Source organism: Opisthocomus hoazin, chromosome 5 (assembly GCF_030867145.1).
Source record: "Opisthocomus hoazin isolate bOpiHoa1 chromosome 5, bOpiHoa1.hap1, whole genome shotgun sequence".
NCBI classification, from domain to species: domain Eukaryota; kingdom Metazoa; phylum Chordata; class Aves; order Opisthocomiformes; family Opisthocomidae; genus Opisthocomus; species Opisthocomus hoazin.
The window spans coordinates 37447540-37569435 of NC_134418.1; the positions used below are offsets into that span (position 1 = coordinate 37447540).

At 39.0% G+C, this 121896-nt stretch overlaps 3 protein-coding genes across 5 annotated transcripts; all 3 read left to right on the forward strand.

Annotated features, from left to right (window-relative positions):
* Positions 1 to 21039: 21039 nt before the first annotated feature.
* On the forward strand, positions 21040 to 78895 carry INTU (inturned planar cell polarity protein). Of its 3 annotated transcripts, none has more exons than XM_075420950.1 (16): positions 21040 to 21191; positions 31805 to 32391; positions 44280 to 44365; positions 50741 to 50944; positions 55576 to 55694; positions 58054 to 58143; positions 58710 to 58787; positions 59903 to 60092; positions 66900 to 66953; positions 68347 to 68409; positions 69453 to 69674; positions 70236 to 70658; positions 71201 to 71298; positions 71846 to 72035; positions 75891 to 76045; positions 78063 to 78895. In XM_075420950.1, exons 1-16 carry the CDS (start codon positions 21079 to 21081, stop codon positions 78172 to 78174), a joined length of 2784 nt encoding a protein of 927 aa, XP_075277065.1. In that variant the 5' UTR covers positions 21040 to 21078; the 3' UTR covers positions 78175 to 78895. The 3 variants fall into 3 exon arrangements, with proteins under 3 accessions (XP_075277065.1, XP_075277063.1, XP_075277066.1); XM_075420948.1 differs by lacking the exon at positions 21040 to 21191 and adding an exon at positions 27086 to 27219; XM_075420951.1 differs by lacking the exon at positions 21040 to 21191 and adding an exon at positions 27535 to 31438.
* Positions 78896 to 81347: 2452 nt separating this feature from the next.
* Positions 81348 to 90469, forward strand: SLC25A31 (solute carrier family 25 member 31). The gene is given in 6 exon segments (XM_009945753.2): positions 81348 to 81564; positions 82695 to 82822; positions 85282 to 85399; positions 86679 to 86833; positions 87090 to 87215; positions 90269 to 90469. Coding segments are annotated over 6 exon segments (945 nt in total).
* Positions 90470 to 92729: 2260 nt separating this feature from the next.
* Positions 92730 to 120799, forward strand: HSPA4L (heat shock protein family A (Hsp70) member 4 like). Its single transcript, XM_075420952.1, has 19 exons — positions 92730 to 93090; positions 97328 to 97385; positions 98847 to 98987; positions 100516 to 100638; positions 102150 to 102249; positions 104035 to 104168; positions 105086 to 105330; positions 105417 to 105493; positions 106707 to 106858; positions 107374 to 107480; positions 107896 to 108029; positions 109259 to 109461; positions 112035 to 112136; positions 112663 to 112800; positions 113314 to 113439; positions 114563 to 114670; positions 116121 to 116240; positions 116794 to 116955; positions 117401 to 120799. Exons 1-19 carry the CDS (start codon positions 92984 to 92986, stop codon positions 117593 to 117595), a joined length of 2532 nt encoding a protein of 843 aa, XP_075277067.1. The 5' UTR covers positions 92730 to 92983; the 3' UTR covers positions 117596 to 120799.
* The last annotated feature ends 1097 nt before the right edge of the window (positions 120800 to 121896 follow it).

Below are 121896 nucleotides of genomic sequence, written 5' to 3' on the forward strand. Positions count from 1 at the left end.
AAAAAGACTGATAAGTTGCTATCTTCAGAAAAGACAGAAGATGCTAAAGATAAATACTGTTTAACGAAAAATATGTGGTATGAACAATGGCTGAAGCTGGATGAAGACAAATTTGAACTGGAAGTAGGGCATGGATTTTTTAACTGCGTTTAACTACTTGAACTGATTATCTAGGGAAATGGTGGATTTTCTATCCCCTCATATATTCAGCCTAAGGCTGGAAATGATGGTTTGAACAAATTATTTGGCTTGGCATGTCAACAAAAGAGAGCAGGGAAAAGGACAGTGGTATACAGAACAGGCTGAAAGATGCAGAGCTTTCTTCTAGCATTAAAAAAAAAAAAAAAAAATCTATTCTTTTGTCCATACTTGTATTGAGAATGACTAAAACAATGAAACATCATAACCAACATCGGGTACACAACTGCAGTCACTGCTAAATCACTGTGGGCCCAGGCTGTCCTATGTTCTCTTGGGTCTCAGTAGATGCAGAGTAACTGGAAGTACGGAGCTCAGGGGATACCCATCCCTACCCTGGCACAGCTGTGGGAATTCACACTGTTCTAGCAGGGCTCCCTCAGCCATGCCAGAGTACATGGCAGTTGCAGAAATCATTGCTGTGCAGCCAAAGATGTGCCTTTCTCCTTCTCTTCAGGTGCTTCACACCCCAGTACACAAACCATTGTTGGGAGGACATGGGGCAGCCTGCCTCCACTTCAACACAGAACTGTATCTGTCCCTCTCTGCCTTTCATCAGTTTTATTTCAGTGTTTTAATTTTTAATGGCTTCAGTGGGAATTGCCAAAATACTTTTGAAGAACAGACTTTATTGCCTATCTCTGATCAGAAAGATATCTAGACCAGGAGAAAACAGAACTTTTGCAATTCCTTAGGAAAAATTAGGGGAAAGGTTGAACATATTAAAAGATTTATAAAATCCTCACTGGAGGGAGGAATTAAAACACATGACATAATGTAAGGGTTTGTCATTTTGTCTCATTGCTGTCTTTTTAAACATTTTTATATTTTGCTGGCTAACAGTATCTCACATGTCTAGATTACAACATTTTGAATCTAATAGCTAAAGGAATACTTCATTACAGTCATATGATATTGAGTGAGCTGAACATAAAGAATGTCTGAGAGCATGAGATACCCTTCCTTAAACTTACTTGCTACCTAAGATGAAATCAGTTGAAAGAATTCAGATATAAATCTTCCCACTGGAAAAAGAGAGATTTCAATAATTTAGTAATATAAAACATAATGCATTATATTTCCTTTGGTAGATAAAATACAGAAATTTTTATATACACATCTGAGAACATCTGTAATTCATTATTTCATAAACACCTAACGGGACCCTTGTAACTTTCCAGTCTGGAAAAAAGTATGCATATTATTATTTGATAGAAAATACTGAAAATACAAATTAAATTATTTATAATGGAAGCACAGATCCCAATCCCACACATAAAACACTCACATTAATTGGAACTGATAGTCCACTGATATCCCGAATATGGTCTGTATACTTAACACAATTAAAAATTCATATTCTGTTAATTTTCTATATATTTTCTATATATGCTTCACAGTTTCAACAGCAATAGACTCCTCAATTATCAGTTTCAACAGCAATAGACTCCTCAATTATAAAACATACTTCAGAATACTAATGATTTTATTATTCTTATCCATATGAGGGCAGGAAGGTAAAAGTATTGTTCCATTTATCTTCAGCTTTCTTAAAGTGCCTTTTTAAAAGAGTTAGAATGCTGGCCAGCAACTAAAGGGATAGGAAATCAGGAAGGAAATCTTTAAAAATGTTTCTTTTTTTCTATTATACCTACAAAGTTGTTAACCACATTTGCCCAAATGAAGTCTTCCATATGTGACTCAGCAAACATGAGCAAGATTGTCATTGCTACAAAGACCTACAAGCCAAATTATTATAGGTATCAAACACTTGATGCTCCAATACACATTTTTTCATGCTAATTGATCACTCCTCTTCCATTAGATTACCATATAAACCATGTTTTCTTCATCATTTTAGTTTCTGAGGAATTTTCTCACTGAATTTAATGGAAAAGATACATTTTCTTGCTGTCTTCAAAAAGGAGTATACTCATATTAACACACAGTTTGCTTTCCAGAGATCCCATATTCTCTCACAGTGTTCACTAGAATTCTTACAAATACCCAATTTCTTCCTGCACTAAAAAAAAGAAATGTCATATATTTTGAGCTTTAATAAAATAACAATAATTTGAATACACTATCTTTATTTCAATAACTTTGTATTTTTATCTTGTCAGAGATTGTTTCATTGTCTTTTGTGACACAGCATGGAGTTTTACTGTTTGGAGGCCAAATCAGAGCCAGACCTCAGAAATGCATTCAGGAAGACTCATGTGTATCTTTCACATCTCTAGAAGTCTCTAGGACAACCAAAAGGCCTAAGCACGCTACTTGGTTCAAGGTATGTATTTTATGTCTTAACAAAGAAAAAGACAGTATCTAGGTCTATTACTTAATGGGGAAAGAGAACAGATTGAGGAGGTTGACATATACATTGTTTTTTCTAGTTACATTTTCGTAACTTTAATTAAATTTCACAAGGTTACAGGTATGCATGTCAATAGGAAAAGAAAAGGGGTTGCAAGCACTTTGACAGATTCAGAATCAAAAACTGTCTTGTAAAATTTGATTCAAAATGATAGGAACAAAGGCAAATGCCAAGTGTCACAAATGAAATTAAAAAACACAAAAGTGGGGAGTAACTAGTAGATAGCAGATTGGGAAATGAAGTGAATCCCAAATGATCCAAGTCAATACACGATGCCACTGAAAATAAACTTGCACAGTATAGATTATACTAACATAACTGTCATGTCAAAATCATGTCAAAAATTGCTCTGTGATGAAATCTCAACGGAGCACGTGCACAGGTTCAGGCACTGTCACGGAAAACATTTGAAGGAGAACAAGAAGGAAACACGTCCAGAATACGTGATACATCAGGGAAACTTCAAGGAATTTATTCTAGAAAAAAGTGAGGGTAAGACATGTCTTTCAGTCTGTAAAGAGTGTTTTTAAAGAGTACAGCATTCAGCTTTTCTCCACGCTGACAGGAGAAGGAGGACAGGAAAGTTCAATTAAAAAAAAAAAAAAAAAAAAAGTAAATGAAAATCCAGTTGGATATTAGGGAAAAAGCTTCCAAAACTGCCAGCATCAGGAAATTCTGAAGCAGTTTACTAAGAGATACTGTGTTTAGTTTCCGAAGACCTGGTTAGACAAGCTGCTCCCCAATTAGGAGCCATGACCCCAGCTGGAGCCAGAGCTTTTCCCATCCAGAATGAACAAGCCCAATGGACAGTCGGCTGCCAGAGCGGAAGGCAAGGCAGAAGTCACACAGGAAAGCAGACTTGCAAGCACATAGGTCTGAGAACTGCTGTGTCATACAAACATCTACACTTCTAAGGATCTGTCTGATTGCCTAAGTACACTCTGGACTGCTTCAGTGAAGTGAGTTAGATTAGATCTGCAGTATCTCCAAATAGATACTCCTTGAAACAGATGTCCTTGAGGCCTCTGCTCACCCCACAAGCCTAGGATTATAAAAGTTCACGTGTATCATTTATACTAGATTAGACAAAAACGATAACTCTGCTACCCTTTACAATGATGCTAGACTATATTTTTACATAATAATGCAGAAGGAATATCTCAGCTGTAAAGTCAGTAGAAAGTACACCATGTTCTTTTCTAGTTTTACTGAGGAGAAACATTGTCCGGTTGTACCATAGTAAAGAACCTTCTATTTTATCACTGAACCATTTACAAGCTCTGAAAATACCGTTTCACCATACACAAAGAACTGTCTGTGGTTATAACTCTATAGTATGCCGAAAGGAAAATCTGAACCTTCAAAAATATCGCAAAGCTTCCTAGCTTCTTGTTCAGTTTTGTAAGCTTGTGTTTCTGTTCTGTGGGCTGTCCACAGCCATTTACTAGTAGACAATATTTGGGGATCTGCAAAAATGACATGTGTTGTCATAGAATCATAGAATAAACCAGGTTGCAAAGGACTGCAGGAGGTCAGCTGGCACGACACCCTGGTCAGAGCAAGGCTAGCTGCTCAGAGTCACATCCAATGAAGTGTTGCATATCTCTAGGAATGGAAAATTCCACGGCCTCTGTTCTAGTGTCTCTAACGAGTCCCTCTTCTAGAATAACGTATTATTAAAATAAGATAGACACTGAACAAATATTAGTATACACTACTGTGTTTTAACATGGGGTGGTATATTTTTGTTTTGCAGAGCTTGGATATTTGGTTCATCAGGAAAGTCAAAGACCCCCAACTCTGTCCTTTACAGTTGTTCACTCCCGTGGGTTTACCCAGCATACCTTTTTTGGGTAGAATAATTAAAATCAAAGTAAAAGGCATCTCCAAAGGGCTGCTCATAATGATAACACAGGAAAACCTTCATAATTCAACATAGTTAAGGCTATCCTTTTGTACTGTTGGGTTTAAACAAACCCTAATTCCTTAAATGCAAGGCAGTGAATAAATTGTGAATTTTGGATTGTTATTCAGATATTCAAGGGAATTTTTTTAAGTGCATTTTTTAAAAGCATGTGCCACTAAATGCCATCAACCACATTGTTATTATGTGAACCACATTGACCTTAATAAAGCCACATATCAGAGTAATCTAGAATGCAAATTTTGTCCAGTTTGAAAGTCCAGCCACAATCGTACTAGATGTAATAAACTCAAGGTTGTTGTCCTAAAAATTTTCTAAATGCCCTATTTCTAGCGTCCTGTTTTTGTGAAGAATTATGGCACACACTGAGCTGTGTTCTGAGTAGGAATACTCACTATGTACAAAGCTAAGCATGTGTCTCATAATTCACCCTAGCATCTGGACCCAATTCAAAACAATGCATTGCATTTACTATGTAACAGGGAGAGATGGTAGTATTGCTGAACATTGAAATAGTTACAATAAGAAACTCTGTATCAGAGCTAGCTTTAAAGAAAAAAGAAAGAAAATTTGAGGAAGCAATAAGGGAGAAAAGTAGGTGCAGCTTGATTACCAGAGGGACGGACAGTGAAATACAGAGACTCAGAACAGCAAATGCACTGTAAATGTTATTTCATCTTAGAGAGCTTTCCAGTGAAACACAAGACAGAAAGACATTGAACTGATATTGAAGTTCTGCAAAATAGTGCTCACAGATTTCAGCCTGGGATTTCCCTGATAGAAAATGTGCCTGTGAAACAAGCAGATGGTCTAAACCTATGAAGGAGACCTGAAATATTAGTGATGCTGCAAAAGATACTGTGTATGTGTAAAACAATAGTAGGACATAATAAAATGCATCCATGGCCTCATAGACATAATGCTGGAGAAACAGAAAGGATCTTCAAAATCTGGTCAGAATTTCCAATGGGAAAAAGTTGACATATCCAGATATGGTAGCCATAACTAATGGCAAGAACATTAGAGTGGGAATCAGATCTCCTGAACAGTATTCCCTGGTATTTATGAGCATAAGCAAACATGTCCTTTTCCCATAACCTTGTTTATAGATCTGAAAATTGTGGAGATGGACCATTTAATACAACTGAGGTGCTTAAATAAAGGGACCACTATTTCTGTTGCATTCTTCTGGTAAAATTACTGTTACTACTGTCTTACGTAGCACAAATGACTTTTGGCATTTTAGGCATATTCCAAGGTCTGTGCTTGCGCTCCCAACACTTCCACTGAAATAATAAAACACTTCAGGTACAAACAAGTTTGGTATGTTTTTTTCTGACAAGTGTATGAACAAATATTAAATAATATGGGATTAGGCTGTAACATGTAACAGAAGTATTACATAGGCATTTTCACTACTAACAAGCACAGTGCTCTTCCAGGATGCTTAGCATTTTTCATTCCAACCGTACTGGCACAAAGAGCCTTTGGAATAAGTGGCTTTAGTTTAAAAAAACTTTCTTGGTTTTAATTCACTGATAGGCAAAAGAGAGGTATCTTCCGGATGTTCTACTAAGTAAAATAATCTAGAGGTGAGAAGGATGTCTAGGATATTTTAGGAGGGTTAGGATAATTTTTTTGCATAATTAGATAAAAAGGACAGGTTTTATGTTCTCCCAGTGGGTACTGTCTAAGTACTCCGACCAGGCAGATAATTACTTCTTTTGCTCAGAAAGCACTGGTCCATGCAACAGCAGTGAAAGTTGCTGGTTCAGATCTTGCTTAATGACCCACGGTATAGAGAAAGGCTATCAGGAGCTTGTTACTGTCATTTAGGGGAAGTATTGCAAAAATATACTTAAACACGTGAAGGGTAAAATAATCCCAGGCAATTCTTGTTGGATAACACTGTACAAAGTAATTTGCAGTCAGTTGTTACTTGGCCTCTCTCCTGGGCTCAGTACTCAAGCAAAGTTCCCATGATTTCTGGGGAAGCAACTAGCTGGGACTGTTTTCAACAGTATCTGCAGATTAAGCGGAGTTTAATCCATTAAACCCTGTACTCGATAAAACACTTTAACATTGAGCATAAAGCACATTTTATTTCAGATAAGACCAGCAAAGCTTTCAAATACGGAAATATTATTTAAAAGTTAGCTATACAGCAGGGGAGTTGCACTAGATGACCTCTAGGGGTACCTTCTGACCCAAAACTTTCTATGATTCTATACTATAAGTTATTGTTAGGTATAATGATTTGTAAAATTAAAAATAATTACAAATAATGAAATAAGTACTGTTTTTAAATGTTTGCTCTAATGTATTTTCAAATTGCAGAATATGATCTTTTTCTTTAGTCCTTTGTAAAATGGTATCTGCTGCATTTTCCAGCCTTTAATCAGTAACATCCTGCTGTTATTTCTGGCATCTTTTGTGGGGGAGATCAAACTGGAATTCCCTCCAGAAATATAACTCCTTAACATTTACAGAATTCCTTAACCAGCTATCGGGCAATTCTTAGTGTTCTCCCTTCACAGAGCTGAAAGAGTTGCCTCTGCTGTTCTGCAGAATGATGAAAGTGATCAGGACACAACCATAATTCAAAAGGATTTCAAAAGGGAACTTGTTGGTACTTTTCTGCTCTTTAGGGGGAGCAAAAGAACATCCTAAACTTGCACTCTCACTCCATTCCGCAATGCTTACGATGAAATGAGAGAAATTCTTCTGCAAGCCCTATCTTCAAGTCAGATTCTGACCCACTCTTTAAAAACTTGCACACGTTCCAGAGTTCTACTTATTATGGAACTGAAGAAATATAAATCACAAAGTTTTATTTCTTTCTTCATGGCAGACTTCAAAGCTGAGAATACAATTCTCCAAGTTTCAGAATGGCTTCTTAATTGCACTGACCAGCTGCTATTTTCATTTCTCTTCAGCTATTCCTCTCTCTTCTGAACATTCATATTCAGTGAAATAAAGAAGAACACAGGATATTGTAACAAATAAATATCCAAAGGTATGCACAGCACCACTCTGGTACTTGTCAATACAATAAAAATTGCCAGAGCTAGTATGATCAGTAAGCTATTAAATTACCTTCTTTCAGAAGTTTTTAAAAACAATGTCCATGTGTAACACAAGCAGAAATATTCTAAATGTTTCAAATAATACTTCTGAAAAAAATAGGTGTACTTTATAGTTTATGATAAGATGGAATCTAGTGCATAATCTAAACAATATGATTACACCTTACCCTTCCAACAGTCTCCAGTAAATTCATAGTATGACTTCATCAGTTACCAATCAGAAAACATAACACCAAGCTACAGTATGAATTTTATTGCATACCTTGTCATTGATTTATTATAATCATGAAGGTCTGTTATGCATCTTGACATAACTGGGCATTAATAAAAACAGAGCTGCATTAGTTCTGCCTTTATAGAAGTTTCTAGAGTGCCTTGGTATTATTTTGGCATGCTGTTTCAAATTGAAGGTATGTGCTCTGCTGTAATGCAGTTGAATTTTTCTTAGTATAAACCACTTGTGCTTAAGAGAGCTCTAGGTAAACATAAGTTGAAGTGGTTTGTGCAGCAGGTACCAGAGATTACAGACAGTTTTAAGTTAGACTCTTTTATGTTGCATATTAACTGAAGATTTTTCATTTTCACTGTACAGATCATGCCAGTCTCCTTCAACACACTGTGTAGTTTCAATATTGCTTTCCTGTTTGGCAATCTGCTGAAGTGGTTTCTTTTCTTAAAAGCTTCCTCATGAATCCTGGTTTTCTTCCTCAGTAAACTACTGAATGTTACTAGGCAGTCAAACAAGTATTTTGTGCACAGTAAAGATGCACAAATAATTTGCACATTCCACCATTAAAGGCCCTGTCTTAAGATTCTCCTGAGAAGGATCATTTCTGTTATCTTAATCATCTAAAAATGTAATTACTTCTGCCTTAAATACACTATGATTTTAATGTTCAACTCATTATACATTTTTTTCCTAATGAAGACAAAGCTGTTATAATCAGGTTAGACAGCAGCAAGAGTCCGTATAAAATGCTTTATTCTAATGCATTTTGGCTAGGTTCTGGTTATGCAGCTGACTCTTCAACCTGGCTACAAATACATTCCATGTTTTACCTGATTTGTGCCAGTAACATGTTAGAAACCCCACAACAGTGTGGCTCAGAGAAAGTAATAATACATCTCTACTTACCACAATAGACCTTGAATGTCAGTTACATTGTCTCCTCTTTTCTGCTGGTACAGTAGCTATGAAAATGTATGTTGTTCGGAACATGAAAGTTGCAGCTAAAGGCATGGAACACTGTGGCAAGTTCACTGCCAAAAGAAGCCAAAATACTTTTCTGATTAGCCATAGCTAGAAAAAAGATTGTATCTTTCACCACTACCTGAGTTGGACAACAATTGCTCACTCATAAGCAGCACAAGTTCTTAGCTACAATTGATTATGAACAGAAAAATATTTAATTGGTAAAGAAAACAAGCTTTAAAGATAAATATAATGACAAAACACAAAGTATTTCTTGTGCAGAAGGTGCAGATACTGTGTTTCAGTTCCTCAAGACCTCTCATTTAGTAACTCCCGTCTCATCAGTGTTGGGCTTTATCTCATCTGCCTGCATCTAAATTCCCTATTGTAACAGCTGCTAGCAAAAAGCAGAATCCACAGCATCTGAGACTGAACGGAAACATTTTCAGATCCCATGGTGTAATTGTTCTGGTGAAAACTACAGCTAGTGGAAACTCTAGCAGTTTGTCATAATGGAAAAAAAAACCCCTATTCACAAAAGCCGGAACTGACAAAAACAAATCTGATGCTGCTCCACTGGGAAATGCTATGGGAGTTCTGGTCTTCATTTTGTAAGCTTCCACTGCAGATTTTCTGTAATTTCTTGCAACATTTCTGTGTGACCTCAAGCCTTACAAATTTTTATTGACAACTTGTGAAGGATGTAGTAAGATGTATGTTATTTTTGTAATCCATGGGGCTTATGACAGGTAGAGAAAGTCCATTTGATGTTCTCCCTTGCTAAACATTGTTCCTGATTCTTGTTGTTACCAGATAAATATACAACCAGTGTTCTCAGAAGTGGTTATATTTCACTTTATCTTTAATTTGGTCAGATTTTTTGAAAGTGAATTTGAAACACTAATCCTGTGACAAAAAACTTGTTTTCCTTTAGTTTTCCCCTATAAAACATACTTATTTGAAAGCATAATCTGTTTTGTAGCCATAGTACATAATTCAGACCTTTAAATAATTTATTTGCTATTTGTTAAAGCACAATTTTAGTCACCATTACTTGATGTGCAAGTCAAATACTACATTCTACACTGGATTCTGCACGAAAGCTTTAAAATAGCAATAGATGATAATCCCCTTTTGGAAAAGAAGTGTTGTCTGCTTGTTTTCTCATTGTAGAACATACTTCACAGGATTCCTATCTACTATGTGTCTTCACTATTTAATAGGAATATGCCTTTGTTGGGACTGTTTTAAAGTCACGGGACACAACAGTTTCATTGGATCCAGTTTTCTATTCCTCTGCTTCACTGCAGTGATGTCCCTGATAATGACATCAATGTGTTCTCTATCAAGTAGGCTTCATTTCCTCTGATTTTTCCAAACAAAAACTCCCAGTCATAAAACTGAGTAACATCTTTTTCTTGATATGGAAATCTCTAAAATCCCTAAGAACAGCTCAGTTGTGACAGATGATGTTGAATAGCTAAATGGGCTGGGTAGTTTAGCAATATGCAAAATGACTGAGGAAAAAACATCCAGGTCTAATAATTTTTAAATGATTTGAATGGTGACAGAACTACATACAAGTAAAACAGCAATAAATGTCAGTATGTTGGACCCCAGCCTGTGATGGTGCATAGCTCTGCGCAGGTTTGCAAAACTGATAGGGATCAGAGAAGCAGGACTTTCCTCGCACCACTCCGCATCACTCCCTTTGGCACTGTGGCAGCATTTGCACTGTTCAAAAGAATACCCTCTTTGAAGTTTGCCATATACAGACCTATCAGACACACACAGACATCTAAAACAGATAAAGAGGTAAGGGACGGTAAGCAACCTTTTTGCTCAGAGGAAGACCTTCCTCTGTTATATCCCATACATACAGTTCTGTCTCAGGAACTCTTTGCATCCTCAGAATTTTTCCTGCACTATTATTTCCAGGAAGAAAGATCATTGATGTGTATTACAAGACATAGAAGTTTCTGCAAGCCTGCATTTTTTTGCAGGAAAATCAAAGAACTATCTTGCAAGTTCTTCTCCTATCACTGACAAATGGCTCCTAAAATCCCCCCTTTGTGTGTAATCACTCTGTCTTTACTTTCCTTCTCTTTTTGTGAGACCACGTGCAGTTTAGAACTCACTTAAAACAGACCCTAGTGATATTATCAGTATTTTTTTTTTTAATTTTGGACATAATTTCTACAATGCATGTGGGAAAAAAAAATAATTCTATTCCTCAGATCAGAGATAAGCTGAAACATATAACCCTACCAGCTGCCACTCCCAAGTTATACAATTCCATTTTCAGAAATGGCTGTGCCTAATATTGGTTTGCTTCCATTTTCAGAGAAATCCATGTGCAATTTCAATTACATTGGTTTGTATTGTGTGTGCTGCATGCTGACCAAAGCAATCACTGTACTTGTCATTTGAGTGCCAGAAGTTGCTTTTTTTTTCAGTCTGCACATGGCCTCCACAGCTTTTTCCATCATGTTAGTAATCTTTTATTTGTTAATCACAATGAGAAGACTGCTGTTACAGTAGAGCACTGTGGAGTTACCAGATGTATGTGCACAGAACTTTCAATGCCCTCTAGTGTTTCTTGCTTGCAAATTAAAATTTGGAGTTAGTGATACTTTGTTAGCACAATTGGTTAGTTGGATCTTTAAATTCCTCTGTGAATACTGAAAACAAACCCATTGTAAATACAGCCATATTAGGAAACATAGAAGATTAGTAAAACTGCCCTGAACTGAGATAGGCTGTGGAATGTTTTCAGTGTTTGACTTTAAAACAGTGAATAGCAGGCCTCTCGGCCTCTCTTGCAAACTGTAAGACCCTGCTTATTGGTAAACCCACGCATTCAGGACATGCTTGCACAAGAAATGTGATGTATCTACAGTCACACACACTGAGAAAGAAGCCATGACGCTACCTATAGCTAAGGAGTGAATCTTCCAGAGGTTTGGGGCAGAGTATTAGATAGCTCTGCTGTCCCTGCAGTGCCACAGTCTCCTTTCAGCTGTATGATCCTATGCACTGGATCAAGATGACCAAGAAATTGGAAGAGTTTGGAAGAAATTGAGGAAACAGGAGAATAAGGCAGATTAAAGTGCCTTAATAAGATGGAAGGCAAACAAATAGATGAGGTTTCAGACACCAGAAGAAACTAAAGTTGCACAAAGGTTTGATTAGAATTGCATTATCTCAGTAAGAGAGCACCCTGTCCTGAACAACTACATGATTGTCCTGATTTTTATGTGTATACACAGTGAGAAATAGCATGGATACTGGAAGACAACAGGCAATCAAGCCAAGACATGATACAACGTATTTACAAAGTTCTCTCCCAAATGACAGAAATCGTAAAGACTGTATTAACATCAGGATTTCATCATCTAGCTAGCAACCATCTAAGAAATAAATTATTTTAAGAGCTGTGAATGCTTTGATTTCCTGATACATATAACAGCAGCAGTAATGTATCGTTACAGCACTGTGCCCAAGCTAACCAGCTTTGATCACGCTTTTAGGGTCAGGCAACTGTCTTATACAGTATAGCTCTTTTTGTGTAAGTTTCTGGCTTGGTAGTTGAAACACCTCTGCCCTCCTGCTGTGTGCACTCCTGAAGACATGACCTGAGTATCTCTTTACTTTAGCTTCCTGATCAGCATTTACTGAACTTAAAAGTGCTTAGTTCTGCCTCATTAATCAGAAAAAAATACCACTTTTTAGTTGTTTTTAATACTTCAAACAAATGAAATTAAAACACAGAAATAATTCCAAAATAATGTTGTGACAAACTCACAAACTGTCCCCTAACCATTTGTGACAGTTTACCTAGTTACTGGCTTGTTTATTTTATGAATGTATTGGTGTTTATTGTATGAATGTATTGGTTTTATAAAAATAATTTTCTTATTTCACAAAAATTATATGCAAGTTATCTTTCAAAAGTAACATAATCAAAACTGTGGCACACAAAGTGGCGTTTATGGGACAACAACAACGGGATAATGTTACCATCAATCACTGAGGAGGAACGAATGGTAAACTGCAATACAGAGAAACAAAACATCAAGCAGAAATAAACCTTCTTGTTCTTCCGTGTTCTTCAGAGTAAGTAACAGTCAAAGCCAGTTAAACCTTTTGCCAATATAAGAAGTTTTGTGGCAGTTTGTCACCCAACGGCGTCAGCATTCGATAGTGTCAGCAGGAACAAAATTAGGCTCAGCGTTTTTCGCAAGTAGTTTTATCCACTGTTTAAGGGCAAGGTAGGTTAAGAGAGACGCAACTAAGCTTTGGGGGAAAGGGTTCCTTTTCAGTTTTAAGGATGAGATGTTGGCTTCCTTTTATCATTTGTGCAGTCCTCAAAATCAGAAAGCCTTAAGAGTTACAGCGCAGCTACAGACTGAAATCTAAGCTATAATTGTAAGTAGCTTCAAGATGTAGCCGGAATTTAGGGTTCCTGCTGGGATGTCACATACAAAGGATTTTTTATACTTTCCGTGGGCTTCAGTTGAGGACCATATAAATATCAAGCTGGAAACAGATGTCTTAAAAATGAGACACTATCTCTAATTCTTTTGTTTGCAGAAATAAATATATAATGCCTAGAAATTTAATTCTTGGGGATACATCCTCAGGCATTAAACTTCCCCGTGATTTTGACATGTTTTAGGGATCTGAAGTCCTTTCAGGATGTAGGTCTTAACCTCAATTATGCTTTAAATTCTGAGTACCAGGAGGAAGCCCAGAAATAATTAGAAACAAAGAAAAAGAGTGACGAAGTTCACTTTTAGCTGTCGTTCTTCATCATCCTCAAATCTACACCAGCTAAAGAAAAGTCTAGAAAACAGATTTTAATCAACAACATTTTACTTGTGTCCAGAATGTTTAAGCTACAAGAAGAACTTATTTAAAAGTCCCTAAAGATGGGTAAGAAATGTATAAAGATTTAGGAAAAAAAAGGCTGCCTATAAGAAAGAAGGGTCAGGAAGCATTAATGATAGAGATAGTGATAACATTATGTCTCTAATCATTTGACCTGAGACTGTGATTATGAAAGGCTGTAGCTCATCTGTACAGCAATAATCTCAAAAAAGTGATTGGAATTGATCGTAAAATCCTTGTTCAGCACGAGGTGGTGCTATTCTGCTTTTTTAAAAAAAACTTATGAGCCTCTAAAATATTTACATTTTACAAGAATAACCTCTGGTAGAAACTAAATCAGTGAGAAAAACATCCGTTTTCTCAAGCTGTAAGTCAGTTTTGACTGCTTTTGGTGTTATACATTTATATATTTAGGAAGTAGAGGATTCTCAGCACACCTCATAGGACAATTTAGCTTTTAAACTTATCTTACTTGCCTCATGATTAAACTAGTTATATCATTTAGTAAATCCATAAAAATTCTACATATGCTTTTTTGAAAGTCTCACACAGAAAAGAAAATTCAGCTTAATCCAAAAGCACTCATTGTGAGATGGCACATACAAAGTGTGCATCTTTGCTAGTAAATTTCTAAATCAGAGACAGGCTGTCTACTCAGTGTTCCATAATTTTTCTTACCTTCAGAGTTAAATAAGCTTAGTACACAATCTCAACGTTGCTATTACGTGAATATATGACAGAATGTTTTTTGCCATGGGTTACTGTCAATGCCTGTGACATATACTGCTATTGCCAGCCCCAAATATTAATTAGCATTAGTCAAATAATTAACCATTAGATTTCTTTTTAATTATGAGATCTGAAAATAATAAAAGCATGTTTTTACCTTCTTACTTAGTACCAATAAAGCTGAATTTTCGTGTTCGACTCTGAAACCGCTAGGATTAGGTATCAGAACTTTTTTCTTCAAAATAAAATTGTATTTTCACGTATCTCTGGAAGCTGGACTTGGAAAAAAGTGCTTATTTTTTGTAAAAACAAAAAAAAAAAATCAAGAACAAACATTCAAGAAAGGTTTTTGCAAATAAAACCATAATGCAACAACATCATGCTGCTTGCCTTGGATGAGACAGAAAAACAGGCCTACTTGCTGCTTGAAGGAAGAAAAAAGATGGAAGGAATGAGCTAGCTGAACATCAAAGTCTTTACTTCCAGAAACTCATATAAGTCCAGAAAGTGGGGATAAGAGGGAGAGAGAGCCTTTAAACCATTTCTAGAATATAAATTTGGGGTCAAAGTTCAAGGACTATTTTTTATTTAGCATGTTTTCCAGATATTCTTACACTTTGCTCAGATGTTCATATAAAACAGAAGTTGCCCCTTTTTATGGTTCTCATCTATTTCTCAGATGACCAGATGGTCGCTAACTGTATTTACAGACAAATTTACGAGAACTTTATCAGCTTCAGTTTAACAAAGTCTAAGTATGTTTTATCAGTCTCTGCAATATATCAATAATCTAATAATTTTTAGGATAGCTTTTTCAATTAGATTTAGACTCCTCATTCATACAAAACACTGTCTTAGAGGAAGGCCATGAAGTAGCCACATGTTGCCACCCTATTCCCACTATTCTGCAAACTAAAAAGTCTTTGCAGAGGGGAATTGATAGATTAATATGAAGTGAGTGACATCATCCTACACTGCTCTTCAGTTTATCTCTTACTCATTGGACTAATGGTTTACTCATGGACTATTAATTCTTATTTCCAGGGGTTCTTGTGTCGCTGACTTCACCAGTTTGTCAAAAGCATTGCCTTTGTGGCTGGTTTTGAAGAGATTCCAGAATTACAGGAAATTTGTTTGACAAATAAACTGATTTTCTCTCTTGCTGCTGGGAGGCTGAACTGAAGGCAGACATGGCAACTGCACACAGCGTTTAATGCCACTGCACTCTGAGGGCAGATAATTAAATTCAGCATAACAGAGCTAAACCTTTTGCTCTCTGCAGTGCAGTGCTGGTGTAATACAAGTGAGTTAACCGGTCAATGACTTGGGGAATCCAGCTTTCTCCACACAGGCAGAAAAGAAGGAGCTATTCTTTAACTGATACAAGAACAGCAAAATCTCTGTGTGGTGTTTTTTTTTAATATGCATCTATCCTCAATTAGAATAAAAAGCAAATCCAGAGGTGGATGTCCATATCTGATCCTGCCAGAAGTGAACAGTAAAGTATTGCCTCTGCCTCCTATAACCTTGATAGAGGCAGAGCCTGGAAACATCTCCCTGGCAAACACACCCTACCAACCCCAGCCCTCAATCTTTTGAACACGGCAGCAGACAGGCAGTAGCAGTCTGAGTATGCATCTTCTGACGAGTGAGAGCCTATCCTGTTATCTGAGAGCAAATATCCACTCCACAAAATTGCCGTCACTCTCCACTGTTAACCAGCAGAAAATCAAGCAGTGCTAGAAATAAACCATCATAGGCTTAAGGAATGTTTCTACACAGAATGTCAGAATTTACACATATTGGTTCTTTATGGGTCATGATTCGGAAGAACTATATTCACTAAAGCAAATCACTGCTTTTTACTAAATTTTGCAGTTATTCTTAAGTTTTAAAGACAGTGGAAGCATATTTGTTAATGAACCCACTTACCTGACAGGCAATATAACACAACACAGTACAATCCACTGCTAACTGAACAGTTTTCTTTATGAGTTTTCATCCCTTGTTGTAATGTAGAGTCCCCACTTGCCTACCGTATCCAAAGATAAACAATCTCCTGTTTTAAAGTAAAAGGTAGACCACACATGACCCAGTCAGATGGAAAAAAAATACTCAGGCTGCCAAATCTCTGTGTCATCAGATGAGTAGAAAATGTGGCCTCTGGTTCATCATTCCTGGATCTCTTCAGTTACTATAGCTTAATGCAATAGATATGTGAACTTGACACTCGGCTGCCACAGTTTATAGCTTGGCATAACAAAATAAATGAAAGTAGATGGGGGCTTAAGTTAATATGCTGGACTATGAGCTGCAGCTGTAAGATGCATTCTCAGTGCCTGTTCTGCTGCCTCTGTCACAGGGGTAGTTTCATAAGCAAAGAGGTGAGGAAGGATAGAATAGCCAGGAAAGTAACCTTGTGCTCAAACAACAATTTGCCATAGCCCTTAGTTTGGGAACTGAGTACAGTGAGGTACAGTCTCCCTTACTCATAGGTATAATTGAGCAGAAAAAAAGAGCTTTTTCTACTAAATTACCATTGGGACTAAAAACGTTATGGGCAAAAATTATCTAAAAGAGACAAATCCTCCAACTCCTCCCTGCTTGGCTCTTCTAATTTCCATTAAATACTTCCAATCTTGTCACAACTTTTGTCTTATCCAGGTGGAGTCACAGTCAACCCACTTTCCTTCAAGCCTCATACTTCACACATCCTGGGTCAGCAGCCAACAATAGCCCACAGCTGGCTACTCCCAGGGTATTGACTAGGAAGCATGTGCTGCCTGAAGAGGAGGAGACTGATTAATAATTATCTAATATGTCCCCCTCCAAATTCGGTGGAAGGAATGGAGTCCCTTCTGAAAGATTTCAACTGTACCCAGAGTGCTAACATCTCACGGCTAATGATATAAATGACAAGTCATACATATGAAGTCATGATAACCTGATTTCCATCTTGTGCAGCCAATGAAGGCAGGTCAGTCTTTGACCCCTAGGCATACTAAAACTTACTAGCCAAGTCAAGGAAGTCAAAGGTCTTTGAATACAGCAAAAAGTGGTTTTACTACCCCTTTTAGTCTTTTTCCGAAAGGGGATTAGGATTCAAAAACTTTTCACCCTGTCAGCGTAGGGAATAGTTGCATAATCAAGAGTCTAACAACTGCTTCTTTAAGAAAAACACACACTACAACCTCAGAAAGAGATCCCCGTCATAAGCATAGCATCACAATACTTTGCTATTTCTTTTTTTCTTTTCTTTTACCAGGTGCACCAAAATCACTCTTTAACAAAGAAGAAGGGCTTTCATAATGCAGTTCAACTGGCAGTAAAAGTACGGAAAGGGAGCCCAGGCATACTACAAATATTTTGTATTCAAGGTGCCTGTCAAAATTTTGTTGCTGTTGTCATTGCTCTGTTTCTAACATTTTAAATTTTCTCCTTCCCCCATCCCTAATGGTTTTGTTTCTCCACATTGCAGAATTTTTAAATCTTTCTCCAGTTGCATGTATTCCATTGGATTCGGTAAATATGCTGTAAGGTAAATATGCTGTAATGCCATGTTCTCTATATGTAGTTAGAGTTAAATAGAAGAGCTGACAGACTTCAGATGGAATGGTGACCTCCCTTTTTCTGTGGCCAATTGTACCCATACTAATATCTTGCAGAAAATACAATGAAATGGCACTTTGTATTTTAGTGAAACTTCAGTCTGTAAGACTCAACTAAAATAATTCCTGTAAATGTCAAAGGCTGAGTGATTTGCAGAAGTTGTGTTAGAGGATTACTCCTAGCTCAGAACTCTCTCTTTAGCTGAAGAAACTTCCATGCAGCTAAGGTAAGACAAATATATTCAGGAAAAAAAATACGGCTCTAAAAGTATCCACTGTCTCACATTTACATTTCTGCTTCTCTTTCATTTTCCAGTTGTGTCATCCATGAATACTGAGCCTAGGCACACCAAACGTGGTAAAAGTTGTAATTCATATCTAGAAAAACATTCTATTTGATTTTAAAATTAGTAATTTTGCCTGTTTATCAGCAGCATAGTGCTGTTGGATCTGCCATTTCATATGCTACACAAAACCTAAGTCACCTTTTTTAATTTTGGCACATTTTGAGGCTCTCTGTATTTACACTTACCTGTTCTAGTTTTGCTGAGATGTAAGCAATTCTAATAAAGATGTTCAGAATCGATTTTAAGCCCATGTAAAAGTACAATATTAGGAGCAGATGATGTTATCTTTAACTCATCATTAGGTCAGTAGCTGTAAGAAACACAAAAGAATGGTCTCTCGTGAGAAGAAACCCAGGGACAAAGAAAAGCTGACAAGCATCTTGGAAAGGCCTTCTGGCAACGCAGTGTGATTTTGATGGTAAGGTTTGGGGCTTTTGTTGTTTTCTACCACCAAATGCCAGATCCAGAAGTGGGTTTTGTGTTGTCCTAAGTGAACTGGGAAAATACACCCCTGTTGTGTGCAAAATGAAACTTCTCTGCTCCCTCAGGGCATAAAAATAGCACTAAGAGTGAACAAAAATACAGCACAGTAAATCTCTGCAGCTTTTTGCTCTGCTGCTGTTACACAATGCTGTTCTGAAAACCACATTGTACAGGACTGATGGTAATCTAGCGGTCCAGATAAGCTGCTGAAGTCCCAGATCTACATGAAATTCTAGCCTAAAATTTATAGCCTCAGTATGCATGTGTAGGGACATTTGCCTCTCATTTACTTGAGGAAATACACACAGTGCTAGCAGCTCTGGCTCCTAATCATGCTGCTGTCAGATGCTGAGCTGCCGAAGGCTGATTACTTCAAAGAGGAGTTACAAAATATTTTTTGATTAATCAATGTTAGTTTAAGCATCACCAGATAATCTTTGCTTTTTCTTTTTCATTTCAGCATGTAGACAAAAGTGAACACACAGTCTAAAACGACCTGCACTGTCTCTTCTGCACTTTCACAGGTCTCATTAACCATAGCAGACACACTGTGAAGACACAAAAGTAGCTGTATCTACAAACAGGAGAAAAATTTCTAACCTTGCCATCTGGTCCATACTTCCAGGAACATTTGGATATGAAGCATTCTAAGCTTCAGATCACACATTGCTCGCTAGTGCTGTCACCTAGAAGCATGGATTGTGCCTAAGCGTTTTTCTAGAGCGATGGGGACACGACCACCATGCCATTTCCATCAGCTTTCTGAAATCAAGATGTGGGTATTGCAAGAAGTTCTTCACTTGGTGCCCACTGCAGAAGCATTATGCTTATTTCGATACTGTACATCCCAAACTACGCCAGCCACTGCTACTTAGACCCAAAATTCTGGTATACCTTCAGCTTCCCTAGCACCATAGCCCTGGTGCTAAAGATCGTAACAAAGGTTTTATGGTCATAATCCCAGACAGTACCACTGCTGTTGCTCACCTCAGTGGATGATGGTGATTGCAACATCTTTGACAGTAGTAGAATTCAGAGGAGATTGTCCTTTTCTTAAAATTTCTAGCTGGTATGAAAAAAAAGAAAGCAAAACTTAGAAAAGGAAAAAATTGTAAGATACTTCAATATTAGTCACACTACTTGGTGAGGATCCCAGCCACAGACTCATGGTGATTCTGCATTTACCCTCTCCCAGCTGAGCTGTTGCCACTGTCTACTCAAGCCAAAGTCTTCGAGGAAGGTGAAGCTTCTACTCCATGTAGCGGCCAACATCCCAGGGAGTTGGGTGATGAAATATTCAATAGCTTCCAATTCGTTATCCATTCTGTATCATCCCAATGGTCCATCTCTTGATGGTCTTTATGGGAAAAAACTTCATTGTTGTGTTGCTGTAATTATCTTGGACACAATGACTGTGAGACACTAAAACTGATGCTTTTAATAACAGATTGCAAGATTTTATTAGCTATTGATCTTAAATCGCCTATGGAAGAAAATCTGGAGGAGCTGACCACATCTTGAAAAATTCTGAACATTAGCGAAAACTGATCTCTGTGAAAGGGAGCAGAGAAAATAAATGTTGACAATCTATGGGTAAGAAATAAAAATGGTGAAGACACGGGTGACACCACTTTTATACATTCACATCCCTGTCCATTCAATGTACTGTGTCAGAATTTCGCAGATGGGAAATCAGTAAAGAGTCCTGTAAGTCTGTAACCATCCAAAAGCACTTGTGATTACTATTTTGTGAAAGAGGGAAACCAAGACTGGATTAGATTTTGTGGGATTCGTAGTTTTTCATACTGATATTCAAGGAAATAGAATCAACTGGGCAATTCCACTATTTTAACCAACAGGAAAATACATGGGGAAAAAATATTTTCTCGCATAATGGGGGCTGTGGATGCAGGTCTGGGAAAAAAACGTACGGGTGGAGCCATGAATGATTTTACTGCATTATTTGAAACTTGGGTTTCGGGGTTTGCTAGCTCTCGAGGGACGGCAGGCAGCCCCCCTCGGCGGCCGGTCGGGGTCCGGGCCAGCTCCCCAGCTGGGGCAGGCGGCAGCAGCCCACCGCCTCCGCGGGACCAGCCCCACGGCCTCCGCGCCGCGTGGGACGCGTTTCCCCCGTGCCCCGCGGCGTGGCGCCGGCGGGCGCTAGGACCGGGCGGGAGGCGCGGCGGAGGCGGGCGGGTTGCAGGGCTCCCACCTGCCCGCGGCCGCCCGCCGTCCGCCGGGCGGGCGATGACGGGGCCGCGGGCGGCCGCGATGTTCGGGGCGGGCAGGTACAGCATCCCGCGGCCCGTCACCAGGAACCTGGAGGACCTGGACTCGGTGCAGAGCGTGCTGCTGCACAGGTCAGTGGCGGGGCGGGGAGCCGGCCCGGCGCGGGCTTCGCGGCGGGGGGATGGGGGGGTAGCGAGGCCCGCGGGGCAGGGGCGAGCCCCCGGCGCCCCGGAGGGGCTGCTCGCGGCAGCCGGTTGTTGCGGAGGCAGGGGGGGAGAAGGGCCGCGTCCCTGCATGCCCTCACCTCCCCCGGGCGCCGGAGGGGCGGCGGGAGCGGGGGCTGCCCCGGTGCTCGCGGGGAGGGGAGGGAAGGGAAGGGGCGGCCGCGGCCCAGGGTCTCCCTCCCTCCCTCCCTCCGCCCCTGAGAAGCGGGGGCCGCGCAGGTGAGGGGAGCTCCCCGGTGCACTCCTGAAGGGTGCCCTGTGCGGGGCTGCGTGGGAGCCCAGGGGCTACGCCTGGGTTTCTTACCCGCGTGGGGGAACGGGCTGGCAGAGGGAAACTGTCCCACCAATTCCATAAGCGTTTTGAGCCCTTCCTTCAGGGGAGGGAAAGAAAACGGTCTTAACTCGCACACAAACCCAGGATGGGCACCCCTTGACTGGGTGTGCGGGAGGCACGCTGCACGAGAAGAAGCTGCTTTGTCCCCCGTCTTCACCATCCCTAACGTGCAGTTCCCCACAGCATCCCCCCACAAAGAAATCTCGACAGTAAGATCTTGCCCCATAGGCCAGCGCAGGACTCTCAAAGCCATTTTCTTTGTGCTGCCCGAGAGCCGCTTAAACTTTACAAGGACAACACCATCCCACTCAGCAGTATCCAAGAGAAGCTTCTCTCCAGGGGTTCTGTAAAGTGCCCGTTTCCTAACGTGTTTTCTTGGCTGCATTGATTGATTTCCTAATGCAAAGGAAAAGTACACTTTCAGTGCCAACGCCAAACAGCTCTTGCTATGGAAACTAACAACGAATAATTAACTCAGCTTCTCTCCAGCTCAAAGCACCAAACTGAGTGGTCGCTTAAAATCCGTTCCTGTGAACGCTGGGGATGAAAGCACTGACTGCAGCAGGGAGGGCACACTGAGTCAGCCTGTTCCTGCCTTGCGCTCTGAAGCCGCGTTACAAGCAATAAACGTGCCCATATGCTATCAGGGGACCCTCTGGCGTGTGAAACCCTGTGCATGCATTTGTCAGTGACTGAACAGAAAACGTTCCATTTCGAAGTTGGATTAAAACCATGCTGCCCCATGGCATTGCTGGTATTAATATACTTTCAGTGTAATAAAGTACTATTCATACTTGAAACATTTGCATGTTGACTGACTGCAAATAATGGTTTTCTTTCATGCTTGACGTGCCTGCTATGCATAGCAGGTGATCCTAAAAAAGGCCTGTAGATTTAAAGTGAAGTAAAAACAGTAGGAAAAATCTTATTTGAAACTACAGCTGCTTTTCATGCTAGAGGGAACTCTGTAAGACTTGTTCTCCAGCAGAATGAGATGGGTTGAACTAGTCTTCCCAAATTCTTCATGGCTGTCTTCTGTTGGGTTTATGTTCTTCTTCTAAAATACTTCCCATGATCCAATTGCATAGGAGGTAGCTGATACAGCTCCTATCTCCTAATAGATAAAAATCTATTTTATTTATTGAGAACTGGAATGTTCTCTCACAAAGTTTCTGTCCCTCTGGTCACAAAGGTAGCCTTCATTCTCCATTTAGTCTGTTTATGTGTAAATATCGCAACCAAAATGACAGGCCGGTATCACTATTCAATTTGTCCCGCTTTGCTATGGATGGTCTCTATGCAGTAATGTCAGAAAAGCTGTGAACAGAAGATTTTGTAATTGCAGTCTTACTCATGTAGCTTTATGTAAACCTTGTAATCACAAAATCTTATTTATTAAGGAACTTATTTATTAAAGAAAGACTCTGGCAGGGTAGTGGAAAGCTGTACAGTTGTCATTAATCTTGAAAAAAGAGGAACTTGTTTCTCATTTTTGCTGATGTTGTGCACTGGAGGAATAAAAAAATCAACAGCTGAAAAGTCTGGAATGTCACTCTAGCAATCCAGATTTTCTGTTAGTTTTTCTTCAGATGTTTGAATAAAGCAGGTGTTAGCGGCAAGAAACTAAACTGTTAAACAAAGATGAAAATATTTTCCTCTTAGTTTTATCTGCTTGTAATATATCATGTTATATCTGTAATATATCACGTTACGTCTGTCCAGTTGTTGATAGAGCCTTCCTGGAAACATCTGATTTGAAAACAAGCAGAAAGGAAAAAAATCAAACAATAAGCAGTCACTTATGCCTTCTTATTTCTTTATCAATAATGAAGAGCTGTAATTTGAAGTATGGAAGAGGGAGAGCAAAGGGACACTGAGAATGCTATTGATACACATAGTGTAAGAAAGACAGATTCGGCTACAGTCCAGGTATATCCAGTGAGACTCATCTCGCAGTATTACTGTGGCCTGTTTATACTGCCTACGCTGTACAGAAGAGCCAGAAAGCTGGCAGATCCAGTCGTCAGAGAATTCTCCCAGTTTGGAGCACTGTTCATATAGTACAGAGACAGCACTGCAGTCTGTGTTTTTGTTCACCCCCCACGCTGGCATTTAGCAGGGGGAATGACCCTGCAGAAAAAGGGGAGATTACTGAAAAATCAGGGATCCCATAAATTCCTGCATAGTGCATTGGTACCTCATGGGCATAAACAGGGTACTCCTGAGTATCAGGTAGCATTCACTCATAGCAGAGGGAGCGTTAGTTTGCCCCAGTGTACCAGAGGCTTAACACTGTCACAGTTTTCAGCCCTGTGTTGAGAAGAGCACACCTAGGTCCGTGATTCAAGCCCAGCACTCCTGCTGACTGTGAATCAGTGAAATCAATCTGGCGTATCATCAGTGAACCTCGGGTCCTGGTAAAATCCCTCAGATCAGGTCTGACGATACAAAACTTAACAGCAAGAGTTAGGATGGTCATAAACACTAATCCTAAATTTCCCTGTGCTCTTGCATCTAGCTGCTAGGAAAGACTAGATATAACTCCAGCCTTATTTCTTCATCATCAGGTTGAAAAAAATCAGCTTGTCAGTATGTAACAATGGAAAAATGTTAGTAGTTTAAATAGGGGTTCATAAGTATCCATGCAACAGTACCAAAAAATAGAGTTATGCTCCAGTTATTTTCCTCTTTTATCAGAAAGAACCGGTATATCTCTTCGGTGTGTCCTATACACTGCTTTTTTAACTATGATCTACTCCTGAATATAAATGTGGATCAAGGTAGGCTGTTACTTTTGAAGCACAATAGTTTTTGAAGCAGGTTAAGCCAAAAAAGTAACAAGGAACTCTTGTTTCGAAATAAGTTTCCACACATGGATGTAGTTCCTTGCAGGAACAGCTAATCAGAACAACCTTAAGGCAAAAGAGAGTGCTTTTTAATTATCCACTTTTCAATGCTCATTAACCAGTTGTCCAGTAAGGGTGAGCAGTAGTATTGATGCCAATGATGCCCCGTGGCAAATTTTTACCATCTGCTTGTTACTACGAGCAACCAAGCATAGAAGGATTATGGGTTCCATACTGAGAAGCATCAGCCCAACTACTTGGACTAAGTGTAAAGGATCTGCCAGAAGACAAATTATTTCAAGTCTTTTCCTAATATTTATGCACAAGAAATGAGAGACTTTCCTCTCAAGAGAGATTGTGTGGGAAAATCTGTGTCTTCACTAAAATAAAATCCTGCTGCGTGAGATATATTGTGTTTTGCGATCTTTAATTGTTCCCACAGCAGCAAAAGTTCCACATTCATTTCAGAAAAATACTTAGGTGACTCCCAACTACGTCTCACAGTGGAACAAAATCTTCCATCACCCTTTCCTTCATGATATGATTATCCCCATAAAATAGCAAGTAGTGTAAAACTGCCTCCTCCTTTTTAGAGAGCCTGTATTTCTCACTTATTGAGCAAACAACTGGAAACAATTAACCAACTCCTGAACTCAGTGAAATTTAACGTAACTAACGCAGGACCATCTGGCATAGACTATCACTTCTCTACAGAAACACTTCAGTGTGCTGTTCGGTGTATTAAAAGTGTTTGCAAATATAAGCAGAATTAGGGAGGGCGGGACAGTGTATCTTACCTACCTCTATTAAAATTCTAACTCCTGCAGTATTCCTTTTAGGAAATCATAACTCCTTAGGCTCTTTGGGAAGTGTTGTTTATGCAGACTACTTAGTTTTCACAAAAAGTGGTTCTGGAAGTGGGGTATTTTTAAAATGTTTTTTCCACCTGTTCTTCTGGAAGTGATAGAAAGAATGAAAGGTGGTGCATTTCTTGGATTCTGACAATTGGAAACAACCAAAGCCCTGATTTTTTTCCTTTTCTAAGAATTGTCTACCATGCACGGATTATGTACTTTGTGTGAAGTGGCTGTGCCAGCTCAGACAGGAAAAAAACCTTAAATTATCTACTATATCCTGTCCTGAACTGAATGAAACCATATTAGAACAAACATTTTTTTTTTTTCCTTTAGGTAGGGAATGTTTCTGTTTCCTCCTTTGGATAGGTTTGTAGTCTTAAAATCCATGCAACAGTGACTTATCTGTAAAAACAGGTCTCGTACAGGCATTTCAGAATGGCCACAAAATTTAATATAGGTATCTTTAACTACTCCAGTTGAAGCCTTAATCACATGGATATAAGTCCAAAACATTTCTGTCTGTTAATTCACTTGAAATGACACTTATTAACGAACACTTCCCTAAAACAGTTTCAAGCACAGGAATTTCATACCAGAATTCTGTGACTCCTACATAGTTCTCCAGCGCTGTAAAACCTCACCGCTGAAGCTGTGAAAGTACCCCACTGAGCAGAGATTAAATCCAACTCATTAAAAATGTTCCAACAATTATTCTCCATCCCTTCCTTGTTCACCATGTGTGTCCTGATAGGCTTTCTGACACAGCTACACAGCAAGTTGTCTGCAGGGTTGCCATGGGTCTTGTTTGTCATGGATGTGAGCAAGTCCTGAAAATGGAGGAGGGTTTTTTTCTCTCTCTTGAGTGTGCATGATTGCGCATTTGCAGACTGCGTTGACTGCTTGAAGGTGCCAAATCATCTGTCTTGTTTGGGTCTGTCTCACGCAGAATCTTGGAACGGTTTGGGTTGGGAGGGACCTTATAGATCATCCGGTTCCAACCCCCCTGCCGTGGGCAGGGACACCTTCCACCAGACCAGGCTGCTCAAAGCCCCGTCCAGCCTGGCCTTGGACATGCCAGGGAGGGGGCATCGTTGTCGTTCCTCCCTAACCTAACTGCTCTCCCGACTAACCCAGAGAGAAGTTGTCTTAGTTTCTCACGACTTTTTAAATGAGGGTAACGGAACATATGACAAGTACTATTTACCTCATGTTTCTTTCTCCAGATCGGTTTTTGATACCAAGCAATGCTTTGAGGCTCGCCCCAGGACTCTGAGCTTCGCTAATAGTCTCTGTTATGGGACTGTTGCGGAGACCTTGATACCAGACCGCTAAAATAAATAGGCTGTTCTCCATCACGTGTTCCACGCCGACCCACTGCAAGCCTCTTACGGAGCTAGTGAGACTCCGCTGTTTGTTCTGAGGGAGCCGACGGCGAGGCTGGGCACTTCGCGATGTTTATCGTTATTCTTGGCAGCCGAGCTGGCCTTTCCTGCCGGGTGTTGCACCGAAACCGCAATCTGTCTCCTCCCGAGGCGGGCGGCCGCGCGTGCCGTAATTAGCGCTTCTCAAAGCCGCATCGCGGCACCAAAGCGGGGAGGCGCAGGGGCTCTCCGTGCGACCGTGAACCTCCGCGCGCGCGGCGGGGCTGGGGGGGGACGCGCCTTCGGGCTTCCCCCGCGTCTCCATGGCGCCGGGCCGCGGCCGCCAATGGGAAGGGCAGCGCGCGGATCACGTGGCCGCCCGGCGCGCCGGGGCGTGGGTGTCATGGCGTCCGCGGGGAGTGGCGGGAGCGGAGCCGCCGAGGAGACGGAGCCGCCTGGGGGAGAAGGCGTCGAGCCTGCGGGCGCCGGCGGCAGCGAGAGCGGCTCCTGCGCCACCTCGCTGTCCGGGAGCTCGGAGTAAGGGCGAGCCGCTGCTGTCGGCGGGGCGGTGCTGGTGTGAGGGGCAGGCAGCGCGCCCCGCTCTGTCAGCCGGCGGAGGGTCTCGCTGGCAGAACCCGACGAGCGACGGTGGCGAGCGGCGGTCCCCGGGGCGACTCCTGCAGCCTCGCCGGGGGAGGGGAAGGGGAAGGGGAAGGGAGAGAGGGGGAGCGGGGCTCGGCTCGGCTCGCCTGCGATACCGCGCGTTATGCCCGGGGTAGGGGCGCGCCTGTTGGGGGGTGGTAGGTGAGGAGGCAGCTCTGCGGTACCAGTGTGTGTTTTAAAGTCATATATGCAACCACTGGGGTTTTCTTTTTTTTTTTTAATTCGTATAGAAATTTACTGTCTGTTCCCTGCATTAAAGCACCTCTGCTTGGCAGTTCAAACGCGTATTTCAAGGTCTCATCAGTGGCGTTTTGTTCGGCGTGTTATTTTCATTGTGGAACGCTGTGAAGACAAAAAAGAAGATTCGAGGGGGAGAGGTTTGAAGTGTGCTGAAGCCTGTGTTGGTTTGTAGTTGTGCCATGCCTCTGGCTCAGTGGGAGACCAAGCTGTTGGACGTACACCTACCTTGTATTGTTCCTGTGTTTGTAAGCCAGAATTCAACAGTAACACATTTCTGCCTGAAGCCATGCTTTTTTTTTTTTCTTTTTTCTTCTGTGTGTGTTTGGGGTTGGTTTCTTATTCAATTCTTTAATTTAAAATGCCTATTTATTGGCATTCTTTATATGTGTTCAGGGGATAAAGCTGTGTTCCACAGTCTTCAGCACAGAATGTAATGCATAATACCGTTGGATAAATTGAAATGCGTCTTTTCTATCTCTGCATTAACAGAACAGTGAGGCTTTAATTTTGGGTTCAAATAGTTTTTTCTGTTGGACCTGTAACACTCCAGCCTTCTGAGTACAGAAACAAGAAGTAAAGATGTGACTTGTAGTGAATGGGGAGGGAGAAACAGAGTACAGTTTTGCAAAGCAACAGGTTGGACTAGATCATCCACAGAGGTCCCTTCCAACCACTGCCATTCTGTGATTCTGTGAGGTACAAAGATAGGTCTGTTAGCATTTTTAAGATAATGGTATCTGTTCTTCTCTAGATGATCTGTGTGTGCTTTTATAATCAGCCATATTTGGTTGAAATAAAGAAAGAAAAACTTTGGAAATTGTTTTCTGAATTAAAAGTTACCGATTTCCAGAATAAAATTCTCACAGTTGAGACCGTGCTGCTTGATACTACAGCCAACGTGTACAAACCAAGATACACCAAGGAACATTTCACGCAAGGGTGGAGATAGGGGTGCTGCTTTGTCAGAGCCCCATGCTTTTGTGCAAGGCCTATTTTCAGAGAGAACTGTGAAGTGAATGCTTACATATGCCATTGTGAAAGTAGTGGGGGGGGGGTGTGATAGTTTTGTCTATTTTGACAGAGTTTAACATGTGTTGTCACTTTCGCTAACAGTGATGGATCAGAACCCCTCTAGGCAGCCGTAGCTACTAAGTGGATGGCAGTTTTGCATATACCAAAGTGACGCCTCTGTCTGAAGCTGTACTTTGTCGTTGTGTAGGCGAAGGTTGGGGAAACTAAAGATGACTGTGGTCTTAACTTCTGCAAAGTATCATATGGGCGGAATTTAATCATACAGTGCAGTAAAATATTTAACCCTTGATTTGTTGTTTTCTTTGGTTGCTTGAAAACAGGGATCATGGATGTTAACTGTTTATTATTTCTGAGCTTGCTTAGGTAAAAGCTGTATTCTCCTGCTTCAGAATCAGAGCTTGGATCCTTCATTCCTAGTATATGTTTCTTCTATACATGGACAATTTCAGCTGGCACAATTTTTCAGACATTTGTCCCAAAGAAGAAATATCTGTGTGGGATTAGTGAAACAGCTCTTAGAGGAATACGGGTCTTCCAGATTTTTAGATCCCTTGATTGAAGCTTCCAGACCTGTATAGAAACTCAGGTTATCGTGGAAGTGCTTGTTCTGGCACACAGGAAGAGATATGGAAAGGAGTTTGTTTTGTTTGTGTTTTTTTTTTTCTAAGCTTGGTTTAAATCAGTTGTGCAACTACAACATTAGGGACAAAACCTGTCGTCCCAGGTGCAGATTTCTTGGTGCAGATTTCTTTCTTTTTTTAGATGTCTGTATGGATCTGTATACAGAAAGTGATAGTCCCTTTACCCTGCACTCATGAGAATGCCTTCAAGGAGACGAATTCATGATGTTGTGACATTTTTTCAGTCTTCTGACTTCATCAGCTTATTTGCATAGAGTGACTTTGCCATATGTGCTCCTCCTTGACGAACTTTCTCTCTGGAGTGCTTCTGTTTGAGTGGACCCAGTATAAACACCACACACAACCCTTTTTTTTTTTTACCTTGGTCCATATAGTAGGTTGTAATAAAATTAGATGACGAAGCTGGAGAACGTGAGTTTATGAATTGGCATCCAAGCTGAAATTTTGACATCTACCCCAAAGAAGAAAGCTTTTCCAAAAAGCACAATCCCTTTTAAAGAGGGAATTAAAAGCCTGTCATATATTACAGGAGTTTCTGCTAACCCAAATGTTATTTTTTGTAAATTTCTGATGTTTTCTTTATCAATTTTGTGTTTTCCCAATTTTGCTTACATGTATCTGAATGCAGGAGTACTTTAAAAAAACAAACAAACAAACAACAAACTAAGGAAAAACTCTGTCATGTTATTTCTTACATACCACCTTTTGAGAGTTGTTGGATCAGATAACTGTCTGGTCCTAACAGTCTTTAGGTGTTGTTATCATTCTGATACTTTCTTGATTAAGATACTCAAATTTTTGAGTAAGACTTCATAAAAGATGCAAACTCTGACTTACCCGTGACCATCAGGAATAGCCAAATTCTCCCAAGTGGTGGCTCTTGTTTTAAAACTATCAACTTGGGCAAAATAATAAATGTAGAGTAAGTGCATGATGTTTCTTCTGTCTGCAGCATCCATAGACTTAAGTCATTGAGGTTCCAGGAAGAGAGTAATGCCAGTGTTTCCTATATTCGTAGTCCAGCCAGGTCCTATCTTTGAGCCTTTAAAGGTGCTGTGGTGCAGTGTATAACATTCTCTGTTCAGCTAAACTTTGAAGCTGTATCCTTTATCTGTGTACTCAAATTAGTGCTCTATTTGAATTATATAATACTAGTTTTAAACAAAATTTGCATCCATTATTCAGAAAAATGAGCTAGTTAGTATGAAGTGTGTGAATGCATATTAACTTTAAACAATTAATTACGTTAATTATTATGTAAGTCTCCATTCTAGTTTTTCCCTATTTTATTTTCATCAGTGTGGTCTCAGGTTCATAGAAAGGGAGACCTGTTTTGTCATCTAGCCAGGAAGAATGAACTGGTCTTGTTTGTTCCTGAAAATCTTCCATACAGAACATCCCAGATGTTCCTTACATTGCCTGCTAATGCTGATTTTTTTGTGTGTGTGATCAAAAAGCTCTCTTAATATTTGGCTTAAATACTTTGGTAAAGTAAACCACTAAGTACTCCTGCTTTGCCCACTATTGATCCTCATCCTTCTGTAGTTCATCTTGGGGTGAGGGAGTGGACCATTTGGCCTGTTGCCTCTCAGCTATCGTTTTTTCTTTGATTTTTTTACTCAGCCAAAAAAGTACAATGTCCTTCAGTCTCTTTCCCTTTAAAACATGTTTATAAACTACTTGCTGTTTGTCGCTGTGCTCTAGGCTTGTTCCAGTTACTACATCTTTCTTAAAATGTACTCTCCAAAACTGGACGCGGTTGACACATCGCCATTGCCAAATTAGGACAAAAAATGTTTTGTGCTGTGCAGATAATACTCTTGTTAATACATCCGATAGTTGCCTTGCCTTTTGTTTGCAGCAGCTTGTTGCTAGTGTCTTAAAGTGATCCACTCTAGCTGCTAGACCTTTTTCTAGTGCTGCCTGTTTACTACTTTGTTGTGTATTTTTGCATGTGAGCTTAAGTATGCAATTTTGAATTTGTTTTAAAAAGTGTTACCTAGGTTTCATCTTCAGCTTTTTTGGTTATATTGAGGTGATTTTTAAAATGTTAATCTTGCCTTTCTAAAGGACTTGCAGTACCATCTGTCTTATAAATGCATAAGGGAAAAAACAATGAGTGAGAACAAATAGGATGGCACTTTTTTCTCTTAAGAGGAAGCCCCATCGTGCCCTTGAATGTAAATACTAATTAAAACTTGAATGTGAAAGAAATGCTTTGGGGGTGGGGGTTTTTTGTTTGTTTTCAGAAAAGGGAATACTGCTTTTTGCAATAGCTGTTTTCCTGTAAGGCATTTAAAGAAAGTCTTTTAACATCTGGGAGAGATGCCTTTCCTTGCCATGTCCGTGATTTGTCTGAGAAGAGCTCTTACCCTCATGGCAAACTTAAAGCAGTTGAGCTTTCAATAGTCAGGAGGCAACACTTGCCCCCTCCCCCCCACCCTTGCACCCTCCCTATCCCCTCCCTACTTGAAGTAATCAGATGTCACTTGCATAGCAGTCTTCCTTATCAGAGCTGTCACTGATAATTCTTCTTTCTTTCCCAGTGACCTTGAGCCTGAATGGTTGGATGGTGTGCAGAAAAATGGGGAATTATTTTATTTAGAATTGAGTGAAAGTGAAGAAGAAACTCTGCTTCAGAACAACTATCCAGAAATGCCAGCAGTGAATCATGTCAGGTTTCGTGAAAATGAAGCTGAAGTTATTCAAGAGGGATCACAAAAAGAAAGAAAGTATGAACTGAAGAAATTGACCAAAATATTAAAAAAGAAGAATCTTTTACCAAAGCATTCTGGTAAAAAAGGCAGTGGAAGCCGCACTGCGCACTCCACTGGTCCTACTTCCATATTGAAACACCAATCCGCTCAGAAAATGGGGGTCACTGTTCAGCAAAAATACAAAGATATATATGTTTATGTAAATCCCAGAAGACTGTACAGTGCTGGAGAAGATGAGCCGCAGAAGCTGCTGGAGACCTTAGTAGGGGTTGTCCATCAGTCTTCATGGAGCAGCAGAAGAGCAGAGAAACAAGGGAGGAAGGATAAAGTCATCAGCGGAAATGGTGAAGAGAAGCTTGTAGTACATGGCTTGGTGCCAGGTAGTTCAGCAATGAAAACTGGTCAAATCTTGATTGGTAAGTCATAGAATGAATAGTTAACTTATGCACTCTTCCTTTAAAATGATGATTTATGTGGTTTTTTTTGAGGCAGCTGACTTGAATATTCCTGACATATGAGCAATTACTTGTAGCAACTATTTTTGTCAGTTCTTGAGGGATTATTTTAAATTGCATCTGATGTTTTGTTACCTATTCTATTTTACCATATTAGTGGTTTTAAGAACATGTGTCATAAACTAGGTGTTTATATAGTGCGAAGATGACTATCCTTTAAGCATACAGGAAGTGAGCAGCTTAAACTTGGAGCAACAAATACCTCCCCCACTTTAATTTAGTGCAGAATTTGCTCAGTAGATAAGTGGGACTGGGGAAAAGCTATAGTCTGCCAAATACTGCATTTTGGTTTTGTTCTTTTCCGCGCCATCCCCCTTAGATAAAAAGCTTTACTGCATATGCTTTAAATGGATTTTGTACCATAAAAATGAGGGCAAAATACTGAGCAAGATCTATTAATATGTTACAAACTTTCTGCCCAGCCTTGTTTGCATATTCTTCTGTTTAGCAAGTATAACAGCTGCTTCTTCAGCAGTTGTGATCAGGTGGCTTCCAAATACACAGCGGGGCTGCAGTTTGAGGAGGCAGTGAGCCAGTCTAGCAGCTCTCCTTTGTGTTGGTTTGGCTCTTGGCAGACACTTCCATGAGCTGACACAACTAAATAACCTGGCAGAAAACTAACCCAGAAGAAAAATTGCCTGCGTAGTTTTTGCTGGTGTAGTTAGTTAAACTTGGGTCACAGAAGGTCTGACAAGCACCCGAGCGTGAATAATGGAGGGGAATGAACTTCTGCGGCCAGTAGTGAAGGAGCAGAAATACTCCCGTTTCTAGTATCGAGAGGCTATTAAAAGGACTCAGTGTTCATGAGACCCCAACCTCAGAGGCAGTAAATGTGAGACGGCTAGCCTACATCTGCAAAGGGTGGAAGATTGTTTAATTACCCTTGAAGTTGGTCTCTCGTAGGAAGAGAGCAAAGATGTGATGTTGGTTAGAAGATGATGAAAATATTCATGCTAGAGTAGCACAAATCCCACAAAGTCAGCATGAGTGCATTTGAAATTCCAATGTTGTGTGTGTAAAAAGGCAAATCGTGCTTTGACTAGCTGATTCTTCTAGCACGTGTTTTTGATAGGGATGCTAAAGAATACTCCAGAGGGAAAACTGAGTAACACTCAGATTTTACCAGAAAGAACTGATCAGTCAAGAAGTGGTGGGGATGCAGAATGAGGAGAGAGTGAGTTTCAGCTTGATCTGCTTAATGGTATTTAATCTAATTAGTATAAGAGTGGGTATTTATAACCTGTAAGTTAATTTTGGGACACAAATTTGTGTATAACTGCATGCATGTAAGAGCAAGTGTGAAGTCTGAACAGCATAGGCAAATAGCAGATCCAGGAGATAAAGCTAACCTTCTAAATGGAGATGGTACTTCATCTGCAGCTCTTAATGCTTCACGGAGCTAGTGAGGACAGAAACCATGGGTTTTCTGTTTTGCTTTTAAATAGAAGAGCATTTATATTAATCTAAAGAGTCTAGCAGTTTAATATGTCCTATGCTGTCATCAACCAATATTGCCTTGTTTTTGCAGATTGGAAACAAATACTTTTAAGCATACTATAGTTATTCAGCTCTTTACTGGGAAAATGAGCTGTATTCTGTGCCAACAGTGTAAAATGTATAATTTTCATATAAAAATACTTTCAAATTACATATCTATAGTGAACACTGACTACTCTGGAATTTTTATGTGGTGTTAGAAATAGGGATGTTTTGCATAAATTAGATGCTCAGGTTTCAGTGCTGCCTGCGTAAAGAATATACAGTAAAAAACTTTTTATTCCGGTCAGAAAACCATCTGGTTTACTGCTTCTGTATTGCACATCAGAGGATGTGATAGCTATGATATGCACCCAAAGCCTGATTTAGAAGCAACTGTAGTTCAATAGGTAGCCTCCTCAGATCCTCACAGGATCTGAAGTTGGACAGAAAGTAGAAGAAAAATACAGTAGAACTTTGCTTTTTTTGTCGTTGTTGTTAAAGCAGGTTTTAGGAATCCTGTTGTGAATTGTAGAAACAATTAGTAATGGACATTTGTGTGGTCAGTCTAGAATCAGAAGTGTTTGCACAAAAGTTGGCGGCTTCCTGAGCCATAGAATCACTAAGGTTGGAAAAGACCTCTAAGATCATCAAGTCCAGCCGTCAACCCAACACCACCATGCCTGCTAAACCATGTGCTGAAGTGCCACATCTACACATTTTTTGAACACCTCCAGGGATGGTGACTCAACCACTTCCCTGGGCAGCCTGTTCCAATGTCTGACCACTCTTTCAGTAAAGAAATTTTTCCCAATATCCAGTCTGAACCTCCCCTGACGCAACTGGAGGCCATCACAAATGAGGAATTCTTGATCAGTGTAGCATGATGCCTGCTGGCTGGTTTGGTTATAACTTTGGTCATCTTCACTGACCTGCATATGCACAGAAATTAACCTGTTCTTGTTTTGCTTTTTAATATTTTACTAGACCATTTTTGTAGTAGTCTTTTGTGAAGCAAATACTAAATGTATTTTCCTTGTAAAATACATGCTTTCCTTGTAAAAGACATACTGTGGTCTTCCTGGTGCCCAGTTTGCAACATGTGTTGCAAGCAAATAATCTTGACTCAGGGAGTCCTTACTGAATATTTTTTTTTTTTTTGCCAGTTCACATAAAACTTCAGATCACCGTTTCAGGTACTGAGAAGATGGAAATAAAACAGAAAAAGGCTCTAAAGAATTAAGACAACACCCTTTTCCCCTGCCTTCTCCAGGCTCAGCTTCAATCAAAGACGTCTCCCCCCTTGCTAGTCTCAGTTACGCTTGTTTTCAGTGCACGTTAACACTGTATGTCCCGACTCTCTTGTTGAGGTAGCAGGTGGCACAAGAGGGTGGGATTGTGCGTGATGCTTTTCTTCTGCCACTTTTTGCTTCTTGCATGTTTTCCCCTCTTGTAGCATGACTCCTGCACAGGCCGCAACCCTTCAGGGGTGGGTCCCCTCCGTGGGCTGCAGCCCTTCCTCTAGTGAATGCTGCTCTTTCTTAAATATGTTCGGGCAGAGGTGCCATGGCTCCCCGGGCTCTGCGATGTTCTGGTACGTGGTGAGGTGCTTACACCAGCTGCAGAACTGTCTACGAGCAGCACAAGGCATCTCACGACCTCCTGCCGCGCGGGTCACTCCTGCAGCACCTCACTGCCAAAATCCTGCTAGTTATGCCCAATTGAGTGTTCTAACTGTCCCATCTTATTTAAAATTTGAGGTCTCTAGATTATTTTTCCCAAGACTTGGGTTTGCAATATGTTAAATAATAACCAAGTTACTGACTACTTTGTATTTTCATTCACAAATGAGTTAATTTTTCACTGATAAATATGGTCACCACTTAAATGGCTACCAAGGTTGAATCATAAGGGGGGCTAAACTCTCTCGGTTTTTTTCACTCTGAATAAACAGTTACAAATTGTTTATTGCTTTAATATTTTTTTAGTAGAAGTAACTGCTTTCACCCCCCTAAGTAATCACTTTCCTCAGGTGGCTTCTTCAATTTATTCTGAAATGTGTATCCCTTATAACTTTGAACGCTTAAAACATCTGTTTATTATTTATGCACCACACTTTAATTTTTTTCTTTTTTTAAGATTGCATATGGAAGTCGTAAGTCTTGTTTCTGTACTTTTATTAAGCAAGTAGAATGCAGGGGCTGACCATATGAAAGTAAATACAACAGTTTTTCAATCTAAAAAAAACCCTGCTGCTTTGCAACTTTGTAAAAAGATGCCATTCTGTCCATGTGTTGTTTATCAGTTCATGTGTCTTTTTATTTAGCAGTTCAGCATCCATCTTAAAATTTCAAAACAAAAAAGCCCTCATTGATTTTTAAATTCCTGCTGTCACTTTCAGTTTGGTTAAGATGAAATACAGTTGCTTTTATCTCATGTCTTTTAAGTGTCCTTTGTATTTTTGGCATAATTTTTCTCTTGCCTGAGTTTATTATTAACAATATGCAACGCTTGATCTGCTATGTAGAACTTTCTAGTCTCATCTTTGAATGTATCTTCAAAGATGAAAAGCTCCAGTAAATATTAGATTAATACTAAATATTAAATATTTAGATCCAGGCAAATAAGGATTGTGAAAGGAAATGCCATTATAATTAGATTTCCCTCCCCCCTTTTCAAATTGAAACCTATCCAATTCACAGCAGGGGATACTTCTTATAAATGCTGGTGATCGTCATTCTTACTGTAGTACAAATGGAAAAGTAATTGCAATGACACTGAAGATACAGGAAAGCTCTTTTCGCTAGCAGAGCGTACTATTATTACCCTCTTTGAAATTATCTTCTGTTCTTATTGCTCTTATCACTGAATATCTGAAGGGTTTGCATGAATTCTCTCACCTGATCAGTAGGTACAGTTGTCAAAAAGATGTGACAACTGCCTAGGGACAGGGATTAATCTTGGATGATATTAAAGATGGGCTATAATAATCCAGTTTTGAACAAGTATGCAAAAGATGCAGGCTGCTGTTGCAAGCTTCAGCTGGAAGGTCCAGATCCCAACTCCATTGACTGACAAGTGGTTTTCTGTGGGTTTTTAATCCAATAATTCTGTGGTGTTATGTGGGAGGGTTATTTGTTTGTTTTCCCCAATAAAGAAATGTTTAAGTAGTAGTCATTGCTCAATTTTAATAGTAAAAACACAGATAGCACTGTTGGAGTTCTGAAGTTTTGGTAAAACAGGCCATCATTGTTAGAAAGTCAAGTATATCTGTTAAATTTCTGCAGCATAGACTCATCATTTAAAACGGTAAGCCATTTACATAAAAATAAGCAACCTGCAATCATCTTCTGACAGTCAAAGTAAGTACTGTTTTTGTCATTTGCAGACCGTGGAACTAGAGTCCTGTCAGAAAAACGTCCTTGAAAGGACCAAAATACTGTGATAGTTTGAGATTTTCACGAGGAGTTGCCATATATGGTGTACTTGTTGAAAAGGCTCTCCAAAGTAGAGATGTTGGGCATGCGAGATATAAATGCAGAGCTTGCGTAAGCTTTGCTGTGTTCTTACTGTGGAGTTTGGGATGTCATTTATGTTCTTTTAATCTTCTCTTGAAGCATAACAGCATTGGTTTGGGTAAAAGCAGCTTGCTAACATAGAAAGCAAGTAATTGATCTGGCTTTCTTCAGTAGAATGTGTTCCATACTTTGCCTTTTTTGGAAAGGAGTATGTGAACATTTGTAACTACTTCCACCAAGTCATTACCAAGAACAGAGGAAACTAAATATCAGGATTTTATGAAAAAAGTATCCTCAGTCCTTTCCCATGAACAACATGGCTCTGATTTTAATTCAGCCAAAAATGTTCACTTCCCATTACAGTATGGAAGTGGTATTCTCTTATCCATCAGTCTCGCCTCGCTTAATCCAAAGAGGATCTGCTTTTAGAAATGGTGCTTGCGGGCTTATCTCAAGGGAGTGGCTATTTAACAAAAGTCATAGTTCTGTGCCTCGTGGCAAAGTGATAGGCGGTTCTGAAATAAACATTTTAGGGATGCCAGCAGTCCTGAAGACTTTTCTAAATTTTGTCTTTAGAAAACCCAGGAGTATTTTCATCACATGTGCAAACTAGATGTTTGAGATCAATATACGTTGTTCCTAGCTACTATGGAGTGGATGTGAGAAGTCTTTTCTAATGAGAAGATGGAAAGACAGAACAAAGAAAATAGGAAAGAATTGCGGCCTCTCTTCTCTCGCTGTTCCAGCACTCTAGTAAAATTCAGTTCTGCTTGGTGTTGTGTGCAGAACATACCTGGACATCTTACAGTTTCTTTGTGGGCTGAGAATCTTTTTATAGTAAGTGATAGAACTCAAAAGCTTGATTATTCATTATTATGAGATTAAAAAGAAAAGCTTACTTTATTCCTTAAAGAGAAGGATGTGTATTTTTCTGAACATAAATTTATTGATTCAAGGTCTGATATCCTGCAGCTGCATGAAGAAAATTTATTTTCTCTATTGCAGTTGCTCACTGTGTCTCTAAAAATGGAACTGAGTGAGACTTTGTTCTAATGTTATTAATCTTTTAATGTATATGCTGGTGACTTTCATGACAGACAATAGTGGTCTTATTGCTGGTAGAAATGCAAGCCAATATGAGCAGGTCAAGTGCTATTCTATATAGTATTAAATAGTAAAATTTTTGTATACAACCATATTGTTGAAAAAGCTAAAGCAAAAAAAGCAAAATTCTACATTATTTTGTCAGGTTTGAAAATAACATTTCATGCAAATATCTGCTTCTTGTCTATGTAAGTATATAAATCTACTTAAGCAAAAAAATAAAAAGTTCACTTTGATCTCTGTACTTAAGAAAAGTCAGTTGGAGGGGGGTTTTCACCCACTTCATAGAGCACAATAATGATTGAAAAATGTATTTGCAGTACCATCTGTACAACTTTTTTCTCTCCACTAGTGAAATGTCTCTCTACATCTGAAATTCAGCAGTGTTTTAGGCTGGGAAAATTTCAATTAACTTTGCAAACCATTGTTAGATCAGCTTAAACAATTGCAAACACCATTTACCCTTTTATTTCATTTTATCTAAATTGATTAAGCATTAAGTGAAATTAGATTAAACTTTATACATTTGCACTATTTTTTGATGGACTGAATGTCTGTAGACCTAAGTCAGTCTCAGTTTCTGTAAGTTTTTCTCGCCGCTAAAGTGGAGAAACAATGCTCAAAGAAAGTGTAGATGTGAAACTCTTAATAAAGGAACACTTGCATTTATAAACTTGCTGGCATTAATTTGGTGATAATTTGGTCATGTTCTGCTTTAGGATATTCTGTGCTCATGGTTTTACGTGCTTCCTGTTGTGCCAGTGATGTGTCTAATTCTGTTACTTCATAGTTTCTATTCTTTGAATGCTGCTGTGTTTGGCAACAAGAAAAGAAGGGGAAAAAAGCAAACAGCCCCTCCACCACCTCCCACCACCCGTTCTGGAAAGTGTGTACTGATAAATGTAGATTTTTCTCAGCTGTACATCAAGTTGCAGTTCTTTAATAGTGATACGGAATTTCTGGCAAAACAAAGGCAGCCTTACAGGATTGCTTTGGCTGTGTCTTCTGGAAAGCTGTTCTGTTTATGGTACATGATTATGTTTTTACAAATTGAATGGAATAAATATTTACTGCTGCATTGCAAGTTTTACATACATACGTTAGGCATCGAATAAATAAAACACTTTGAGTATAAAACATGTAAATACTGATGGATCTTTTCCTTTCAAAGTGTCTTTGTATATTCCACCCTGGGAGATGTGGTTCAAAAATATTCCCTTAAGTGCTAAGGTGCATATATCCTCACAAAATATGTGCAGCTTGTTTGAATGGCTTTGTTGATTAGATGACTCAACTGTTGTCTCTAGTAAAACAAACAGAACACAAACAACTTTTGTTTAAACAGTGCTCCAGATGAGTACAAGAGTAATTTATGCTTTCTCTTGTTTTTGTGAATGATGATCTTTAATACAGTGTTCTTCAACAAAGAGTGTAGTAATTCTGTTTAGAATTTTTTGTTACATTGGGGTAGCCTGAATTCTCTGCTTTTGATTACTGATTTTCAAGTCCTGGGGCTCTGGCATGGACTTAAGGAGTTGCTTTTAAATGCTGTTTAACTTTCAGCTTTCCTGTATTTGAATTATTGTTCTGTTGAAGATTCGACAGGCTAAAATTTCACTGTGCTGTGCATCAGGAAACACAGAGGTTAGGGAGAGAGCTACTACTACTTGAAATAGAAAAAACAGCTTAATTCATTCCGAGGAGTGATAACATTTTTGTGTGTATAGTAAAACTTAACCTTTTCTTGGGTTTGCTGTAAGAAAAAGTAGGAATTAATTTTCCTTTAATGTAAAATAACAGTGAGCAGTTGGTTGTTGCCTAGTATATTAAAAAGGAATGTTGCTTGCATTTGGGGGGGATTCTGTATTTCCTTACTGATTCTTAGTTAAGAAGAATGTTCTTTCTGTCATTGGCATTAATTGTGTTTTGCACCAGTTTTGAGCAATCAGCCTAGTACCTGGGAAGAATTCCAATTGTATTTGATGGTATTTAACAACAGGGTAGAAGATAGGAATAACGATGAACTGTCAGAATTCTTGCAAACTTTCAGATTCTGTTGTCTTGACTAGATTCTCAGGAAATGGAGTGACCTTAAGACACAGATTCTGCTTTTCCTTAGTATGCATGTCACTATCATCACTGTATTTGAGCTGAGCAAGTCTTCTCCCTAGAAACTTGAAATACATGCTGAACCTTACAGTTGTTCAGTGCTTTATTTCTGCAGTTGAGCACATTTTCGTTGCCAAGTCAAGGCTTAAAGTCTAGTTCCTCTAACATGCACACTTGCTACGAATCCATACCCTTTTTCTAATCCCTTTACACTGCTTGAAAGAGTGCTGACCACTGCTGCTACTGCCTGGCTGAGGATTTCTCTATTGCGGGCGTAGTTGGAAACTACTGTGATGCTGCCTCTGGCTTGTCATGTGTCCTGGCTCAGGTGTCACAATTGCAGCTTCTAGCCTACGTTTTCTGAAGTCCATGTAATTCCCTGAACTCTACAGATGTAGCAGCACTGGTTGTGGTGGACATGCTGGTTTATTTCACCTTTTTCAATAAGGCTTGCTTAAGTGTGATGAGATGTAAATGTAGATACAATAATAAAACGAACTGCAAACAGAGGAAATAATGAACTGTGCAGCTGTCTTTGGATTTACCTTATATCCACATACCTTTGCTACGCCAGTCCCAGAATTCCTCTCCTCGTGCCTTGCCCCACACATGGGGACACCTCAGACTGCTCTTAATAATACCGTTCCTTCTCCTGCCTTCTAAAAGCTTTTTGGACAAGTCGGTGTTTGCTGTGTCTGATTCTGAACTGCCCTTGTATGGACGGGCCAGCCTGGAGCACAGGCAGGACGGGTGATGAGCTCAGGGTGCAGCTTTACCTGGGGCAGCAGAAGGAAGGAAAAGGAGAGGGCTTCTCTATCCAGCAGTCCATTCAGAGAACTCGTATCATGGAACATGACTTATGCTTTCTCTTTCAGCTTTGGCTGAAAGTTAGTAATGGGATCAAAGCTACTCATAGTACAACTGTAGAAGACTCGTTTCCTTAGAAAACAAAGCTCAAGAGTACCTAGTTTGAAACAAAATTAGGGTACCTCAGTTTTTCAGTCGTTTATGAAGTGTCTTATATTACATGTTACACTCTTTTAAATGCTAATATTTATAGTCTTGGAGAGAATGCGGGGATACTTTTTGAGGGAGTCTTTGTGCAGCTAAAGCAAAATTGGACTTGGTTTTCAATTTGCTCTTCCAGAGCAGCTCTTGATATTTTTAGTTCACACCTGTAAGAAATAAGAATGACCTTGGAATCAAGTCAATTTCGATGATAAGTCAGAAGCTAATTTCTTTTCATTGCTTCCCTTTCCACAGACAGAAGATGATACAAGCTGTAAACTAATGAAGTTTTTCACTCGATAGGACAGAAAGGAGAGATAACTGAAAGTGACACCAAAGAAAATCAAGTAGAAAATAAGGCCTGTTTTTACTCTGAAGTTGAATATTTGGCTCTAGAAGGATCTAATGAACCATAAAGTCCTATATCCTGGTGCCACTGGCAGTCACTTCGTACAGTTCTTTTCATCAGTTTATATTGCCTCATCTTAGGTATGTTGCCCTAGAGAGCCTTATTGGAAAGTGTTTTAGAAATTCTCTATTTTGAGAGTATGGAACCTTCTGATTCCTACTCTAGCTGCTTTCACACCTAGCCTTTACTCACCTCATCTTTAACCAACATAAATGCGTTCTCCATTTCCCATGGTCACTGCAATATTACTGCTATGTGTCTGATCTCATTTGTTTTCATTTTTCTTGAGCACAGGTGGGTGGAATTGTAAGGAGCACTCTGGATGGGATCCTGTCAGGTCATAATAATACTCACGTACATTGAAAGGAAATGCCTTTCCTGATGCATCCTCTTGTTACGTCTGTCTTTCTCACGTTTTGCGTCACTTGGCTGACTTTTTGAGAGTGAATGTACTGTTGTTCCAGTAATACTTACTGGTTTCTTGCTCTGTGATATAGTGTTTCTTTTATACTGAAAAGTGTTTCCAACTTTGGGTGCTGACATTTGAGAAACCATGAACTACTATCGTTTGAGTGGGAGTTTTTCTGACTCGGGTTCAACCTTAAATCTCACCTTAGATGTAGGACTGATGGTCTAAATTGCCACCTTAAGTAATCAAATCTTTTTGATTTAGTCTCCCACTACCATACGTGAAATATCTTTAATATGTATCTGTTTCTTACTGCTGCTTCCATATTTTTTTTAAGTAGATGAATGCCCAAAAAGCCCTTCTATTTTTACTTTTCACTTTCTGTTCCTTTTGACAGATCTAAGTAGTTTTGTCTTTTGATGTTATTTTAACTTTATGTTTTTCTAACTTCACAGGTGTTTTTTTTCACTGGTCTCTGTCATCCTTCTTACAAACTCCATGCTTCAACATGTATCTTTTTGAGAGGGATGAGGCAGATGTTATCAGCTAGTTATTACTGGGATACTTCTCTAGAATATTTTCCCTCACTTCAGATGGAAATCCCAGTTTGATTTTTGTACTTTAAACTTCAATGAGGATTTTAAGTTTGTGAACTCTGAAGCTCTGTTTGCTTTCATAACAAGTGCCTTTAATTTTTCAAATCTTTTCCATTTGCAATTAAAGACTTTTTCTTTGGGATCCTGGGGTTTTTCTCCCTATTTCCAGTGGTGGGAAGAGAGTCCGATTTAGAAAATGCAAGATGTTGTTAGGCAGGAAGAACTGGCAGATAAAGGCATGAAGAGGGCACAATAAGAAGCCCACAGCAGTGGACAAGGCATGGAAAGGAAGAGAAAGGACTAAATCATTATGTGGCTTGAGAGACAAAGGAAGTGCAGAAATGAAATGAGGTAGCTGTGATTTAAAAAAAAAATATACATTTAAAGAAAAGTGACATTTCACAAGATGCTAAGCCAAACTGCCTGCTCGATACCACAAAATAAGGGTGGCTGAGGTCTATCACATCCTGTCTACACAGTCCGTCTCACTTTTGCCACCTCTAGCGGTCATTTAAGCAAGCATTTGGGTTACAAGAATCCCTTGCCTGAAGAGTGAATGGTTTTCTGTCAGCTTGGTGAACTGAGTTAAGGCGCACGGTAACTGCCAAGACTGCTGCAAAGAGAGGGGCTCAGGGTGGTGGGATTCTCCCATAGTTAGGCTCAGCCAGCTTCAAACCTCTGGTGTAAGTGATGGCCTAGAACTTGTAACCTGCTACAGGAAGAGTGAGTTTTGGAGCACTTCTGGAGACTGTAGTCCATATCAATGGAGGTAGCAGTGGAGAAGGATTGGCAAGTGAACAGAGGTGGTTTTGGAGGGAAAAAAAACACTTATTGGGCATAACTCGATTGGTGAAGTTGTTGGGTTTTCTAATCAAGTAACACAAGTGATACAAGACTGGATGGAAGGGAGAGGCTTCAATAGTTATTTTTGTAAAATGATACAAGTGTGGCAGTAAGGCCTTAAGAGCATTGAGGTAATAAGACTAATGTTTCTAAATACAGTAAATGTTGCATGTAGAAGCCATCTACTTAAACGTAACAAAAAGACATTTATGATTGCTTGACTGTCGTATTACTTCTTAAAACAAAATGCAGTTTGGCTTTGTATTGTGGTGTAACACCATCTAACCTTCTCATGCTTTTGTCTGTTTTATCTCCAGGAGATGCTCTGGTTGCTGTAAATGATGTTGATGTGAATTCTGAAAACATAGAAAGGGTTTTGTCTTGCATTCCAGGTCCTATGCAGGTACAGTAGCTGAACATTTTTTCCAGGTGTCCTGTGTAAAAATTAATATTGTTTCTAGCCTTTGTTCCTTAGGAGACAGAATTTAGGTGGTCTTTTTCTTTGAACTTCCTCATCTACTTTTTGAACACATTGGTTGACTTCAGTCAAACTCAGACTAGAAATTTCAGAGTTTAATTCTGATAAGCTTTGTGAAAACAGGTAGGTGCAAGTAAGTGACTCAAGCCAATGTCCCATTAAGGGACATTAGGCACAGTCCAGCTGTCACATATTCTGCTTGTTATCAGCCAGAGTCAGAAAGCAAATGCAACGTTGTGCAAGAGGTAGCAGCATACTTGTAGGTTTAGACTAACTGTAACACCTGATTTTTATTTTTTTTTCCCCAGTGTGAGAATCAAGGCATTCTGTGCTTGCAGAATTCTGAGTATTCATGTTTCTCTATGAGAACTAGTACATACATATGTGAAAAATCAAGTTTTATTACTTTTCCTGCTCAGAAAACAATTTCATTATTGTGTTACAACTTGCATCAAAATTCATTGCTTGTTGTTAAATACAGCGAATTAACTCCTTTGAGACGTGCACAAACTTTTAACCAGTTGTAGTTATGGGCAAAGATGGCAAGTATGGTTTCTTTGACAGTTGTTACTTTGAACACTCTGATCTCAGCAAGTGAAGGACAGGTATTAATGTTGTGATGCCTTGCTCCTTGTGGGTAATGGGGCTGGAGATGTGCAGTCTGGCAATAGCATGTACGATGCAAAATATTGATGTCTAGCTTAAAGATAAATATGTCAACCACAAATAGTAGTGCCTTTTTTGTCAGTTACTGTTCTTAAAACCGTAATAATTGCTGTGGAAATATTAAATAAAATAATTATCTCTTTATCAATATAAAAGACTCCCAAACCACAAAAGAGTAAAGAGAAGCCTGAATTAACAAGTAGTGCTATTAAAGATGTTTAAAACTATTTAAGTGGAGAAATTGATTCTGCTTTCATACTTAAATAGAAAAAGAAATTCTTGAATATATAAGAGCTTTTTAGATTAAATACTTTTAAGATCTTTCAAAACTGAATAGTGATGAAGATTGATGGAAGTCAGTAATAAAAATTGATACACACACCCTCCCCCCAAAAAAGTTCATCATGACGTGATGAATAATGTCTCTTCCCCCAAAACCTACTGCCACGTATCTTCTCTTCTAGCTGAGTAATAATTTTTGAGCTATAATGAAAAATTAAATAATGAATAAAGAATTAGATAGCTATCTCAGAACTAAACCAGGAGAGTGTTAATTACCTAGGATGTTAGTAGTGTAAAATTAAGTATTTTGAGTTATTCTGCTTAAATCCACTTCCTGGTAGACAGGAAGACAAGGTAAAAGTTGCAATTTATAGATATAAGATGGAGCAGGTTAAAATTATAGTGTCTCTTACAGTACATCTGTAACCTCTTGGTAGGTTTTTTTCATGTAGAATATACAAAGTGATAATATAGAAATGTATTACTGTCTAGACATGAATTGGAAATTTTAGGTTTTGTAACACATGCTTCTGTTTGCAACTTACATAGTGTAAGCGCCTGTAGAACTACATCTGCAATTGCAGTAAGATTGAGTGCTAGTATGTCAGTTTAGGAAGCTTTCCAAGGTATCTGACAGTATGAAGCTTGCCTAAGCTACCAGAGTTGTGGTCAGATATTGGCAGAGCTCCATGGTAGAAAAACGTTGTCTTGCCTGACTTTGACCAAATATGGAGTTGCTGTAACTGTTCTTAAATACAGAATGATTAAAATAGCAGAGATTATCTAGTTTATTTAGTTGTATCCTTGCTAGATTAGAGTATACGTATTACTTGTTGCTAAAATGCAATGCAACCCTTTATATAGTAGTTAGTTTTAATGCAACATTAATATTTACATTGTCAGTAAATCTGTCAAGTAGACAGCAATTACTTGAAAAGTATAACTGTTTGTCCTGTTGGCTTTCCAAAACCTTTTATTAAAGTGCAATTATTCTGCTTTTACTGTGCAGTTTGAGTCAAGCCAGAAGAGTGATTGCTGAAATAGACCAGTGGAGAATTTAAATACAGAGTTCTGGGGTTTTTGCAGTGTAGAACACTGTGTTAATGCTGCTGAAGAAACAAACAGAGGGTTGTTTTTTCTGAGATTTAGTAATAAAGAGAGCTGTTACACGAGCTAAATTGTTAATGTATTCTCATTCATCATACATTGCAACATATCAAAAAAGATGCAGTTTAAAGCCATTTTACTGTGGCTATAAGTTATTTACATAAGTAAAGTCACTGCTCTTCTGGGTTCAGTGTTAAAAATTACTGGAAGTAATTTCAAGAACTAATTACCTATATGCTGCAACTGAGAGAATCTGGCATAACAATTCTCATTATTGTATTTCCAGCATTTTGTTTTCCTTACCCCAGTTTAGACAAACTAGCTTCTAGGCATGTAAGGGCTAGTTTAGTGTATTTATTGAGCAATAGAAGTCCAAATGCTACATCAGCCCCCCGCCCCCCCCCCCCCAAATGGCAGAACTCTTTCTGTTTGGGTGCTTGCATGTCAACTAATAAGTCCCAATTCTGATTAAAGCATTCAATACCTGTTTGGAAGTTCTATAGCAGTCACTGACTGTGACAGGACAGAGCGTACCCCTCAATCAATGCTTGAGATAGTATGATAAAGTTATATTCTGCAGTCTGTACAATTTTACATTTCTGTAATCAAAACAGCTGCTGTTTCCTAGCACCACAAGACAGAGAAGACAGAATAGGAAGATATGCAGAAAGAATACACTTTTCCTTACCCTGATACGCAGAAGTTGCAGAGCAGTTTCACCTGAAACTTTCTTAAAATATTCAGCCTGAGGCAGACATTGAGAATCAGAAATTTCAGCCTGAAATTTTGAGTTACAGTTGTGCAAACCACAAGCACATGGAAAACAGAGACTCACAACTGGAAATGGCAGGCAATCTTAAAAGGCAGGCAATGCCACCAGCTCTGGTATAATAAAAGCCATATTCTGAGACACATACAGCTTTCTTGCAGATAAACAGAAAGCATGCCTTTCTGAGTCAGACTAATATTACAACAGCTACATTTTCTGGTTCTTACACTGACAAATGTTTAAGTGGAGAGTATTAAGAGACAAATTAAATACAGAATGACGTTCCCATCATACTTTTCCAGCATCAAGCAGTCAATAATTAGGGACTTGTTGGATCACTTACAGGTTTGTACCTTCTCCTTTCTTATCTAGCTCTTCTAATTCCTCTGACTGTAGAAGTGATTTACGTAACTGATGTATGCGTTATATTCATTTTTGTTGGTTTTCAAACTGCCGTCTAATTAAGTGGATTTCGTGCCCCCAGGTTCCTGTGTTACGAGGAGTAGTTAACTGTCCATGTCTTACTCTTCATATCATTCCACGACTTGCAGAGCTCTATCATGTTCGACTTTTGTCAAATCTTTCCTAAGCGGGGAAAAATCCCCATCTATGTACCTCATAGTTTGCTGTTTCAGGCACCTTCATCAGTGCCTACTTGCAGTTTGATTAAATTCTTTTCGAGAACTCTTCGAAGTATAGAGAATGTGTGCATGCTATATATTTATAGAGTGGAATACTAGTATTTTATGTGCTTATCACATTCTTCATTTAATTTCATTTCCTTTTCTGTTTTCTGCTGTGCATTAAACTGATTTGCTTTAGGAGAAATGGAATCAAAGTTGTGAAAGATTTCATAGTCAGTATTTACAAAAGGCTACTTCAGTAGTCACATATTTAATCAGATCCCATGCACTGCTCAGGACAAAGCTTCATTTCTCCTCCACAAAAAAAAAAAAGTAGTTTTTTAGGGTACGTATAAATGCAATCTCTTGGTGATTTTCTATTACAGCGTTTTCCAGCCTAAATGGTCTGTTTCACAATAGTTTTCTTTTTTAAAGGGAGGAAATAGATTAGAACTTGGACAAAAGTAGAGGGACAGAAAATGTCATGTTTCAAGCTGTTAGACAAAATCAAGAAGATTTGGAAAGGAACTTGTAGTCAAATTGTGTAGCGAGACCTTTCTCAAAATGCTGTGACTTCACATCTGAGCAGTGTGGCATTGCCCACAGTGATGTGGGAGGCAGCGTGGATGCCTGCAGGAGGAGGGAGAGTTAAAGTTCTGTTTGGCCCGATTTGTTTTGAGCTCTTGCTTCAAGGACTGTATGGTTGTGTCTCTAAGATAAGACAAACTGAGTCTTTTTTTTTTTTAATTGAGAGACTAGGAGATAGACTGCAGCAAGAATTACATCTGTGTGTCATTAGTGTAGAGAGTGTAGCCTAAGTGTCATGAATAAGTGTCCACAGACAAGATGTAGTAGAAGTTAAGAGGAGTAACTGTTGAGCCTTGAGGAAATCTGCAAGAAGTTACACAGCATATGAGGAGAATCCTCTGAAATACGTGCAGATGGCGTGACGAAGAAAAAGAAGTGAGTCACAGAAAGCCAGAGAAGAAAACTTATATCTATGAAACTGTGAACAATAAAGTTAGTGGGTCTTAAAAAGCCACTGCTTCTTAGCTGGATGTTTCTGCTCATCATGTCCTGTCAATATGCAGTGTAATGAATGAAAACTGAAATGATAAGAAGAGAGCAAGGGATGAGTTACTGTCAGAAAAGAAGGCGGTAGCACACAGCAGGAGAGCAGGATTGAGTGCAGTGCTGTTCCAGAGAATGGGAAGAGAAAAGAGAAAAAAGCTGATAGCAGCCAAAATAGGAGAGGAAAAGATTAATGAGAACTGTTGGGAGGGACTGGAGCGGAATGGATAGGCAGCAGCCAGTGACATAAATATTGTAGCTGGAAGAGCTGATGAAGGCAGTTCTCTCTGATCTAGTCTGACAGGCGGTGGGTGTTTTAAATCATCATTGTTTCTTGCTGGCACTCCTCTTGTTAAGTATGTGTATACACCTACACTATTATGAAAATGTAAATTATCTATATTTAAAAATTTAAATTACCTCTGCTTGGGCTTTTCAAATTTATTGCAACCTTTTTTGGTGCATCAATCATTAGGCTAAACTGTCACTGACTTTAAAGAGAAGCACGATTTGGTGTGATGTATTATGTTTAGAACTTCCCAGTCAATAGGCATATTAAGAACATTTCAAGGCAGACAATCAATCTTGAATAAAAACATATGAAGGAGGAAAATGAGAGCATGCCTACTTAGTCCAAATAGATGTATTTTCAGTCAGTTTGAACAATGATGAAAACTAAGGTATCATCCAAGAAAATAAATCAATTTATTCTCCTTGGAAATCACAATTTTGTGCTCACTCAAGAGCTACGTATTTCTCACATATCCTTCTTTCATGCCTAGGATGAAGTGTTCATTCCTAAAAAAAAATACTCTTTTATTTCATCACTGCTGGAACAGTTAACAAACACTATTTTTGTAAGGCAGTGCTCATAAAAAGGAGGTCTGTAGAGCAAATTGTGAAACAAATTTCCACACTGAGTTTGGATTTTGTGTTGCTTGTGAGCCAGAAAATACTCATTTATTCTAAAATTCTTGTGTTTTACTTTATTTGGGAAATAAAACATCCTATAATCTTTTGACAAAATAAGCTTGATTGTCTAAACTTCAAGTTGCTTTTTAAGAGAGAATGCTCTGTTTGTGCTTTGATGATTTTTTTTTCTGAAGACATAGCACAGCAAGTGATGTAAACAATTTTTACACTTTCGCTAGTTGTGTACAGTTGTTAAATACAGCAACAAAACTCTTATTTACTTATTTTACAGTGTAAAAAAAAAAGAAAAGTTAATATAGTGAAAATGTTGGCAGATGGAAAGAATCGCTACTGAGTGTTATGAATGAATAGGACTTTTGCAGTCTAGTGTAAATTGATTTTTTTCTGTGCAAATGTAGCTGTCAGTGCACTCAAAATAGCAAAGAAATGCTCGTGAAAGAGCCTTGAGAATATATATGAAAGTGCTGACGTTTCGAAAGAAGTCGAATATTGTGTGTTTCAAAAGCATGGTAATAGGTTTTGTGTTCAAACAAAACCAGAGCAGTATGTTTTTCCGTTCTCAAAACTGTAAGAATTAAGCATGAAAACACACCAAACCACATGCTTACTCACATGGTTCATAGAGCATGTAATAGCTGGCTTTGTCCTTAATAATGGGTGGTTATGTAATGCTGAATATATAGTTGGTTTTCTTGAAACAGCAGGAATTTTTGAATGCTTACATCTTTGTCAGTAAAGCTAAGAAAACTTAATCTCTTAAAGGGCTCAAAATGCATCTATTTCATCTGATACTAGAATATAATTGTAAGTACAATCTCATTTTCACAATAATTAATTATCTTTTAATAGGTTAAACTTACATTTGAAACATCAATATTTGAGCCTGAAGGAACTTCTCAGCAAAGGTACAAACGGGCACAGTCAAGTATGAACAATCTGGTTCGGCTCTTGTGGGGAGAAGATGGTACGGACCTTCAACAGGCTATACAAGACCTGCCTCATATTATTATGTTCCTCACAATGAAACTGGACTCTGAAACATCTAAGGATGAGGTATGTGGCTAAGTAAATAAAACTGAAGATGAAAGGTAACCATTGACAACAGCAACTGCTATGCCTTTTGATGTAAAAAAAAAAAAAAAAAAACCTTGCTAATCATTTTGAGTAGTCTGTAAAATGTACATTTTGACAGAAATAAGACCTGAAATTCCAGGGGAAAAAAATTACCATCGCTGCTGACAAACTCTAGTTGGACTTGAAATCATTTCAGCGCTGCTGCATGTCTTTACGTAAAGAGCAGCCTGGGGGTGTTAACAGACAAAGCAGAGATAAATTCAGAATTTCATTATTGTGTCTCAGACGCTCACTGTGATGTTTTCAATGCGCCTCTCAAACTTGAACTATGAAGTCTGCCTAGTCAAAAAAATTTTCCCCAGCAGGAGCTGTTGTCGGTACACATTCATAGTCTGTCTAACTCCTCCTGTTTTGAAATGCTAATGTGCCTTTTCTTAGAGGGTTCTCCCATGTCTGCTGTTTGCAGTCAGCCGCTGATTCTTGCTTGGGCAACATTTTTGAGCTGCTGGAGTACTTTTCCTTTGTCCTGTAAAGCTTCTTTTCGCATCTCTTTCCTTTTTGTGTTCCTCAGAAAAAAATTGCCGGTGTATGTATAACCCCTTGTAAGTTTGTGCAGATGTTGTTCATGGTGTAGCCATAGCTACAAATACTCCACTCGGAATGCAGGGGAGACGCAGAGCATTGTGGAGGGCTGAGTTTGGCCTCTTGCCTGATCTGAAGGTGACAAATGGACAAAATGGACTCTTTAGGAACAGACATTTGGAAAAAGACTCTTCTGCCCTTCTGTAAATTCTTCTTAGATTTAGCATAGTGCTCCAGTGATCTTGTATTATCTGTGATGTGGAGACATCAAATGAAGCACACGTTTTACCGATCCTCAGGGACTGGGATGGAGCGACAGTGATGGAGTGGGGAGCAGAAGAAAGACATTTTGCTTTCTCTCCCCTGGAGTTAATCCTTAGATCCATCCCTACTCTGAGATGTCTTTATTTTTTTGAGACTGTTTCTCAACTGATAGAAGTCTGTACTGCTCTGTTGGTGATGTGTAATAAAGTGTCACAACTACATATAATGGAGTTTAATTGTATTCTCTAGAGACAGGTCTGGGGAGGAGAACCCTAAAGAATTACATGATATCATAATAGCATGTAAAAAAATGTTGTGAAGTTTGCAGAGTCAGGTGCTTGAAAGCTAGGAGATGACAAATTTATGGCTACTTGTGCAACTTTAATTCAGCCTTTTTGTACATACACAGCATGGCACTGTTTTTAAATATTTTTTTTCTGAAAGATGTCCATCTTGTGCAGAGGTTGAGATGGACAGATGAGTGTCTATAATTAAAGTTTATTAGGCAACCATAACTCCAGTACTTCATAACTCTGGAGTACTCGACTTTGCAATATAAATCATGCTCTTAACGTAATATTTTTTTAAGCTAATGTACACTTCGTTGCGTGTTACAGCAAGATACTAACACTAAGCTTTGGTTTGCAGTTCTTTCCAATCCCATTTAAGAGACTACATTTTTTCGTGGGAGGTACCTTCAGTAGAAATTAGTTTATGCAAGTGTGTCTTATAATTATTATTATTTTTTTTAATATAGTGTTGCAACTAGGCAAGGTCATTCTGTGCTCTTTTTCCTACCTGGAGACTGCTTCTTTTAAAACATACGATACTGCAGTATTTTTCTGCTTTGGTATTTCCCCATAATAAAAATGAAAAGAGCTCATTTGTCTCAAGTTTATTTGATTCACAGTTGCTTTGTCAACGTTCACTTACGTATTGCAAATAATTATTTTTTTCTCACAATTCTAAGTTTGTAGTCCAAGACCGATATGTTACATGGATAAAACAGCTGTGGACAATTGCTGTAGACTTAAAGACCAGTGTCTTCTTGGTCACTTACATAAGCTTTATGAAATATTAAAAGAAATATTTATTTCAGGGCCTCTGGCTCCTCTGTTGGTAGGTGAATAGATATGCAAACGCCTAACTGTAATTCCTGCACTTCAGAGTAAACTGAGTACTGCTTTCTTGTCTCATTATTTCCTTACACTCTCCAAAGAAACAGGATTAACCCTGAATGTTGAGGAGAGGTAAAAGAGGGATTGTAATGCGCTTGTTCTCCCTTCATACCATGGAAGAATTGTTTCCTGAGAAGTTCTGGCAGTTATGCAGCCCCAAATAGTGTCTAATGTTGAGAGATGCTTTGCTGGTGTAATCCAGCTCTTTGTAACATTTCCTAACAAAAGAATGCCGCCTTCTTCAAGGCATTTGTCTTTAATTTCATTTGGTGAACGGTAAGTGACATTTGTCCTGTAGATGTACTGTTCCAGATTTAGTTTACAGTAGAACTTCAAATTAGCACTGCTGTTATACACCTATGCCATATTGCACAATAAAAATATAATGATCCTTTACTAAGCTTCTTTACCCATATCCAAAGGAAGCATGGTATGCAGATCACATCCATATAAACAATGGCAACCAGAACTAGTAACTAATTCCTCCACTTGTGAGCTTTTGGCACCCAAAAATAGAATTAATAAACTCTAAGACTTGTAAGCTCTACTCGAGGATAAAGGAAAGCAGTGTTAGGAATAATTTAGGATGTGTGCGTGCCTGTGGGGAGTGTCCCATATGATAATGGTTTCGATGAGTAAGGTTGATCTCTCCTTTTTTATGTTTTAGTTCAAGGTAGGTATTACGATTATAACATACATATTTGTACCAGCATACACCGTAACATCTTGATGTATTTGAACTCATTTGGGTGATACCACATTTCAAAGGGAGTAATGTTCATATTCCCCTACGTGATAGTGCTACTGGAAGCCTGTGTTTCGCACACTTGCAAAGTGGGTATTACTGGGTAGCTGTTGAGATACCTTGGTTCATACAGACACTGACTTGTACTTCCTGCAGCATTTCTCTCTGTTTTTACAATTTCTGAATTGATCTGTAAGAATTCATAGTTGTCTCTTCATCTGTTGTTTCTTTGTTAATCTTATGTAAGATGCAACTTAAAGCATCTATAGTCAATGCACTGTGTTTGAAGATTATAGGTTTTTAGCTGGTCGGCACCATTTTGACACAATTCTTTTAGCCATTTCTTACATTGTCAGGACTGCGGGTTTTTTTTTTAATGTTATTTAGGCTCAGTTTGAGAAATTAGTAAAATAAAAATAAAAAAGGGAGGCTGTTTGGTAAGCCATTAGTTCAGATAGTCTCTCCAGGCTTGGGTTTTGTGGATTGAGGGAGGATTACACTTTTTGAGAAATTAGTTATTTCTCATTTATTAATTCCATTGTCATTCGCCTATGAACTTTCACCTTGCTTTGAAGAGGGCTGATCTTGTATGGCGATATCTGCTGAACCTTGCTAACTCATTAATATATATATATAAGATGCAGCTGTGACCTTTTGTTACAGTTCTTTTCGTGTCCCTGGGAAAGTGTACAGTTAATTCTCAAATGAATTTTGTGTAAAGGCCCTGGTTGATAGTGAGGAGAAAAAAAGGCTCTTTTTAGCCTTGTGTAATGCCGTAGTTAGAAAATGGCAGGGTTTTTTCCAGCTGAGGGATTGATTCAAGAAAGAAAAAAATCCTTGTCGCTAATGAGTATTTGAAAATAGAGCTAATTAATTGGATAAGAATGAAGAGTTTGCCAGGTCCTTCTGTAATGAAACTTGATGAAGAAAAATTTTCTGATGGGTATTGGCACTGGCTGGAAGTGCTTAGTGACATAAACAGGAAAGTTAATCATGTTCTTTTATTTGTGTAGAAAGATAATTTAGTATGCTCTTTGCATTGAATATGCTTGATACCATACACATTATGTCTTGCCCATCATGATTTGGCAAAAAGCAATAATTGCGAGGAATTATGTTTGCTTATTACTACATTGTTATAGTTGCTGGAATTATTAATACAATTTTTTAAAATGCTTACATAAAACATCTGTTTTAAAGAACTGGTTAGAGAAAGAAAAGTAATTGTCACAAGCATTTATCTCTACTGATCTTCAGCTTCAAGATGAGTAAGAGTATACTGATGCAGATGGTCAGAGGTTTGGTGATAAAATTGTTAATGGTGTATATGTTATTTGAGTATATACCTCAGTTATATATTGTGCTATACTTCTAAAGTAATTAGGTAGACTTATACAGAGAGATTGGAGTTTTCGTATTTTTATTGTTGGTTTTAAAGAACTGTTTGATTTAAATCAATTTAAATATTGAAAGAACCATACAAATATTAGCTATCTCTTGGAATCAGATTTGTTAAAAGTATACTTTAAGCTGTAAAATGCAGTGACCATACTGTTTATCACTTTATGTTTCTCCATATAAGAATGATTCTAAGTCCTACTATTTTGTAAATCAGAAAAGATAAAACCATCAGAAACATTCATGTGCATTTTAGAACTTTCCAGTATGCCCGAGCAGACCACTGCTTGTTTTGATACCATGTGAAAGTATATGATAAAAGCATTCATGTTTAAAAAAAAAAAAAAAAGTCAGGAAAAAAATTATTGGTTTCTGTGGCAGTTTTTTGTGTCAGTTTGTTTTTGATTTTGCTTTGCTTAACTAACACCTAACTGTCTTCACAGCAAGAAATTCTTTATCAGTACCCCAAATCAGAAGCATCCCAAAAACTGAAAAGTGTGAGAGGAATATTTCTCACACTATCTGACATACTGGAAAGTGTTACTGGTACCCAGATTATCAGGTAAAATTATTTGAAATGTAATGTATTACTACTTTTATTATTTTATACATATGTTTAAGAAAAACACACATGGGTTGTGCATCAAGTTCTAGACAAAAGAAGAATGACTCTACCTGTTAGGCAGTGATGTTTTAACTAGAACAGCATGTCCGAAGTTGGACTGCTCAGCCTGGATGTGTATTGATTTGGAGGGAATTTCTTTGTCATGGGTGGCAATGACTAGGATTCTTGGTTCAGTGAAATTGTTTTTAGATCCCTTCTTAGATCTCTTAAAACATCCTTGTCTAAACTGAGATTCTGTGGCACTGTGCTGTGGCAGACTGGAAATTCTACAACAGCTTCAATCAATTTTAAAAAAAAATTGATAAAATGTAATTCAGTTAAATTAACGAGTGCCTGCTACTTTTAAGTTCATTTTATTTTGCATTTAGCTTGCAACACATGAAAATTTTTGTATCCACGGACCAGGACGCTACTAAGAAGTCTAATAAAAATTACTCCTGAGTTTTTGGAGCAGCGTAGGGCTGGTGGTGATATGCCAATAGATTATTGAATATTTAAAGGTAGATGATTTTGATGGAATAATTAGAAGTGAGAAAGGAGGTATCACTTTTCAGTTTCACACTTCTTCCCAATGAGAATAAGAATATCAGTTTACAACTCTTGGGGGTCTCAGGCAAGGTTCTCTTCTGCACATCAGTGCCTTGTGTGTGGATTGGTATGAAAAAGCTAAATGTAAATGGGGTTTCAGGCCCAAGAATAGACAGTGCAAGCAGTAGTGAACAACATTGGCAATAATAAGGAACTCCTCAACAGGCAAAAAGCCTGTTTAATATATTAAAGTTGGGTTTTCCACTGATAAATTTTTCCTTAAAAAGTAGTTATTGAAATGCTTTTGAATATTTTTGCTTACCAGAAAATTAATACTAGTTAATTTTCTTTTGTTTACGTTTGTTTCTTTCTCTCAGATTTGTTGATATCCTGCTATTTTCAGTAAGAAGTTTTAACACTGTGCTTTAAGCATGCTTAGAACTTTCTAGTTAGTAAGTTACTAAAAGTCACATTACTGATTTAGTGATCAATATGAACATGGATTGACTCCTTTAGCAGCAGGTATCAAACACAGGCTTTTGATCTTTTGCATATACCAGTATTTTAATGTAATGCCACATTATTTAGCACTGAGGTATGTTAACTCCTCTTAAATGCTTATGCATTGTTCATGGAAATTCTCCCATATAGAAGCATTTTGGACAGGCACCTCCAAAGACAGATCAGTCCATTGTTTGATGATCTATGCCTATGGTGTCACCAGAAAAACAATATAGAAATCCATGATAATGTAAATTCACCTTTCCTGTTAAGGTTGTCAATTCCCATTTTAGAGTTCTTCTGTGGAAATACGAAGATATTTCTTAACTATGAAATGACACTATTGTTTTATTCAGCACCATCAATTTTACAGTATGAGTGAATCACTGAAGCAAGTTAATTATAGAGCCATATCCTAAAAATTAAATTCTTGAATCTTTTAAGCTTAAACTAAAGTTACCCTTTTTTCACTTTGTGGCAGTGTTATCTTCTCACTTAAAATTTCTAACATGATAGTAAGAAAGGTGGAGTTTTGCTATAAACTTAGGGTTCAAGATATTTACAGACCTTGGTTTTAGCAGCAACCAATACATTTAATCTGATAATCTGGTGTGTAATGTATGATTTACAGCTAATTGGAATTCTCATTGGGTCTAATTCTGTTCCATGTTCTAATCCACTCTCTGATTCAAATGAAAGTTCTCTGTGGCTTTCTGGGATTGCTGAGCTTCTTAGAGCAATTTTCTGTACAAGGAGATAGCATGAGAGTTCAAGCTTATGTTTATCACTCAGGTAATAGATTCAAATACCCCCTGGGCCTGTTTTCAGAACATATGTGGAGTCTTTTTAAATTGTTTTGTCAGTGACTGCTGTGTTCAGAACCTTCATTAGTACTTCTGGTTACCTCCCTTGATGCGAAATGGCATTCATTTTGTAAGTTGATTGTGTTAAAAGCTAGGCAGGAAGACCTTTAAAGAGCATGTGAATCATTTGGAAGATGACTGTGGCGCTTCTAGTAGCAGTTGTTCATCCTTTATATTTGTGTACTTGAATACATTTTTACTGCTGGTGGGATCTGTTTCGAATAGAAATCAGAGAATCTTCGAGTTCTGTAATAATATAATTACCTAGCCCAGTTGCATGGATGTAATTATACATGAGCATAAGATTTTGCATGTAAAATACATAAAAATCATTCTGGCTTTTAGTGGTGGTCTTTTATAACTTCATAGTGTTAACAGAAGTACTTCTGGTTTAATTTTTCTAGTTCCTCCCTTTTCTTATGTGAAAAACTGGTTCAAGTTGTTTACTGGAAAGAATCTGACAAGTTACTTGTAATCGGCCTTCCTGAAGAAAAGTGAGTTTCAAATTAAATGCTTTGTTTTCCTTTTAATTTTATTTAGTTTCCTGTTATGTGTTCTCAAATTGTACTCTTCCATAAAAAAAGCAAGAAAGGGAGGGCTTACAATATTTTCTTTCTACTATAACTAGTTTCTGTACCTGTGATTACACTTTTTTGATTGACTTTGTTCACATCTTTTTTTATATCCATTGTTACAGTTTCTTCTTCATTTCCTCTAAAGGGAATAATGTCTCATTAGATCTCAGAAATACGTGTAGGCTAGAAAACAGTATTTGTCAGTATTTGGTAAAGTCAAGTCCTGATTAGACTACTGAATAACAGGCGTAATATTACGTATTTATGTGTTCTAGGAGAGGACTTCCCCCCTCACCCCCCTCAGCTTTGCTGCTGTCTGTGTCATGGGCGAGTCACTCAAAGGAAATCTCTCATACAGTCCCATGAAGAATTTTTTTGTTTGCACTGTATGACTAGTTAAGAATAGAGCTTTTCAGAAGATGCCTATGCATATTCATACTAAAAATGTTATCAATGTAGCTGTACTTTGGTATTTTATTTTTTAGTGTGCCACTTACTCAGCTGAGGAACATGATTGAAGATGTGGTCAGGACCTTGAAATTTATGTACAGTTCTTTAGACAGGTGAGTTCTTTCAAAAGTATTTTCTTTTCAGTCACTAATTTTTCATTGATGCTGACTGAAAAAGACAGCTAGTAGCATTAATTTTAATGTTTACATGGAATTTCTTTGCATGTTCCTTTACACTTGCACAAAAACCAGAATTCTGTTGTTCTTGCCTTTTTGTTTCAGTCTTAACACTAGTAAGACTCTTTTCAAACAGTCTTTGTAACTTCAGAAAGTTTTGTCCTTGATTAGGTTAAATCATTCACATAATCTAAGTCACTGTGGAAGTCAACAGCAGTCTGCAAATGTTACGCTTTGTGTTGAGGCACTGTCTATAAAACATACATATGAATCAGTGTTACATTTTTAATAAAGTAAACACTCCAGACTTCTCAACTTTATTTGGCAGAGTGACTGTCTTTCTCTGCATTTGGAAATGACCCAGAAAATTTTCAGTCTAACTGTAACATACATAAAATTGCCAAGGTAGGCTATTCATATGCTTGCATGCAATTCAGGGTTAAAGTGTGTATGCCATAGAGAAAAGCCTAATACTTGTGTTCATTTTTCTGTGTTGAACAGAATAGAAGTTTCTAGTAAGAACAATCTCACATTATGTCAGGCCTTATCTTTTTCTTACAATGTTTTTTATGTCGCTTTATGACCAGGAGTGGCTTTTACTTCTAATACCTGCAACTATGTAAATGCATCTCAGCTTTGAATGTGAGGGGTAAAGTACTCGATGTGGATAGAAATATAGATCATTTAGAATAGTAGAATGCTTTTTTGTATCTTCTGAAGAAAATAAGATCTGTAACACACCAAAAATAGTTAAATAAATTACTAAAAGAAAAAGATTAATCTTCATTTCCAAAAGGACAAAGCTGATCACTGTCTCATCTTAAGTTGCTCTAAGACATCTACTATAATACTACACTGCTTTATTTTTTTCATTGTTTGTACGTACTGCCTGGATATTAGCCTAGTGGGTTTTTTCATGTTTAAAATGAATGTTAAAAAAGAAATCCAAATGTAGTATCATGCTGTAAGGAGACTTCTATAGCACAGAGGGTTATATAAACAAGCTACAAGTTTCTCAATGTTATTCTAACTTGGAGTTCATGTTTATTCAGTGCTTTTTGCCAGGTGGAAAATGTTTCTCGCCTGGATCATTTTTTCAACCTGTTCTTCCAGCGTGCGCTTCAGCCTGCAAGACTCAAGTCAAATGCCAGCCTCAGTGCTCAACACTATGATACCTGCAGTGCGTTATTCTTAGACAATCTCCCAGGCTTGCGCTGGCTGACGTTGCCTCAGGAAATCAAGGTAATGTCATTTTCAGATGTCTCTAGGAAAACTTGTATGTGAGAGGCCAGAAAATTGATGCGGGTATCTTCTCCTGTAATTGTGTAATTTACATGAGTGCTTTTCCCATCCCAGATGTCCTGATTTAGGTTAAACAGAACCGATTCTCTTTTAGTGAATTTTCCTTACAGCTAAGTTCTAAGTAACTGCATTTTTCTGAAGCTGGCTGCATATTTTACAGACAGTGTCCGCTCCAGAGCTGATAACACCTAATCTTTATAGTTTTACTGAGCTAATGGTAGGAAATGAATGCAGAAAAAGGCCCCTGTTTAAAATACTGCTATGGCAGCCAAGGTCACTGATAGACCTCTTAGGTCCTGCAAGTGAGGAGTCACAAAGGGTTGCACTTGCAGGGAAGGGCGGACAGGACAGGAGACCCGATACTGACCAACGAGGTGTTCCATGCCATGCACGTCATACTCAGCTTAAAGCTGGGGGATCACGAGAGTCTCGCTTTCTTCGTCCGTGGCTGCCTTCTGAAGAGGACCCTGCTCCTTGTCCTGCCTGCGATCCTGATCCAGACTGCGATCTGTGCATCCCTGAGTCCAGTTCCTGCCCACTGCTGAGGCCAGTCCGGGTCTGCCTGGTGCCGCCTGCCAGCTGCTGGCAGGATGCCAGCGCCCGGCACCCAGCTCCGGGGAACTCAGTATCGGTTCTGCCTATTTTGTTTTATTTCTCTAATGCTATTAGTTAAGCTGCTTAAATATTCATTTTGTAAGTCTCTCTCCCTTTTCATCCCTTTCCTTTCCCTGGGGGGGAGGAGTTAACAGAGAGCATCTGACGCTCTGCTGCTTGCCCCCCTGCTCTGAATGGCGACACCAGACCCGCCCGGTCTCCTACGGGATCCTTTATTTAAGTTTGGAACTACACAATCATTCCCACAGGAAACATTGCTGTTATGAGTGTAGTTTGGTCACTTTAGAGTTATCTAGGAAAAGAACATGGCAACAAATTAAACTTTATTTAATATATACATATACACACACACATCTCTAACAACTAGCGTGTGTAGTAGGGAAAGCAGACCCCGGTATGTAGCTTTATGTTTCATTTTGAACATTAAGTATTTTTCAAGGTAGAAAATACTACTTCAGAAGTCTGTGCGTAACATGTAATTTAGGAGAGCTATAAATGGCTGTTGCAGAAACAAAATAGATATCCATCTGTCATCTGTTTGCCACCATACAGGTGCAGCTTTTCTGCACTGTTTCACTGTGTCTGGTGACCTCCCAGTTAGAAACTGAGTTGTGCTTGAAGCAGCAGTAAGACAAAAGCTAGGTCGCAGTAAATAGCATAGCTTTCAGTCTTAAACCTCATTTGCATGACTTAAGAAGTTAAAATAGGGATCATTAGGATAATTATTAGAAAAGTAATATATTTTAAAATAAAAACAGTAGATTTTATACGTGTGCTGCATAATCCCTGCTAAGTCTTCTCTGAAGTGTTTTTTCATATACACAATAGAATTGATGTTATTGGGCCAAAATACATAAAGGTGATATTTCTTCAATTTGAAACAATTGTAATAATTTTTGTACAAGAGGAAACAATCCCAAGGAGATTTCAGCAGTGGAGTTGTCAAGACGAACACATACTTCATTTATTCAGAAATTTATGGTATTTTTTGAAATTACATACTCATTTGAATTACACAAAATGAAAATCCAATTCAGACTGAGTTATGCAAAATGAAGTCTGCAACAGGGATTGCAACTAGAAGAACTTTGTCTTACTGGGTGGCAGATTCTGTAACGCAGTTCCAGTGTAGTTTGGCTCTGCATAGATAAGCAAGTCCTAGCCATGTTGTACAGTAGTTGGTAGACAAGCTTATTGTAATACCTTTTAGCCACATAGTAAGTTCTGCAAAGTGAACAAGATGCAATCCTCAGAGAATGTAGGGGAAAACTTTTAGGAAATTACACTTAGGACAAAAACTGATAATTGTGTCTTATGTACAGAAAGTGCCTCTGAAATGTTTTTTCTCATATGATTTTTTTTTTCTGTTGTGTATCCAGATCATCTTTCAATTTTTTTTTTCTTAAAAAGCCCCTGTGGATATTTTTTGTTAATTATGGTGTCAAATGTATTCTTCACTAACACAACTGTGTATGCATTTGTTTAGAAACAAACCAAAAGACTTCCCTTACTCCTTCAAAGGGCTTATAGTTTCCAATTTTTTTTCCTCTGTTTTCATGTTACAGTTTGTTATTTGAAGTGATTTAGCGTCACTGCCTAAGGGTTAGGTGTTCCGTGTAAAGCATTGCTAGAACATGTTTTGATCTGACAGTAGTTTCAGGTGTAGATAACTGAGTCTCGCTAGCTGCAGTTTGCTGCTTTATTTTCAGTTGTACTGGAAGTGCAGAAATCGGTGTGTACTTTCAAGACATGGTGATCATGAAATGATTGCTTTTAAGTTTCTCATCAGAAAGGCCTTCTGAGACTTTTGTGTGGCACTAAGTAGATGAAAGCTCGCCTTTTGGTTTTTTCCCCTTTTCTCCCCACCTCCCCATTTTCTCTCTTTTCATAAATGAAAAGCTCTAGTCTTGGAAGACGGTACAGTCAACTTGGGTAAATAAAGCATCCAAAAGAAATTATTTTGTAGAGCACTACACCAAAAAATTAAGCAGGGCTGAAGACACTGTAAGTACCCTGGCTCCCTCTTGGCTTTTTTTTTTTTCTTCCAATTTCTATAATCTCATCAGTATTAATAGTTGCTATTCCCTTGTAGGTTTACTAATGTTTCTTATTTTAATCCTATAGAGGGGTTTTGGTTTTTTTTTTTTGCTAATTAGGTTTTTAGCCTCATAGCAAAATAAGACTAAAAATGAGGATTCTTCATTGAATTTGTAACAACTTGGGGTAACATCCATCTCACCTTCTTTTAAAGCTATAATATAATGACTACAGTTGGGGTGCTAATTCTGAACTCTCCCTATTATTTAATGGGGAAAATCTGCCACTTTTAATAGTAATTCAACTGCGCGACTTCTGCTGTTTAGTATTAGATGAATCACATCTTAGGACTCCTGTGCCTTCATCTGCATTAACTGTGAAGAGAACCCGAAGTGAGAAAAGACCAGTTCAAATAGAGAATACCTATGCTGTAGGTATTTAGTTCCTTGGATGAGACTGCATTTCATTAAACATGTGAATAAGTAGCTAATTACTATTTAAATCTGCTGGCCTTTAATGACACAGACATATTTTAAAGTTCGACCTCCTTTTCTGTTTAGAGCAATCGTCTGACATACAATATAAAAACTCTAGTATCTATGATTACAGTTGAGAAGGTAATTTTCCATACAGCACATATACTTAAATTGCAGTTTGCTTCTATTTTATATATTGTCCTTCATTCATAAAGTGTTAGATATCAGGCACTGTAGTAAGGCCCAGTGGACCCCTTAGATTATCAGTCATTTCACTGCAGGGCCTAAAGTGGATGAAAGAAATATTTGTTATGTTTTTCATCCTCTTGAACGTTAGTGAATCTAGGATTCATGTTTGCCTTTGTGATTTTTGAATATTTTCAACTCCACAACTAGGAAATTATCTTCCATATCATGTGAAGAGTTGTTTGCATATCATATTTCAGTCAATACATGTATGGCAATTTTTACAAAATGTCACAGGAAAAATAAATTCATTAAGATAGAATGCTGTTTAGAATATGTTAGTCTTGTCATGGTACAGTTTGTTTTTTAATGAGTATTTGCCATGATTTAATACAAATGAGACAGCTGGGAAATTTTAAGCTGAGAGTTTTCTTTCATGAGTAGACCCAAATTATTTGTAGGCTTGTAGATAACATAGTTAAGGCTAGTTCTAATTATTAGACAATGATTCTAATCTGAGCTGACCATAAACTCCATTATCCAAACTTGTTCATTTCTTTTGTTGTTGCTGATGAAGTATTGTACTCACTGAAAGTAAAGAGGCTGTATAATGGAAAATTGAAAGTGCTTCAAAATGACCTTACTTCTGCAATGGCATATTCTTTTAATTTATAGGGTCTTTATTTAAGGTTAGTATCAACTAAGACTTTCCTGGTTTTCTGATTTTTAGGTTTAATAAGACTTCATGTACAATTTTCATAAAAGTGTGTTTGGAGGGGAAGGGATGAAGTGGTACAACTTTACTATTGACAGGGTTTGCGGAATTATTTCAAGTTTGCTACTATTCAGTAATAGAAGTTGGCATGGACATTGCAAGCTATGCATCAGTCAGTGTTTTTTGTTACCAAACAGATTTCTGTTTGCTGGTGTGGCCTTCTCTTTTTTTCCATAATATGAATGACCTGGATGTAGAGTTAGAGAGTGCCCTCAGCAAGTTGGCTGATGACACAAAACTGGGATGAGTGGTGGATACAGTAGTAGTCTGTGCTGCCATTCAGCGAGACCTGGACAGGTTGGGGAGTTGGGCAGAGAGGAACCTGATGAGGTTCAGCAAAGGCAAGTGCAGGGTCCTGCACCTGGGGAGTAACAACCCCATGCATCAGTACAGGCTTAGGGCGGACCTGCTGGAGTGCAGCTCTGCGGAGAGGGACCTGGGTGTCCTGGTGGACGACAGGTTGACCACGAGCCAGTAGTGTGCCCTGGCTGCCAAAAAGGCCAATGGGATCCTGGGGTGCATCAAGAAGAGTGTGGTCAGCAGGTCAAGGGGGTTTCTCCTTCCCCTCTGCTCTGCCCTAGTGATGCCCCATCTGGAGTACTGTGTCTAGTTCTGGGCTCCCCAGTTCAAGAAAGATGAGGAGCTGCTGGAGAGAGTCCAGCGGAGGGCTACGAGGATGGTGAGGGGACTGGAGCATCTCTCCTACGAGGAAAGGCTGAGGGAGCTGGGCTTGTTCAGCCTGAAGAAGAGAAGGCTGAGAGGGGACCTTATAAATGCTTATAAATATCTGAAGGGTGGGTGTCGGGAGGATGAGGCCAGACTCTTTTCAGTGGTGCCCAGTGACAGAACAAGGGGCAATGGGCACAAGCTGAAGCACAGGAAGTTCCGTCTGAACATGCGGAAGAACTTCTTCCCTCTGAGGGTGACGGAGCACTGGATCACGTTGCCCAGGGATCTTGTGGAGTCTCCTTCTCTGGAGATACTCAAGACCCACCTGGACAAGGTCCTGTGCAGCCTGCTGTAGGTGACCCTGCTTCGGCAGGGGAGTTGGACTAGATGACCCACAGAGGTCCCTTCCAACCCCTACCGTTCTGTGATTCTGTGAATTGTCTTCTTTAGTGGCAGACTGATAATGATTTAATTCTTTCTACCTTGCCCCGTAGTATGTGTCTAGATAAATTTTTGCTAAATGTGCTTGAGGCCACTGTGTTTGCAACAATTTTAGTCTGACTTCTGCTTTTATAATAGGTATGTATGAACATCCTGTTATTTATGTTTTAGCTACAGAAGTATGTATTTATGGAGAGTCTCAGAAAAGTTTCTTTCATGCCATAACTCCAGACCTAAATCTGCTATCCAGGTGAAAAATGTCAAGGTGTGCACATAGTCTTGTAAGACGCCCAGCCAGTCATTTGCAAAATCCATGCTCCATAACTGAAGGGAATAAAACATTTACGCAACACATAGTTGTAGAATGTGGTCAGTCAGCAACCTAATGTATATTTGAAATGTAACTTAGTGCACCTCTAACTGTTGTCACACATTTTTTCCTATCCAGGAAATGACACTTTTTTTTATTATTTGGTGATCCATTTTTTTTTCCGCCATGCTTTTCTCTTTTCTCTCAAGTTTCTGTAGAGAGCCTCTATTACACTTTGTTGCCTAGTTTAGCCTGCAGATTGTTTCTTTGTTGTAAAATTGGAGGTTTTAAAGGGATTTAGAAAACAACATAGTTTATATTTGTGATACAGACATTGCTTTCCAAAATTGTCTGAGATCATCCACATTTTAGAAAAAATTTGTTATTGCAGAAGATGACATTTCTGGTTAAGTTTTGGTGAGGATCTTTATATTTCATAAGGAATATAAAACTAAAAATGTCATTTCTTTGTTGGGCGGGCAGAAAGCCATTTAAATTTTAACTGGGGAAAAGCTGAGGCTGGTTGGTTGTCGCCTGCCAACAGCCTCGCTGACATTTCTCTGAAAAAATGTCTGTATTTCAATTAGAGGCAGCCCGTTAATACAGCCCAGAAGTTTGTAATGATGGGGTTTAGTTTCTTTTCCTTAAGTAGCACATTTATGTCATGAACTTCAGTGCCTAGTACCATGTTCTTTAAAGGAAAGTAGTAAAACTTACATAAACCAGCAGCTTCTGCAGTTAGAGAAATAAGCAAGCTTAAAGCAGTTTCAGTAGAACAAAGACAATGTGTGAGAAAGTTTTGGCAATTTCCATAGAGACAAAAACTAAATCCATTGTGAAAAAGATTTTTCTAATTTACTGATTTACTCAGTTGGATACAATAGCTTGCCAGATTTCAGAGTTGTCTCTAGACTTCGTGTTTTAAAGCACGCTGAAAGTAAGAGTGGTGTCTCCTTTATACCGAACAGTGGGTTCAGCAGGCACACAAGCAGAGAAATTTTAGTTTCAAAGAGGAGGGAGATACACAGCCATTAAGAAGGATTATTCTTTAATCGGATGAATTGAGGTGTTCCTGATGTTTGATATTACTACTGAAAAGTATGTGCAAATTTGCGTCCGTTCACTTTATGCTTACGAATCCTAATCTTCTGAGACTAGCAGGATAGAGCGAGCTATGCTATTACTGTAAGCTGATGTGCTGGAAATCTCTACTAAAATGTACTGTTTAAATATTTCAGATGGAAATTGACACAGCACTGAGTGATCTGGAAGCAGCTGACTTTGCAGAGCTGGTAAATGTTTTGGTTTTTTGTTCCCATTGCATAGTATCTTTTTGCCTAGGTGTCATATTCCGTAGCTTAAAAAAAAACCCTAATTCCAAACTCATCCGCTCTTTTTAATCAATTGGGAGTCAAAGTAAAGGTGTATGCTATATTATTCTTGTTTTAAGACAGCTCAGTTTTACCCATTCTGTTTATCTTTAATTTCTCTCCATGGTTAACTTTATAACTGTATTATAATCCTATAGGATTAGTCACTGACAGCCAATGATTTACTAGAATTTAAGTCCATGGGATGTCTACAAGGACACTCTAATTTCAACATAGCTGATTGTTGTTACGTCTCTTTTTTCATATAGACAACTGCCTCTTCCCAAGCAATTGCAAATAAACCTGAAAACTTCTATGGAGCACTGAGAACTTAATTTTCCAGTTTATAGAAAGCAATTACAAGTTACACAGATTTTTAATACTGTTAAAGGAGAAGATAGTAATTTACTTAAGTATCACTTGCTATGCGTGTTCTTTACTGTGCTGTATAGGACAGCGAGGTGTAAACATATTGAAATTTCAGTTTTACTTTCTAATGAAAGAGCTTTCTTAAACTCATGTTCCAGAACAGTTATTTTAAAATTATTTTCTTCATAGGTATATTATATTTGAGCATAAAGATAACTTGTTTGATCACATATTTAGCATAACAATTTTGGACATACATATTCTTCATTACAAAAGATACTTAACGATTCTTAAAACTTAACATACAAGGTAGGCAGACATATAGTCCTTCTTGAAAAGGAATAAAAAAAAAAAAATCACTGTACTAAACAACCTGGATGATTATTTGCACAAAGCAATTTTTATAAGTTGTAGTTTATTGCACAGAAATTGATTGCACCCACTTAATTTCAAATATACTATATCCACCTACAGATAGTGTTGCTAATCTGAGAGCACTGGTCATCTAGATTAAAAGCTCAGTGAATGGGTATATTTTGGGTAAAATATCAAATACTGGAAAAAATACTTTGACTTAGAAGTCTTACTCTAGGAGGGCCTCTGGTGTCAATAGTTATGCTTCAGCTATGTTGCTGTTAAGAACTCAGAGAATTAGCATACCCTAAGAAAAACAGTTTATGGACAGGTAAGAACTAAATAGGAAATCTGTTATTTTGAGCTGAAAATTGTTAGAGAAAATTGTAGTGACATGAAAATCAATAATGGAGGCTAAAAACTTGGTATTTCAGATAGCTGTTCAGTATTAACTGCCATAATGATAATAAGAACGGGTCAAGAATGGAAATATTAAATAAGATATTGATTACAATTGAATGGAATTAGTTGACTTGTGTTGGTAAAATAAAAATTCTGAATTAAAATTTATACCATGCTTTTTTTTCCACAGTCTGAAGATTATTACGACATGAGAAGATTATATACAATTATGGGCTCTTGTCTCTTCTACAAGGTAGTATTAGTGATTAAGGCCTAAAGATTAGGAAAATGCATCTGGAAATCTAGCACAGTCATGGAGTAACTCTTTTCAGAACCTCACAAATATGAAAAAATGAATGATTGCTTTAAACATGTATTTCTAGTAACAGACCTAAAACTCAAACACGGTAACAGAAAAAATTTATGTTGGGAAGTGATATGTACTGTATGATCAGTAAGAACAAAATACTTGTTTGAAACTCTCTCATGGGAATTTTGCTGCATATGATCCAACGATTGACTAGACAGTAATAAGAGTCAATTCAAGTGAGACTGTATGATATTCTAATAGGAATTTTTTTGTTCATTGCCATTTTTTAATAAAGACAACAGATGGTTAATCTGTCTTTAAATCAAAGGCTTGAGAAATTAGATTGACAGCTTTTTTTACTTTGGCTTCATTTATAAATTTATTTATCTCTATTAAATGTTGACACTGTATTCAGCAGTATAAAGAGGAAGATAACAGCCTTTGCTTTAAGGGAATTTACATTTTAAGGATTTTGTTGTGCCATTGTTCTTTATGCTGCTAGTGTTATGAGACTAAACTGTTAGCACAAATGGAACTACAAAGTACCTACCATGACAGCACTTTAACTGTAATGCCCTTAGTGCTAGAAGCACTGTTGTACTATGTATCTTCTTTTGAAATTTTATTAATTCCAGTGAAAGCTCAGTATTTTTGGTAGACAGGAAAGGAGAATTAAAGCATTTTAAATCTATAGCTGTTTTTAAAGCTGTTAAAGCCATACATTTCCCAGCTGGCCTTTGATAACTTGCATGTATGCTGATGTTTTATTTGTTTACACTTCATTTTTCTGATTCTTCAGATGTGGTGCAAAAGCTCAGTGTTATCTGTTGAACAACTGTATACCAAAAAGACTGTCTCTGGCCAGAAAGCTTACAATCTGAATGCATGTGGAGCATGGATGTCTCTCTATGAAAAATACTTCTAAGTGTTAAGTGATGGTGTTGTATTTCTTACTGAATACACTTCCTTTTTTGTGTTTAATTAAGGGTTACTTGATTGGTAATCACTTGCCAAAGGAAGATCTTATTGATATAGGTTTATATTGTCGGCACTATTGTCTGTTACCCTTGGCAGCAGAACAGAAGATTGGTCAGTTAGTGATATGGCGGGAAGTATTTCCACATCATCATATCCAGCCATGTGAAGTTTCAAGTTTTACAGGATACAGGGAGCCTGAAGCAAGATACTTTTTACTGATAGTTGGCTTGGTAAGTTAACATTTGCAGTATGCCTGTTCTCTGATGCTCTGTTGTTGTGTGTTGTCTGTTGTTCAAGATCAACACTTCCCATGCATTTTATTTAGTAATTTTACAAAATATTCATATTATAGCTGTTTCATGGGATAAATTTCTCTGAGAGTAGCATTATTTATACATTTGTAAAGCTTGCAAATCTAGGTATAAATTATCGTTATTTTTATGCCTTTTCTTAGATTGAAAATGTTTTTACTTTTATGATCTTGTATTTTCAGGTAACTCATTTCAGAAATGTGTTTGTTTTTTTTAAATGTAGACTTTTTTAAAGGAAACAACTAATGAGCTTCTAAATGATAACTTTTACATTTTCGTGATTAACTTAAATAACATGATAACAGGAAGATCTCCTTGACAATTATTTGATTAGGAAAAAAAAATAACTCCTTGGGAGATGAGCAGGGAGTGTTGAATATAGTGGTGTATTTTGCGCTAGTATCAGATGAGACATAAATATAATACAGCAGATATTGCATGTAAAACCAAAAGCTAATGTTGCTACCTCCGTGTTTACAGAGACACTTTATGTTGTGTGTCCTGCTAGAGGCAGGAGGCTGTGCATCAAAAGCTATTGGGAATCCAGGACCAGACTGTATATACGTCGATCAGGTCAAAGCCACTATACTTCAGCTGGAAGGAATAGATGCCAGCATAGAGGAAAGGCTAGATTCTCCTTCCATTCCACCTTTATCATGTGCTGACTGGTTCCTTCCTGCAACACGTGACAAACTGGAGAGCTCGACCACCTCACCCATCCTAAGCAAGCTACAGAATACTTCCAAATCAGTAACCACTCCAGCAAGCAAAAGGACCCTGTTTGGTGACTCTTCCTTAATGACACGTAAGCTGAGCCCTACGAGACACAGTGGAGGACCTGACCACGGTAACGAAGGTCCTGCGGAAGATGAAAGCAGTAATCCACAGTCTGTAGCGGATCAGGTCTGAGAACAAAGAGAACTGATAAATTGATAAGGTTCTGGTGGGCTTGGGGGAGGTGGCAGTTCTTTTAAAAACTCATTCAAGTAACTCTTTTGAAAAAAGCATGCTATAAAAGAATAAATCTTAAGAGCCCCTGAATTCCGTAGACGATACTTCTGTTGCTGTGGGAAACTCTGGGTAAGCCTCAGAGCCATCACATTTTTTTATTTTATCATTGCTTGTAAATGTTTGATTTTTTTCACATGAATAAAGTAGGCACAGCTGCATTGGAATCAGCAGAAATAATTGGAGAATATTCCCAAAACAATAATGGTGTAAACATAAGTTATCAGAACAAATTGCTGTATAGTTGTACAACTGTTTCTAACCCATTTTTGTCCAAAATAGGCTATAAAATACATTTATATAAGTTGATGTGGCTGTTTGGGCCTTTTTAAAAAACACTACATTATTTTCTTCTAAGTAGGTGATTTGTTGGTTTGGTTCTGTTCTTCCGTTAGCTGTGTTTTCTCTGTTAGTTCATCTGTCTGCTTTTTTCCCAGGCCACTAGAAAAAAGCATTCCCTACCAAATCCATTTCATTTAGGAAACCTCAAAAAGAACGTTTCAGAGAAAGATACAGAACTTGTTAATGCTATCAAGTAAGAAATTATTTTTTTCTTAAGTATTTCATTTTTAAGGCTGTACTTGGATCGGTTTTTGTGCACAGATCACAGATCCTGCATAACTTGATTCTAACCAGAACTTTGGTATGTCTAGGTAGGTGTACAAAGGACAAAGAAGCCGTGATCTTCCCAGTTTCCACTTCTCGCTTGTGACAGCGCAGTCTGCTCTGGTGTTTTGTTTGAGCTCTAAAGAAAGCTCTAACCTGCTCTCCCCCCACAGCTTTTATTTCTCCTTTCTTTTTTCTTGGTGAGAATTTTTGAGGACACAAGCGCAATACCTAACTAGTACCATAGGTGTTTTGGTGGTTTTTTGCTTTTTTTAAATTGAGTATTAACAGTCCAAATTAGCAGGATTTCCTTGGTGTAGAAATAGGCACCTTTTGAATGTCTATATCTATTTTTGTACTCTATTGTGGTTACCAGAAATATAATTCTGTCTTAAGAAACAAAAGTATATGTTATTTAACTGAAACATCTTTCAAAATTATTTTAATATTAAATGAATTCTTCTTTTTTTTTTAAGGTTGACATCTGGTCCTGAGAATACCCTCTTCCACTATCTATCTTTGGAAACAATGCAAGGAATCTTTATTACTCCAACTCACAAAGAAGTAGCACGGCTTGGTGGCACCATCCACCCTCAGTTAATTGAGAATTTCTATCGTTGCTGTCTTTCAATTCGTTCCGTTTTTCAGCAGTCCATGAGGAAAGAAGTATGGAAGCTTTGTTTTCTGTTTTTCTATTTACATTTTCAACTCAGTATTTCAAGATTGTTTTCACTTTGCTATTTAAATAGTTCACTAGCAGGTGTATTTGCATACGTGTAGTTGTTTTTAAAGCTCTGCATATTTTTAATGCTCTGGGCAGGTTCTTTCTCTGACCATCTAACAAAATATGCATGCAATTAAGGCTCTTTTTCCCACCAAAAATGCCCTCAATTAATACTCCGTGTCTCCAGTATAGTATTTTCTTACTCTGTTTCATATTAGGACGCTTGTTTGTAATTTAGCAAAAAGTTTCACACGCTGAGTTCAAGAACTGTAAGTAGCAAAAGAGGGAGTTTTAGCCATTTTGATGCTGTGAGGGGTTTCAGATTGGCAGCAAAAAGAAATTTAGGCCCTCTTTTTTTCACAGAAAATGTTCCATATGCGCAGCAACAGCGCAGTCTCCCCTCACTGTGCTGTCCGTGTCTGAACAGTGACCTAAGAGGGCCTCTGACGGTGAGAGGTGTGTTCATTAAGTCTCTTTGCTCTCTGTGCTGCCCAAGATTGCTTATACATTTGCCATCCACTAATGTCTGTAATCATTTGTTCACGTGGCTAGCAGTCTAAAAGACTGGCTGTAACGATCAATGCCTTTTAATTATGCTGCCAGCTCTCTTGGATTTTCGATTAGGTGGGATGCCAGAATAGGTAAGGCTTTTTCCCTTTACAAAAACCTTGCTCTAGACTTGGGCTGAAGCCTGATCCCAGCTGCCAGAGCTTTATGTGGGTACTTGGTATTTAGATTAGACTCAAAAATGGACAGATCTGATGTCAGCAACTGTACTGCTTTGTGTTTGATTAAAAATTTCTGTTTATTCCAAATGATCCATCTGTAGTAGGATGGTAGTAGTAACACAGGAATCTAAACAATAGGTACAAGAATCGATTTATGAGATACTCCATTCAGATCAGACATTTTGCGTTCAATGCATACTTTATTTTTCTAAAAGTCTGGTTTGTTAATTGCAAAGTTGATTTTATTGACATGAACCAAATTAGATAACATTTCATCTCTGCTAATTTTGTGACCTGTTTAGTCCTTTTGGAAAAGAGAAATAACTACTTACAAACCTAAGTGGAATACTGTCTATCGGTGGCATTTTTAGATTCTAAAGTGACAATACAACTGAATTAAATGAGAAATGCGAAATAACAGTACAAATTGAATGAACTCAGTTTGCAAATAGCAGTATAATTTTTCTTAAAGTTACCAGAGAAGTCACTTCTGGTTAGACCGATATGCCTTGTAAATCATTGAGGAATTTTTAAGTGTTAGAAAAATAGGTTAATTTAGTGGATTGTTCTGTCAACTTCATATGACACTGGGGTTTAGCTGAGTAGGACTTTGACAATGAGTCATGTATTTTGAGGACTTCTGTTTGGGAGATGTATAAACCCAAAAGCAAGCAGAGAGAATACACAAATGCTTCTTATCATCAAATTGCCTTTGGTTACAACTGTTAAATAGACAGTTTATGGTTCAAACAAAAAAAAAACCCTGAATAAATAAACCATTCGACCATTAGGTGTAGCTCATAAAAAGTGAAAAACTCACACTTAAAAGTGAAATCTTCTGGCTTGGATACAGCTACGTCAGCACATGTTTTTCTGGCTTCTTCAGACATGGGTACAGTAGGCAGCAGCTGGGTTCATTCTGCTCTGAAAATCAGAAATAATTGATGAACATGTGCTGCAGAACAAAGTTTCTCTTTCAGAAAAATTTGGGGTAGTTTTTGCATGTTGGCTCCAACAGTTAATGCTGAAATTAGCAGGTTGCATTATGGTATGAGGAAAATGTAAAAGAATGAACAGAAGTTTTCCTTGTTCATAGTGCATGACAAAAAAATTCAAATATAGAAATGTACTAATATATTGCTTATTCTTTGACATCAGCTAAATATTCTTATAGTTTAGGATTTAGAGAATTGCAGCAATAATGCAAAATTATTGTAAACTGATGAATAATTATTTCGCCTCACTTTTTGAGAACTGAAAAGTCACAATTTAACTTCTAAATATGTACAGAAATTTTGAATAAATTTTAAATTGAGCAAAAGTAAGCTCTGTAGTCTTAAATCCTAAAATATATGTCAATATGTAATAAGCACCCCTGGCCTAATTTTATGGATCATCGTAGTAGTCTTTTCTGGCTCTTAAATAAAATCAGAAGGAAGGAGGTTTTAATGCATATGAAAGTACAGACCCTCATAGTTCTATCAAATATCCTCTCTTAGTACATAACTTTTCTTGAGTATTCTCAGTATGAATAGTATAGTGTAAGATGTGCTAAAATATAAACAAATGTCAGCTTGGAAATCGCTTGATAATGACCCCATTTTTTTGGTGGGGAAGATTATTAGACTGACTTAACATATTCCTTAAGTCTTTTCCAGTAGCAGTATTAGCAAGAACAGGGTTTGAAACAATTTTACTTTCTAAGGAAAGATACAGTAAGGGTCAAGGCATCTATTGGGAAATTTCTTCCACTCTATGAACTAGTAGTAATTTAGAATATGCTTTATGAATTTAAGCCCAAGTATGTTTAGGGAAATTCAAAAGACATTTCCTCAGGCAAATATTAGCCGTTTTCTTTCTCAAATGCTAAGGTGCATTTCGCTTTTTCTTCTACCACTTTTGAGAAATTAAGACAGTTATGATGTTTTGACCATCTTTTCTTTTCTAGATCTTCAGCCCCCACATCTTCAGTATTGTAGGCAGACTGAAAGATGTGGTTTCTGCCTCTGCATACGGCAGACAGAAGTTCCCTGAGACTTTTTTTTCCAAGAAAACCTTTTCTTTCGCCTTTGAAGCAACTGATTGGAACAAAAGTTCCGTTGGCAGATCTAGAGATGCCCTGGCTTAACAACTCTCTTAAGACAGATTTGTTTCAAAGGGATTTCCACTTCTGTTTCCATAATTTCCTCATCCTGCAAATGTAAAAAACTTTTAAAGCTTGTTTGTTTCATTATTACGTAGACATTTACAAAAGCGTAATAAACTTCCTTTGACTGCAGTGGGAGAAGGCTTAAACTAGTGACAAACCCTTTCAAAATTTCTTCCGTGTTTATCTGCATGTCCATTCTGGTCTTTTTCCCCTCGCTTTTCTGGTGAAAGATACAGTGGCTTTATTGGACTCACAGGACTGTTGAGCACCAAGACAGAGCAAAGAGAGAAAAGCAGGTTTTGTGCATGCAGTTTGATCCTCACCAAATAGGTACCAGGAGTTCAGTTAGAAACAGCAGGAACTTTTGCAAGGTTTATTCAAAAGCTCTGTACAAAACATAGCCCTAAAAACTCAATGAAGCACAAAATTGTCTTTATTTTCTATACATTTATGCACTCGTACTGAGTAAGAGCAAGAAAACGCTCTGAGCGAAGTGCTTCAACTGTTCGTTTACAAAAAGAAATTCTTGCCTGGCCAAGCTTATTCAATAGACTTTTACTATCACAGTTCTTAATTAGGGAGGCACAGAGAGAAAGACGGACGAGAGCTTTAGCAGCTGTAACACACTTTTAAAGAAGCTGTATTATCTCAGTTGTCTTATTAGAGAAATAGTGCTCAGCTAGAAGGAAAAAAAGATGAAGCATGTGTCTACCTCCAAGTTGTGTAACAAGGGGAAAGCCTGTTGATGCCAAAGTAACTGTGGAGAAAAGATTCACGCAAGTTAGTTACATCTTCAAAGTCTGGATTTTAGCAGCAATATCATTCATCAGAGATTCCTGAAGAAATCACATAGTTATATTTGCTTGTGTTTATGTAAATATACTTCATTTTGTACTAACATTTCACCAACTGTTTTACAGAAAAAGAAAAAAGCAGGCGGTGGGATTCCAGAATTTAGTAAGGCAGCTGAGGACCTAGATCTGGTAACAGAACATGGAGTTTTGTTTGAGTGCTCTCCTGACAACTGGACTGATCAGAAGAAACCACCACCAACAATGAGTTACTGGGTTGTGGGGTGAGTTTAAAGGCAAATGAATGTGTTTCTCCCAAAGTTTTCCATTTTGAATATTCCGCTGTACTCTCCAAAAATAAATTTAACTGGAGCACATCACAGAAATACTTGAGCTGACTGACTCGGGTAGCTTTGATTTGGCATCTAGGAAGTTGCACTGGAGTGACGTTCCACCTGCTGTAAACCGAAGTGTGTTAACTCAGGTGAGCACCATGTCAGCACACTAACAGCACAGAGCTGGCACCCTTTGCAGTGCTGCACTGTGCTATGCAGACATGCTAAAGTGCTGTAATCATACTCTTAATACACTGCATTTTCTTTGTCCTCCTCATGCTCCTTCTGACCTCTCCGTTCCCTGCTTTGCAAGTAAATCCCACCTGCCTTGCCTCTCTGTGTAATGCTGATTCAGTGGAAGGAAGGAAGGTGAACAACTGTAGTTGTTGGTTGGTCGGTTTTTTTTCCATCAGGAAAATCAAATCAACCTACCAGTCTATCTGAGGTATTTTGGAAAGGGAGTTTTCTTTCATCAGTTTGCTTTCAAAGTTCTGCTGTTATCCCTGTAAATGGATTGTGATTTGTGTTGTTATTTAAACTCAATTTTAAGTGATTTTCTTAATGATGCATATAGTTATTGCTGCATAGCTAAGCCTTATTTGCATGACAAAACAGCATACTGCCCTAGGCATTAAATATTAAAAATAATAAATTTTTTTGAAGTAATTAAAATTAGGTGTAATGAGAAAGTAGTACGTATCATTTCTTCACAATTCGGAATGTATCAGATCTTGCAACTGTTGAAGTCCAGGCCAGTAAGCCCTATTCTGTAGCAACTACTTCTCATCTGTTATTCTTTCCTCAATCCACTATATTTTGTGCTGTCTGCATTTTAGCTGCAGGAAGTAGACAGTCATATTAGGAGGAATCAGTCAGCAGGATGTTTCCTCCTTTTCTACACTCATCTTCTGTATTTGGTATTTCTACTAGATAAATAGGAAGAAAAATGCAAACACTCAGTTAAATAGAAGCTATGCTTTCACCATATGAAAAACAAATTCGGTATAGGCAATGAGTGAAAGGAACGTAAATGATTATGCTTGATTAATTCCTTAAGTTATAATTTTTTTACTAGTTCAACTATTGCGCAAATAGGAAAGTCAGAAAACAGCAAAATACATTTCTGAATATGGCACGAGAACTTTTTTTCTGATACAGTGAGAGGAAATGTCATCCACACGTAATTATATTGGCCAGGAATAATAATGCAGAAATTCTCTAACAGAGCTTTTGTTCAACCTGTTTGCCTCCAAGTCAGGTGTTTAAAAACAGTTGTTTCCCACCATGAATGTACATAACTGCAGTTTGTGTGCTATCCTTGGGGTTGGAAAAATCAAAATCTTTAATTTAAAGGTTTAAAAAGGTTTACGCCGATATTGATATTTTTAAAAAATAATTTTTCAGTCTCTGCATTATCAAACAACGTGTTCAACCAGGGGCAGTCCATTTGTATTTCCAGAGCTATATGCTATGCTATAATGCTATACACAGTAGTTATGCACAGGTGTTAACAGGCTTTCCTATTTTAGCTCTTGCCCTAAAAGAGCTTATTAGATTGACATGTGGGAATGTACCTACCCAGATGTGTTAAGTTTAAAAATGAGTAAATGTGTGAATACTGGGGCTTGCTCCCAAGTACCTTGATTGCAGCCTGTAGCCTGGAAACTTGGATTCCTGCAAACACACCAGTACCGTACAAATAGATCCTGAAAACCGGAAGAATTTTTTCCATGCAGAGTCTTGAGAACGTTGAGCAGAGAATAACTCGATTTAAAAATCTCACGTATTGAAAGAAGTAAGATCATGCAGGAGAGCCACGGAAATTTGCAAGCTGTCTTACCCAGCAGTTGTTTTCAACTTCTTACTGAAACTTCAGCGTACAACCAGAACATATCAAACAGTTGAGGAGAAAAAGCTAACACCTGTGATAATTTTCTTTCTTCTTCTTTTTTTTTTTTTTTTCCAGGAGACTCATTCTACATCCCAAGCCTCAGGAGTGTTATGTCTGTTTTCATGACTCAGTCACAGAGGCTGCTGTTGAACTGGCCTTTAAACTGTCCTTCGGCTTGGCTACGTAGATGAGCTGCCTGAACATTCAGCCGTCCTGTGGGGTGTGGTCATCTCGTTAAAGTACTTCAGTATAAAAAGAAACGAACTCAGTTGTGGTCCCCACCCATGGCCTAACTTTTGAAATGCTTTTTAAACAAAAAATTCTACCTTGTGGTAATGACACAGGTAAAACTTCAGTGATGATTCTAATGATCTCACCAATTGAATACTTAAAAAGATTTCAGAGAACCAAAGTTCTTATTTTTATATACTGTTGAATTATTTATCCTGATCGTAACTTTTTTATATGAAAACATCACATAATTTGTACATTCACTGCTGTTCTGTGTATAATATGCAATGTAAAATGATAAGCTGATATCCTGAACGTACTCTGGCAATTAGTGATCGAGGGGAAAAAAAAATGTTTTCCAATTAATTAAAATTTTGTGCCTATAAGGGCATGAAAAATACTGAATGTTTTCAGTAACATTGTGTTAATCAAAACAGAAAGAAATCTTTTAGCCAGTTCATGGCACTTCACCACACAAAACTAATGGCTTATAATTTTTGCTATCAGGGTCTTCTGCACACTTGAGGACTATAGTGTGGTTGATGTTTTACTTGACTATGTGAGTTTTAAGTATAAATAATACCTATATTTGTTAAAAGGCAATTTTGAAGGCACAAAAGAAGATGGGGGGGCAGGGAGGTGATGGTTTTAAGACCTATGCATGGACCTGGCTTGTATTCATAATTTCATAATAAAAAAATGTTTATTTGGCTAAGACCAGTGAAATGTTATTCTATTTATTTTTACTTAGCATATTTTCTCTTCTGTTTATTTAAACAATATTTGTTTAGTTAGGTCTTCTACAATTTACAGCTGGATATTACAAAAAAAATTAAGGTACATCCGTATAAGGCAAGAGAAGGCAAGATGTTTGCAAAATCAGAATTCTTCTACAAAATGCAGCTTTCCTACAAATTGTTAAAATGTTTATAATCTACAGAACAGATGATCCTAAAGCTTTTTTAACTAAAGTTTAGTTTAAAATGTAAGATTTTCAGGGGTCTCTTTACCCAACAGCCAGCACATTTAGATCTGGTCATCTGCATAGCATTTCATCACGTTCCATGGCAACAGTGCATTTTTTTTTTCTGTCTGCTCTTTCCACTTGCTTTTTATGACTGCTTTTCATAAAATGCATGACTAAAGTTGCATTTTAAACAATGAGATCAAAAAGTTTATTTATTCATGAAAGTAAATTCAGTTCCATAGGCTCTCGTGATAAAATTTTTAGATCTTGTTTTCACTAGTAAATTACACTGTTTAGAGTAGTTCTAAAATGCTTATAACTGCCCACTCTCACAGAGTGATTCCCAGCTTGTCTTGAGTCACTCAACAGTTGCTTTAATTCCAAGCAGTAGAAGTGTTAGGCTTGAAGTTTAAGCATATGATTGAAGATTTTGTTAATCAGCCTTCTGCAGAATTTATGGTTCCTAGAAGATGAGAAATGGACAGTATTTTAGTTTGAGAATTACAAAACTGAGTTGTATCAATAGCACTTCAGATTTTTTTCCCATCTGTAAATCAAGTGATGTGAGATTTACTCTGTTTGAAAAATAAAAATGTAATAGTCCATGACATCTGGACAGCACCTTTTAAAAGTCTAAAATATGTGGGGTTTGAATACAAGATTTTGTTGTACTGGAAGAAGGAACATAGAAAAGCAAGCAGTCTCTGCTGCACTGCTTTTAGCAGATTTAACAGCTTTTACAGAACCTTTGTTAAGTGTCTATCTGTATGGAAAAGGGTAATTTTGCTGATGTTTGTCTCTTGTTTCAAACTTTTAAAGACTGGGCTATATGACTTGAATGCTCTAAAAAGAGGACAGCTAACTTTTATCTAGATGCTTACATGTAGTCAGACTAGGTTACTTGGCTGTCAGTGTAGTGGGTTAAACTCAGTTGACGCAGCTGAGTCAATGCAGAAGAAACAGTGTGAATATGTAGCTGTGTGTGGAGAAAAGAAGAACTGGAGGAGGGTGGGATTCCTTCAGTGCGCATCGGCCATTTAGACGGGCTTGCTCCTTCACATGAAATGGTACCGTAAACAGAATTAAGGGCATGCAAGTACCGCGTATGTATACTCAAAGCAGTGTAGTTCAGCCACAAAACACTGCAAAATTTGGACTTAGGGAGATTTTTATTGGTTACTTTGTTAGTCAGCTGAGCAGAGACTGTATTTTGCAGATTTTTAAGAACATGTTTAAAAAGAGCCCCAAAGGATGATAGGATTTCATTTGCTACAGAACACAGATTTTTATCAGGTATCTTTGACACAAATCTTGTAGCTTTGTAATTTTTAGGAAAATTACAGCTGTGAATCAGTGTGTAGAATTGATGCTGAAAGGAATAGATATGGAGAGGCTACCAGAGGAGTTAAAGAGGTAGTATTAAGGCTCAAAAGAAATTAATTTGTCTTTAAAACATTACTTACAAAAACTATTAGCGAAGCAATGTGGTGTACAACAAATCAGTGGAGTACCAGGGTTGAAATTACTAATGTCGAGGGAATGCAGGAAGCAAAAGTTAGCATTTAAAAACATCAACAATTAAAACATTTTGACTGAACAAATACAGTGTTTTATGCCTTCATTAGTCATAAATTCAGGAGATGTAGGGGAGGTAAAGCAATCAAAAAAAAAAAAAAATGCTATCAGCAATCTAGAAGGAATTGGTACTTCTGACCTGCAATGGAATGGGTATAAATAACATGACTAAAATTCACTTACTTGTCATATATAATGTTTATTAACTCATAATTCAATGTGATCAAAAACTACCCTTTGTTACCTGGGGTTTTACTCTCTCATTCCTGGTCAGGGGAGAGGGGCCTGTTCCCACCGCTGCCAGAAGCTTCTGGAAAGATCCAGCGGCCTCCGGGAAGCTTGTTGCCGGCAGCTGGGCAGGGCGGCCCTCCCTGAAGGGATCAGTGCAGGAGAAGCAAATGGCGCCATTGCTGGGCCTGGCCACCCCTTGCCGCAGTCGAGGATAGAGGCAGCTCAGCTCCTGGGTACCCTGACACCATCAGCTTGTGACTTTTGAGGAAAAAGGAGCCATTTAGGTGCCTGCCAGCCACGTGCTTTTCGGGAAGAAGGGGACATGGCAGGGGGAGGCCGGGGCGGGGCCGTGCACCATGGCAGCCCCACAAGGCAAGGCCGTCTACGACCCCATCTCCTTCAGGAAGGACCTGCTGGCCGGCGGCATGGCAGCCGCCATCTCCAAGATGGTGGTGGCGCCCATTGAGGGGGTGAAGCTGCTGCTGCAGGTGCAGGCTTCGTTCAAGCAGATCCGGGCGGACCAGCAGTACAGAGGCATGGTGGACTGCTTCGTGCACATCCCCAGGGAGCAAGGTAGGGACTCTGGGCCGCTCCCTGTCCCCACACCTTGCCCTCTCTCTCCCAAGCACTGTAAAAACAAAAGCTGCTAGAAACACCTTTGAAGCGACAGCAATGGGGCATCCGTTGTGGGCCACGGGCATTCACAGCATGGGTACTGGCGAGGGGGGCACTGCGGGGTATGTCCTTGTAGGATTTTTTTTTTGTTTATTTAGTAGTGGCAAAATCACGCTCGATGGTATTTGTGGACAGCATAAAATACTTTTAAAGTTTTCCTTCTGATAGTTTTACAGAAGCAGCATTTATTTGGCATCCTCATGTTAGCGTATAGGAAAGCATGATCAAAGTAAGGAATGAAAACACAGTTTTGAGTTTTCTTTGTCTTGAAGGACTCTCTGCCTTCACCCACAGTAACACAATAAAACTAAGAAGTCTGAATGCAGAGCATGGCTGCGCAGTACAGCGATGACTTTGTTGTGACTGCTTAGCAAATTCTAACATGGCAAGCCACTCCAATGTCCTCATATACCTTTTTTTTCTCATAATCCATGTAAGATTTGCTCCTGCACTAGCTCTTCGGGTCCCTTTAGCTTCTTACGCATTTATCTTTGTGTCCAAAGGGATCTTTTCTTTAATTTTGAAGAAGAATATAATTAGAAAAGCACTACCAAGTTTCCGATACCTGTATAAACCGTTCATCATTGCTTTAATATGGAGTGGGAGCACCCCCTATGGAAGAGAAAATGCATAGGCAGGCTACTTCAGGAAAACTTTCTACACAGTTCTGTGAAACACTCTCCCATGCTGCAGTTTCCAGACTGCAGTTTACACAGGTATCCCTAGTCTTAGAAACGTATGGCGTAAGGAAGTTGAAAATCTTACCTATTTCTCAGTATTATTGATGTTTCACCTGCAGTTTTAGATTTGGTTGTGCTAACACCGAATGCATACATCTGTTGGTGTCAGAATAAATCCAGATTTCCAATACCAAATGCCTGAAAAATAAAGGACCTGACAAGGAATATTTTTGGTCTTTGTTATAGCTCATACCAAAGTAGAAACAATAGAATGAATATTGTATAATACACAAAGTGTAGTATAAACTTTGGAAATGTTCTTTTAAAGATCCATATCTTTCTCCGTAGGATATTTCAGCTTTTGGCGTGGCAATTTGGCAAACGTTATACGGTATTTCCCAACACAAGCTCTAAACTATGCTTTTAAGGACAAATACAAACAGATTTTCATGTCCAAAGGGGATCAAGAAAAACAGGTAAATAATCTCTAGCATATTAGTTCTGTTTAATAAACAAACGAGATCTGTTCAAGATCTGTGCAATTCTTTCTCTCAGCATGGTTGGTAATTTAGTGGTGGTATATTGATAAGATTTTGTAATGAGCGTATTTTGTAACAAGAGGAACAGTGAGCACAGCTAACTGTATAGCTTATTGTTGAAAGTAATGAAATATGGGTTTTGATCTTTAATGATTAATAACGTTGTGAGTTGCACATAAATAACTGCTTGTAACCACAGCTAGAATTTTCAAAAATTTTGTTCAGGACATGTAATTATTTTGGAGTTAACCGATGCAAGTATAAGATGGATATTAAAAATCTTGGACTCAGACACCTATGTTTCTTGGCTTTGTCAAAAACCCCAATTACATTCTCACAGTTAAGATGGCATAAACCTGTACTCTCATCTCAAAAATCTTCACTCATGTGAAATTACAGCTGCTTGTATTCTAATATGTGAAGTTCTCGGCTTGTGTCCCTCAAGCAGGAGTCTCTCATTTCAATTTTTTTCACATTATTTTCTCAATAATCTTTAGTATGTGTCAGAGAAAACCTAGTAAAGTGCATATTACTGCTGTAGAAAAGTAATGCTTCACTTCTTACTACATGTGAAGCTAGAAACAGACCCATGAACAGTTAAAGCATTTTATGAATTTAGTTTTGTACAATGCGCCAGAAAAGGAACAGGTTTATGTTATAGCTTAGAAAGGCAATTAAGCTTTTGGGCTACGGTGCCTTACCTTGCAGTTCTGTGTACCTGGGAAAAGTCACTTAACTTGGATGGATTCTTGAAAGGCACAGAGGTCTACATCAGTGGAATTAATTACAAGAACTCTTGGTCTTGGAATGTGAAATGTTGATATTGACATTTGACAAATTATATAAAATTAATTCATATCAGCAGAACAAAAAATAAGTTCTTCGTATCTAATTTGTTTAATGTGAATATAGCTGGAAAATCTGCTTTACTTGCGTCTGTCTCAGGTTATCTGTTTTAGGATTTATTTGATTAGGTTTTGATAATTTAAACAAAAAATCAATGTTCTGTGCTTTCTCTTGTTGACAGTTTTTTACTGCAGTGCCAGAAACTTTTCTTGCCACAGGCTTTTCTGGTGGTGCTGACCAGGAGGAATGCTGTCAGTCATTAAAGTTTGATTAATCTCCTTGTATTGCATGCAAATTCTTAAGCAGTCCTTTTTCAATTACAGTCATTTTGTATGTAAAGAGTTTAAGGTTGCTGTTTTCTTTCTTTTCTTACAGTGGAAAAAGTAAAACATGCATGATGTAAATAACAGTGTTTATAGTTCTTCAAATCTGCTTTCCGTCTCCTAGAAGTGTTTCCAGATGGATTACATGTGTCTGAGCTTGTGACTCAAATTTTAGAAACATTCCACAAATAGCACTCAAGATTAATTTCTTTAGAAGTATAGTATTTAGCAAAGTAGCATATAATTGTTGAAGCTCAGAGTCTTTGGCTGCTTTCTTGCATGTTTTGTGCAGGATAGGAAATGGGGAAAACAATATAGTTACATGCATTATTTTTTGCTTAGCTGGATTATCTTTCAAAAAAAATAAGAATTACTAAAACCTTTAGATTGCAAAGTGCAGAGAAACTTCTGTTAAAGAAGACAGGCTATATCTACGTGCCAGACACTTGGTATCGAAGGCAATACTGGCACAGCAACAGTTTATGCAGCAACATGAGCTAGGGCAGGTCGCAAAGCCTTACTTATTACAACTAATAAAATACTAGGGCAGTTGAGCTCTGCTGGACTCCATCCTACTGCGGCTCCAGTGTTGCTGGTACTGAACCAGCAAATAAGAAGTGATTTTTGGGTACATCTACATGGTCTGCATTCATTATACAAGATGTACCTGTGATGCCATTGAAGTCAACTGAGCTATGTCAGATATCGCCACCTAAAAACGTTATGCAAAATGTTTCTTCTACTGTGATTAGCTTTTTCTTGTTTGGTAAACGATATGGGCTACAGTGAAAGTGAGTACATTGATTTTTATGTTTCCCTGTTCCCCCATCGTGGAGAGTTGATGCACAATTGTTTTGTCGGGAGATCCACAGACCAATTGTTATGGAGGACTGGGTGATTATAGACGAGAAAGATGTTATCTGCTATCTGGGTCACAAAAGCACCATATAATTCAGAAGTTGAAAAAGAAAATAGCTTATAAATATTTTTTAATGAATGTAAGAATAGACAGGGAATCTTTACAAGTGGAAATTTTTAAATACCCCAGTATATGTCTTACTCTGCGACTGGCATACTTCTTCATTATTTTGTAAATAATACAATGTTTTTAGATAGATCTTACTTTTCGTACTTTAAAGTTTCATTTACTATCTACAACAAAGGTCAGTATTATAGTATTGTAATACTGAGTTTTCATAACTACATAGAGCAATTTTTGTGTTTCAGTTCTGGAAATGGTTTTTGGCAAACCTAGCTTCTGGTGGAGCAGCAGGAGCAACATCCCTGTGTGTAGTGTACCCATTAGACTTCGCATGAACTTGTTTAGCTGCTGATACTGGGAAAGGCAGCAAAATCTCTTCAACAGCACTTCCAGTTTTATTTGATGTGCCTCAGGTTGTTTATATTTACTTCATTTTAGAGGTAGACCAATATGCAGCAGTATTAGAATTCTGTTACTTAAAAATTTACCATTGCAGAGTTACAAACCTAAAAGTATTAAGAAATGTAGGATCCTTATTGAAAAGGAGAGGATGAAGGTGAGTGAAAGAGGATTATCTGGAAACAGTGCTGTAGCGTAGCTCTCAAAGTTTTGGGTTATTTTTAAGTTCTGTTTGGCAAAGTTTAACTGAATTTTGCCAACTTTAAACTCTTCTAGTTTCTGGCATTCAATTTTTGCAAACCTATGGTTTTACGGGGTGTCATTTAAAGAGCTAATGACCATCCTTGTTCTATATCAAGAATACCAACTGAAGATTTTCAATAAAGATTTTGGGTAGTATATGTCTCTAGATGTATGTTTCATTCATTCAAATAGATAAAATTAATTTCCTGAAAACAGTGTCTGGAAGGCTTTGTGGCAGAGAGGAAGGAATCTCTGCTTTCTGTATTGTTGTTGGCTTTCCTGATTTGCCTGTAATGGGACAAGTTAACGCAAGTTACTGTCTGTGCTGTGCAGGGTTGTCCCAGGAATTAGCAGCGTGATTTTAACTGTTGCTTTCTGTGCCCTGTACTTGGGCCCAATGAGTATTTTCATGACACCTTCAGTATAAGAAGGTGTACGGTTTGAAGTTCTTCTTTCAAAGATCAGTTTATTCCTTGTCATGTTTTCACCTGAATCCTAAGAGCTTGGGTGTAGTTACCTGTGGAATGTGGAAAGAGATGAAGAATCTACAGATCTAAAAAGTGAATTTTTTTAACTTTGTCACAGCTTGTGTCTAGTGTTCCACTGTAGGGAAAAGCTCAAACAAGTAACACTTCTTAATAAATTTGATTAAGAAGGGGGGAGTGAAAGCATGGTCTTACGTAGGACAAATTCTTTCCAGAAAGAGTAAAAGAATTCCTACAAAAGCATTCTGCTGAATGAGGACAAAATTGGAATGGTAGTTATTTGACCTGAAAGTGTTTCAGCAACTGGATACCACTATGTGTTTGATCAAGCTGTCTTCATCCATCCATGTGTCTCAATTTCTGCTTTATGCTTCCTTCATAACTGGAGGAAACACTGATCTACTATGTTTTTCATATCATTTTGATAGTTAAATGTTTGACATGCCGAGTAGATTGTGCTAAGGAGAAGGACTTGTGTAAAGCATAACAACGTGCATAAATTTCTTTTATATTAGGTGCTGCTGAGCGACAGTTCCAGGGACTTGGTGACTGTATTGTTAAAATTGCAAAGACGGATGGACTTCCTGGCCTGTACCAGGGTTTTGGTGTTTCAGTACAGGGAATCATTGTATACCGAGCCTCCTATTTTAGATGTTATGACACCATAAAGGTAGCTTTTACAAACAAAAATGCACACATTTTAAATCTTTATCATATTTTAAATATTTATTATGACCTAATGAGGGTGTTAGTTACAGCTTTGTCTTTACATTTATTTGTGCTCAACAGAGTATATTACTGAAGAGCCAAGTTATTTTTCAGTAGGATTGACAACAGAAATTACCAAAATTATAGTTGGTATCTGCTGGATTTGGCATACATTTTACAGAATTTGTACAGGCTTCCATTTCTGTTTTATTTTGCAGGGATTATTGCCAAATCCAAAACAAACTCCATTCATTCTTTCCTTTTTCATTGCTCAAGTTGTGACTACATTCTCAGGAATGCTGTCTGACCCTTTTGACACTGTCATGAGACGCATGATGATGCAGGTAGGGTCTAGCTTGCAAACCTTTTCTAAAAATTACTTACTAGATTTTTGAAGTTTGACGTGCAAACTGAAGCACGGTATAGCCTTAAAACAGGCAGGACTCTATTCAGAAAAAACAGTGGAGACATCTCCAGAAAGACAAGAAGAAAAACTACTAAAAGTATTGTGGCAGCCTGCTAAAAATTGACAGCTTGGTGAGAGCTTTTAGTAGAAAAACAGGATCTGTTTCATTTTACTTTCTCAGAAGCCAGAGATTTGGAGTAAGACAGGTTTGTGGGTAGAATAATATCCTTTATTAGCCCAGCTAATGCAGTTAGAAAAATAGTCTTTGTGGCATACAGCTGTTGTTCAGGTGTGATGTAGAATCGGTAATCTTCAAAGCTCAGTACAAGCGGAGAAGTATTTCTCAGCATGTGATGGGCATGATAACATATTATTAGCAATTAATGTTGGATCTTGTTGCTAGCTATAAGGTAATTTCACTAGGTAATTCAGTAGCATTTGAAGTACATTTAATAATACAGATTCTTGCTATGAAGATCATCCTCAAACATGAGATAAAAAACCCACAAAAATGCTCTTGAAAAGTCAGGCCCTCATTCCCTGCATCCCTGAGGAAGTTTGGCCATCTGATAATAGAAAGGAGTTGTTAACTCCAAAGAAGTGTCCCTGCATTTTGTTTCAAGCGTATCTTCTTTTCTGTCGGTATTCCAGAAAGTCAAAAGAAAATCAGAATAAATGTTGGCATTGAAATTGCTTGGGTGCTTTCAAAAATTCCCAGGGGATACTGAGATTCTTACATAATCCCTGCATACCTCTGGTAATCTGTGCTAAATAACAGAAACCTTAAAGCTTACAGTGGACAAACATCATTAGCATTACTGACTTGTTCCTTTCAGACTAAATATGATTTCACTGTCTTCAGATTCTGCCTTATCTGCTTAATCAGCAGTAGGCCTACAGTTAATGCTGTCTTTATTTGAAAGTACTGTGTTTCTTCAGGCCTTACCAAAGAATTGTCTGTATTTCTAATTTACCACTAGGATAGAGAATAGTATCAAGATTACTAAAAACGTAAATTATAATCCCATGAAATAAGATAATGGACTTACTAGAACAAAAGATGAGAATGAGAGGACGTATATATGTTGTGGATGTATAAATACATTTCGTGTGGTGTCTGTGTTTCATCCATGTAGTTCTGAAGCTTCAGGTGCAAATAAAGCTGATTAGTATGATTTTTATCAACTTCTTATCATGATGCTTATTCTGATCGAAGAGGAAGCCCTGTATTAAATATAGCTCCTTTTATTTCTTCAGTTAAAAGTATATTTGCCAGATGGGATAACTTTCTGAAGTAATGAGCACAATAGAGTTACTGCTTTCAGTAGTTTTGATTTCTGTAAGCTAAGAAGTAATAACCGTTACCAAATACCCCTGCATTTGCATATCTTCATGTCGATTCAAAACAAGATATTTTTAATGCTTTTTAGCTATGTTACTATGCTTATATTGATGTATGTGAATATTTACCATAGACATATTTCCTGCATTTATTATGCTCAAGAACTCTACACTCGTACAGAATCACAGAATCACAGAATGGTAGGGGTTGGAAGGGACCTCTGTGGGTCATCTAGTCCAACCCTCCTGCCGAAGCAGGGTCACCTACAGTAGGTTGTAGAGGACAACCTTGATTCCTAGCAGAAGATGTAACAAAATGTTAACACTGTCTTCATCAGAAAATTCAAATGTCACTTTATTAGCTGCAGAGTATATCACAAAGGCCTAAAGAAGGCAAGATGACCTTTCTGCCATTATAGAGTCTAGAACCTTGCCTTGGTATTTCAGATGGATTTGATTTAAGATGTAGCTAATTTAAGTCAAATCTTCAAGTGAGTAAAAAAAAAATAAATCCTAGTGTTGTCTTTCCAGTAGAATTTCACATAAAGATAGGGATTTTGGATCTCTCAAAAAAAAAGTATAATTGTTTTTTGCTAGCAAAGACAAAAACCAGTGTCAGTTCCTAATACAGTCCTCAGATCCTGAAGAGACTGCAGTTCCAAACCAGAAATTGTCAGGCAGTTCACCAAGCGCATCTACACCAAACCGCTTCATGAGAGCTGTGGTGTTACTCAGAGTATCCGAGAGGTTTGCTGTCGTCGTTATGCCGAGTTCCACAGTGGGCGAGAGTATTTCCCAAGTGCTTTGCTGTGCCGAGAGTGGCTACGCAATGTTCCTCTGGGCTGTTTCTACTCCGCTGTTGAAATTTTCAAAACATAAAGCAGTTGGCATGATTGTCAGTCATACTGCACTTGGAAAAAGCTGAAGGCAGGGCTGCTGACTTCTACAGAAACGTATGTGTGCATGTGAGCATTCACTGCTTGCCATCCTTCATTTCCTTGCCCCATAAGCACTTGAAGCAAGTTTTAATGAACAGGGTGCTGAGGTCTCTAACTAACAAATCTTCCTTTTTGCTTTGTTTTTGTTTGTCGAGCAAATTAATGCTCAGAAACAAGGTAGGCTAGGTGAAAACTGGACCACGCTCCTTCTTAGCCTTCCTTTGTGTTTACATTATCATGCTAGTCAAGACCTTAACATTCTTTAGACTCTTCTTGGAAAATAGATAGATGCTGGATGGACTCTACTGATTGCTAATGAACTGAAGTCTACTTGGTATAAAAATATTTCTGTGGTACTAAAGAAGGAAAAAAATGAGCTGTGGAAGTTTTCATAGCACTGGAACAATTCAGAGCACCCTTAGGACTGCAGTGACCTCATTTAATTCCTAAGCCTTCTACTTGCCCAGCAAAGCTTAAAAGAAGCATCAGAAGAAGGATCACAGCCTTTCTAAATTTAGCTATTGGAACCAGCTAACAGAGCATTACATCAGATAAATATTTCTTAGTTAAAAAGATCACTCCCTTGCAGTCAGCAAAACATTAGGAGAAGTTCCTTAGTGGTGTTTACTAAGGACAGACAAATTTTGCTCGACATCTAAGTTTCTTTCTCGGTGCAGTGCAGTAATGATTTGTCCTTACTATTTGTGTGCAGAGTGGGGAGACTGAACGCCAATATAAAGGAACCGTTGACTGCTTTAAGAAAATATACCAGCAAGAGGGGCTTAATGCTTTCTTCCGTGGAGCATTCTCCAACATCCTTCATGGAACAGGAGGAGCCTTAGTGCTAGTCCTTTATGAAAAAATTAAGGAAATTTTTAATCTCGATGTTTCAGAGAGTTCAGGGTCTGATTAAAACAGTGAGTGAACATCTATTTTGCTTGTACAGTATTCATGATAGAATTCTCATTTGCATACCATATTTTTAGTTTAAATGTTACATGAACAATACTTTTAATATATTATTTGGATGTTTTTGTGACTAAGCATGTGCTAAATAAAATAATTTGTTTTCAGGGAACTGAAGAGTACTGTTTTCATTTAATTCAGGAAATGAATCCAAGAAAATACTTGCCTCGTTTAAAATTCTCGATGTTTCCATTTCAGTCGTACTAAATGTCACATATCTTGAATTTTGAATTACAGCATGTGCTTGAGTATATTTTGATAACATAGCAGTTTCCTTGGCCTGTCAGCAGAGCCCATTTGCGAGTATGTGTACGTATCAGCCTGCTATGGCTTCTGCATGAACCAGAGTAAAAAGAGAACCTGCTTCCAGCCTGTTGATGTGTTTTCATGGTATTTCAAAGCACAAGTCAGGACAGCAAAGGAGTTTACATTTGTGGGATTTTTTTAAATTGGTATTAAGAAATACAGCAACTCACTATTCTCTCCGTCCCATCCCTCAAACAACATTTAGAAGACTGTAGTGTGGCTGGCAGCACTTTAAGTCAAAACACAGCCCAAAAATGCAGAGACCTAGGCACCTAAAGACTTAAAACAGTTAATACCTTATTTCTCGAGGAAATTTAAAGTAGCTGAGGATTCTTCTCAGTATTGAGGATAAATCTTGCAGTGTACATAAATGAGGAGACTTTATTTTTATTTCTGAGGTAATAATTTTCAATAGGGAAAGGAAAAAGAAAACAAGGCCTGTGGAATATATTGATAACTTAAGGACTCAAGAAAACATTTAGGAGGCCTTTACTTAAATGTTTGGTTTCAAAGAAATTAAGGCTAGCAACGTTCCTCACATTTCTAGCCAAACATTAAGTTTCACACAAAACCTTTAGCTCCTTGAGTTAGTACAAACATTTTTTTAGCTGCTAAAAAATCAAATGCGATCCACAGGCCAAGACTTGGAAAGACTCAGTTGGCACCAGTTCGCAGATTGCGACAGTGACAGCGGATGACTGGGGGTGTGTGCTCAGGCAAGCTGTGGCTAATCAGACCTGAGTGAATTTTGTTCCTGCTCGCAGCCTGGGCAATCGCTATGACACCAAGGCACGCAAACAAGACTTTCATGAAATACTGTTAAGAGTTTGGCCTGTCCTGTTTGTGATCTCACCTCCAACTCTTACTCATCTCCAGCAGTCTTACTCTTGACAAAGCAAATAAAAAGTCTGCTGGCACTTTTCTTGTCGCCGTCATGAATGTCTCCACACCTCTGCACTCCCGACTGCAGCTTGAAACTCGCTGGCGTGGCTGCCAGAAACAACACCGCAGGGGCAGCGCCGAGCTGCGGGCGGGCGGATCGGCCCCGCTGAGACGCGAGGCGTGCCACCACCCCTCCGCCGACGGCTTGTCCGCCCTGCTCCGAGGTGGCCCAGCGTCTTTGGGCCGGGCTTAGCAACGCTGCACAGCTACACGAGAGCATTTGCCTGTCACCTCTGGGCCGGCGGTTTCTGGTCGATCAGCCCCGGGCGGGGCTGCGGCGGCGGGATGCCGCAATACCTCGACTCACAGAGCAGGGGTTTTGTAACGGGGACCGAAGCGGCAGGGCGGGAGCCCGGCCTGGGGTTCGCCCCAGCGCTGTCGGCAGCCGCTGGGACGGTACCCCATGTGTCTTGCCAATCCCAGCACTGGCAAGCAACGAGGAGTGGTTAATTGCTCGTACTAACGAACAGCGGTGGCGTTGCAAACGACTCTTGAACAGCGCTTAGCTCCTCCTTCTGGAGGCTCCAGAGGGCAATGGCGGCCGCAGTAGGCCCACGCTGGCTGCGGAGCAGACCGCTGGAGCACCAACCAACGGGGAGCGCACCGCAACTCGCCTGGCGGCTTGGCGCTCGCTTCCAGCCGAACGAAACCGCGCGGCGCAGCGCCACGCGCCCCGTCCGAACGGCGCCACGCTGCCGCCCGACAGCGAGGCGTCGCTTCTAGCGGCAGACACGCATTCCGCAGCCCGCACGCGCGCTCTGCAGAGCGTTCGCTCCGACGGCGGCAGAGGCGCTCGCGCCTCGAGGCATCCTTCTCCCAGGAAAGAAAAACGTCAAAGACGAGGGCGCTCTTGAGGGCCCTGCGGCTCCTTTAAGGGGGCGGGGGCGTGGCCCGCCGCAGCGCTGACGTCGGGGCGAGGGGCGTGGCTCTGGACAGCGCCTTCCCCCTCCCTTTCCAGATCTTTCTCGAACGCGCGCCGGTCGCAGCCCGTGCGGCCCGAGCCCTTCCGGAAAGTGCCGAAGCCGGGGTCGGCGCCCGGCGGGCTCCCCGCCGGCCGGCACAGCGCGCCTGCGCACAGGAAGGCAACTGCCGGTTGGTGGCCGGCGCTCCGCAGTGGGGGAGAGGCGGGCGAGGAGCCGGGTCGCAGCAGCCCAGGCGGTCGGTGCTACCGTAGTCACAGGCCGCCGGGAAGCGGGAAGCGCCGGGCGCAGCCATGTCGGTCGTTGGCATTGACCTCGGCTTCCTCAACTGCTACATCGGCGTCGCGCGGAGCGGCGGTATCGAGACGATCGCCAACGAGTACAGCGACCGCTGCACCCCGTGAGTACCGGCGCTCCCAGGCCGCTCGGCCCCCTCCCGGCGCTCTTCCCCCTCGCCGCCGCTCCGGCGGGCCCAGCCGCCCTACCCTCTGCTTCCCCCCCCCGCCCCGGCCGGCGTGCCGGCTTTCCTGAGGCGGCCGGGCGCTGCGGGGCGGTTGGAGTCGCGTGTGTCCCCGCGGGGCCTTGTCCTCCCCGCGGCCCGTGGGCGCTCCCGGCGCCGGTCGCTTCTCCAGAGCAGGGGAGCGGGGTTCCGGCGCCGGGGCCCTGTCAGCGGCCGAGGCCTGGCGGTGGTTGAGGAGCCCCGTTCCCGGTAGCACGCTGGGGCGAGGGCCTGTGCGGGAGACGCTCGCTTCCACACCCCGCCCCCCCCCCCCCCGGCTTTTGACTCCTCCGTGCCCTTGAGATACGGCGGCGCGCGGGATGTGCCGCGCGGCTCCTGAGGCACAACGGACATTTTCTTCTTTTTTTTCCCTGCCCTTGTACCACTTTCGTTTCGCGTAGCGAAGGTCTGGGTGAAGTGGATGTGTTTCCCTAACTCTGCGAGGGTTGCTGGGGCTGGAGGCGGTTTCACCATCAGTTTTGCGATGGGGAGGTGGTGAGGCTGGGGGGGGGGGGGGAGGTTGATTCACCAGGGAAGTGGCGCGAGGAGTTCCCTCTCCTTAAACCTGTCCTTACTTGCACCGCGCTGCATCTGCTGCCCGCGCAACACCCAGGTCTTGCAAGAAAGGGGGGGGGGGCAGTGGGCAACGTCTATGATGATGGGGTACGCAGGAGGAGGTGGAGATTTTCCTCTTGTGTTTCTGTGGGAGACGTCTTGGATCTTTAGAGCTTCGTCTGTGCATAATTTTCAAGGAGCGTTCAGGAATTCGCGTAATGCTCATAAAAATCGTGTTTTCGGTGGTGCTCCCTTTTGTAAAGGGAATTTGTAGCTAACAGCAGAAAGCTGTTTCTGCCGTGTGAGCCTATAGTAACTTTAGAGTCGCTGTCTTTTTGATCTCGGAGAAATGTAGGTTTTATTTTGCTTTCTAAAAAGTTTTTTAAAAGTACAAAGAAGCTGAGGGCTAAAATGCTTTCTGTCTGTGTTAATGGTAATTCTCTTTAAAATCTTTTTTACTACTTGGAAAAATACACTTCTTGCATTAACTCTCAAGACGGCATTATCTTAGTGCACATTTTATGAGAACTGGGATTCTGGGACCTTTCAGATTCTGTGCAAGGAACCCCCTGAAATCGTTGCCCACAGAATCCGCAGGCACAGACAGTTTCCTTCCCCCTTGTGATGAAGAGCACTTGCAGTTCTTAGCTATTCTTGGAGTGCGTTCTTTGCAGGTAGGCTTCACATAGGTTTCCCTGCATTTAGTATTTTTCACATTGATGTCTGAATAACTACTTTGAAGACGTTTGCAAAGTGATTGTGAAAGGGGTTTAAAGCACGGTTAGCAAGGTAGCATCTGGAGTGCGCAGATACTTGAAGGCAGTAGTTACCTCAAAGTGACGTTTTTCCTGTTTTTTTCCTTCTCTTTCTCCAAAATGTAATACAGGAGAACATGAGAAACATCCTTTCTAATGCTATTGTCTTGAGGCAAACCAAAAAAGTAGAAGGAAATACAGCAGGTTTATTACTGTTACGAAGTTTATCATAGTAACTAAACCTTACTTCAAACAGGGTTTGAGCGATGTAGACAGATCTAACTCTTAAATCACTGAAACTTTGCTGCTTATTCCACATAGCAATACAGTAAGTGAACTGTTTGTTTATATGTTTCTGTAGAGGTTCTTACCTCATTTAGGTACTTAAAGTTAGCTGATAGTTAATACTAGTTGGATATGTCCCGAATACTAGGGACTTAGTCCCAGAAATACAAAGTGTTAATGTTTGTTGTGTCTGTGTAGCACAGTATGAAAATACTTGATCTAGCTCTGGACAAGTTAGTGCAGTATGTTATTATTAAGCCGTGTAAAGATACTGGGTTAGGTCCTCAAGATAGGGCAGTCCTGCCTGTGCTCTGCAGGGCTAATTGCTCTTTCTGGACAAGGCTAATTAGTGCAGCCAACTTACAGTTTGGGAGCTGGTTCAAATATCTGTGCAGTACTGCTGTGAACAGTACAGTGTTGGTGTAAGCATACTTGAGTGCTACAGACAAAAGCAGTGTAAGATGGAAGATACGAATTCGCAGTATTTAATACATCGCTCAAGTCATGAATCCAGTGTTCCAATTGTTAACATTCAGGTGATCCTTTATTAATATTGTTTGCATAAAACCTACATCCTCTAGTCTGAGGCATAGGATAGTTAGCATTTTTAAAGTGTGTATCAATCTTCTAAGCTTTAGCACAAGTATTTTAGAAAGAAAGGAAAAAGATTCTGCCATTAAGCCATCCATTCCAGAACTTGCACTTTTTAAGGCTTTTGGCCTTGGCATCCTCTTTGAATTTTAACTGATGCTTGGCTTTTTCCGAACTGGGAACCCCAGCAAGTCTGTTGTAAGTGTTCCTAGCGCGCCGGGCATGTTAAACTCATGGCAAATGGCCCTGTCAGGTGCCGTCCCTCACTGCTGTGGTTTTGTGGAAAAACGGTTGATTGTTGATAGCTCATAATTTTTTAGTAGCTTTTTTCCAGACCGTGTGTAATTAGTGTAATCACAAACTATAGTTACAATGATGAGGTAGCATCTTCTTTAAAACAGTGCTTGGAGTGGATTGAAATGTCCTTCTGGTGAAGACAGTTACTACCTTTAGAAAAGTCTACTGCACTGTTCAGAAGCTTGCTTCAAGGCAGGCCGAGGGTAGTGGTGGGGGAGGCAGTTCAGTTGTCACACTTGTGTCCTTATGGTAGATGTGCTTCCTAAAGGGCTGTCTTGGATGCAACTGAAGTGTTTGGAGCCAAAGAGAGCGCATTTCATTCTTTGACATCTCTGCTTCCCGGCCAAGGGAGGGAGAAACCATCCATCCGCTTGTGCTGGAGCTGAGTAACTGGAAAAACCATGGCAGGGACTCTGGTGGGCTACATAGCTTCTAACGTGAGGCTTCATCGCCTATTCACGGGTATTTGCAAGTAGTGCTGTGTGTCAACAGGGTCAAATTCCTACCCTGAAAAGGTGTGACACAATAGTATTAGCATGTTATTATCCATAAAATAAATGTCTTGTAAATCATTTGCACCTTTTCTGAATTGCTCTGTTATCTGACTTTTTTAAATTATTGCAAAGTATAATTTGGAACTGTAGTGTTAAGCGACATTAAAAACTGTAAAAGCCATTTATGAAACCTGAACTACATCCTTGAAAATGTAGGGCAATGCATTGTCTGTTTGCAGCAGTTAAATGAGGAGAAGGTGTAGTGTGGCATTACGGCAGAAGTTGTTGCTAGATAAAACTATCAAATTACATACGGTGCCCTCATTGTAGTGATGATGGAGAGGAGGCAGAAAGCAAACTGCTATAGTGACCTTTATGCATTCATTAAACAATTAAATTTGAACCGTATGAAATCTGGGTTGTATCTGTTATTTACTACTGAGTGGTTTTAGCCAGATGGGTTCCATTTTGGGGAAGGAGTTCTGTTTCAAATCTCTAAAGCAAAGGTGTGGTGATAGTAACTGCCAGGAAAAAATAAAAGTTTCCAAAGGCACTAGAGAGGTGGCCAGATGGTGGCTGGGGACCTGAGGCAGCCTTCACTAGAGCCAGAGGTGAGGCTGATAGGGGTGCCCAGTGGTGCCCTGAGAAGAAGCAAGCTGGTGGGAGCCATGGGCTGCTCTGGAGCTTCCCAAGCCCTTGGTGGTGGTAAGCATGAATGTGGTACTGTCAGGCTTCAGGGTTGTTGCGTCAAGAAAACCTGTCTGGTAAAGTTCAGGTTTTTAAATTAAATGCCACAGGCTGCTCTGGTTATAAGCTCTGACCCCAAAGTAATTACTAATTCCTTACCTTCATGATAAAAGCTTACGCATTCTACAGATCTTAAGGAATTCCTTAAATGCAATTATGATGAAAACAATTGTGGTTGCTTGCAGTTTCTAAACTAATTTGCAAATAACAAAACAACCAGAATTCCACTGCAAGTTCTGGTCCTTTGTGCAATAATGCTGTTAAATACTACATCCGTATTCTGCTACTTCAATTTTTGTGGGTGTTTAAAAGCATCATGGAAATATTTTATGATATTTTCTTTTAAAGCTGAATTTGGTTTTTTTTCTGGTTTTACTTAAAGCTGACTTTCTTTTTTTCTCTGTTTTTACTTAGAGCATGTATATCTTTAGGATCCAAGACTCGGGCCATTGGGAATGCAGCAAAGAGCCAGGTAAATGGATCACAAACTCTCATATTGCTTGCCTGACTTGTCTCCTGTTGAACTGTGGGAAGAAAAGTAATGAAAAAATTTTATATTCTTCTGTTGTAGATTTTCTACAGTAAGTGTACATTTTGCAGTAACAGTTACTGCTTCAACAGTATGTTCCTTGTATTAAAAATGAAACAATATTTCTGCATTGTTGTGCCACTCAGAGTAATAAATGGGAAGAAACAGAAAACCTTGTTTCTTTCCCAATAAATTTTTTTTTTCTTACTTAAGACACAAAGAATAGAGTTCATCGTTAAATCTCCACTGGGAGTGGGGAGGAGTACTGCGCTTATGTTTTAGAAAAATTGAAACTGAAGTTGAACAATAAAAGTTTGGAATAGGTGCTGGTTGTTGCTTATAATGTGAAATGAATGTGTCTTAGTAATTTACTGTCTCAATTTGGAACTTTGAACAGAAGTAGAATTTCGCTAATCCTCTGTAAATTCAGTTGCAACCTAGGAAAACTTCATTTGGAAGGAAAGTACATAACAATTCGTAGTAACCAACGTTAATCTACAAATTCAAAACAGATTGGGTCTTATCCTCCTTGTTTGCATCTATGCATCATGTTAGCATCCTGAGGACTTCCTTCCCCTCGGTGTAGAATGTAGGTAACTGGAAATTTGCCGGGTGGATGTAAAGGTAGTAGAGCCCAACTGGTAGTGCCAGGAGCCGTTAGTATCTGCGGAGGCTGTATCACTTTCATTCTGAGAAACTTTACCCTTTTTATCTTAGCTCAACCCCTGAACGTTGCTGGTGAGAAGGTGTCCTGTCAGTTCACTTCCCAGCTATGAAGTTTGCTATTTGGACCAGTGAACTAGAGTAGTTTATCAAGATTACCCTGGAGTAATTTCTTTTAATAGTTTAAATACTGCGTTTGTTGGGATTTGTTTGTTCTGGTCCTTTCTTTACTTAGAAGTCTGTCCTTGAAGTAGTTAGGTGGAAACACTGATGAGAGAATAGGTGTGAGGAGGCTTTATGTCCAGATGGGATCTGAATTAGAGGAGAACTTTAAAGGAAGTGAAATGTGTTCATTTGAAGCTTTGTTTAAGGTTAATGTAGGTAATAACTTCATTGGTTCCAGCAGACAGCCATTGCAACAATATGTAGTACAATCTCAGATACTGCGTACTGTATCAGAAAGTTCCTCTAAAAGAAAAGGTACATTGAAAATTGATGGCAGCAAGCTAATGGATATTAAAGAGGGAAGTAAATTTGAATTTTTTAAATGGAGACCGTAGATTAAAAACCAGATGCTTCTTTCTCTGTCCCCCACACCACCCTTTGCTTTCCAGTAAATATGTGGGGCTTGATACAGGTCTTCAGTATGTGTGTTAAGGCCAGCATAACAAAAGTTCCTTTCTGGATCGTCTTCTATAGTGTGTGTCATGGGTAACTGAAAACAAAATATCTTTTCCACAGATTGTCACAAATGTAAAAAATACATTACATGGCTTCAAAAAACTGCATGGAAGAGCATTTGAAGACCCTTACATACAGGCTGAAAGGGCCAAACTTCCCTATGAACTTCAGAAGATGCCGAATGGCTCTGTAGGAGTAAAGGTGAGTTACGGCTTCGTGTGGTGTAGAGATGAGCACTTTGGACCTTTGTTACTTAACTGTCTACTTCAATTATATTGTCCTTAAGAAAACTCTAAATACATTCTTAATCATTTTGGAAAGAGATGTCAGGTGATGACTAGTACAAGAACAGCTTGTATTTTTCACACAGCCTGCCTTAGCATAGTTTTGCTAGGTTTCTCATTTGCCCTTGTAATTCATTCACTTATTTAAATGTTCAGGAAGATCCAGAGTACTTGCTCTATATTACATGCTCATGTCTTCTAGTAATAAAGTAGTGTAAAAAAGGTATTGCTTTGTCTCCCATACTGGTATACTATAAAATGTTAATAGCCCTTACCCCCAAAAAGTTTGTTTCATTCAACTTCAGTAAAATTGACTGTGTAATGTATTTGCTGTTACCAAGAGACGCAGAACGTTTTATTCCTTGCAGTACCATCTGCTCAAGTACTGTACTTTCTCGGAAATGTCTGTTGAGCTTTCTCATCATTTTTACTAGCTTCTGGTAGTCACATCAGTAGCTTTTCACCTTACCTTACTAGATCTACCTTCAAATACATATAATTACAGTGTGTGATTACTAGTCTCATCTGAGTTGAGGTCTTAGACATGCAGAGACCAAGTTTCAGGAAAAGAAGCTGACGCTCTGAAGTTGTAATCCAAGCAAGTTATGTTTAATTTCCTTCCAAACTAAATGGGTGGAAACCACTCTACTCAAAGTTCAGGCTTTCTGGCTTCAGTGTTTGAATGTATATGTCTTTTAGCATTTTAGTTTGGATCAGGGGTACACTTCTGAAGCAAATCTTCCAGTCACCCTCACTGAGTGCACTTTGTGTTGCTTTTTGGCAGTGCTTTATACCACACAATGTAAGTTTCTTTTGTTCTGTGTATCTGCTTGTATTGTACTAATTGCCCCTGTAAATACAGCTGCTGCTCATCTTCCTGGGTTTCCCTGCGCTGGGACTGCTGGAGAGATGGCAGCTTGCAGGGAGTTCAGGACACAGAACCTCACATGAAGGCTGAAGACTCAGGTGTGCTTCCTGAGCAGGGCAGGACTGTTAGAATTACCTTGTTTTCCCCTTCCCTGCCTTATGTGCTTGAGTGACCCTTGCAGGAAGCAAAGTTCCTTGGGTTTGCTCCAAAATTCCTGGGTTTAGCTCATGTTAGAACAAATGTGATTTTGTGTTCATTACACATTTTCTGATTTTAGTTTGGTTTTTTTGAGTTAAAAAGCCCCAAAGAAACAACAAAAATACTGTAGCTTTGTGAATAGCCCTATAAGGCAGATGTTTAGCTGAAAATTGTTTTGTGGGAAAGCTTAACTGAACTGTTACGATTTGTTGTAGGTAGCACAAATCCATAGCATCAGTTGATACAGAGAGTTGCATGTGTCCAGAATCTTGTGTTAAACTTGGGTCTCATTGCTCAAAATCACAAAAAATGTCCCAAGTCACACATCTTGGAGAAAAGCTGAGACAATTTATTACAGAATTGCAATTCTCTGTTTCAGGTGAGATACCTAGATGAAGAGAGACTGTTTGCAATCGAACAGATTACAGGAATGTTACTGGCCAAACTTAAAGAGACTTCAGAAAGCGCGTTGAAGAAACCAGTGGCAGACTGTGTGATTTCAGTAAGTTGTAATGTATTTATTACAATTTTTTCTATAGATAACTTTTGTGTAAGCTAGTACCACTGATGCCATGGTGCAATGGTAAGAGATACAGGCACTGGGCAGAAGTTGCATCCCCCCAAAAAATGGGCCTTTATTATAGAATTTTCCAAATGAGAATACCTTTGTAATCATGTGTGAGAAAATGGGAGATTTGTTAAATCAAGAATGTGTTTTCAGAAAGAACACAAACTGATCTGGACTGGCGAACTCCCAAGTGCTGCGTATAGTAATCCTGTAAATACTGTAGCTTCTGTTGTAAATGGGAACTGTCCTGTGCGTAAGCGTATCTTCCTCAGTTCCAAAGAACCTTCCCAAACTCATGTTAGATGTCTTCATTGTTACAAGTTGAACGCTGTTGGGTTGCAGTGTAGTTGAGAGTTACCTGATGAACTTTATGGCTCTGAAGGTCATACTGGCAATTTGAGAAGCCAAGACTACCTGCATTTGTTTGAAAAGGTCTTTTTATTTGGCTGGTATACTTCTATTGGTTTGGGGTTGGGTTGTTTGTGGTTTTTTTAGCTAGTGTTCTCATCTGTGACGGGGGAGTAAGGGGACGAGCTTGAAGACGAGATGTTTTGTTCCCGAGATAAAGTCCTAAATGTCTGCTTTTCACATTGTTTTTGCTACTGCTTCGTTCTGCTCTTGCTGTGGTGAAAAGTCTGGGCATGAAGTATTGGGGTTATCCCCTCTCTGTCAGACAGAGACATGGGAACTGGAAAGCTGTGTACTTCAGCTGTTAGAAATCTGCTTTGATGTTTTTCCTTGCTTCCTTATGGTATACAAAGACACTTACAGAGAATACCTCCCACGCAAACTAGGATCCTTGGTAATACCCCACAATAGTAGCTAACAGAATACACTATGAATGTAGTTCTGTGTCTTAAGCTGGACTGAAATTGAAGATACACCAACTAATTGCAGCCATGTTCTAAATAGGCTCTGATTGTGCTTTGCCTGTTTTTGGTGGAACTGAGCACTGTAGCACACCATAAACTGGCACTGTGGTAGAGGTGATAAGTGAAAAAATGGATACAGATTCAGTTGTAACACAAAGTTTAGTTCCAGCACCACTGTAGTGCTTCTGCAGTAACTTATTTTAGGGTTAAGTATGAGTATTGTGTTGACTTTGTGCTGCACAAATGTTTTCAGAAACTGGTAATGATTTTAAGATCAAAGACTAATCAGAAGAATTTGAGAAAACATTTTTCAGATATTTTTGGTGCTTAAATCTACTTTAAAACAGCTCTGGATGTCCCTTCATTTTTGTCATATTTTGGAATTTTAATTAAAATACACACTAAAATGAATTACCTAGCTGTTTTATTCAGAATACCTTATTAATCTGAGGTTACCTTATAACAGTTGCTTGTGGTATTGGAATTTCTAGGGTTGCTAAATAGGTAAGTCTGACTTCTTTAAATTAAAAAGTCCATATTGCATAATATCTTGTAATTTTTTTCTGGAAACAGGTACCTAGTTTCTTCACTGATGCTGAGAGAAGGTCTGTAATGGCAGCTGCACAGGTCGCAGGATTAAATTGTCTGAAGCTGATGAATGAAACTACGGCAGGTAAAGTGCAGTGACACTTTTTTTTGTTTACAAAAAAAAGCCCCAGACATTCAGGCTGTTGAATCTGTGAGGGTACCGATGTACTCCTGTTACACAATTAGGAGCTCGGGGAAAAAGCTGTTGAGGCTAGTATTGCCCAGTCCAGCTTGGAAACTGGAAGCACAGCAGCTCTTTTCAGTGGGGTGGTGTTCAGCACTTATGAGGCATAGAGTTTGGGTTTGCTAACTTGAATACAGTGCCGCTTGAAAATAGTTACTCTGCTTCTGAGATAAAGTTGGTATCTGTGCTTACCTCTGCTGTAACCATGGAGCTACAGTAGCTGTATCGGGAAGGCCTCAGCCAGTTTCAGAATCTCTTAATGATCCAGGTGGGGTGTGCATCTGACCTAAATTCTTAATTGTTGTATTAAATAATAGTCTGGTACAGTCTTATCAGATGTAACCTGCATCTGCCTGAAAGATTACAGTGAATACATTATTTAACATAGGTGTGTAGTGGGGTCTTCTAATTTTATTTCCATCTTAGGGGAAGATGGGTGTGCTGGAGTAAAAATAAATCTCATGGTAGTGTTAGAGAAATATTTTTTAATCATAAGCTAATATATATTCGAAGTGAAATATGCTGAAGGGAAATTTTTAAAAGTGTAATCCAAAGATTTTTCATTTTTAATTACTTAATATGGATGCTTTAAAAGCTGCTTCTACGCAAACTGTATTTTTGTGGAGCTTTTTCTGACAGCTGACATGCTGATCGTATTTAGAAAGAGCTTGAACTCTATGGCTTGTCAAAATAACCAAATCAAGTCAAGCAGAAGTCTGTGGGATAATGACAGTTTAAACTTGTGGCAATCCTGTCAGTTGTAGCATTGGCACAGCTGTTGTTTCTATCAAGTAATTTGTTTACTGCCCTCTCCTGGTTTTGGTGAATTCTAGGGTAGAGTACAGGAATATGTTACACTTCATGGGAACTAAAGTTGGCACTGTTTAGACCAGGACTTTTATTTTTCTTTTTCTTGATTTAAGTTCTCTCTGGTTTTAGAAAGTCTCAACCAACTTTCCAAATGAGTGCTGGTATTGAAATCTTAGATTTGTATAAACCAGTCTTCTAAAACATTTTTTTATCTCTTAGCTTTGTGAAATTCAAGCATACTAGAGCTAAAGCATACTGAAAGTCAGGCATTTCAAAGGAGAGATGTAGGCATGAGACTTGATCTGTGCAGTACTACAAATGACAATGTTAACTTGGCTACAAGTAGAACTTGTGAACAAGGTGATGCTTTAGTAGTGTTAAACCTTCACTTGACATCTGTTTGCTCCCTTGACAGTGAAAAATGCAATGAGCTGCTTTACTTATGAACAGTGTTGCTTAAACAGAAGGAAAAATAATCAATCTGATAAATCCTGCATCAAAAAATTTAAATTTATGATGGCACATATGCTACCAACTTTTAAGTTAGTGCTTTGAAGGTGCACAGCATGCAGTTCTTGTTGAAGAGAGGTGTTAGGTTATACAGAATACTTAAATGCCAAGTATATGAGTGAACATGATGTAATTTGCTAGCAAAACTATAAATCACACAGTAAGAAATGAAAATAAAGAACGTGGCAGTTCATAATGGTCTAAAACTTGTGACCCTTTCGACCCTTATGTTCTGTCTGAGCAGAGTAATGGAGGTGTTTAGAAAGAGTAAACATAAGTAGTGTCTTTTTTGTGGTAGTGCTTTTAATACATGCTTTACAGTTGTGTACAGTTTTCCCTTAACTTCTAAGGGTTGGTGTTTTTCAGTTGCACTGGCCTATGGAATATACAAGCAAGATCTGCCGGCCTTGGAAGAGAAGCCAAGAAATGTGGTCTTTGTAGATATGGGGCATTCTGCGTATCAGGTTTCAATCTGTGCTTTTAACAAGGGAAAACTGAAGGTAATCTTTTAAGCCATACAGTAAATTCCCATATTCCTGAAGTGCTTAATTGGACAGGACTCAAAATACCGTTCAGTGGAAAGATTATTTTAAAAAAAAAAACTAAACAAATATCTATAGCAAATATTTTTGAAATGCTGAATACAAAAACTTTCTGTTGTTTTCTGGCTATTCCAGCAAGTCAGTTTTTACAAAATGCAGAAGAGAAGTATCCTAAAGTGTGTTTTGAAAAGCACATGACAATTAAGCGTATGGCACAGTTTTTGTGTCACGTTGTATCGCTGAAATATTTACACATTCTGGTAGTCTCGTAAGCATTGTAGTTGTGCATCTGACTTACCTATGGGAAATTGTTCAACCCCCTGAATTGCTCCCTGATGATTTTTTTTTTTTTCCTGCCACCCATGACAGTTCAATATCTAAATGCAACAGGATGTGAAGTAAAACTGAACAGTCTTCACTTCCTGGCTTTGAGGTTTTTTTCTGTGAGCTACTGATGGCTGAGTGTTTTTGTGGATTTGTCTTTGGTAGCAAAATGTAGTCATCCAAAGTCATATGGAATATGATAGTGAGTTTTTCTGTTTTGAGTAAATGACACAGTACTAGTAATAGCATGACAAAATAACTGTCCTAGTCTGGCTTTTCTTTAGTGAGTTTGCAAACTGAGTAGAGGAGGCAATGTGGTAGAAAATAGCATGGCAGATGTGATAGTATTTTATCTGGGGAGGGCATAAACTAAATAATTGAGGAGTGATCTTTTTAAGCTGTTCCGTCTGGCAACTGCGTAGAAGATGGTGAGAAAACCACAAAGAATTTTCCCAGGTGTTAACTTATAAAACTAGTGTCTGTGTGAAAGCTATCCCTATATCTAAACAAACACTTCTAATAACTTTTAATGTTGTTTCACTCCCGTGCAGGTCTTGGCTACTACCTTTGACCCTTTCATAGGTGGTAGGAATTTTGATGAGGCTTTGGTAGACTACTTCTCTGAAGAATTTAGGACAAAATACAAACTGAATGTAAAAGAGAATCCCCGAGCACTATTACGATTGTATCAGGAATGTGAAAAACTAAAGAAGCTTATGAGTGCAAATGCTTCTGACCTTCCACTCAATATTGAGTGCTTCATGAATGACCTTGACGTCTCCAGTAAGATGAACAGGTACTGTGCATTATTTTCACTGAAGTGCAGCGAGGCGTGGCCTCTAAGCTGTCTGGTAATATGAAACGCTTTCCCTGTTCCTGCAGAGCTCAGTTTGAGCAGTTGTGTGCTGCCCTTCTGTCCAGAGTGGAACCTCCGCTAAGAGCAGCCATGGATCAAGCTAGTAAGTAGGAGTTAATTTAGGTACTACTTTTGGTTTAAGAAAGTAACTAGTAATCCAGTTATCTTAGATCTCTGTAGTGATTATTTTTTTAATGTATTTTTGTATTTGTTAGAGTTGCAAAGCTAAGTACTGAAAAGTTAAATGTAAGTTCCATTCATATGCTTGTCATGTATGCATGATCCCATTCCTGCCTTGTTTAGTGCACACACCACTCTGCAACCTTGGTTTATTGACCCTCATTCACCCTGTCTGATGGAAAAGGTTGGTGCTCTGAAAGATTATTTTGTTTAAAAACACCATACAACCAAACCGAAACCATGATGGGAAAAACTATTATTCTTTACTGCAGCTGTCTGGCCAGCCTGTTCCATATGTGATACATACATGTCCTCACTGACCTAAGAATTTGGCAGTATATTGTTGAAATAAATTATCTGAAGCATGTGCAAATAACAATGTTTTTATTTTAATTTTGGTTTTCCCCTGCTGTAGTATTAAGGAAAGAATTAGATTTTCCCAGGAAAAGGTTTTACCTCTAATTCCAGCATCTTCAACTGAAGGAAAGGGAACAATTCTGCTTATCTTGTGACTTGGCTAGATAGCTAATACGGGAAGTATGAACTTGAATAACTGCTGAGCAGAGCTGTTCAAGGACTGACAGTTGTTTGAGATCACTTTATATGTGTATCTTGAATTTAGAATTTAAAAATTACCCTGTGAGCACAGTCTAATATTTATTACATATTTTTAGTGAAGGGTGTTGCTTTTCTTTATGGGCAACCAAAATTAAACCAAACATAAAATGAGGTGTATTTGGCTTTCATTTTGTTCTTGTTTGGGAGGGATGAGGTATTGTCCCCTAGTGCAGGGCAGCCAAAGAAAACCCAGTTACACACACACACTGGAGTTTGTGCACGCCAGAAGGGGGATGTACATGGACAATGCCTTCTAAAGAACAGCTTTCTTCATTGACACTTGGCTTCTGCATTTTCCAGGAGTATGCAACTAGAAAACTTTAGAGCCTGCAGACAAAGAGTTTGAATAGGACACATCATGACAAATCTGGTTTTAAACATCTTGTCAGCCATTTAATATATTCAGTGCTTGTTACAGTGTCTAGATAATAAAAGAACTCCTATATATTTTTTCGTTGTCCAAAGACAGCTTTTTGATGTCTTGATGATAACCTAAGGCCACGCACTCTCTTTTCTAGAACTTCAGCGTGAAGATATCTACAGTATAGAAATAGTAGGTGGGGCTACTAGAATTCCAGCAGTGAAGGAACAGATCTCTAGCTTTTTCTGTAAAGAGATAAGCACCACGCTAAACGCCGATGAAGCTGTTGCAAGAGGCTGTGCCTTGCAGGTATAGTTATTGAAATTAAACTTCAATATTGCTTCTTTAACATCATGTACTAATGAAATACAACTAAGCAAAAGGTACTAATAATTGAAACAAGATGTAGAGTCTTACTTGTTCTTTTAACATTGGATGACAGTGAACATGTCAGAAATTAATATATTACATTTGGTAACTTGCTGCTGTGTCACGTTAGAAGGGTAGTGTTGTTGGAGACCTGTTCAATTTGATGATGTAAATTGCAGTGTCCCACTTCTGTGTAGTCGCTTGGAAGCTTTGCTGGGTATCTGCTGACAATCACTGGGGAAGTAGCATCTGTTATGTTTCTTTAATTTAGCTAAGTCTTTCAGTTCAATAAACTTTCTACCAAGCATATGAAGTTTCTGTTAAAATTTCTGTCATAAGCAGGACCTCTGTGTAACCTATGTGAATTCTAGCCTTTTGCACTTGGGTATGAATTATTGTACTTGCTATTTATTTGACTACATGAATGTAATAAAATTTTGGTCTTCGTTTTCTAGTGTGCAATTCTTTCCCCAGCGTTTAAAGTGCGTGAATTTTCCATCACAGATGTTGTTCCTTATTCAGTAACATTAAGATGGAAATCCTCTTATGAAGAAGGAACAGGGTAAGTTGTATGGTGCCTACTAAAAAGTGTGTATATATGTATATAAAGAAAAATGTTGACCTATGGGAAAGACCAGGCCTCAGACTTTGAAGCTGTCGTCCACTCAAATGGTTTTAAGTTTATTGTTTCGAGATGCATCTCTTGACTTCCGATTACTGCTTAATAATTGGAAATACATTTAATTAAAGAACGTTGATGTGAAGTTGCAGAATTTTTGGGAAGTGTGACATAGAACGCGTAGTCCAGCTTTGAGACCTACAGGCTTTCAACCTGCAGCTCTTGTCGTGAACTGACTTAAGCTAAATTGCTTAGCTGCTTGGTTAGCATGACTGCTGATTATTAACATACCTTGATTTTGTTTATCCACTGTGTTATGCTCAGTGGTTTAACCTTGCTTAATATTTTACTACTTTAGGGAGTGTGAAGTCTTCAGTAAGAACCATGCTGCTCCATTTTCAAAAGTAATTACTTTTCACAAGAAAGAGCCTTTTGACCTGGAAGCTTACTATACCCATCCCCATGAAGTGCCTTATCCTGATGCCAGAATAGGTAAGGACATGTGGATAAAAACCCCATACCCAGCTCCTGTTGATGATGGGAAAAGTGGTTCTGCTTTTTTTAAGATACGTTACTTTCGTATTTCGTAGGTTACAGAAAAGCCTAGGTTTTTTAGAAAGCCTCAGCACAGTCTGCTTGGTTTAGAGGCAGTGATCAAACGGTATCGACATCTCTTGGCAGTTCCTAAAAAAGGTTGCTTTGTTCATTCTGTCTGGCTTCAGTGTTTCTGAATGCTTAAAAAAAGTAGGTACAAATAGTTCAGTGCTCTATTGTCTGGTTCTTTCAACCTCTATAAAATGAATAAGGATCATATGTGCCCGCCAGCCTGGATTTTTCAAAGAAGTTGGATCAAAGGAGCTGTTAGCACTAGACAGTTACCTGTCGGGGCAGATATCTGTCATGTCTCTTTCTGTTAATCTGAGAACACACGAGAGGGGCATTCCCTGAACTTAATACTTCAGACTGCTACAGATGTTTAAATGGTATGAGTACGTTTACCGGTAGCTAGTACTACCTTAGGTGCAGTTATTAGACTCCTCAAGGTCTTCAAACAAATTCACAATGTTATTTACTGATTTATGAGTCAGATACAAACTTGATGCTACCTATTTAGTTGTCTATGCAAGAAGTCTGTCATCTTCAGGATAGAACATTCTCCTTTACGTGCTCACAGTCTGCATCATTTACACTCAAATTTCCAGCAAGTTGCAAAACACTGTCAACCTCACTGCTTCCGGAAGCTTGGATAAGCACTGTTCATTCCCCAAACTGTGTAGTGCATCCTTGTTACCAAATTCAAATATAATCCTTTATTTCTGTTAACATTGTATTTTTCAGTGCAAAGTTTGAGTTACATGGATGAAAGAAACCGTTTGAGATAAATCAGAGTAATTTCTCAAGTGTGATGGTTAGAGAAGGCAACAGAGGAGTAGAACACCTAATGAAGTGTTACCCTGACTTTTTTATGAAATACAGATAAAGCAAAAACATCTTATTAATTATCAGTTAACTGATAATAATTGGGGAACCAGGTTTTAGTTTATCTAGCTGCGACTTACATTGTAGAATTGACAACTAAGTAGAAAGTTTCCAAATAGTTTGTTACATGAAGTTGCTATTTAAATTAACACCCTTCAAGGAATGTATCTTATTTCTCTTTTTTTTTCTTCTCTTTTACTATTTTTTGGAACAACAATTAAAACCATTGTTGTTTTTTCAAGGGCGTTTCACTATTCAAAATGTTGGGCCCCAGCATGATGGTGACAATTCCAAAGTGAAGGTTAAAGTGCGAGTCAATATTCATGGCCTTTTCAGCGTGGCGAATGCTTCTATAATAGAGAAGCAGAACATAGAGGGAGATCACAGTGACACACCTATGGACACTGAATCAGCAAGTAAGAACCAAGGCAAAGATGATGAACTGGTATGTAAATAAATATCTACACCCCTTGCAATTCTGACAAGCAAGTCAATTACAGATTAAATCATGGCGTATAGCTTTTGACAATTACTGCTTCTCCACCCTAAATAATTTCTCAGTTATATAACGCATTTCTTTGTTTACTATGGTAAAGGTGGCATGAAGAAAGCAAAAAAGAACGTAAAACCAGCTTCTACAGAAAATCTTAATTTTTTCATTGTTCTTTACCATCTCTCTTCTAGTCTTAGCATTATCTAGTGTTGCTCTCAAATGGCAACATATTTAATGAGGTCTGACAAATGAATTGTAAAGGTTTGGTTTTACTCAAGTACTACATTTTTACTGAGTAAAAAATATATGGTATTTATATATGATAAAACTTGTTCTTCATAAACATCCTTTCACTAAGGACACTTCATTACGTACTTCAGTGCTGATAGTTCTTATAAATTGGCTTGTAAGCCCATAGGGGAAAATTACTAGAAATAAATGTGCAAGAGCTTTGTCAATAATACTGAGAAATTAAGAAAATGTATTCTCTCATTCTAGCGCAGGGAGGATCAACTTTCTTGATTGTGCACTGCATACTGAAACTAGATCGCTGAGAGGAGTGAGGTGCAGCTATTGTATGACGACACTGTAGAGCGGACAGCTGGGTGCCGGGGAGCGCTTTGCAGCTGGGAACGGCACACCGGCGGTGGCCTCAGCAGCCTTCCTTTTTGGCTTGTGCCCTTCTGTAGCTTGGGATTTTGCTTATGTCGCAGCTGACGGGGGAGAGATGATGGAGAGGAAGAGGATAAAGCAGTGGGCAAGCTGCTGCTTCAGACTCCTGCAGGCTTTCTGAGGTTGCAGAGTGCTCAGCAGAGTGACCAGTCTCACAGGCTGTCAGGCGTGCTGAGGGCGGGTTTCCTTAGGGAATAAGGTTGGACAGAAAGCAAACACTTGTCGGCTTTATTTAGAGGAAGGGGTGAATGCGTTTCCTGTCATTATCTTTTAAAATTTGTCCTTAGCAGCTTTTCACACTTCAGTTGAATGTACTGCAGGAATTAGAGGAAGTGGTTACCCAGTTAGCGTTATATAATTGATATAAGCAATTCCCTAAATATTACACTGCTTTCCAGGAGTTTGTGCAGGTTTGAAATGTCAAACGTGATGCAGTTCCTTGTGGGCAAGTGCTCTGCATCTGGTGTTTGGGTACGAGTGAGAAAGGGTTGACAGTGACATAGCTGGCATATAGTGTGATAGGCGTGCTGCGTGTGGAGGTTGCCAAGATGAGTACACTCTATTCACTGCAGGAGTAACCACGTCCATCCTCAGGCTTTCAGTTTGTAGTGCTTCGTTCATCTAACACATCTTCTGTTTTACAATGGTGCTTGTCAGCAATTACCTTTCGTTGTTGAGGATGACACCCTTGGCTCTGAGGAGGAGGTTTGTGGTGTACGTGTGTAGTATTTTCCCCCTCTAGCTTTCCTGTGTAGGCAAAACAGTTCCTTCAGTTGTTGCTTTTTCTGTGTGAACAGTAAGAACAGTAAGAGGAATTTTTTTTCCTAGTCTGAGGTGACAGAACTTAAATTTGGTAAAAGTAACCTTCTTGTTTTCAACTTCTATCATTAAAAACTTGCTGAATCAGTTAACATAGCTAAACTGCAACATACACACCTGTGCTAGAGTTTGAAATCCTTAAGTAACTTTTTCTTGTATTTCGCAGAACTAACAGTAAATTATTTTGCATGTATACGTAGCTTGTGAATCCAGGAATCTTAATTCCTTGTAATGGAAGTAATTTCAGACCTTTCAGACCTCATCTGCAGTTTGTTACTTTCTGATGCTCTGGATGTCCAAGTATTGAAATCATCCTGAAAACCTACCCATTACGATGTTGCTAAAAATTTTTTGCAGTGATGACAGGGAGTTGTATTACTTAAACTAAATCAAATGATCAGCAGTAGTAATTAGTGATGTCTTTAAGGCCCTTAAATTTAGAATAAGGCATAGATGAACTACAGATAAATTTAAAGTGAAACTTTCTTAATTTGGGGTGGCAGGGAGGGAAGACAGTTGGTTATGTGCTCCAAGAGGCTACTACAGAAACTAATTTTTATGGTCTTGTGAGACAGATGCAGGTGACAATTACAGTGACTAAATTCTACTTTGGATTACAAACTTCGACGTTTAGGTGAAAAATGATACAAGGTCAAAGTTCTGGCTGTTCCATAGAGAACCTATTGTTACTGCCTGTGGTGGTGGTGTGCTGCTAGAATGTTGTTCGCCTAAATTTTGTATGTCTTTATTTCTAATTTAAAATGGAGTATTCACAGAGCTGAGGGTAATTCTTTAATAGGGGACAGATGGCAGCGTTGTAATTATTTCAAGGGGGACGGGCGGAATAGGATTTTCATTGTATTTGAGAAAGATACGAATACAAGTACTACATCAAAATGCTTGTCTAAACATGGTGAATCAAAAATTCTTAAGATTGATTCTTGAGTCCATATAGTATCTGTGATCTGCTGTAATTGATGTCAGCCTTAAATCATACAGCAAACCCTTGCATTCAGTTATGTAACTCTTTCTAGGATAAAATGCAGGTTGATCAAGATGAAGGTATTCAGAAGAGCCAAGCTGAACAACAGAACCAAGCGGATGAGGAAACTGAAAACGCAGGAACCGAAACAAAAGTTTGTATTCAGTATTGATAAGGAAATGTAATGTTGCTTCCCTTGAGCTTTTTTTGCCTGGTATTCTGTCATTAATCTTATTAGTTGCAAACAGGGGACTGCCTTTAGAGGAGTACAGCTATATTGAAATGGTTAGGTTAGGAATCCTACCTTAGCACTTTCACTTTCATCGTAGTATATGATTAAGACTTCGAAGTAACTTTCTGGTAACATAGTTTTTACAGAGAAGATGGAATCTAGGGAAACTTTCGAAGTGTTATGAAGAAGAATATACAGTGCCTTTAGCTTTTTGAACAGGTTGTCTCACCAACTCTTCACGTTAGGTTTAAAGAAACTAAATTCCACCAGTTTGGTTCAGAACTGAGGTAGTGGTGATTCTGAATAGCAGAGGAATAATAAGGTGCTTCATTTACATATGATTAATTTGTAGCTGTCATACTAGTTTCATTTGTCTCTCATTTTTGAGCACCAATGTAGTAATATTTCTATTCTTGAAAGTTTCTTAATGGTGTAAATCTTCTTACAGGCTGCTTTTGGAGACAAGCAAGATCACGCAGCCCAGCCAAAGGCTAAAGCGAAAGTCAAGAGTATTGACCTACCCATACAGGCAAGCCTCTACAGACAGCTGGGGCAAGACCTTATCAATTGCTATATAGAAAATGAGGTAAGCAGCAGAAACGGATGACAATTCAAATTAACGTCACTGTAAATAATTATCCAGAAAGTATTTGCAACCATAAACTTAGTATCTAATTTAGAATTATGTGGGGGGTTATCCTTAATAGTAAGGAGTTTTGTTTTTGTTGGGGTTTTTTTGCTAATTGTCATTGACTGACCTGATGCTGGTCAGGAGTAGCATTTGCATGACCAGAGTCAAGACTTGTCTTTATTTCTAGTGCTGTCTGTGGTGGTCAGGTGATAATTGCTGTCTGATCCATTTATGTTGAAGCACTTGCCAGACAGCTTCCAGATGTGAAATCATTTTTCCCCTGTTCCAGTTTTGCCTGCAGTGAAGGTGACTTACACAAATGTGAAAATTGTAATTGGTAGTTGTGAATTAGCAGGCTTCTGCAAAGTTCCGTGGTACAGTTTCTTTCATACTCTCTTTCAAGAGAGTAATCATTAAGCTTGACACCTCAAATGCTTTTAGTTTTAGATAAGCTTTTCTCTACCCTAGGGGAAGATGATGATGCAAGACAAGCTAGAGAAAGAAAGAAATGATGCGAAGAATGCTGTTGAAGAGTATGTGTACGACTTCAGAGACAAACTGTGTGGGGTCTTTGAGAAATTCATCACTGAAGAAGTAAGACTTGCTTATGTGTTTAAACTGTTGGAGAAAATGCCTTTGTATTTGTAAGTTTTGAGTGGTTTGTGTGGAGGCTGCAGGGGTCTCTTGGGCTTGTTTTCTGAATATGAAATGGATTAACTTCACAGAGGTGAAGTTCAAACTACACTTGCAGCTGACATTTGACATGCAAGCATGCAGAGTTCTTTATTGCCTAAGAAGTTTCTCAGTGGCAAGGAAAGATGTGAGACGCAGGCAGAAAATAAAAAACCTGTGGTGGGGGTAGGAAAGCAGGACAGATCACCATGAGCTGCTAAATGGGAAATGGAGTGTCTCTAGCTCTGTTTTATTGTCTAATTTAATTAACTTAGAAACATTATTCTTTCACAGTTAAAAGTCCAAGTAAAAGGTGATGAAGAAAGCTGTACACTGGGCTTTTGCAAAAGCAGTGTTGAAAGAACACTTGTCGTATAATCACTTCTCTGTAACAATCATCTGAATAAAGTGGCTGGTATACAGGCAACCAGTTCTTGAAACAACAAATGTCCAGCAGCAGTTTAAGGTCTGCTCTCTAGATTACCTGGTCATCAACCCAGTAGCGCAGTATAGACACCCTTCCAGTATAAACTCAAGGGTGCGAGGCTTTTATGTCTTTCCTATACCAATTTCAAAACAATCTCTTACTTAGGCTACATGGATAGACAAGATTTTTATTTCTAAATAATTAAAGATAAAATCTTTGTTTATAGCCAGTAGAGTCCAATTAAAAGAATTTTAACTTCAGTTATATGTATAGCTGTCCAAATTTGTCTGGCCTGCTATCAGAGAAGCTGAGAAGCAGAACTTCCCATGTAAAGATAATATGCAAGAATATAAGGAGATGCATGTGCTTTCTTACAATTATAATCAATCCTGAGGCTCCCATAAATGTCACCTGCAAATCAGATCAGTAGCGCTGTCCTGCCACTTACTGTTCTGTAAAATCATGGCTTTGAAGGCTGTTAATTGCCATTTTCCTTCACTATCACTTTGAACCTTTTAAACTGATGAAACGGTCTTTTTTGAGTTGGGCGGGTTTCTTTGGGGGGAGAAGTCTGATTTGTCCTGTTCTCTTCTGGAGTATCCCTGCCTTGCTTCCTAGGATTCAAACAAGCTGACCTTGATGTTGGAGGACACAGAAAATTGGCTTTATGAAGATGGAGAGGACCAGCCAAAACAAGTATACATGGATAAGCTTCAGGAATTAAGAGTAAGGTTTTAAGTTACATTTTAGAAAAATCATGTGTGTGTTTGGCAGTGGGGGCGTGTAAATATATGTATGTATATATGGCTAGATGAGCAAAGCTCTTCTAATGAGGGATGTGTGTGGGCATACCCATCTGAGTTTTGTAAATCCATGATCTTAGGTATGGACATTCAGGTTGTCTCTGGATGTGGTTTAGTTATGAACATAATATGTACAACTAGAAATACAGTTTGTCTTAATGTCAGTTGTCCTCCTAATCTGAACACAGTCAAAATGAAGCAGACTGTCACGAGTGACAGTAAAATCAGTTGCTAGGGGAATTTTCTGTCAGTCTTGTTACAGTCTGAAAGAGGCTTTGGAGTAGTTCGACCACTCTCCCAGGTATCCAGAATAGATGCTCTGGTTTTCCTGTTTTCAGTGGTCTTCTATAGCTATATCACAAAAATGAAATTTTTGTCTAATTTCTAATGATAAAAGCTGAAGAGTGCTTTAACAGTAGCTTCTACTGTATTATTTGATTAGTAATGACAGAAAAAACTTAAATACTTCTGATTTTAACAATTTCACGGGAAAACGTGAATTCGATGAATGACAGCTGCTCTGTTTGTAGTAGGTTGGAGTATGTCTCTAGCCTTTGGGCTCCAACTCTCAAGTCAGATTTCCTTTGGGGGAGGGATAACTGATGGAAACAGCAGTGTAAACCCTGGCAACTCCCTTCTTCACAGAATCACAGAATGGTAGGGGTTGGAAGGGACCTCTGTGGGTCATCTAGTCCAACCCCCCTGCCGAAGCAGGGTCACCTACAGCAGGCTGCACAGGACCTTGTCCAGGCGGGTCTTGAATATCTCCAGAGAAGGAGACTCCACGACCTCCCTGGGCAGCCTGTTCCAGTGCTCCGTCACCCTCAGAGGGAAGAAGTTCTTCCTCATGTTCAGACGGAACTCCCTGTGCCTCAGTTTGTGCCCGTTGCCCCTTGTCCTGTCACTGGGCACCACTGAAAAGAGCTTGGCCCCATCCTCCTGACAGCCACCCTTCAGATATTTGTAAGCATTTATTAGGTCCCCTCGCAGCCTTCTCTTCTTCAGGCTGAACAAGCCCAGCATTCTTGCCTGGATGCCGGTATTCAAGAGAAGGAAAAAAACAGACAGTGGATAAAACTGGAAGTTTTTGGATTAACTACTTTAAAATTGTCATCCATGTAAATCCTGTCTTGTTTCTCTTCCAAATGCATTGTTCCAAATGCTCTTTTTGCTGAACACAACTGCAGAATACTAAGCCAAATAAGGGCAGCCACTGCTCCTGTGTTTAAATTTCAGGGCTCTGTTTTGTTACACTCTTGAATGGGTGAGAAAAGGAGTTAAAGGTAGCCCTCCTTCCAGTGCCATGCTTTATTCTTAGACTGGACTACAGTAAACTTCCCATTTTGTAAAGATCTTTGTGCTTACGTTTCCAGAAATTTGGACAGCCTATTCAGGAAAGATACATGGAACATGAGGAGAGACCAAAAGTTTTAAACGAGCTGGGAAAGAAGATTCAGCTCCTTATGAAAGCAGTAGAAGCATACAAAAACAAGGTAGAAGTAAATTATTTAGGGAATGAACTATTATGGGCGTTTGAGTTTCTCTGTAGTGTTTTTTGCATTAAAAAGAAAGCCCATATGGCTGCCTGTTAAGCTGCTTTAAAATGGCTGTTGTGCTTCTGCTCCTGAGAACTTTTAGAACGGTTCTGGACTGCTAGCAAAAATGGTTTCTTCATGAGAACACGAATTAAACAGTCACAGTTTTTTTTGTGACTTGTACCACTTGAAGTGGATACCTCAAGTTCTGGCTGTTACTGTTGTTTCTAAATCTCAGGTGCTTTTCTTGCAACTTCATTACTAACCTGCACTTCAGTGTGCACTTAAAATCAGAATTTCAAATGTCTAAAAATGATGTCCTGTCTGTCTTGTTCTACAAAAAATAATGTCCTGTCTGTCTTGTTCTACAGTCGTTCTTCATACTAAATGCTTGTTAGACTATTTCTGTCAGGTTGTAGCAATGTTACACTACTTTATTAATGTGTCCATGAAATTCTTAATGGGGTGAGAAGCATATATTAATGGATGATATCAATATCTCTCTCCGTAGGATGAAAAATATGATCACCTAGATCCTGCTGAGATGGACAAAGTTGAAAAATACATTAGTGAGGCTATGAATTGGTTGAACAGCAAAATGAATGCCCAGAACAAACTAAGTCTAACTCAGGATCCAGTTGTCAAAGTGGCAGAAATACTGACAAAATCTAAGGTAAAAAAAACACCATATGGTACTTGTTGCATTCTAGTAAGTTTTCCCTTAAAAATATTTTGACCTCTGTGTTGAGCTAGAATGTTACACCTGCAGAGATTTTAAAGCTGTTAAAAGGTCCATACAGAGGGAGCAGCAGTTTTATTGCTCCTCAATTCTGGCTCTCGATTTACAGCAGTACCTATGAATAACCCTTTTTAAAATATCCGGAGTTACAGCACCAGGCTTGCTAGAAAATGGATTACCATAGAGGCTTCTAGCTGACCAGAAGCTCTTTAGCTAGCGAAGGGTTTTATTTTAAGTTTCTAGACTTAGTAGAATTGAAAACTCTAGTCCTAGAAAATTAAATTCTAGGTCGTTATGAACCAGAAATAAATTTGAGACGTTCAAGTTTAATGCAATTACTCTGCCACCAAATGAACTTTCTCTCTCCCGTTACAACTAGGAATTGGATAGCTTCTGTAATCCCATCATATACAAGCCCAAACCGAAGATAGAGCCTCCCAGTGATGGGCAGTCAAAAGCTAATGGTGAACCCAATGGACCAGTGAACGGACAGAGCGGTACTGAAACAAAACCTGAACCAGCGAAGGACAATTCTCAGCAGACCAAACCACCGGGAGAAATGGAAGTGGACTAAATCTTGCTTTTTTTTTTTTTTTTAATTTAATTAAAATAGTGCAAGTAACCACAGGGTCCATTCTTTTTGTCTGGTACACACCTCAGATGTTCAGTTATTCTTAGCCAGCCTTCTGTCATTCGTTGCTGAGTAGTTTTGAAAGTGTTTTATATTAAGTACACCTGATGTTCATTTCCACTGATGCTGCTTATGTGGAGCTTTAGCCAAATGTAGATTGTATAAGTCAGTTTAAGCTTTCCCAATATATTTTATATCAAACATACAGAATTGATATATAAATGGCAACAATCTACCTTATTTAAAGCTTTTATTGTGGATAAACCTCAGCTCCTTTATTCAGGAAAGGATACTGTATTGCACTACTGATGCTCAAGTGTAGATCTAATTGCATCTTTATTTTGGAAAAATATTGGAATTGCAGTGGCAAAATGTCACTTTGAAGCACTGACCTTTTCTAGTTATTGTACTGTTATAATTTAAATATTAAAATAGAGGTTAGTTGGCATACTACTCCATCTTGTTGGATGTACCATGAGAATTGTATAGTCTTTTTCATATAAACTGAACAATACAAGCATAAACATATTTTTAGATTCCAATACCACTAACAATCTTAGTTACAAAATGCTAGCATAATGGCTCTGCCATGTGCTGAAATTCAGTGAATGGTCCCAGTGCACATTGCTACACGTAACGTACTGTGCTTACGGTGAGACGATGCTAATGGTGATAGTAGGAAGGGGCAGAATATACAAGGACTGTTGCGTAGCTTTCCCTTGAAAATGTCTTATTGCACGTTGCTGTTTCTGCTTCTTTTGTTTTGAATGAAATCTGCACCTTGACCACATCTTATGCTGGGGAGGAGAAACAACAGAACTTGGGCTGTGTGAGCTGGATATTAGCACCCTGATTTTGAGGTTGCTTAAATGCTGTTTGTTGCAAAATTCGAAGAAATACTGAGAGCTTATTTAAGCTTTGGTACTGGGCACATAAATCCTGGTCAAGGATCTAAACAAAAGAGCTTACAAACTGGATATTATTACCCTAAAGACAGAATGTACTTGATGAACTTGCATAGCTGACCAACTGTCTTTGGTCATTTACTTGATCTAATGAAAGTGTCTATAATCTGTTACACAGCTGAGTCGCTGTTTTCTTTGATGCATCTTGGACACTGTCAAGGTCCAGTGTCTGTATGTTCTGAACGCTTCTGTCGGTCACGGAGGTACCGTGCTGTACTGACTCGCTAGAGCAAGTCGCTTTGCTCTTGACTTTGGACAGCTCTTCTATTACCAGAATAGGAGCAGGCCATTCAGTGAAAGGTGGTGTCTGAGTCAAGTCAGCACAAGCGGCTGAGGTTAGCTGCATTGTGGCACTTGGGTGACTTGAACTCCATTGTAGAAATGCGTTGAACTGTTCAGGCTTTGTCAGGCATTCCTGCAGCAGTTCTGCACGAGCTTGTTGCTGTTGTGAGCAAGTGAAGGGTTGTGCTCGTGTTTCTGGCTTTGGCAGCCATTTTGTCTCCAGCCCTGCCCTTCATGTTCCACCACTGTTCCTGCTACAAAGAGAGTAGTCCGTGACACAGGCTAGAGTTTGTAGAGGTGAGCTATATTCACAGATGCTGCTTCCCTCTTCTGTGAAGGTATTTACAGCTGCATATGAACCTGCTAAACTAGCACCAAGTACTAGAAACTAGAATTGTATCTTCATGACTGGCATCTGGTGATTGAGATACATGTACTTTGCTCTGCTGTTCCTCCTCTACATAATCAGTTGTGGATGGTCTGGCACCTGGAGTTTACATACTTAAAGCCCTTGAAAGACAAACCTGAGTGACCTTGAAGAGAGCTGCAGCTACTCTGGAACCTTGGCCTTGAATTCTGCCACTGTAGTCACGCATCTCTGGCACTGAGGGGGCAACTGTACTTCTGCGTCAGTTGTCCAAAGCTTAAGTCAATACATGATGGAGCTAGCTTTGGTCCTGTAGACTTTAACATCATGAATATCTTAATGGCTTTACCACAGCAGTGTAATGGGTAGCATTCTTAAGTATTGGCTCCCTAAAACCCATCTGTACATTAATTTGTCTGGTAGACTTCCTGATACTTGGCAGAAGAGCTCAGACAGTGGGAATCTCCAGTACGAGCTCTCCAGTAGCTAAAAGGTCGTGTGTAAGAACAATCTTCTGCTCGTGGTCATCAGATGCTTAATGCTACATTGCAAATGTTTGAGGCAATTCTTGCGCATAAAGGCTGGAATAATTCTACAGCAAGCTTAAAAGCAGACATAGTTAAGACAAGCAATTATAGTAAGGTTTTCTTAGTAGAACAGGGGTTTGCTGTGCACCTGCTCTGTCTCTAGATCCCTGGTGAAGAGGAACGCTACCCACAGACTGCCGATAGCAGCTGGTCACTGACGTATGTGTTCAGAATCCCACCTGGAAGGGCAGAATTGTTCTTTACACAGTGAGCTTCACATCAGCTTGTGAACATATGACTTGTTCATATGTAATCTGTTTTCAGTTGCAAAGAGATTTTACCAGGGTGCAGGCTTAAGGTTCTCAAGTACATGAGCTGTGCACCACTCGAGGATGAGGCTTTGGCATTGCACTCGCAGAGCAAGGTACCCTGCGGCTACCCTGACAGCACCAGAATGAGTATCTTGCAGTGTAAAAAGTTTTGTTAGGGAACCAGCAATAGTATGCTGCTCTGCATCTTGTGTGTTTTAAAAGGAGGGATTTGTTGCTAATATTGTATTTGAGACTTTCTGTTGAGGGCAAGATACATGTCTAATGTTTGAAAATGTCCCCTCCATTGCACAAAAAGGAAAAACAGGAAGCAACACTATCTCTGCAAAGGCAGTAGAGTTTTGTTTAAAAAAAAAAAATTTTGTTAATCACAGTCTGCAACTTCGTGTAAAAGTTGAGTTACAAAATAGCATAAATATTTTGTTTTGCCAGTAATGTCTGTCCTCTTTCCTTTGAAGAGGACTGATTCTCTTCTGTCTTGAGGATTAATGGATTTGCTCAAGAAATGGCTTTAATTTGCTTTACTAAACTGAGTTGCTACTAGCTGTTTTACAACTGATTCATGTCTTCCTTTCCACATCTTCTGTTGCAGTAGTTTAAATGTCAGGATTTACTTTGAACTTTATTCAGATGTAACATAAGGGGATTGTTAAAAATCTGTTTAATTTAAACTTTTACACTCTCTTTCTTTAAACTGATGCGGGTGCTACATGATAAAATAACCCAGTACAGCTGCTGGCCTGGCTTGCTCTGAATTTGAATGTGTTTCAGACTGTGAATGAGGAATCCTGCCCCTGCTTTGCTCCTGGCAGTGCCCTCCTTTCGCTGTTTGAATACTGCCTGTGGGGCAGAGCAGGCAGCGGCCAGCTGGGTCCCAGCGGCCCGGGCCCGTGGGGTGAAGCCCCTTGCCCATGTTGCCGCTCGCTTGCCCCGGCAGGAGGAGGGGAAGACGCCCTGGTCTCTGAGCCGGGTGTGGCAGCCCCGGGGGCACTGCAGGGACAGGGGTGCTGCAGTGGGAGGACACAGGATTGCAGCTGCAGCACTCGGGGTGCCTTGCAGGCAGCTGGAGGGTACCCCTGCGGTGGTGGGCAGAGGAGACTTCTGGGTTTCTTCTGTTTCAAAGTCAAGGCTGTCAATCTAAAGCATCCACTCTTGCCTGTCTGATAGGATTCCTTTATACCCTCAGCATTTGAAATTGCTTGGTATTTTTTTGAAACATCTCAGTGTGCTGAACTCAAACTTCTGCTGTAGATTCATCTTGACTGTTCTCAAGTACTCCATATGTAAGTGGGGCTTTTCCTTGTAAGGATTACATTTAATTTCAGGAAACGGGCAAGGAGCTGGCAGGAGACTTTTCTTCTTAAGTATTTTTTCACACTAGTGTGAGAACTTCACACTCTTAACAAGCCTTGGAATCTTTATGCTTCTCCATGCTCTGGTTATCCATGCCTTTCAGTTAACCAGCACTCGCTTTCAAAAACATGAACCCACTTCACAAGTCCCCTGCATTTGCTGGTTCAGAGCACCTAGCCAACTGCTGTAGGCAAAGCAGCTAAATTCAGTTCCTGTAGATCGGTGTCAGGGGAACCTCGTTCCTCTGAACAGGGCTTTCCTTTCTGTGATACCGGCCTGTGACACTTCACTGTGCTGACCCCTGGAACCCTTCCAGCTTGAAGCCCAGTGCCTGGACTCCAGCCATGGGTCAGTGTGGTGTGCCCGCGCTCTGGGGCTGCTTACATTAGCCACCCCTGGCTGTGAGGGGTTTTTAACTGGA

Coding starts and splice junctions, on each gene's coding strand:
- INTU (XM_075420948.1), top strand. CDS start 27,086: ATGGCGTCCGCGGGGAGTGGCGGGAGCGGAGCCGCCGAGGAGACGGAG. Junction 58,144..58,709: donor ATCGGCCTTCCTGAAGAAAA/GTGAGTTTCAAA, acceptor TTTATTTTTTAG/TGTGCCACTTACTCAGCTGA. Junction 69,675..70,235: donor TTTTACTGATAGTTGGCTTG/GTAAGTTAACAT, acceptor CCGTGTTTACAG/AGACACTTTATGTTGTGTGT.
- HSPA4L (XM_075420952.1), top strand. CDS start 92,984: ATGTCGGTCGTTGGCATTGACCTCGGCTTCCTCAACTGCTACATCGGC. Junction 102,250..104,034: donor GATGAATGAAACTACGGCAG/GTAAAGTGCAGT, acceptor GGTGTTTTTCAG/TTGCACTGGCCTATGGAATA. Junction 108,030..109,258: donor TTATCCTGATGCCAGAATAG/GTAAGGACATGT, acceptor TGTTTTTTCAAG/GGCGTTTCACTATTCAAAAT.